This window comes from Apodemus sylvaticus, chromosome 7, assembly GCF_947179515.1.
Source record: "Apodemus sylvaticus chromosome 7, mApoSyl1.1, whole genome shotgun sequence".
NCBI lineage: Eukaryota > Metazoa > Chordata > Mammalia > Rodentia > Muridae > Apodemus > Apodemus sylvaticus.
This window is the reverse complement of record NC_067478.1, coordinates 12,792,183-12,936,361: the sequence shown is the minus strand read 5'-3', so window position 1 is coordinate 12,936,361 and position 144,179 is coordinate 12,792,183. Positions and strand designations below refer to the sequence as shown.

Below are 144,179 nucleotides of genomic sequence, written 5' to 3'. Positions count from 1 at the left end.
AATTTTTTAAAAGTCGCATGTTGAAACCCAATCCTTAATGTGATGGAGTAGGAAATTGGAGCCTTTGAGGAGTAATCATGGCGCCTTGGGAATGGTATTAGTGCCCTCACAGAAGCCGGAGAGCTGCTGTGTGCCTTTCATCATAGGAGGACACAGCCAGGAAAAACTGTCTATGAAGCAAGAAGGCCTCATCACAGAGCCATTCTGCTGGGACTTTGATCTTGGACTTTAATCTTTAGAACTGTGAGAAATAAGTTTGTGTTCCTCACAAGCCACTGGATCTATGGGGCTTTGTTGTAGAAGACCAATCAATAGCCTGAGGTGTGGACTATGTGGCGGGCTATAAATAAGTTTTAAATTAACAGAATCACTTAGTATATGTTTCATAGGAAGAACACAAAGGATCAAGAGGCCTAATATATCATCCTTAAATCCATGGAAATGAATGAATGAATGAATGTATTGGTCACCGTGATAAAATGCCATGACCAAGCCAAAGGACCCTAAGTAAGAAAAGCTTCATATTGACTTGTGTCTCCAGAGGGAGAGAGTCCTCTTGTTGGCATAGCAACAGGAACAGGAAGCTAGGTGATCACAGTTTCAACCTCACACAGGATACAAAGAGAGCAAGAACAGGAAGTGGGACAGAGTTATAAAAGCTCAAGGCTTTTCCCAGTGATCCACGTCTTCCAGCAAGGCTGCATCTCCTGAAGTGTTCATAACCTCTCCCAAACAGTGTCCAAATAATACCTGAGCCTATGAGCCTATGGGAAATGCATAGATGTATATATATACCTATATATGTACATATCACATATTATTCATATATTAGATGTAATAATATAAATTATAATATATATTTATATTAGAATGTAACAACATAAATATATAATATATTTATTATAAATTTCTAGGTCTGGCATCGCCATGGACGGGACAGTGTGACACAGTTTCTGCCCCTGGAGCAGAGCCAGTGGGACATGGGTCTACACAAGTGCTTGCAGTTGCTGTAGGCATAGGCTTCTTTGTAATAATAATGTACATATTTTTCTTGTTCCAGGGAATGCTCTCTCTGCCAAGGTTATTAGTGAATGTTCTCCCTGCCAGGCCTAATGACTCCATGATAATTAGAAACAGCACAAGTCCAGAAGGTAAGAATGTGTCTAATGTTCCTAAGCCAAATGGTAATGCTCTGACCTTCAGGATAGTCCTTAAGGCTGTGGGAAAAGCACTCTGAAAACATGAGTTTGAGGATATATAAATGGGATTTCTCAACTATGCAAAATAGAAGGATGCAATATGAATTATATGGGGTCTTCATGGACCTGAAAGAACAGAGGAAGCTGCACTAATGAGTCAGTAAAGGGAAAGGAACAGATAAAAAAACAAGGCTCATGGGGCAAGTAATAAAGGAGTACCAGGAAGTGAGGGAGTGGTGATCTCAGGGCAGGATCCCACCCAGATAAGTTTATTGTTTGTGTTTACCAAGTCAGGCAGACTTCTGAGTTCATGTCAGCCTGGGTCAGAGCAAGTGTAGGTCCAGTCGTGGTGGGAGTGGTGATCTCAGGATGGGGTCTCCCCCAGATGTGCTTATTGTTTGTGTTTACAAAGGCAGTCAGACTTCTGAGATCACGGACAGCCAAGCTTAGGCAGTGAGAGAGCTAGAAAACAGAAAGCTAACTTTATCACATAAAAATAGCCTCTCTGTCTAGATTTTACAACCACAAGCACTGTGTCCAGCAAACTGCCTAGGTCTTGCTATGTTAAAAATGTACTTACTGTCTTTTTCTAAGAATCAAGAGGCTAGGATCATAAAATGTTGATTCATGGGATGATCAAAAGGGAATGGGGGTAAATAATTGAATTGATAAGCAAATAAAAGACTGGGCTTTGGTTTGCAAGAGCTGAGCTATCTATAGAGCTAACACACCTTTTATAATTTTGTTTAGCAGGTTTTCTGACTTGTAGGAAAACCCATGAGCTGTCTAGAGAGCTGCCTAGAGAGCTATCTCAAGCAGACCACAGAGCTGTCAGCTTGTACCCCATCACTGACTTTGACTTGTTCTTTCACTGTTCCCAGATATCCCTTCCTCAGGACCCTCAACCAAGTTATTATATGTATGTATGTGGTATATTATATATACCATGATTTATATATAAATATATAATATATTATATATAAGTATATATTATATATCATTATTATATAATATATATAATAATAATTGTATAAGAAGAAAGCAAAACTATTGCATAGAAACCTTTTGAGAAGACAAGAGAGGTGGCTCAGCAGTTAAGAGGAGATATTTTTGTTGCTGAGGATCTAAGTTTGGTTTCCAACACCCAGACATATGACAGGCAGCTCTCGGCTGTCTGTAACTTTAGCTCCAAGGATATCTGAATTCTCTGGTCTTCATGGGCACCTGCACTCTGTAACACACACACACAAATAAAAATAAATCTTTAAAATATATTATGGGAACAACTTTTGTAATGCATAGAGAGAGTGCAGAAAATTTCTATAAACAACAAACAGGCTGGAAATTTATGAGCTAAGTGCGTGTCTCACAAGTTGGACAGCAACGATCGAGTCATTGCAAAGTGATTTGGAAAGAAGAGGCTAGAGAAGAGTAACTGCTAAAGAAACAGATATTAAATATTTTCAAATACGATTAAGTGATAATGCAAACAGAAGGGAGTCTTTTCTTCTATGATAGATTAAAGTTGAAAGTGATTTAGTGAGCCTGTGGAAAGTTAAATCAAAGAAGACACAAATCACTCGTGTCAGGAATGAAATGTTTCTGACATTTTTGCAGACACAGACTATCTAAAAATGGATCATGAGTCTGTCTCAATAGTTGTGTAAATAATTTGATAGGAAATGAGAAAAGTCTTAGAAAAGTCTAATGAAATGTTAGATTTGAGAGGAAACAGGGTCTGGGGCCTCAATGGGCCTTTCATGGATGAGGACCTGGGTTTCATCCCTGGAACAGAATGAGAAAGAAGTAGGGGGAGGGGAAGAAAGGGGAGGGGATGGAGAGGGGTAGGAAAGTTATTGATTTATCAAAAGACATAAATTCAGAAGAAAAAAATCTCAAATAGGCCCCTGGTTCCTGCAGGTCTGCAGGTAAGAAACCCCAGGCCCGCACGGGCTCTCCAGAGAACACACGACGCTTCAGTGTATGGACTCTCACATGTGCCTTTATGAAACTCAACAAGGGACCACGAAAGGATGATTACAGTTCCAATTCGCTCAGAAACACAGAGGCAGGCACTCAGGATGTTAACACAGTAGAGCCAGCTCTTGTGCTGCTTCATGGATAATGGACGGGGATAGTTTGTATGTTCCTAGAACTGAAGACTGGCTCATATTACTGCCCTGGTCCTATTCTTTTCTTTTATGGTGAGAACAATTAAGATCTGTCCTCTTAGCTGAGTGTGATGGGCACACCTTTAATAATAGTACTCAGGAGTCAGAGGCAGGTGGGTCTCTGTGAGTTTGAAGCCAATCTGGTCTACAGGGCAAGTTCCAAGACATACTGAGCTACATACAGAGAGGCCTGTCTAGAAAAGACGAGAGAAGAAACAAATATCTCTCCTCTTAGCAAATTTCAAGTACATAATATCCTGTGGTCAGCTTTAGTTAACATGATATGGGTTGGTTTGCACCATCCCGATGTTTATGATCATGTGGAGGTTTGGATGAGAATGTCCCCAAAGGCTAGGGCATTTTGACATTGGTTCTTTGGGTTGGTGGCTCTTTGGGGAAGGTTATTGGGAGGTGCAGCCTTGCTGGAGTAAGTACTGGGGTGAGTATCAGAGAGTTCAAAGACCAGCCCCACTTTTAGTTTGCTTTGTGTTTGTTTTTGAAGATGTGATCCACCAGCTTCCTACTCCTGCTGAGGTGAAGACTGAAGTTATGTTTTAAGTTTCAATTACTGTGCTTAAGAGATCTATAAACAAAAATGCCTCTAACCTGTAAGCCCCTCTTTCTGAAGGACAGATAACTTCCTGGAATGTTGGGGCTGTTGATCGGTATGATAACAAGTTGTGTTTCCACCTCTGTAAGGAAGGTTGGTTGCCGAAGCTGCGGAGGCTGTGCTTGATCATGCTTGCCCCCTACTGGATGAAGCCAGGAAGTACAAGCCTTGTGGGTTTGCCTTAATAAGCAGGAGACTAACACATAATATGCGGCCACTCACTGGGAATTCGGGTAGAGACCTTGCCAGTGTCCATTGCCCTGGCCAGTATTTAATAAAGCTTGCTTCAAATTTGGCTCAAAAATTTGTAGTAGTGGTTTTATTCTCACTGGTAGGCTTACCACTACAATGTCTGCTGGTTGTTGCCGTACCTCTCTGGCATGATAGACTCTTGTCCCTCTGGGACTGTAAGCTAGAATAAACCCTTTCTTCTATAAGTTTCTTTGGATCATGGTGTTTACAGCGATGGAAAAGTAAGTGATACAGTTCATTTAACTTGTTCTTGTAAATAGAGAATAACCGGGTGATTTTCTGGGATTCCATTTTTGAAATAAAGCATGCAATTGTAAATTACGCATTTTAAAGGTAAAACATTTCCTGTCAAGCTGCCCCCATAGTGTAGGTGTACTCTGAATGTTCTAGGGTAACCAGTTGGTACGGTGTTTTAAGTCTGGCCTTCCGTCTCAAATGTCACTCTGTGAACTGAGACATTTGCATCTGGGAGCAACTGAGACGTTGCCAGGGTGATATGTAGGGTCCTACCAGACAGGGCAGATTAAGTGCTGCTGCATAGGCATTTTCAGATTGAACTTCTGAGTGTCGTTCCAAACATCAAATAGACTCATTCAATTTTGTTCAACCCACTCCCTAGTGTTTTATTCATTCCCCTGTAACACATTTCTTTACTCATCTTTCTATGAGTCAAGATGGTCACAAGGGTACCATCCCTTGGCTGGTGGCCTTGAATTCTATAAGAAAGCAGGCTGAGCAAGCCACGGAAGTGTCTTAGTCAGGGTTTCTATTCCTGGACAAAACATCACGACCAAGAAGCAAGTTGGGGAGGAAAGGGTTTATTCAGCATGCACTTCCACATTGCTGTTCATCACTAAAGGAAGTCAGGACTGGAACTTAAGAAGGTCAGGAAGTAGGAGCTGATACAGAGGCCACAAAGGAATGTTATTTACTGGCTTGCTTCCCCTGCCTTGTTCAGCTTGCTTTCTTATAGAACCCAAGACTACCAGTCCAAGGATGGCACCGCTACCAATGGGCCCTCCTCTCCTTGATCACTAATTAAGAAAATGCCCCGCAGCGGGATCTCTTGGAGGCGTTTCCTCAACGGAAGTTCCTTTTCTGTGATAACTCCAGCTTGTGTCAAGTTGACACACAAAATCAGCCAGTACAGGAAACAAGCCAGTAAACAGCATCCTTCCACAGTCTCTTTTTCAGTTCTTGCCTCTGGGTTCCTGCCCAGTTTGAGTTCCTGTCCCGACTTCCTCCAATGATGGACTATGATCTGAAAGCGTAAGCCAAATAAACCCTCTCCTCCCCCAACTTGCTTTTGGGTCATGGTGTTTTGTTTCAGCAACAGAAACCCTAAGTCACCCAAGGGGGTCATGTGACTAGACTTGGAGAAGCATGTGATTAGGGACTTGCGAGGGCTGGCTATGGGCGTCATAAGCCAAGAGCATTGGGGATGTGTCGGTGAACTGTGAGTGCCAGGAGGTAGTACTGCTACTGTCATAGCACAGGACAGTGATTGTCCGTCTATAAGACAGAAAGACTAAGCGGGGTCACATGGAGGCAGCCCTAGCCCATGACTGTGAAAAGGTAGGAAAGGGCGCTCTGAGAGTCAACAAAGCATCAGCCAGCTGTCCTCAGTCCCTCCCCGAGGCTAAGGCTGTAAAGGAAGAATGAATCCAGGCTGCCACTATGCTCCTAAGAACACTTGGCCTGGCTTCCCAAGACCTCTTTTATCCCCTGCCCTGCCTCAGAGAAGGGAGGGGCCTCTCTGCAAACTGGCTTGATGTGCTTGCTGACCTGTGGACTCCAGACACTTTTGCAAGCCTCAGCTGAGGAGTGAAAGTATTTTATTTTTAGAGTCAGATTAAAAATCTGACTGACAGCCACTGACAAAGGTCAGGAAATGATGCCAGCTCAGAGATGCCCCCATTTTTCCTTTTGGGGTGCTTCCAGTGGTTCACACTGATACCCAGGACTTCCTCTGCCCTCGTTAGGGGGGTGATGAACTTGAGTCCCTTCCGCAAGCCCTCCTAAGTCCCTCAGTTAGGATGGGCTTGGGTTCTGTCGCCTGGTGTTCACAGAAGAATGGAAATAAACACCAAGATCATTTACTGACATTTCTGCAGAAGGAGGTGGCTGGAGGCCATGTTCTGTTGCTGGGAAGACCCACCGCCATGACTCAGGCAACTCATACAAGACACATTTAATTGGGGGTTTGCTTAGTTTCTGAGGGTGAGTGTGGCCATCATGGCGGACATGACAACAGACAGGCAGGCGTGGCAATGGAGCAGCAGAGCTTATATCTTGTGCGCGCGTGTGTGTGTGTGTGTGTGTGTGTGTGTGTGCGCGCGTGTGCGTGTGCGTGTGTGTGTGTGTGTGTGTGTGTGTGTGTGTGAGAGAGAGAGAGAGAGAGAGAGAGAGGTGGGGGTAGGAAGGGAGAGAGAGCATGAGGCTGGACCCAGTGTGGCTTTTGAAACCTCAAAGTCTACACCGGTGGCATACCTCTCCCAATAAAGCCACACCTCCTTCTTAAATAGTTCACCAACTGGGTACCAAAGATTCAAATATAGGAGCCTATGGGGAAGCCTTTCTCATCAAGCCACCACAGAGGTCTTTTCACACTGAAAAACAGCTGAAGGGAGCTAGCAAACAGTCAGAGTACACAGGCAGAGTAACCAGAGTACACAGAGTAACCAGAGTACACAGTCAGAGCAAACAGTCAGAGCACACAGGCAGAGTAACCAGAAAGAAGAGTGGACCTTAGTCTAAAGATGGGCAGTTCTGATCTTCTCTCTCTCTCTCTCTCTCTCTCTCTTTCTTTTTTCTTCTACCTCTTTCTCTTCTTCTTCCTTTTCCTTTTCCTTCTCCTCATCCCCCTCCTTCTCCCCCTCCTTCCTTTTTCCTTTTCCCCCTCTTCCCCTTCTGTTCCCTCCTCTACCTCCTCTTCCCCCTCTTTCTTCAAAATTCAGGTAAAGTCTAACTTGTGTGACACATACACATTTTCATCTTGTCAACAGAGACAGACAGATCATTATTTTCACTGGAGACACTTCTCCCTTGTTTCATTTTTCCACACCCTCAGTGGCAAACATTAGATCTGGTTGCACCACGTGGCTTGTGTTTGAGTCTGGGTTTATGGCATGGTGACAACAGCATGAGCTCTCCACATGCTCTGCTTTTAAACAGCAGCCCACGGGCCCAGGAAGATGGACCAGATGGGACAGTGTTCACGGCTCACACATGAGGGCCTGGTTTGGGGTCCCAGAACCCCTGTAAGAAGCTAGGCACAGCAGTGGCTCCAACCCCGGGGCCTTGCTGGTTGGCTCGTGTAACCAAATAAGAGAGATCCAGGTTCTCTTTCCCACTTTCCCAAAAACTCAGGCCAGAGGGGCAGGGGCGGGAGAGATGGTTCGGTTGTCAACAGTGCTTATTGCTCCTCCTAAGGACCAGAGTTCAGTTCACACCACTCACATCCAATGAACTCACAGTTGCCTGTATCCCCAGCTCCAGGGGATCCAATGCTGTTTTCTGGCTTTCCATGGATTTCCACACATACTTGGCAAACATACACACACACACACACATTTAAGGTAAAATGAACCTTTTAAAAAAATTAAACTGAGGCCAGCCAGATGGTTTAGCAGGGAAGGATGAATGCTACCAAGCCCGATTCTGAGTTTGATCCCTTGTACCCACACGATACATGGAGACAACAAATTCCCAGACCCTGACTTCTGACCTCTGCATGTTTACCCACACAAATATTTAAATACTAAAAAATAGAGGTAAAATAGAAGAAGATAGTGTATATACAAATACATATATACCAGTTCACACACTAGTGTATAATATGAGAGAGACACAAAGAGAGAGAGAAAAGAGACGGGTGGGGGGCAGATAGGGGTGCAGGGGAGGAAAAAAAGGAAAGAAAAGACAAAAAGACACCATCCCACCAAGCTCAGGCATTGCACTGAGTCTGGGCAGCTTGAATTGAGAAATGGAAACTATTTTATTCCATATATCTGAAGAGCTCAGGACACAACGAAAGCTTTTCCAGAAGTGTGTTTATATGTTTTATTATCAGAAACAAAATGAGAAATTTTATAACATTTGCAACAAAAATGTTCCAATGTATAATAAGACACAAATAAAATTGTAAAGTCTATTACTGATGGAGGTTGGTACCCATGAGGGGGGAACCTCTTTTCTGAGGAGAAGGAAAGGGGGAGTCGGGGGAGGGGAAGGGTAGGACTGGGAGGATAGGGGGCTCCAATCAAGATGTAGAGTGAAAAAATTTTGGGGATCTGGAGTGACTAAGAGCACTGACTGCTCTTCCAGAGGTCCTGAGTTCAATTCCCAGCAACCACATGGTGGCTCACAACCATCTGTAATGGGATCTGATGCCCTCTTCTGGTGTGTCTGAAGATATCGACAGTGTATTCACACACATACAATAAAAAAAATCTTTAAAAAAAAACCCACATTTTTCTTTTAAAATGAAACATGTATTGCTTTGGGACTGCAGGATGGCTGAGCAGGTAAGGGTTCTTGTCAGCTGACTCTGCAATCCTGAAAACCTGACTTTTAAGGCAGAGACCAGCCCAGCTTCCTGGAAGGGACTCAGATCACCTGAGCTACCGGGAAAAGACATTCTTCAACCTGCTGAGCTGCCTGCAGGCTGTGCAGTACGCTGCAGGCTCCCAGCTCCTGTGAGCTGTCACCCAGGCTGAGGTGGACTTTGGTGATGCAGCTGTCTTCAGTCAGTTTGCTTCTGTAAGTGACCCTTCACCCATATTCCTTTCCTGTAAGTGATCCCAAGAAAACTCACTTGTCAGGTTAGACTTCAGTGATGCTCATAACTCTGTTCTGTCTTCAGTTCCTTAGCAGGCGTGAGTAGACACTTGTTCACGCCTCCGAAGGCAATAGACAACAGATAAATTCTCAGGAAATCACCTAGAGGAGCTTATTAGCATGCAGATTTCAAAATGGCTGGTTCAGGGCTGGGCCCTTAGGAGAGAGAAGAAGGGAGAGGGATCTTAAAGTTCAGGAACACTTCTCCATTGTTGGTGGGATTGCAAGCTGGTAAAAACCACTCTGGAAATCAGTTTGGCGATTCCTCAGAAAATTATACATAGTACTACCTAAGGACTCAGCTATACCACTCCTGGGCATATACCCAGAAGATGTTCCTACATGTAATAAGCACACATGTCCCACTATGTTCATAGCTGCCTTATTTATAATAGCCAGAAGCTGGAAAGAACCCAGATGCCCTTCAACAGAGAAATGGATACAGAAACTGTGGTATATATACACAATGGAGTACTATTCAGTGATTAAAAACAATGAATTCATGAAATTCTTGGGCAAATGGATAGAACTAGAAAGTATCATCCTGAGCGAAGTAACCCAGTCACAAAAGATCACACATGGTATGCACTCACTAATAAGCAGATATTAGCCCAAAAGCTCAAAATAAACAAGTTACAATTCACCCAGCACAGGAAGCTGAAGGAGGAGGACTTAAGTAAGGGTGCTTTGGTTCCCTGAGAAAGGGAACAAAATACAGGAGCAATAAGGGAGACAATGTGTGGAGTAGAGACTGAAGTAAAGGCCACCCAGAGACTGCCTTACCTGGGGATTCATCCTATAAACAGTCACCAAACTCCTGACACTACTATGGGTGACAAGAAGTATATACCAAAAGGAGCATGCCATGGTTGTCTCTGGAGGGGCCCTGCCAGAGCCTTATAAATACGGAGGCAGATGCTAGCAGCCAACCATTGGACTGGGCGTGGGGTTCCCAATGGAGGTGCTGGAGGATGGTCCAGAGGAGCTGAAGGGGTTTACAGCCCCACAGGAAGAAGAATGATTTTGGCCACCCAGGACTCCCAGGGACTGAACCATCAACCAAGGGGTACACAAGGATCCAACAAAAAATATAACAGAGGAATGCCTTGCTGGGCATCAGTGGGAGGAGTGGTCCTTGGCCAGGTGAAGGCTCAATAGATGCCCCAACAAAGGGAAATCGAGGGGGCAGGAGGTGGGAGTGGGTCAGGTGGAGGGGCATATATGTGGAGGCAGGGGGTGGAAGGAGGCGTTGGGGGGTCTTGGGGGAGGGGGGAAATTGGCAAAGGTTTTACCATTGGCAATGTAAATGAAGACGATATTCAATTAAATTAAAAAAAAGAAAAGAAAAGAGCATGCTACGTGGACAGCCTCTTCTCTCTTCTTTCCCACTGGCTGTTGGAATTCTGTCCAAAAATTTCATCCTGTAACTTTGAATTTGTTATTGATGCTATCTTTGATTTTACACTATTAAGTTATTAGAAAAATTTTCAATTAAAAAAAAACAAATAAGAAAAACAACAACAAAAAATCATTCTCATTTATTCTGCCTGAGAATGCTTGAGAAGTGCTTTGCAGCTTCAAGCTTGATTTTCCCCCTGTCCTTTCATCCCCAGCAGGAGGTGAGCAGTGGCCAGGCCTCCTGGCACCAGCAAACTCAGAACTTACCAAGAGCGCCTGGCAGCTGCACTTCACGTACATTATGAATACAGTTTTCCGCTCCACTTGCTGAATCCACAATTCCTGTTGCAGCGCGTCACGGAAAAGAAATGAGCATGTAAGGGCTTGCTTCCTGCTGAGTAAGGTATTGATAAAGAATCTATGACAATATGAAGACAAACTTTATGGAAAATGGCAACTCACCATGTCTTAATGCAGCAAAAGATCTCAGAGATAATTCTGGACTTGAAGCGGACTCGATACACTCACTCGTCCCGTCAGCTAACATCAGTCACGAGGGCTAGAAAGGCAGGGGCAGACATTACATCATCAGCTTGTTGCTGGAGAAACCAAACAGCTTCTCATTGACCTGACTCATCTGATGCCACGTGACAGCTGCCAGCTTAACTTCTGCATTGAGCTTGAAAAACATCTCAAGTCAGTAAATAGACAAATAATAGTTCAAGCCTAATGTGTCCAGAATTAGTTGTTTTGTGTATGTATATGTTTGTGGGGTACCCATATGGGGGCACATGTATGCAAGTGTGTACAAACACTTCAGGCGTTGTTCCTTGGGACGCTGTACTGTCCGTCATTAAAATGGGCTTTCTTGTTAACCTGGAGCCCATGTAGTATCTGTCCACCGAGTCCTAGGGTCATCCTATCTATACCCAGGTTCCGGGATTAGGAAGGTACATCATCACTGTTACTCCTAGGTTTCGGCACCAAATGTTGGGTTGATAAAAAGAGAAAGAGGTTTAGAGAATGGTATATGATGGTGTGGGAAGGGGGTACCTAGGCGGGTCCATGCCCAGGCATTCCTTCCCGTGAGGGACCAGACACACACAGACATGGTATGGAATAGAGTTTATTCATGGCAGAGGATGGGAATTAATGGGGTAGTAGAGGCAGAGAAAGGCAGAGAAAGAGAGAGAGTAGAGAAGTGGAGGCCGGCCATGACCATGTGGAGAGATGGGGGAGGGGAGGAGAGCGCAAGAGGGGTAGAGAGGAGAGAGTGCCAAGAGGAAAGAGCGATGAGAGAGAGAGAGAGAGGAGGGGCAAGCAGCCCCTTTTATAGTGGGTCAGGTCTACCTGGCTATTGCCAGGCAATTATGGGGAAGGGCATACCTGGCTGTTGCCAGATAATTGTGGAGTGGAGCTTAGACAGAATCCTAACAATCACTCCTAGCCACATATATATATATATATATATATATATATATATATATATATGTATATATGTGTATGCATATGTGTGTGTGTGTGTGTGTGTGAAGGCATTGGATCCCACGAACTGGAGTTACAGGTGATTACAAGCTGCTGTATGGGTACCAAGAACTGTACCCAGGCTCACTGTAAGAACATTGAGTGCTAGCTGTCTCCTTAACCCCACTTCTGGCTTTTTTATGTGGGTCCGGGGAAATCAAATTCAAGCTTATAAGGCAAGCACTTTACTGACTGAGCTATCTCCCCAGACACCCCCAAATAAATGTTTCTGTTTTAATCTTCATTCTGATGTTTCTGTCTTAGTTTTCTCTTTTGTTATGTGAAACCAAGGCAGGAACAAATATCTCACAGGTTGGACTAAGACCAACACAGAAATCACACCTTGCAGGATGAGAGTTCTGTTTATAATTGAAACAGTTTGCTTGGTACTAAAGTCTTAACAACACATAAGTCCTCTTGTCCTGTGTCAAGGGTTCTGATAATTAAGTCCTCTATTTGCAATCTTGTAACCCCACTAGCTGATGTGTATCTACGCCTCTGTGACTGCTTGTAACCCCATTCCTTGATAAGTATCCTTGCCTTTGTTCCTCCCTTTTTCATTGTATCCACTTAACAATGAATAATTGGCAACCCTCTCACCCCCTGTGAACACCTTATCTCCCCAAAGAACTTCAAAAAGCTAGGGGCCCCTGCTGAAGCCGGCTTAAGCAAAATGAAGGGACTTAAAAAGGAGAGAATTGGGAGTTAAGGGAGTGTGGCACAGTGGTGTGGTGGAAGTGGGTGCCCAGGCAGGCCCTTGTCCAGGCATCTCTTCCCCCTGAGGGACCACACACACACACACACACACACACACACACACACACACACACACACGCATGGTATAGAATAGAGTTTATTCAGGGTAGAGGATGGGAGTTAGTGGTAGAGAAAGGCAGAGAGAGAGAGAGAGAGAGAGAGAGAGAGAGAGAGAGAGAGAGTAGAGAAGTGGAATGGAGGCTGGCCATGACCACGTGGAGGGGGGGAGAGGAGAGCCCAAGGGGCAGAGAGGTGAGAGTATGTGGGAGAGCAGAGAGAGAGCAAAGAGGGAAAGGAGGGGCAAGTAGCCCCTTTTTGGATTTTTTTTTTTTGAGACAGGGTTTCTCTGTATAGCCCTGGTTGTCCTGGAACTCACTCTGTAGACCAGGCTGGCCTCGAACTCAAAAATTCGCCTGCCTCTGCCTCCCAGAGTGCTGGGATTACAGGCGTGTGCCACCACCGCCCTGAGCACAAGTAGCCCCTTTTATAGTGGGCCAGATCTATGGGGGGGGGGCATATCTGGCTATTGCCAGGTAGGTGTGGGGTGGAGCTTAGATAGAATACCAACACCCGCTGCTCACCCTTCCCGTGCCCCACCCCCCACTTAGGGAGACAGACAGCTGGCCAGCCTAGAATGCATTCAAATACAGCTCGCTTTAATTTCCACAATCGTGGACTTGGCTCTTTTTTTTTCCTCCCCCAAATCCTAGGGTTAACAGTTATTCTGTCCTCTGGGTCACCTCTTTAATATGTTACTTGGGACTAAGTCCTTGAAGAAAACAGTGGAGATGAAAAGAAAGTTCTTTCCTCTGCCTCCATCTTCTTTTCCTAGTTTTATTCTGAGACAGGTCAGGTAGCCCAGGTTGGCCTCAAACTTAGGAAATAGCCAAGGGTAACTTTGAACATCTGGTCCTCGTGCCTTGACTTCTCAAGAGCTGGGATTACAAGTATGCTGACTTTATGTGAGGTCTCAAGAAAAAGACCATTGAAATGGTTGTGCTGTGATCTGGGGAGGTTTCATTAAGTAGCCGAGGTCGTATTTAACTCTCTCATGTTTACTCTGCTTGGGCAAAGCAGAGCTGGCCTCCGAGTTCTCCCAGCATCCCTCAGTCCCTACCTGTCACAGGGTATATCTGGTCTACCCTGTCCTTTGCCCCTGAAGGGCTGGGCTTCCCCTCCCCCAGAATCTCTTTCCTTTGTAATCCAGATATCATTTTGTTCTCTCTCTCTCTCTCTCTCTCTCTCTCTCTCCATACACTCTCTTTTTCTCTTCCCCCTTCCTTATGTTTCCCTTCCCATGGTGACTTCCCTGGCTTTGTTCCTTAGGACCAGTGAACCTGTTTTCCCAAAAAAATTGCCTTTATATCCTGAAACCTGGCTTGATGGCGGGGGTGGTATGGGTAGGGGAGGAGGGGGGAGTTAGGTTCCCACTCCCCACTGTGTGTCCCTGCTTACGGACAGGATGCTGTGCAGTTGAGCCTTCAGGTTCTGGCAAAGCCTGGGAGAGTGGGTGCCACCAGATCTAAAACCAAAAACTTTATCCAAATTGGTGTGAATCCCAACATCCAGGGCGAGAGAGAGAGAGAGAGAGAGAGAGAGAGAGAGAGAGAGAGAGAGAGAGAGAGAGAGAGGCAAGCACGGGGTGTGGGTAGGGGGTAGAGAATAAATGGGTGTCTGGGAGGAGGGAAGCCTGTGAACTGCCCCGCCTGGGAGGTAGTGTAGTGGAGGAGACCCGGATGTCAGCCTGCGCTTTGAGGCTGAAGAGGGGCTGAAGGAGGCTGGAGACCAGGATGGGCTTTGACATGCGGTAACGGGTAACACAGCGGAGAGCCATATGCCCTTCTGCCACAGGCAAGGGAAATGACTCCTTTGGGAGACCGGAACTGGCTCACAAGTGCCTGGAGGAATGCTGGCTTTTATCCAATTGCTGGAAACCCTGTAGTCCCGCTGGAGCTGAGCCACGACTGTCATTCCTGGTCCTATGCACATCTGAGTGTTGTGCTTTATAAACAAGAAAAAGAAACCAGGGATGAGTTTGGTAGAGGCTTGGTATGGTAGAGGGGGTGCCTCTGCGGGCTTCCCTTCCCCCTTGGGTACCAGCCACACTGGCACTATATTCTATTACAGAATAGAGTTTCTTTAGGGCATGGGGAGGGGAGTGGGAGTTGAGGGAGTAGGAGAGAGAGAGAGAGAGAGAGAGAGAGAGAAAGAGAGAGAGAGAGAGGCCTGCCATGAACACGTGGAGAGAGAGCAGGGAGGGGGGAATGGGGAGAGAAGTGGCAGAGGGGGGAAAAGAGGAAGAGAACAAGAGAGTGAGGCGCGGGCAAGCAGCCCCTTTTATTGTGAGTCAGGCCGACCTGACTGTTGCCAGGCAACTATGGGGCGGAGCCTAGAAGAAAAGCTAACACTGAGAACCCAGTGCTTTAGGAGGCACTCAACCACCTAGCTGCATCCCAGCACGGTATGTTAACAATTCCAAGGAAGTATGTGTACAGAGTACACGCGGCACAATCAGCATGGTCGGAAAGTGACTTTGAGGTCAAGCACCCAGTCTGAGGTCAGGAATGTGTTACTCTGGGAGGATCCCAGGCAGGTGGTCCTCATCTACTGAGTCTGGCCGATGAGAGAAGACCTGTCACTCAAAGCTCCGTGGCTCTTACTAGGGACAGAAAAAAGTCTCCTTCACGATCTAGAGTTGAGAGCCCGGCCGTGGTGGCGCACGCCTGTAATCCCAGCACTCTGGGAGGCAGAGGCAGGTGGATTTCTGAGTTCGAGGCCAGCCTGGTCTACAGAGTGAGTTCTAGGACGGCCACGGCTATTCAGAGAAACCCTGTCTCAAAGGAAAAAAAAAAAAAGATCTAGAGTTGATGCATGCAATTGGTTTCTACAGTTCTGAATCTGTGGGTCTTCCAAGAGCCTGAGGGTGTGTGTGCAGACTTAGTTGTGGACTGACTAGGTAAGGCCGCACCTCAGGATGTGTGCTGAAAATCGCTGCTTACTAAAAAGTTGGTGTCAGGTTCCAAGGAAACTTCAGTTCCCAAAACTTTAAAAGGCAATTCAGATAATCAGAAATTAGCTCAGCCTGGACGAGGATGATTTCTGGTGGTCAGATGAAAGCCAGCATGCCTCAGGAACCTGTGAAACTGGTTCCCATCTCCCAAAGGAATACTTTTCTTTAGCTCTGGCAGAAGGGACCTATGGCTACCTGTGGTATCTATTAACATATCAAAGCCCATCCGTCCTCTGGGCTCCCTCGGTAACACAAACACCTGTTAGACATTTCAAAATCAATACTAGCCATTCTCTCCTTCCCTGAGTTCCCTGAAGCTCCTGGTCTGCCCCTGCGCCTTCACTTTATAAACCTGCTATTTATTTGTTTGTTTGCTTACTGTACATTGGTGTTTTGCTAGCAAGTATGAGGGAGTCAGATTCCCTGGAACAGGAGGTACAGTTGGGAGCTGCTATGTGGGTGTTGGGAATTGAACCTAGGTCCTCTGGAAGAGCAGCCAGTGCTCCTAACTGCTGAGCCAGTTAACTCTCCAGCCCCTGTCTCTGCCTTTCTCCTGCTTTTCTCAGGGTGTTTTTTCTATTGTCTCTCCCTTGCTATTCTTCTCCCAGATGGCTCTGGAGATAACCAGCCTGTTGGCCATGTCCAGACTACTTCTTTCTCTCTCTGCTCTGGACTCTTCCAGATGCCCCAGCTGTTCTCTCTCTCTCTCTCTCTCTCTCTCTCTCTCTCTCTCTCTCTCTCTCTCTCTTATATGTACAACAAAATCCTTCCCCTTAACCATGCCACGGAGTGGTCGGCGTCAATTTATACAGTTGGTGGGTCACACGCATCCCTGTGGACACATGAAGTGATTTTTAGATTGTTCCTAGTATTTCTGTGGAAATAAGATGATAACAGATTTGAGAGACTAGTTAATGGAAAGTGGTTTTTTTAATATGCAGTTCTGCAGAAAGGGATGCCAACTTAGGAAACGTTGAAAATGGCTGATGTACCAGTTTGGCCAAAGACAGTGTCTACTCCCACTCCATTGTGAAATGTCCTTTTTTGTTGTTGTTTGTCCTTGTTCCCTAGCCTGGGACTTGTCTCCTCAAATTTCACATCTTATTGATTTAGGACAAAGCCTTATCTAATAAATCATTTAAGACTTGAGACTGTATCATTCTCTGATCATGGGCTTAGTCCTGTAGCAGACTCCTTCAACTTTCCAATTCTCATACTTCTGTGACTAGCAGGGGCAGCCACCAGTCTGGGGGAGAGGGCACCTAGTGCCTCCTCCTTACCTGTGACTGTCAGTCTTATTAATTCGAAACATGACCCATCCAGAAAGTGTACTGTAGCAATTTATTTCTTACATTTCCTAATTACGACCCGCCTTTCATTGTTACCCTTTGGGGAAGACTTGCCAATCCTGGACAAGGGCAGGAGGAGAAGCAGTGCTTGGTGTTTGGGCCTGGGCTAGGGAAGGCTTTGCCCAAACACCTCAGTCAGGGTTGGGGAGTATGGTATCACCCACCCACGCCTCTTAGATGTGTGAGCACAGCAGCTAACTGAAAGGAAAGAACAGCATTCTGCTGCCCGCCTCCCTGAAGGATGACTGGAAAATGATGCTGTAGTCAACTCCTTGGGAGCACCTGGAGCCTGAGTGAGGACAGTACCCACAGCTTCCTGTCTGGCTGACGTCCTCTCGGGGCTACGGTGCTCCCACCCCTGAGGTTTTGTATTGATGTTTCTGCATCAGGGTTCTAGGCTGTCTATACACTTCAGACCTACTATTTCTGTGGAAGTGTGGTTGCCTCTGAGCTCCAACCTTAGCCCTGTTCCCAGTTACTTCTGCCCCTCTGTTCTGAAGGGACGGAGCAGAACTCCTTGCTGTGTAATAAGAGACAGAAATTAAGTGGACTACATAAAACACAGCCCCGAGACGACAGACAGGGACACTGAAAGTCACCACAGAGACAGATATTCAGTCCTCAGAGGGCCGAGTAGGCAGGTGTGAGCTCCAATGGGCAGCACAAGAATGGAAGACATCTTGCTCTAGGTGCCGCCACCGAATCATCTCTGCTGATGAAACACTTGTCTTGGGACCAGTTGTTTCTTACATTTATTTGTCTTTGCAGGGGTCTGCCACGCGTGTCTCAGTGTGCTTGTGGAGCTTGTGAAGCACACAGATGTCAGTTTGCCCCTTCCATCCTACCGGGCCGGGTCACGAACTCACACTGTCAGGCCTGTCAGTAAGTGCCTTTACCCCGAGCCATCTTGCTGGCCCCTGGGAGCGATTTTTATGAGGAAAGCATCTTGAGATTTAAATTAGCCTACATCAAGTCTGAAGTTTGGCTCTTATTCCTAAGAAGGGTGGGGTTAAATGGGTCCATCGGAATTCACCGGGGCCGGGCTGTTTGCGTTCCGGGCTGACTCTGGATGGGATACAGACTTTCCCTGGGCACCCATCCCGATGTGCTGTGGGTGTTGGCATAACATTCTTGGTATGGGACATCTCTACTTAGCAAGGTGACCCCTTCCTCTCACCAAAGACTGGCTCACTAGAAAACAAAAGCCTTACATCCAAATGGGCCAAACGCAGTGGGTAGCACTCGTGCCCCGTGGGATCTGTCTGCGGCTGGCCTCTGCTCCAGACCACCTCAGACCACCTCCTCACGCAGTTCTGCGCTTGCTCCGTCCCGCTCGCCTGAAGCCCTGTCTCAGCAGCTGGATGCTGGAATCGAAGCATTAAAAAAAAGATTAGGAGCTTCGTTATTTAGGGAAGAAAAGGGATTCGAACGAAACACAAGAAGTGGTTGCCTTGAAATAATGTTTTTTTTGTTTGGTTTTGGTTTTGGTTTTTTTGTTTTTTGTTTTGGATTTGGTTTTTTTGAGACAGGGTTTCTCTGTGTAGCCCTAGCTGTCCTGGAATTCACTCTGTAGACCAGGCTGGCCTCGAACTCAGAAATCCACCTGCCTCTGCCTTCCAGAGTGCTGGGATTACAGGCGTGTGCCACCACTTCCCGGTTTGGAATAACGTTTTAAACAGAATTAAAAAGCCAGGAAAAAAGGAGGGCAAATTAAGCAGAATTTGGCTTAGTATCAGAAAGAAGTTTCTAATAATCAGAGTTTTACATCATAATAGATAGATATTAACTTATAAGTAACTGGTGACCTGGTGCCACATCTAATTCTTGCAGTAAGGATGCAAGCCTACACTAGTAATTCACTTAACCAAAGGAAACACCGTACTTGTTGTTTCTCTGAGTGGCCACAAGGTGGCGGCAGCAGAGAGAAGTCCCCAGGCAGGTGACCAATGAGAAACCAGGTTCCAAAGTTACTTAGATCTTTAGTTGTCATAAGTGCTGTTTCTACTAACGCGAGCCTTTATAGGTTTACAATCACCAAACCTACTGAAAAGTTAAAAAAAATTCACCAAAAATCATATTTTTTTACTAGTAAAAAGGGGGAGGGGCGGGAGAGGGAGTTCAGTTGGTAAAGCTCTTTCAAGGCAAGCATAGGATGTGAGTTTGGAACCCCGGAGTCCACACGCAGCTCAGCTGAGTGCAGAGGTGTGTGCCTGTGATCCCAGCCCTGCAGATGTGGAGACGGGAGTGTCTGTGACACATGAGACCCCATCTGAGTAAGAAAAGACCCATGTCATAGCCGTCAGCTCTGAAGCTGCGAGCTTACACTTTTTGTTTTGAGCGATTAAGTTTTGGGATACTTTGCTACACAGTAACAGTCCATGAAGCGCCCCAAAATGCCAGCCTCCCTGGCCGTATTTACACTCCAGTTACTATGCTCATCTCAAAGCTGCTTGCCCTGGCCCTTTCTACCCAGAATCATCTGCCCAAATAGCCGGTGGCTGAATATCTCCTCTTCAAGTTGTTTCTCATCTCCTCTTCCACAATAGGGGTCCTGGGGATCGGACTCAGGTTTTCAGCTTGATGGCAAGTGCCTATCCCCTGTGAGCCGCTCACCAGCCCCATGTTGACACTTCTGAATCCCATCTCCCATTCCCTGGTAACTTTCTTTCCCTGGTAACTTTCTTATAACTTTTAATCATGTTACCTGGGATTACTGGCAGATGCCTATAATCCTAGCACAATAGATAGGAAGCTAAGACAATTTCTTAGGATGGTTCTACACACGTCCTAAGATCCCCGCAAACTCTCCTGTGCCTGGAGTAAGCATTTTCCTAGTCCCTGAGCGCAGAAGTTTCCTTCAGAGGTCACAACCTGGAGGTGACCAGAGAGCCTGGGATATTGCTGGACATGAAGGAGAACACCCCAGATTTGAGACAGAGGGAGTAAATACGGGTTGATTGGCAACTTCCTGGTTCTGTAATCCTGGGCAAGCCACGCCCCCTTACTGTGGTTCCCGTTTCCTGTAGTGAAATTAATGTTTACCTCTCCTACCCTGCAGGAATGTGGGGGCAAGCAAGACCTTCCTTTAAAACCCCAGTGATCTGGGACAAGACCGATTTGCTACTCTGACGCTCCGAGTCTATATCCACGGTCACCTACTGCACTTGGAGGTAAAGTATCTGCCACAGAGAGGATATGTTCCAGAGACCCTAAGAGCACCTGGAAGAAGAAGAAGAAAAAAATGTTAGAATGTTCCAGAAGGCTGAGCTGGATCCACAGAGGTGAAGGAATAGGGCATGAAGGCTAAAGTCAGGGGAACCCAGGCTTTGAGAGGCTCAGTCACTTCCAGGAGCCCTAGCAGGCCCTCTGTAGACTGCTGGGCGGGGGCGGTTTAACTCCTGGACCAGCAGGTTTTCATCACCCTGTCATCTTCTCTGTACCTCTTTTTTAACCGACTCCTCCTCCACTTTCCCCATCCTCCATCCCCCTTCCCCATCTTTCATCTCCTCCGCACTCCCCCCACCCGGAAGCAATTAGGCACAAAGAGTTACATACGCTTCAGTGTCACTATCATAATTTTTAAGGACTCTCTTCAATAGCTTCCTGTCTTGACTGTTTGTTTTGGGAAGAGGGAGAGGTTGTTACAGAAACCTATTGTCATTCTCGACTGTGAATCTGCAAAAGAAGCTAGCCAGCGGCAGCTCAGACCCGAGACCTCAATGTGGTCCCCAGTGGCAGCACAGACTATGCTTACCTCCTTACCTGTGTGCCTGTGTGTGTGTATGTGTATGCATGTGTGTGCCTGTGTGTGTGTGTGTGTGTGTGTGTGAAAATGGATGCCAGAGACAACTTTGGGCATGGTTCATCAGGTGCAACTCCCCTGTCCCTCCTTTTTTGAGACAGGGTCTCTCAATGGCCTGGAATTCACCAAGTAAGCTAGCCTGCCTGGCCAGCAAGTCCTGGGGGAGCCACCTGTCTCTGACTGCCCAGCGCTGAGATTACAAGGGCACACTGTAATGCCTGGCTTTTTAAAAATGTGGGTTTGGGGGACGTAACTCAGGTCCACAAGCTTGTGTGGCAGGTACTTTATTAAACGAGCTATTCATCACTAGCCACACTCTGACTTCTTTGAGAGTAATTATTTCCAGAACACAGTTCCACTATCAGGTCCTCTGGAAGCTCACTGGCCATCCCAAGCGTGATGCCTGCATCCAGTTCCCAAGGACCCTATTGGGACCTGAGGCTACTTCAGGTCCCTGTGCCAGCTCTGCCACTCCGAGGGGTACCCTGGCTCTTCCTAGCTCTCCCATGTGGACCACCATTTCCCTCTTAAAAATGGCAGGAGTTTAGGCCTTTAATCCTCACTTTAGAGTTTATTGGCTTTGTTCCAGGTTTATTAGTGTGTAATTATAGGCCGGGCCCTGGGGGGGAGGGGCACTTCTGAACCGTAGTGTATGGTTTTGCCTTGTGTGCATGCATGGCTGGTCTGTAGCCTTGAATCAACAGTTTAGCTGGTAAAAGCCCTAACCCTAACCTAATGGTTGGTAAATAATTGTTTGGACTGAAATGCTACAATTTTATTGATAAAAATAATAACAGTAACTATCCTTCATTGTTTGTTACAAGCCTGTCACTACCTTAAATTGTTAAATCTAGTCAGGAACAACATAAGGCCAAGGAAGCCGATTACATTCAGGCAATGATGGGGCCAAGTTAAATGGCGGAGAACTAACCAGACTCTCCCCTCTGAAATCACTGCGCTCTCAAATTCTCCTCCTCCACAGCTCTTACTTCTCAGTTCTTCACTGTAAGTGTGTCCCGTCCATCCACATGGGCGGTGGAAGGACTTCTCTTGGGCTAAACAACAGACGACTGTGGTGAACTCACCGTTAGGAGCAGGAGGATCCATTTTCTGATGAAGCAGTGAACAGCTCTCAGTGGAGCCCATCAGGCTGGGACTGTCACCCTTCCTCTACCATCTGCTGTCCAGTGATTTGACTTTTTCTTTTTAACTCCCAAGACAGGGTTTCTCTGTGTAGCCTTGGCTGTCCTGTTCTGTAGACCAGACTGGCCTCGAACTCACAGAGATCCACCTGTCTCTGCCTTCTGTCTCCTGAGTGCTGAGATTAAAGGCGTGTGTCACCACCGCCTGGCTTGGGATCTGATTTTTGAACACCTCTCCTGACTTGCCCACCACCTGCCCTCCCGCTCTCCTGACAGGCCTGCAAATGGATCACACATGTATACACATGCGTGCCCACGGAAACAGTAGCTAGATGGTGAAGAAAAACACATTCTACAGAGAGGAAAGCACACCGACATACTAGAAGCTTGGAAACAGAAAAATTGAAGAGGATGACATCCAGAGGAAGGAATGTTGCTCTCCCAGCCTCTGAAGTGGGGTGTGAGGGTGGGGAATGGGGTGTGGGACATGGGGGTGGTGGCGGGGTGTGGGGATCAGGAAGGCCTCAGGGAAATATGGCCCTGGGTATCAAATTAGCAACCCAGCTCTGCAAGGTCCTGGAGGATTAGAAGCTGGGATGTCCCAGCGGCACTTGCAGGGACGGAGGCTGCTGTCCATGGCAGGACTCAGTTGATGCTAGCCCAGCACAGCAGTGATCTCATCTCCAAAGCCTTGGTAGATCAGGCCTTTATTACTCATCACCTTAGTTAAGGTTACATGGCTTTCAGGCACGAAATACAGACTTGGGCCAACTCAAATAAATGAAAAAAGAAAAAAGAAAGGATTACTAGAAAGCTCCCAGAGTCTTTTATAAACCCAGTGGGATGGTGAATACCCACAGGTCAGGAAGGAAACCACCAGTTGATGGTCATATTGTCACCAGCGTGATTTTGTTTCCGTGTGCCTGGGATCTTTGGCTCTGGGACAGGGTGTTCTTAAGGAGCCTACGACAGCTTCCCAGAAGCAGAGAGTCTGGTGCAGGTGATTAAGAGTGCTCTCAAGGGCAGCTCGAAGGGGAGCAAGGGACATGGGGTAGAGCTGGAGACTGCCAAGCAGGCCTGGCCCGGCATGTTCATCGGTGAGATCTACAGAGAGTGGCTGGACAAGAGTTCCTACCCAGCGCAGTGGAACAAAGTTGCACCTACCTCGCACCCACCAGCCACTGGCTGGTGGCTGCCTCAGTCGGGGACATATTTTTTCAAGCATTTGGAGACAAGGTTATTTGGTAGAAGGGGCTCGTCATGACCTTTATCAGCCATTATTCACAGTAGCAGCTGAAATCCTGGGTTCCACCCCTAGGCCCACCCCAACACACGAAGTCTTCTGGAGTTTTCATTAGGAGTTCACCAATGTGTATGTAATTTGGAGAAACTGAAATTTTTTATTTTATTTATTCACCAGATCTAATGTTTATTGATGCTTTAAAAAATGCTACCAGTGAGCTGGGGAGACAGTTCAGTCAGTAACATGTGTGTCATGAAAGCATGAAGACCTAAGTGAGGTCCCCAGACCCCATGCTGAAGAAAAAGTAAAGGAAGAAGAGGAGGAAGAGGAGGAGGAAGAAAAGGAGGAGGAGGAAGAGAAAGAGGAGGAAAAAGAGGAAGAAGAGGAGGGGGAAGAGGAGGGAGAGGGGGAAGAGGAGGAAGAAGGAGAAGAAGAAGAAGAAGAAGAAGAAGAAGAAGAAGAAGAAGAAGAAGAAGAAGAAGAAGAAGAAGAAGAAGACCAGTGTTGTCATGAGATCCAATGCTGGCCCTGGGTACACAGGTGGATGCCTGAGGCGCTGGCCAGGTAACTTATACTACCTGGTGAGAAAGAGAAGTTACTTTACAAAAACTGTGGATGAAACCTGAGGAACAGCACCCAAGGCTGTCTTTGGTCTTTTCACATGCATGCATACATGTGCATATGCACCTATATACGCCTACACACAAACAGCAGTCATGGAGGCACATATCTGTAATACTGCATGCCGTCCTATTATTCAGGAAGTTGGGGTAGGAGGAGCATGAGTTCGAGGCCTGACTGGAATACATGACGAGGCCATGTCTCAACAAAACCAACTCCAGGGTGCCGGAGAGATGGGCCAGCAGTCAGCACCACTCACTGCTTTTACAGGGACCCAGGTTCTCCTCCACAGCAATGACCAACCGGGTGGGCTCACAGTCACCTGCCACTCGGGTCCCTGGGGGTCTGACATCCTCTTCTGTTCTCCAGGACCCACGGTGTCTTTTGCTCATGTGTGTACCCATGTGACGCACACAAATGTCTACTAACACAAATAGATAAATGCAGCTTTTATTTAAAAATTCCCCAATAAATAAGTTAATTAAAAAGTTGCCATTTTAGACATTCATTTTCCCTTTTTTGTTACGCCACTGGGGTGAAAATGGACATTGACATTTGCATTACCATTTATCACATGTTATGGAATATCTTTTTATTCTATTCTTTGTAGTGCTTGGAATTGAACCCTGGGTCTTCATGAATGCCAGGCAAGGGCTTCACCACTGAGCCACATTCCCACTCCTTTTCTTTTGATTAAAAAGTTAAAACCTCAAAATGATTCTTAACATTACAGGCCATATAAAAATAGATGGTGGCCAGCTATCCCATGGCCCCCAGTGCGCTGGCTCCTGCCCTCACACACCATGTGCTCTACTGAACAGAAGAGGCACTGGCTTTTACCTCTGAGATAAGACAACAGGCACCATTTACAGAGAGTTGGTTAGCACTGTCTCCTGAACTGATGAGCTTGCATTCGAAGATATACCCATAAAGCATTAACCTAACGTGGGTTCCTTGCCTTTCTGTTTCTAAGGATGTGTTTGTTTTTATGTGTGTGTGCCTTTGAGAGTTTAATGTGTACTACTTGCAAGCAGGTTCAGGTGGAGGTCAGAAGGTGTCAGATCCTTTGGAACTGGAGTTCTAAGAGGTTGTTGGCTGCCCGATGTGGGTGCTGGGAACACTGGTCCTCCCGGAGAGCAGTAATCACTCTTACCAGCTGAGCCGGCTAGCACTTCAGTTGCATGGACATAGTTTTCTCCTCCTCCTCCTCCTCTTCCTCCTCCTCCTTTTCCTCCTCCTCTTCCTCCTCCTCTTCCTCCTCTTCTTTCTCCTACTTCTCCTCTTCTTCCCCCTTTCCCTCCCCTACCCTTCCCCTCCCCTTCCCCTCCCCTCTCCTTTCCTCCTCCCCCTCCTCTCCACCTTCATCTCTCTTGTCCCCTCCTCTTTCTCCTCCTCCTCCTCCTTTTTTCCTGGAACTCACTTTGTACATCAGACTGGCCTCGAACTCAGAGATTCACCTGCTGTCGCCTTCCCCAGTGCTGAGATTAAAGGTGTGAACACACTGCCTGGCTCTTTTTTGGGGGGACATGGTTTTCTTATTCCTTAAATTGCTATGTAACACAGAATGCAGAATGTCCTTATATTCTAAAGTTCTCTGTAGCTGTGTATCTAAATTCATAATATGCTAATTGAACATTTCTTGTTAACATGCAGTTAAAGGAAGGGGCTTTGCAATGTAACAGTCACAGTAATGAGGATCCCTTGCGTTTCTATAGCATTTGATAGCTCACAAAATTATAGTTCCACACGTTATCTCTTAGGATTCCCACGCAAGACCTGGAGGTAGGCACACAGGCCTTATTATTATAATTGAAAGAAGAGAACTCCCCCAGATTACATGAGGGACAACTCACACCTGTCAATCACAGAGTTAAATCCATTACATGCAGCCAAGCAGTCCAAGGGCTGGGCAGTGAGTGAAACCGACCCTCCAGCTGATGATTGCACTGTCTCTCACAGAATGTCTCTAGTTGCCACCTCAGGCTCCACAGGCCCAGCTATGGGAAGCTAGATTTCCTCTTCCCTCCCCTCTTCATCCGTATGTATGGAGTCAGAGTGATCTCAGCCATAACTGACTGGCTTGTGTGATCATAGCTGCTGTGGGTGCTGGGGGCCGGGTGCCGCTGCTGGGTTCAGATCACTTCAGAGCTGTGCCCTTGAGAAGCGATGCCCTTATCAACTCTTGTTGCTGCCCACGGGCTTTGTACGCGGTGTCCTCGTATCTAATAAAGCCGGATCCGATAACTGCGGTCCCGTCCAACCCAGGCTCCAGCTACCGTCGCCTTGGTGGCTTGCTTGGTGACATGCAGGCCATCCGCAAGAAGTGACTTGGACTGAGCTCTGTGGTGGATGCTGTGCAGCTCTCTTCTTGGTAGTTCTGCAGAAGAAAAGGAGGTACCCCTTCCTTAGCACTGGGCATTTAGACATGCACCCATGCCACTAAGCTCAAGGACTTTGTGAGTCTGAGTTGCTGAAATAAAATACCAAAGACTGGGTGGTTTGTCAACAAAAGAAATTCATTTTTCACAGTTCTGGAGGCAGCTGACAGTGATGTACCAGCAGATCTAGGGTTGGGATTGGACCCCGTGTCTCACTCTGACTCCACAGAGTAGAATGCTGACAGCTCTCTCTTAGGTCTCTTTTATAAGGGCTTTGCCACCATGACCTAGTCACATCTCAAAGTCTCCATGACTAAATGCCATCTCTTTGGTGACAGGATTTCAAATTCTGGGTTTTAAGTGGACACAGATATTCAGACAACAACATCATTATGGTTATTTTTCTTTAAAAATGAATTCACCTGTGAATGGAAATCTGCAACTTCCCGAGAGGGGGAGGGGGGAGAATCTCTAGGAGGCTCCAGAGGCCAGAGGTAAGGGAGGCTTCCAGGAGTCAATGGTGGTGACACGGAACCTGAAGAGGCCACCTATCACCAGGCAGAACCTCCGGTGGAGGGATAAGGACCCCAACCCACCCACAGAACAAACTTTCTGCTCAAATTTGTCTGGTCTAAAAGAAATGCAGGGATGGAGCAGAGACTGAAGGAAAGGACAGGCAATAACTGGCCCAACTCGAAACCCGTCCCATGGGTAAGCACCAATCCCTGACACTATTGATGATACCTGCTAGCTTCCAGACAGGGGCCTGCCGTAACTGCCCTCTGGGAGGCTCTACCCAGTAACAGACTGAAACAGATGCAGATACCCACAGCCACACATGAGACAGAGATCAGGGACTCTTACGGAAGAGCAATGGGAAGGATTGAAGGCCATGAAAGGGATGGGAACCCCACAGGAAGACCAACAGAGTCAACTAACCTGGACCCTGGGAACTCTCAGAGTCTGAGCGACCAACCAGAGAGCATACAGGGGCTGGAAAGAAGGCCCAGGCACGTATGTGACGGACAGGCAGCTCAGCCTTCATGGGCGCTTTGTCTGGCCTCCGGAGGAGAGGATGCACCAAGTCTGGCAGAGACTTGATGTGTCAGGGTTTGGGGGATACCCAAGGGGGACCCAACCTCTTAGAGGAGAAGGGGAAGGGGGTGAGGGGAAAGGAGTGGGGAGATGGACTCTATGAGGGAGGGAACAGGAGGGGGAGCAGTGTTTGGGGTGTAAATAAATAAATAAATAAATCCACCTGACTACAGATGAGTATAGGAATACTTAGAAAAACAAAAATTAAGATAATTGGTAGCCTCACTTCTTAAATATTTTATCTTTAATTATCCATGTGAGTATAGCACTGGTGGGGACCAAGGTGGGTGTTAGGTCCCCTGGAGCTGGAGTTACACATAGTTGTGAGCCCATCCCCCCACCGGTGTTAGAAGTCAAATTGGAGTCCTAAGAGCAGTTCATGGTCTTAATTAAGAGCTGATGGCTCAGGCTCCAGAAATTCCATTGATTAAGATTAGCATTCAGGTGTCTTTTATTTAGTGACAATCTCTGTAACAGTCAACAAGGTTGATATATGTAGAGCACGCTGTTCAGTAGACTATTTAGTACATCCAAGCACATAGTGAGATATTCTGTCATCCCTCCTGTAACAGAAAGCACAATAGCCACACCCCACGGGGTTCATTAGCACGTCTTATTTCATTATTGTGCTCAAAGCCAATTCCTGCCATTCTGGTGAACGGGATCACAGAGTGGAGGTTCCCTCCAACAGGCTTGCTAACAAAAACCACTCCATAGCAGCCCCAGCACCGATGAGGTGACCCTAGAAACCGTTCATTTGCCTGACGACATGCCCATCTTTCTCAGGGATGGCAAGAGCTTCTTGGAAGAGGAGAGGAGTGGATAGGGGAAGCCATCTCCAAGTCTCTCCATGCCAAAGTGGTGCATGCGCCACAGCAAATTCTTTGATTTTGAACTTTAGTCTGCAAACTTCTCAGACAGGTGTCTATTGGACGTTGAGCAGATCTCCCGACTTTCTTCTCTCCCTTTTCATGCCCCTCCCCCTCCCCTTTGTGTGCCCTTTGCTCCCTAGATAACTGCACTTCTGCCTTCATTTTATATATGCATGATTTCATGGAACTACAAGAAATCCCGGAACCACAAAATGAGAGAAAAGATAAGATACCTGTTGCTGGCTTAACTGGGTAATACAACCTCCTCTCGCCTGCAACTTTTTCCTGCAACATGGCTCTGCTCTTCTTTATGGCTACACAGAATCCCACTATGTACATGAACCCCATTTTCTGTGTCCATTCCTCTACTGTGGGGCGTACTGGTTAGTGGTGACTGCAGAAGATTTTAAGTGAAATGTTGCCTGTGTTATATGAAGCAGGTCACGCACTGAAGAGGAAATGACTTCTTGGTTTAGAGAGGAGTCAGTGAAGCCAAAGAGGAAGACTCTCCGGAGCTGCATTTTCAGGGCTCTACATCGGGTGAAGTCCTAACTGATTCACTTTCGTTTGCTTCCGTGGTGGTTTCCCAGGCCTCTCAGCCAGCAGCCACCCTGTCCCCAGGGCACCGAAGGAAGGCAAATGAATGCTTTCCTGCAAATCAACAATAGGAAAGAGTCATAGGACAAGAAGCAACCTGCAAGGCCAGGTGGGAGTGTTTTGGAAAGCGACGTGCTGAAATACTGACCCTTCCAGATAGTTGACTTTCATAGTCAGGTTTTAATATTTACTTTTTTGTGTGATGCAAAGTAGTGACAACTGATTCTGTAACGGCCTGATGATTAAGTGTGGGACATGAAATTGGGACACATTCAAGTGCCTATTCAAACCACAGTATTTTTCTTGAAGACAGACTGGCTTCGAGTTTAACATCATCTTCCTCATCCTCCCTGGGGTTGGATTATAAAGCCACACCCTAGGCTTAAAGAAGCCCAGATTTTAGTGTAACTGGTATAGCAGGTATTGTTTCTGACCATTCATATCCATTTTCTTTTTCCTTTTTTGACTTTTCCAGACAGGGTTTCTTTGTGTCTCCTAGAACTAACTTTGTACACTAGGCTGGCCTCCAACTCACAGTTTCTGCCAGTCTCAGCCTCCCTGGGATTAAAGGCATGCACTAGCATTTTCTTCTCTGGGAGGCAGCTTTTTCTTTTTGGTGACAGTGCCCTGTCTTTCCTTCTGGGAAACCACTTCTAGCTTGTATTCCATGCACTTCTGGGTGACCCATAGGTGACACATATGGCTCAGACTTGTCCAGTCACAGACAGAACTTTTCCAGCTACAAGTCCCTAAGGAGTGGTTCCCGACCAGTGGGTTAGGGCCCAATGCCTGAAATTCACACTATGTTTCATAACAGTAGCAAGAGTTAGAAAGTGACAATGAAGTGATTTTATGGTTGGGGGTCACCACAGCATGAGGAAGGGTTAAGGGGTCACAGCATTAGGAAGGCTGAGAACTACTGTCCCAGGGAACGGGAAAGTAATTCATGCCAGTTTGGTGAATCAAGGGCTCTTGGGAGAACCTCGCTCTTGCTGGACCCAGAGTGAAGCTACTGAGACCACTCTTTGTGCCTCAGGAAGTCTGAGTATAAAGCGAATGTGATGAGACATGGGGTTTTTTTCTTGTTGCAGACAGATTTTTAACCTGACCTGAAATGACCACAAGTTGCAATAGATTGGAAATTCTATCTCTGCCCTTTTTTTGCCAGGGCACTTCGACGTGTCTAAGTTAAATATTAAGTGATCATCACAAACTCAAGGCCACACTGGGCTACTCAGTGAGACCAGGCTAGACTGGGAAACAACAAAAATTGACCCTTTAAGCTGGGCGGTAGTAGTGCACACCTTTAATCCCAGCACTTGGGAGGCAGAGGCAGGCAGATTTCTGAGTTGGAGGCCAACCTGGTCTACAGAGTGAGTTCCAGGACAGCCAGGGATACACAGAGAAACCCTGTCTCAATAAAAGAAGAAACAAAAAAGCTCTATATTTACATGTTTGACTTTATAAACATCGTGAGTATATCATAGGGATATGGAGTTATGGTGTGAAGAAAATAGACCTTTTCTCAAAAACCATATAATCTTGGGAAGACAAAACCAGTATTTAAAAGGGACAGGAGTGGGGGCTTGAGAGATGGTTCAGCAGTTGAGAGCACTGGCTGTTTTTTCAGAGGTCCTGGGTTTAACTTCCAGCACCCTCCTGGTTGCTCACTGCTATCATAACTATAGTTCCAGGGGATTCGCTGCCCTCTCCTAACCTCCACGGGCACCAGGCACACACGTGGTGTACAGACACACGTAGGCAAAACACTCATACACAAAAAATAATTCTAAAAACAAATCTTTTATATATGTAAATATATAATATATATAATATATATATATATAAAAGAATAGTTGAGCATCATTCTGTATTCCTTTAATTCTAGCATTCAGGATGCAGAAGTAGGTGGGTCTCTGTGAGTTTGAAGTCTGTTTGGTTTACATAGAAAATTCCAAGCTAGCCAGGGAGACATCGTGAGACCCTGTCTCAAAAAAACAAAACAAAACAAAAAGTAAATGACAAAATTAAAATATAAACCCTTTCAAAAAGGACTGAACTGAGATAGTAATTATATTAATGTCTATAATAGATATGAATGAATATCGATCGAATTTGTAAGTATCTACAAACACAACCATACTACACCAAAGGATAAGAGGCCTTAACCCCAAATATTTCCACCTAATCCTCAAGGTACTGCCCGTAGTCCTAATCTGTAGGTAGATGTATACGTTTGTATTTCCTACCTAGGTATTTCATGACTTGCATATTTTGGACTTAACATTCCTGCTCAGATGTCTGTCAGGTAACTGGAGCTCATAAAGTCTGGGGAGATTGTCTAAATCGTTAAGACCCCCAACTTCCAAATTTTCGGTTGACAGCAAGGCAATCCTTTCTGTTGATGAAGGTCAATCCCTTAAGGGTTATCTATTGCCCTTTGTCTCACAATGGGAATCAATGTTCCCAGCAAATCTTGCTGTCTCTCTATTTAAAATCTCTTTAGAGTTTGCCCACCTCTTGCTAACTCTGCTGAAATCTGAGTTACTAGGGCAGCCTAACTGGTCTTCCTGCTCTTGTTCTTGCTGCTCAAAGTCTATTTATAGCGAATCGGCTTAAAAATCCTCCCTGTGGGTGTGACCAGAGAGACAAGGCTCTTCAACAGTAGCATTTGTATGAGAGAGACTCACAAGGTCCAGACTTAGGGGATGAGTAGAATAACTCACGGCCCATTTCGATGATGGACTGTTATGATTCATTCAGTGCTTTAAAGACATTTTACTGACGTGGGGAAAACAGCATGCTAAGAGAACCCTAAACATTAAGCCAGCAAGCACTGGGTCCTTCTCCAGGGACAACACGTATAAGTGAAATGACGTGATTCAAACTGATGTATTCCCCTCTCTCTCCAGAATGTTCTCTGCTCCAAGCCACCCTTCCACATTTCCTGACTGAGGTCCTTCTCAACTGCTACCTATTGGCCTATTCTTGCTACCCTAACCCTCTTTTGTGGCTAGGTTTCCTGAAGGCAGATGCTTCTCTGCCTATTGGTGTTTGGGGTATATAGAGTAACTTCTTATACTGACTTACCAACTTTGAAAAGAATTCTTCCACGCCCACTACTACCTTCTTTCCTTCTCCAGTCAACTCTCTCAGGTTGTCTTTCTAACCCCTATTTCCCAAAGCCTCCCTTCTGCTCTGTGCAAGATGAACACAGCCATTTGAAAAAAGAAGTGCACTCATTATTTTGTGTATATGATGTGCCTGTGGGTGTGAGCATGCCAAACGTGAGAGCGGAGGTCAGAGGATGTAGGTTCTAGGCAACAAATTCAGGTGGTTAGGTGTGTACAGGGGCCCTCTGAGCCATCTTGCAAACCCCTGAGTCTCCCACCCTCTTTTTTTGAAACAGTATCTTGAGGCTGGCCTCAAGCTCATGATTCTCTTTCCTTAGCCTCCTAAGTTAAAGCACTGGAATTGTAAGTGTGTGCTCTATACCTGGCCTCTTAGGTACTATTAAACCCTGACACACTGTATTAGGTAAAGAATCACATATTTTGATGCCTTCATAATGGTGCCACAACTATTAATACTTGCTGGGCTGTAAAGTTACTTTGTAAAGTTGACTGTTGACTAAATTACAGGACAGAAAGTCTCACTGAAAATGAACACCACCCCTGCGCCCCCCCAGGCCCCCATCTTTCCTCCTTCCCAGAATAGCCACTTCCACTCAGGAAGTGTCTGGAACATAGTAAGAGCGTCAGAGTCATTTCAGAGTGTATTTAGGGACAGAAGAATCAGGGTCATCTTCTAGCCACCCACAGGGTAGGTAGCTCACAACCACCCATGACTCCAGTTTCAGGAAATCTGACCTCTGAGGGTTCCAAGAATACATGAGGTGTTTATACATTCAGGTAGGTAAAACATGCATAAAATTAAATCTAAACATGTATTAAACAGAAACGGTGGTATTTTAGCCTGTTTATGACAGAGTTCCTAATTTATAGCCATGTTTCTATTGCCTGTGTGCCTGGTATATGATGGGTTAAAGTTTGATAGATAAGTCATAGCATGAAGTTTTATTGCTCATTTATAAGTAGAAGTGCAGAAAGGGCCATTACTTCTGTGCTTAGGCATTCACATGAAATTGATACTGAAACAGCTCCTTATCAACCTTTCCTCACTTTTAAGACTAAAGAAAGTACTTTACACTTCTTTGTTTATTAGGACTGAAGGATGAGCTGTCCCTTCTGGAAGAATCTGTAAAGAGCCAGAATTACTCAAGTGAGATTCTTCATCAAAAGGCTATGACATTCTCATTTTGATAGTTAGGGCTTGCTTTAGTTTCATGTCTGTTGCTTTAATAAAGACTACAACAAAAAGCATCTTGGGGAAGAAAAGGTTTATTTCATCTTACACTTCTAGGTAACAGTCCACCATTGAGTTATGTCCAGGCAGGAACTCAAGGCAGGAACCTGGAGGCAGGATCTGCAGTCGAAGCTATGAGGGTGTTGCGTTCTTGCTTGATTCTTATGACTTACTCCGTCTGCTTTCTTATCCAAGTCAGGGATACCACCTGCCCAGGGCTGTCACCATCCATAGCGAGCTGACTCTCCCACCCAAATCATTCATCAAGAAAATGCTCCACAGGCTGTAGGAATCCTGATGGAGGTGTTTTCCTCATATTCCCAATTCTCAGATGTGTCTAAGTTTATGTGGTGACTTGAATAAGAATGGCCCCCAAAGGTTTATATATCTTTGAATGTTGGGACTGCTGCTGGTGGCGGAGTGTTTGGGAAGAATCGGGAGGTGTGGTCCTGTTGGAGAAGATGTGTTGACTGTGGGCTGGCTTTGAGGTTTCAAAAGCCCATGTTATCCAGCTAGTTATCTGCTTCCTGCTTGTGGACCAGATGGGAGCTCTCAGCTGTTTCAGTGCCGCAGACTCACCCTCAGAAACTGTAAATCCCATTAGATGCTTTCTTCTAGAATGATTTGGTCCTGGGCCTTTGTCACAGCAGTAGAAAAGTAAATAAGGCAGTTTGCACCAAGTTGACAAAAACTAACCAAGCAGCGTTTAATTTTAACTTCAGCTAAATGAAGGTTCTCTTTCCTTTTACTTCAACACTAACCTCTAAAAATATTTGTGGTCAGATGTATTAAAATACATGCACAGGCTTATAGATGTATTTATTGGGGAGGGCACAAAACAGTATGAGCAGAAGTAAAATATCTTACAAATGAGTAATTTCCAAGTTTGTTGTCTGGCAAAATTAATTTATTTACAGACCCACTCCCTTTTAGAACAGGCTGGCCTAACTTTCAGCAATCTTCTCTCAGCTTTTCAAGGTTACAGGAGTGAGCTGGGGGTAGAGGGGTGGTCTGAGGGAGAATTCTCTACACGGGCTCACATATCTCACTACTTGGTCACCGTTTGCTAGCGATGTTTGGGTATGTTTACAAGGTGCGGCCTTCCCTGAGGAAGAATGTCTCTGGGCTGGGCTTTCAGAGTTTAAAGACTAACGCCATTTGTAGGCTGTTCTCTCTGCTTCGTGCCTGCGGATCAAGACGGGAGCTTGCTGCTCCAGCTGTCATGCCTGACACTTCCTGTGATGGTGATGGTATCTTGTGGCTCTGGAGCCATAAGACCAAACAAACCCTTCCGTTCATATGCAGCCTTGGTCGTGGTGATTATCACAGTTACAGATATGTAACCAGTGCATCCACACCTAGCCTGGGCAGAATTCCGAAGAAATGTTGAGATTAGAACCACGGCAAACTTATTGATATCTGCCTATTTAAGAAAGGAAAAAGGCCAACTCAAATATAACAGAAATCAATTACTGCGAAGTGGTACCTTTTTGATATGAAACAAAACCCAAAAATCTAGATTCAAAATGCACTATGGGTAGTTAAGATCATACCAGAGAGTAACATTGGGTAAGTCACTCACCTCCCCCCCCCCAAAAAAAAAACCCCGAAACAAACATTAGACTTACAAAGCCTATGCTTTTTCTTGCGTGAGTAATGGCTATGTGTATTTATATATGTGTGTGTGCTCGCTGAGGCCGGGTCTCTCAACTGAACTCGAAGCTCATGGATATGACTTGTCTGCTTGGCCAGCTTGTTCTGGAGATCCTGTCTTGCTTTCTAATGCTAGGATTACAAATGAACTCCACACTTGGCTAGCATTTATGTGGATTCCGAGCATACAAACTCTGGTCTTCACGCCATACCAAGTGCTTTAGGTTTCGAACCATCTCCCTAGCCCAAACAGTTCATTAATATTTTATTACTTGAAAATTTCATACATGTATATAATGTATTGTGATTTTATCTACCACCACAAACTACCTCCCACTACCTTTCCTTGGAGACCTTCAAGTCCATTTTCTCTCAACTTCATGTCCTCTCTTTAAATTATTATTGATAGTCTTGGCCAACTATTATTAAGATTTATTTTTTATTATTTTCGGTTATGTAGATGTGAGTGTGTGTGTGTGTTGTGTATGTGTATGTCTGTGTGAATTGTGTAGGTGTGAGTGCAGGTACCCAAAGAGGTCAGAAGTGGAAGATTTCCCTGGAGCTGGAGTTACAGAGAGTTGTGAGACACTCAGAATGGGTGCTGCTGGGAGTCAAACTTGGGTCCTTGGAAAGAGCAGTGTGTGTTCCTAACCACTGACCCATCGTTCCGGCCCAAGTCTGGTTGTTGTTGGCCATGTGTACATGGGTGTGAGGCCACCCACTGGGGTATGGCCACATCCACAAAGAATAGTCACTTTCATTCCTTCAGCAGCTGCCAACTGTCCATAGCTCCCAAGTTATGGCTGGAGCCTCACGGGTCTCTTTGCCAGCCATGCTGAAATTTTGACTGGCTTGCTCACATAACTGCTAGTAGCTTATTTTTAATGTTTGAACTAATGATACTTCCAGATATGTGCTTCAAATAAAGGAACTTTGTACAGCATTTGCCAAGATAGTTCCATCTAAAAATCTGAAAAGACAAGAGAAACATGAAAACACATTATTGTCCTTAATATCAAGGACATTCATATTAAAAATATATTCATTTTCACCGATTACGATAGTTGAAATAAAAAGTACAATATCTGATGCAGGTAAGTAAAAACAGGAATGAATATTTATTATTAAAAAGAGGAAACATTTAATTTCTTGGCATTATCCAAGAAAACTATAAAAGATTTGCTGTGGAAAGAACAAATATGTACGGATCCAGCCATCTCACTCTCCAAAACTGTATAAACATTTGCAAATTTTTCCTTCCTCTATTAGTCTATCTGCAGAGCTGCCCCCACACAGACCTGGGGCATTCACATGTCAGAATATTCCATAAAGATCTGGGAACAGATATTTTTGGCAGAAAGAAATACTTAATGTGCCGAGAATGACTGCCTACGACGTAATTCAGGGTTACAGTCTGAGTCAGGGACTCATTGCAGTGACAAAGAGTGTCAGTCTACAGCACTCTTCACAACGTTCAAATCGTTTATTACAGACTCTTTCAACAAGACGAGCCGTTTTTGTTTTCTGTTGCCAAATAGGTGGCAAAATATGAAGGAGAGGTAACAGCAAGCTTTTAAAGCTGCTTCACCACACTACTGTAGCGCCGACTTTTACAGGGAAAGAGAGCTTCTGTGGCAGTGCTTGCCTGTAACCCAGCACTGGAGCGGCTGCTGTCTTTGCCAACCTGGTAAATTCTAGGTCTATGTGAGATTTAATAATGTCTTTAAAAAAAACAAGGAGCATAGCTCCAGGGAAACACCACGCAAAGTTGCTGTCTGCGTGCCAAGTGTGGACAGACAGACAGAGAGGCAGACAGACACAGTTTCTCTCAGCATACTTTTCCCTGTGCACTGAACCTCCAGGATTGATTGGTTCAATAGTGGCAGCCCCGTGAACGTGAAAGGTTGATCAAGCCTTTGATACCTCAGTGGGTGTGGGCGGCTCCGAAAGAAGTCATCAGACAAAACCCAAACATGTCATCTGTGGGCTTATGCGTGGGCTTCTGAAACCTGCAGTTTTTGTAGATGGGAGGTCGTGTCCAAGACCAATTTGTGCCCTTTCCCCTAGATACCTGCTCTGCTATCACTTCCTGCCAGAGGTCTTCTCTCACCATCTTCTCCAGCCAGAGGGCTCCCCCTCAAAAATTTCTCACCATTGCTTGCCGCTGAGTTCACGACAATCTGTCATTACCTTGTTTATCTAATCAAGTTCATCTACTCAATTAGAAGGCAAGTCTCCTCCGAGAGCAGGATCAGGGCTTCCGGTGCCTTGAACTTTGAATGTGAGGGGTTTCCACAGATACTTTGGGATTGAAGAACATGCCTATAATTTGGGTCTCTCTCTGTGTGTGTACGTGTACAGGTCTCACTGTGATAATTCAAATTCCTTCGTTCTGCCACAGGCTCCAGGGTACCTGGGACGACCGGTGTACAGCATCATTCTTGGTTTTATGCTGGGAATGGCACCCAAGGTTACAGATATGCTAAGTAAGCACCCTATTAACTGCACTACAGCCTCAGCTGGAAATTTCTTTAAAAACAGGTTTTTTCCTTTCTTTCAGCCACACCCACCCTCCACATCCCTTCCCACCGACTGCGCTCCAGGTGCCTCACTTATCCAAAACCTCCCACCTGACCGCTTAGAGGCCACCTGGCTAAGTACGGTTACGAAACGCTCTGATACCAACGCTCGGGACCAGGCCCGGCTTGTGCCAGTGCGTGTCCAGCGTGTCGCCCTCCCTGTCATCCGCTCCATCATCTGGTGCGAGCCGGGCGCTCCGCGGTCCAGCCAGTAGCCTCCAAGCCGCGCGCGTCCGCTACCCCGCCGCCCGCCACAACTACTTCCGGGTGAGCGGGTCGCCGGCCGGTGGCCCCGCCCCTCTGCCCCGCCACCGCCGCAGCTGCAGCCGCCGCTCGGGCTGCGGCTCATCCCGGGTCGCGTTCGCCTTGTCGGCCGCGGCGCCAAGGGCGCCCTGAGTGTGACTACGCGACCGGCCGCGGCGCGAGGAGCCCTTCTGTTGTCTCCCTGCGGCCCGCGGGGTGGACCGTGCGGGGACGGAGTGTGGCCGCCGCTCTCTTTTCCCGGCTCCCGGGCGGCCGCTCCGGCCCTTCCGGGCGGCGCCGCAGCCTCATCCCGCGCCACACGCAGGTAAGGGCAGGCGGCGGGCCCCGCAGTCTCTAGGCGCTGCCCGGAGGCGGCTCGGGGCTGGGGTCGCCTGGCGGGTCGCTCTGCTCCCGCTTCTCCCGCCCCCCGCGGGGGAAGAAGGGGTTACGCCCCATGGACCGGGCATCACTTCGGACAGCTGGGTGCTGCTGCCCCCGTTGCTCCCGGCGCCGCACTCCCCTAGACTCTTTCCCGAGTCTGTCCCGGGAGGAGCCGCCCCGGGGACGGTGTCAGGCCGGTGGAGGGCGTAGCTTTTTAAGTGAGATTCCCCCCTCTCTCGCTTCCTTCTTGATCTGAACTGAAACGCGCGGGCTTAACAGACTCGGGGCAGTACGGTCAGGGTTAATGCTTGACTAATACCGGGCGTTATTTACACCCACATTGTGGAGTTTCATAGCTCCAGTCAGGCCTGGTTTCCCTTTGCTGTGGATATCCAGCAGGAAGAGAACCCAGAGGAGAAAAAGTTCAAGCGTTTGCTGTATGTATTTTTTTCCCCCACCTCGAGAATACAAATACAACGCTGAAACATGGCTAAAGGGTATCCCAAACTTTCAGTATTTGTAGCCCCTTTTGATTTTTCCCTTTTAGTGACTCAGCATTTTTGCCACAGTTTTTGTACAGTAGGTTGATTGACTGAAAACTATGTAAGGATAACAGCGACTGCTATTCGTGTTGTGTTATCACAGGGAGCATAGGTACAGTTAGGGTAGCAACAGACATATTCTTAATCTGTGTTGGACTTTTTCTCCCCATTAGGTGTTAAAAGCTGCAGTTACTGAAGAATGCATAGTGTGGCAAGGAAGAGTTAGTTGGCCAAGTTTACCGTAGCTTCAGTGTCTTTCAGAGTTAGCCCTGCTTAACCAACATCATGCTCTGTTTAACAACTACAGAGAGACGATGACCTCGTATTTAATACACTCATGCTGAGGAAGGATTTCGGAAAGTGTGATTCATGTAGGAAGTTAGGCCACGCTCTGTGACTCGTCGATCTGGATCTTCACATTGAAATAGTGAAAAGCTGAGTCCCTTTCTGCCCGTTTAATGAGATAATTGTACTCTTTTTATAGCAAGTGATGTATAATGTTTGGTTCTGTTTGTTGCTGGGTGGTTATTGTCATGCACAATGGCCTGGAAATAAAACATAAAAATTTGCGTAGTATCTTGTTTTGTAATCCTTTGTTAGTTACTAAATGGGCTGCTGTGATTTTAAATTCCCCCCCCCCCCCTTTCTTTTACCAGATGTGGGAAGACAAATGAAGGGATTTAGGAGCCAAGTAAATGTCATTGGGAAGGAGAGCTACCATCACTAAGGTACGAAATAGTACTGTGGAAGAGTCTGTACTACATAAAATAGCTCTTTGTGTGGGAAGCTGGAGCATTTGCCATCCTGTCCTTAAAGACGCTCAATGAGACTCTACTAACTTCTGTTCTGGAAGGAATTGTGTGGAAGTTTTGGTTTATTTTTAGAATTGACTAATTCCAAACTTGAAGTAACTTTTTTATTGCTGCAATGTCATTTGATCATTTTAGTCTTTCAAAATGAGATGCCAAAAAACTTTGAATCCTACAGTTCTTGATAGCGACAACCTTGCTTTCCGTTGTTTCTTTTTTTTTCTTTGTAGAGTCCTGATTATTTTACCTTGATTGACAAAAGTCCTATTGACTAATTGGAAAGTAATACCAAATGTATTGGTATTGCTTAAGACAGACATCCCTTTGACTAAAGCTTTGGCATCTTTTCTCCCTTTGGATATCGATACTTAAATTCAGAGTGTTCTCTAATGTTGCTTTTTATTTCTGTCCAGCTGATAGGATGATGATTCTGTTCCTTGTTAACAGAGATTCCCTTTTGGAAAATCCCTTGTGAAAATCTTCATTGGAGATAGTCTTGATGCATAAATGCGTAAGGGAAATCTTCTTAGATTAGGATTTAAGCATCTTCATAATGAAGGGAAAAGAGATAGTATATTCGGCAAGTGTCTCCCTTTAGCAACACAAAAACAATCTTTTTTCATTAACACAGGACAGAAAAGTTAGTGATTTCTTGCAAAGATCTTTATGAATTGCTTACCCTGCTCCTTGTATGAAAAGGGACAGATTTGATGATGTGACAGTGGGGTAGGGATGATTGTCCTTATGATGTGGTGGGAGCTGTGGTGAGGAGTAGCTAAAAGAAAATAAAATTCTTCTGTCTTTAGCCAAGGAATGCTGTCTGTTGTACCTACTAAACAATTCCGTTGGTAGCTTTTTTCTTTTAGCTAGTCGCTTTCTCTCTGGAGAGTCTGAGTGGTGGAAGTGATCCCTTACCTGGGAACACATCCTAATCCGTTATATTTGCAAATGAAGACTAGACTCTGACCATTATTCAAAGCCCAGCTTTTAAAACTTTAGAAGGGAAGGAATTGAGCAGAGTTTACCTTGTGAATAAAATATCTTTGTCCCTTTACCTATTCTTTGCCCTTAAAGCTAATAGAAGGCAGCACTATCTTGGGAAATGAGTGATTGACATTGCACTTTAACCTTTCAAACTTTTTGGTCAACGTAAATTAGTCTAGACTTAAAGCAACTACACACTAGGCTAAAATTAAAAATTGTAAAGCTGGGGCTGGGCTTATCCTGTGAGAGTGCTGTTTCTTGGAAGTCATTGAGCTCGATACCCGTGTATGTCTTCTTAAGACTAGGGGTCAGGAAAGAAATAGGTAAATAGACACTTGGCAAGAGAGAAGAAATGGCATCCATAGAAAGAGAGCTGATGATGTGGGCTCAGTGGTGTCTGTGAGCCCTTCAAAGATTGATAAAACATGTAAAAGAAACGGTCTTCCGAGGAAAAACCCTTTCCTTTCTGCACAAACTTTTTACCTTCCCATAATCCTGTTCCCCAATCCAAGCTACCATAGTTAGTGGTTTTTCATGTATTTTCCTCCTTCCTATTTTCAGTCACATATACAGTTGCATGTGTTTACATATATCTTTTACCTGTGATGTTTCCGTATTAGCACCCACTCTAATCTCATTTTATTTCAAAAAGACTGGATTTATTCATTTTCCATAGTTTTACTAATTGCATGTTAATAATCATTAGGTCATTATTAGTCTTTTGTAAACAGCGCTATAAGAAAAACTTTTAAGCAAGTGTTTGGCTATTTATAAGTCTTTCTGTGGAGTACAGTTTTGAATGTATGACTGTGAAGTTGGTCCTTAGGTTGTGAACATGAAAATTTTATATTACACTTTATTTTATAATAGAAGATAATTTTTCTCAGGCACAGGAGGAGGAAGGAAGAATTAAAAAAAAGTATGTTCTTTACCCATCTCTTCCTTTTAAAAAGTATTGTGAACTAGGCTCTGTATAATTGGCCTGTTGTCAGCACTTGGGAGGCTAAGCCAGGAGACTGAGAGCCAGAGGCTACTATGGTCTACACAGCCCGTGTGAAGGCCCTGTCTCAAATAAGATCACAAATGTGTTTTATTGGTTAATTTAAGCCGTTTTGGAGTGTTAGATGATTAAATTGGTAAATGCCAAAATACTGTAGTTGAAGACTGGTGTTGACAAACTTATATTTGGCAAAATGGCTGTTTCTTAGGTTTGTTTCAGAGTTTATATTTTCTGTTAATTAAAAACTTATATAGCTGGGTGTGGTAGGGCACACCTTTAATCCAGCACTTGGGAGGCAGAGGGAGAGGCAGATCTCTGTGAAGTCAGGGCCAACCTGGTCTATACAGTCACTTCTAGGCCTGCTAGGGTTAACATATAAAGCAACAACAACAACAAAACAAATGAAACCACCGCCACCAACAAAAATAATAAAAAATAACTGTTACATAGCTTTCATATTTGTCCAGTGCAGTTAACTGATATTAGTCATAAGAGAAAGAAATGACCCAGAGTTTCTTCCTTATCTTCCACATCCTACTTTAAGTGGATTGAATGATAGAACCCAAGAGCCAGAAATTCTTTTGCAATCCAGAGCACTGTTGGTGGATTCCTTTGTCAAAGCAGGAAGTAGGTATATAGATTTAGACTTTATTCTGCCAAGTGTTGGTAAGCAGAATAAGGGAGGTTCAGAATTTAATTTGAAGTAGGTGACTCATGGCCAGGGGAGGCTCGGGAGCCTTTGTCCTTTTGAAATGAGACAGAGTAAGACAGAGAGGCTCAAGTGTGGTGGAGCTGGAGCTCACGAGTGGCCATTTCCCTGGATGCTGGCCAAGGTCTATTTTGAGGCCCTGTCAAAACTTGCCTGACGGATCTACCGCATAACTGTAATCTGGCCTGGCCCTGCTGCTAGTCAGGAAGGCCTGTGGTTTAGGAAAAGTGGCAACTGCAGTGGAGGGAGTTCTGAAGGGAAGCCTTTGGAAGACTGATGCTAAGTGCTGGGCTGAAAATCTCTTGAGGAATTACATATTCTTGCATCCAGGTGTTTTCTGCTTTTGCATCCAGTTTTTGTTTTCTGTTATTTATTTATTTATTTTATTTTGGAAAGAATTTGATTGTAGAGAACTAAAGAGGAATGTTTTAGAATAATGTGTATGAGGAGGAACATAGGATTAATGCTTCATATTCTGGTTCACACACACACACACACACACACACACTGTTATGGATGTAGGGAGGACACACCCCTAGTTGAAATGGTCTAACTCAAGAGTCTTTCACACTTTCCACTGGGATCTTGGATTAACGACCATTTTATAGGAGTGTTTGGAATTCACACAGCTAAATTAGCTTCTTATTCTATTTCTCCCATGAGAGAGTTGTGAAATCATGTTTTATTTAATTTTCTTCATTTTATTTTGTACGCATGTGGGTGTGGGTATGTGAATTAGAGGGCAATTTGAAAGACTTGGGTTTCCCACCGTCTGCCTCCCACCATCTGGGGATCAAAATCCTGGTTGTGAAGCTTAGGGCAAACAAGCGAGCCTTCTGGCCCTGAAGCGGTGCCTTTAAACTCTGACTTTTTAGCAGATGACATAGCTGTCTTTTTGTGCTGTGTGGTGCATGGAAGCGTTGGTGTTCTCTATGTTTAGTGAGCATTTAGGTTTAAAGTTCTCCAGGTGATCTCACTTCTTTGACTGGAAAGCTGTCGAATGACTTACTGTTACACCCTCTGACCAAGGTTCATGGCCTGGTTCACTGCCGAGCTGTTCCACAGTCAAGGGATTCTGAAGGATTCAGCTTGTAGCCATATTTTATAGATGTGGACCTGTAGATGGTTGCTGGTCATTTGTGTTACAGGAGGTTGTCCCTTCAGGGGTCATTAGCATTTCATGGTGATGTCTTTAGGATTCAACATAAGAAGTGAGCAATAGTTTCTTTTTCTTCTGTTATTTAGTTTATTCCCATTATCTCTTCCTAGAACAATAAAACAAAGCAAAAAAGAGAACTTGTGGTGGACTGAGAATGGTCAAAATTGGGAGAAAGTGCATATCAAGGGGTTTATCTCCTGAGAAGTGAGCTGCTCCATGCCCTGCAACGCCAGAACGGGACCACAGACTCACAGTTCGGTTGTTCCCATTTGGGACCTTGTATATGTCTTAGGGTTTCTTCATATGAGCCTCACATTTTAAACTAGTTTTGATGTAATGGATGTATTTAGTGCTTTTGAGAACATGGATCTTTTAGGCTGTTTTCTTGAGGCGGTTATTCTTTCTGTAGTCTCCACTTTTACATAGAAACATTTTAATAGCTAGGAATTAAAATATACTGTCTACAAACAATAAGATGTTAAGCTACTTATTCTCCTGTTAAACAGGTTAGCTATGTTTAATAAAAATTGAATAAATTTAGCAAACACATGTTGCTTTTTAAAAACATTAAAATTAAGTACTCCAGCTAAGTGCTTCAGTAGTTGTAGGATTAAAGATAACTATGTCAGTTTCAAATAAACCCTTCCTCCAACCCCTGACTCCATGTTATGGATAATGCTTTATCTGTGTGGACAATTAAGGAAATGAGGTCATTGTCTCCTTGTCTTGCCAAAATAATCCCTTGCAGTCTACCTAGTTTTATTTTTTTTGATTGTGGTAAAACTTAAATAGCATTGCCATATTGACATTTTCCATTCTTTTCATTGTGGAAGATATATGCAGTGTAAGTCTCCTCTGCTCCTTTTCAGTACTGGGGACTGGGTCCAGGGCCTCGCACATATTGCATAAACCCTCGGCCACTGATCTCCGCCCTAACCCCTTAAGCCGTGTGCAGTTGTACAATTCTGTGGCATTACAGTGCATTCAGAGTATACCGTGGCCATCCAAGCGTCCCTCTCCAGGAGGTCTCATCATCCTAAACCCAGAGCCGCCCCTCAGACTGGAACCACGCACGTCCTTTAGCCCTTGGCAGTCATTCACTGCTTTGTCTCCATGATTTGACTATTCCACTCTGGCTACCGCACATATTTGTGCAATTACCTGCCCTCTGTGTTTGGCTTAGTCTTTGTAGCATAAGGTCATCGAAGCTATTCGTGTTGTAGCATGTGTGTTTGTGTTCTGTTGATCACCATTTAGGTCTCCTACCTTTTGGTTATTGTGAATAATGCTGCTAAGGACACGGGACATGACTGTTCATTCCAGTACCAGTTCTTTTTTTTTTTTTTTTTTTTGGTGCACATAACCAGGAAGGGAAGTGCTGAATCCTGCTAATTTTATGTTTTAATATTTCAGAATCACCATGCTGTTATCCACAGTGGCTGTACCATTTCAGTTTCTCTCAAGGGTGCACACACATTCTGCCTACCGACTCTTGTTATTTTTTCTCTTTTTTTCTTTGTTTCATTCTTTCTTTTTTCTCATGAAAGCCATCTTAATGTGGTTTTGATTTGTATTTTCCTAATTACTAATGCTGTTGAGTATCTTTCTGTGCATTTGTTAGCCACTTGTGTCTTTGTAGAACATACTGGCCTTACCTTTGCCTCTCTAGTGCAGAGATTAAAGATGTGTGCCACCTACCTGGCCCATTTCTTAATTAAAAATTATTTTATTTTACGTGTTTGGGTGTTTTGCCTCATGCAAGTCTGTGCACCATGTCCGTGTAGTACTCTTGGAGGGAGGCACATGACGTCAGATACCCTTGTAGCTGACTTAAAGACAATTGTTGTTAGCTTTTGTGTGGGTTCTGACAGTCACACTTCTGTTCTCTGGAAGAGCAGCCAGTATTCATCACTGCTGACTCTATCTGTAGCTTCATGTCTTTTAAAACATTAATTATATTACTACACACACACACACATATACACACACACACACACACACACACACACACACACACACGCACCCGCACGCGCATGCGCACGCGCACATGCACACAGTGTGAGGTTTTGCACCTAGGTGTGCACACGTATGCCACAGCATTCCTGTGGAGGGTAGAGAACAGCTTTGTGGAAGTTCTTTCCTCTCGTGTGCATGGGTTTTGGGCTCAAACTCAGACCGAGGTCATCGGCAGGCTTGGTGGCAATGCTTGCTCAGCTGCTGAGCCATCTTACTGGCCCTTCATTTGTTTTTGTTATCAAGTTTTAGTTCTTTATATATCCTAGGTATCAACTCTATTTACAAGTGTTTGCTTCATCAGATTGCCTTTTTTACTCTTTATAGTGGGCTTTGATGCACAAAATTTGAATTTGGTGAAATCTAGTTTGCCTATTCTTTTATTATTTTAATTTTGTTAAAATTGACAAGAAATGTTTGTCAAATCCTGTCATGAAGATTTTCCTGTGTGTTCTCTTTGAAAAGACTTATAATTCATGTACTTAGGTTTTGATGCATCATGTATTAACTTTTGATGTTTCGTGATGAGCCGAACCATCTCAAGTCCATGAGTTAACTTTTGTATATTGTGTAATCTAAAGGGTCTAACTTTATCCAGTTATGAATTTGACAGTACTACTATTTATTGGAAAGATGATCTATTCACTTTTGGTACCTCTGTTGACAATCATTTGATCATACATGTGGGAATTTATATATGGGCCATTTAACAGATCTGTGAGTCTGCTTTATGCTTGTAACATACCATCTTATTTATTTATTTATTTATGGTTTTTTGGATTTGGTTTTTTCGAGACAGGGTTTCTCTGTGTAGCCCTGGCTATACTGGAACTCACTCTGTAGACCAGGCTGGTCTCGAACTCAGAAATCCGCCTGCCTCTGCCTCCCATAGTGCTGGGATTACAGACATGTGCCACCACCGCCTGACTTACCACTTTAATTACTATAGTTTGTAGTAAAATTTTAGATCAAGAAAGATTGAGGGGAAAGGGTTTATTTGGCCTAAAAGTAGATTACAGTCCATTATTGTGGGGAAGTCAAGGCAGGAACCTATAGCCCAAGTCCTACCTCTGGCTCCGAGCAGGGAATGAACTCATCCCTGCTGCTGAGCTGCTCGGTGGGGAGCTTGCTTCACTCCAGCAGAGTTCAGGGTCCACCCAGGCAGTGCACCTGAGCTAGGCAGTTCCTTCTTTAAGACTGTCTTCCCTGGTGTGTCAGGTTGTCAGTGAAATGAACAGCATGCTGGGCCTTTGATAGGATTACACTGAATTTGTGTATTATTTTGACCAGTTTTGCTGTTTTAAACAGTGCTGTCTTTTGATTCGTGAACATGCATGGTGTCTTTCAATTAATAATGTTTTTCTAATTTCTTTTACAGTATTTTATTCTTTTTAATGCTATCGTCAATGGAATTGTATTTTGAATTTTCCTTTTGGATTGTTGGTATATAGAAACAAAACTCTGTCTCTCTCTGTCTCTGTCTCTCTCCTTCCCTCCCCCTCCCTCTCTCTCTAGTCCTCTTTTTCTCCCTCCTCCCCTCTTTCTCTCTCCATTTCTTCTCTCCCTTTCTCCTCCCTCCTCTCCCTCCCATCTCTAAGGTATGTCCCCACTATGTGTTTGCATTAGTTTTTATATTTTCTGACTTTGCTTAGGTTTTGTGTGTGTAATTGTACAAATTTAGGAGCTTAAGACAGCATGTCTTTTATTGCCCCTGTTTGTGTGTGGCAGGAGTCTGAGACCGGTTGTTTGACTGGGTCCTCTGTGGTGTGTTGAGTGAGGCTGACCCAACTAAGTCTCACCTGGAGACTTAACTGGGGGAAAATCCACTTCCAAATCTTGTAGGTTGCCACCAGAATTGGTTTTCTTGTGGTTTAGCACTGAGGCTTCTTCAACTGGAGATCACTTTACTCCTAAAGACTGCTGTCAGCTAGCTCCTGGGGCAGCCTGGAGTTGTTTGTAGTTCTTGTATTTCATCAAGCCACCACGGGAATCTGTGCATCAGTCAGCTAGCACCTCAGTCTTACATAATGTAATACAGTCCTAGGAGTGCCGTCCTATGATCTCTGCCATTCTCTGTTGGTAAGAAGTAAATCTAGGTCCCACCCATAGTCTTCGTGGGTCAGTGATATTTACACAATGGTGTGAATACTAGAAAAGAGACTCAGGACAGGGAGCCATCTAAGAATTTGTTTGTTATAGCTGGATACAAAATGACACATTGTATATACCTTCTTTGTTTAAAGAAATGTATATTTTAAAATGTTATTGTCTTTAGAATTACTGTGGGTTTAATCTTTATTTTATAATATGTTTTTAAATGTTACTACTGTCTTCAGAATTATTGTTGGTTTAATTGTTATTTTGTAATTGTCCCCTCCTCCCCCAGTCTGGGTCTGACTATAATTCATGCTATCCTAAATTTACTAGATAGCTGCTGGCCTCTAACCAACCGTGAGCCTCTTCAGCCTCCCATGTGCTGGGAATGTAGATGAATCATCTCTAGCTTTCATTTCTCTTCACCTCCTACTTCACCTCCTTGTAGCATTCCAATTTTGAAGTCAACAATTGATGATTTCATTATAGTAAGATACTGTTTATTACTAAGCTGCATATTATATTTTCTTTTTATTAAAAATTTGCATAATTTGCTTATCTATTGCTTCCACCCATATGCTCCAGCAATTTTTCTTTTTTTCCAGATTTTCTTCTATTTATTAGCATGTAACATAAGTAGCAACTAGTTTAAGGAATATAGAAAAATATAAAACAAAATGGTTAAAGAATAAAGTGAGCATCAGTATTCTCACTACTTAGCTAAGAAATTATAAATGACAGATAACTGGGATGGTCCCTTAGGATTTCTTTCCCTGGCACCTACTGTCCTCACCTGGTCACAGTTCCATTTTACATATCATGATGCCTCAACTCCTGAAGTTTCCTTCACTCTTATATGTATGCATTCCTATCCAATGTGCAGTTTAATTTTGAAAAACTGTAAACCTATATCACCTGATGAGCGTTTCAGAACAGGTTAATTGCTTTTGTGGTGCTGGGGACTGGACCCAGGACTTTCTGCATGTCTGGCAAGTGTCCCACCACTTTGTGATGTCTGTGACGCAGGTTGACCACTTTAACAGTCCCTAAGTCTTAATACAGCCACCCTTCCTTCCCACATTTACATCCTTGTCTACTGTAAGCTGGAACTCAGGGGCTCTTGTTTAGGTCCTTGGAGGGCTCTACTGGTGCTTTGCATCTGACTGGAAGATGCCAGGATAAAGAGAGGGAGTGTGATAGATTTCAAAACATTTGATGGTAGGCCTGGACCATGTTTTGCTCTTACCCATATTGTCAAGAATGCAATGACATGACTGTGCGTACTCCAAGGATGAGAAGGTAACGTGACTCTGGGTCCAGGCAGAAAAGGGGAACAGCTTGGGAATGGCAGCCGGACTTGGCCATGGTGTGTCGGCCATGTCTTTTGAGTGGTATGTTGTTGGGCTCTGGACAACCGAGTGGCTGGGGAAGGAAAGTCCATTTTGACCATGTAGATGAAGGCTCTGGAGAGGGAAACTGCAAGTCTTCCTTGAGGCCTTGGTGGGTATGTTTTTTGGAAAACTTGTTAATGAGTTCTGAGAAACACATAGTTCATCATAATCAAGTCATCTATTGTAGCTGAAATGTTACAAGGGATTGGTAAATATCTGGAAAAAATTTGGTTAGGGAATCTGAGTACTTTGTATGTTTTTGCCTTTGAGCGCATCATGGTCTAGTTCTCAGGGATAGATAAAAGTTCAAAAGTTCTGTTGTGAAGTAGATCAACGTTTCCTGACATCAGAGAAGGGGACTGCAGGAAAACTCATGCTGGGGTCAAGGAGGACTAAACAGCTATGACAAGCCCGACTGGGTTTAGGTTGAAGGGACATCCCGGAGACTGAAGACTGTAAGGACAGTGGCCCTCTGATTACATGGCTTCAGTGTTTTTCCTGGAATATCAGTCATCCTACCGAGGACCCCTAATGCTCCTCATTTGTGTTAAGATTTACTTCTTATATGCTCAGGTCTTTTGTCCTCTGATTTGATGGAACATTTTAATAGCTTATTGAAAGAGGAGGTAAAATAGGTGAGTGAAGTTTGGAGCCCTTACATATCCGGAATGTCTTTCACAGTCAAAGTTGAGAAGACTGTGGCTTGATTGGGTTATAGGTCGCTTGTAGATTATCTGTGAGTTTGCTTCATGAGTTTATCTTGCTTCCTTGTAGAAGTCTGAAGGTGTTCTGTTAATTTTATGTAACTGCTTTTCCTAGTCTCAGAGGCTTGCTGTTGTCTCATCCCCATGTTTAAATCCACTGTAATGACTTCTAAGGCATCCTGATGTGAGCCAGCCCTGCTGTTGAGCTGCCTTTAGTCTGGCCGCTGGTCTCAGCCTCATTCGCTCACGGCTTCTCTCTCATCCTGTCTCCTCTCTCCTTAGTTTCTCACATGTTGGCATTTCAGACCCTACTCTCTGTGCTTATTTACATTTTGACTTTTTATTTTCAGGTTTTTTTCTATAAGATTTCCTGAACTTCATTTGCCAATTTGTCTAAGAGATTGTTCTTATTGTTGTTATTAGTTAATTTTTTTGGGACAGGGTTTCTCTGTAGTCCTGGTTGTCCCAGAACTCATTGTGTAGACCACATTGGCCTTGAACTCACTGAGATCTACTTGCCTCTGCATCCTGAATGCTGGGACAAAAGGCGTGCACCCCCATTTTATTTCTTTATTGAGGTAAAATATACACATCACAACATTTATCCATTTAAAGCGATAGTCTTTGCAATGGTTCTTAATACATTCACAGAGAGCTATGTGGCCAATACCACCACTGTCTGACCCCAGAACCTTTTCATTACCTCCAGAAGAAACCACTCATTGCCTTCACTTCCCTCTCTCTAGGCTTGGGAGCAGGGTCTGCTTTCTGTATTTGTGTGTCACCTCTAATGGACACGTTACAGAAATATCTACAATATGTAATCTTTATTTCTGGCTTGGCTGTGGATAGAGTCTTGGAGGACTAACTGCATATTATATAGAAACTTTTAAAGTTATGTTGATTTTGGGGGGGGGGCACTGGCCCTCATGCCTGCCACTTAGAGATGCTACATAGCTCTGTAGAGGTTACACTGCTTATTTGGAGTCACTGTTACAGGTCCTTATGCTGCAACAGTCACTGCTGGCTATCCTCAGTTAACCTGTCTCCACTTAGCTTTATGCATCTTAGATATTTCATTTAAATTACAGCTTCCGACTGCCACCCATGCCTCAAAACTTAGGATTTATTGGAGTTTAAGGAAGTAAATGAAGTAATTGTGGTTACTCTTTATGTATAACTAGAACTAACTCAGGTCTTCCTTTTTTTTTTTCTTACAGTTGTTTGTGTGCTTGCTTGTCCTGTTGTGTCTGATGTAGGTGTGTAGAGGAGTTGGTTCTATCATGTGGTCTTGGGGCTTGACCTCAGGTCATCATGCTTGGTAGCAAGTTCTTCCTCACTAAGCCATCTCTCTGGTCCTCAGCTTTTTATTTTAAAGGCATTAAAATATCAGCGATTTATGTTTGAGATTATGATCATATGTGTATATATTACACTTTGAATATGGAATTAAAAACATCAAACTAATTGAAGTGAGGAACTCCACAGCCCCTTGTGTTCTAGGTTAAGACAAGGTCTCCAGCCCTGTGTTACCCCTCCCTCCAGCTGTCCTTCTACCCAGCTTCTCTAGTTCATTGTGGGAATAAGACCTTAAGGCTCTAAGTTGTCTATGATAACTGGCGCACAAAGCAAGTCTTAGTGAGGTTACTAGTTCTCATTTGTTCATTCCACATTTACAGTGCCTCTTGCTGTGCGCAGGCCATGTGACACAGGAGTGTGGAGAAGGGGTCTGGGGAGGTGGCTCCACCATGGAGTGCTTCTTAGATATGCAAGGCTGTAGGTTCCATGTCTAGCACCACAACAGTCACAGCTGTGAGCAAGGCACAGACTTTGCAACCAGCAGTTCTTATAGACCAGATGTCCCCTCTATTCAGTTTATTGTTAGAGTTTCAAAGTTGGTTATTATAAATTTATTGTTGCTTTCTCTCTCTCTCTCTCTCTCTCTCTCTCTGTGTGTGTGTGTGTGTGTGTGTATGTACATGTATGTGGAGGTTAGAGACTGAAGCAGTCAGGTGTCCCTGCTGCCCTCTGTCTGTGTGTTAGGCAGTGTCTGTCTGGGCGTCTGGAGCTTGCTGAGGACTGTCTAGCTCGCCAGCTTGCCCCAGCTTGTCTTTCACACACTGCTGGGACTCCAGACTCTGTCCTCACGCTTCACAGCGAGGACTTGTTTCTGAGCTGTCTCCCCGGCCCAAGGTCATGCTTTTCAGCTAGGAAGTAGCTTTGTTACAGCTGTTAAGGTGATGCTTTAGTCAGCAGTATTTAAAACTTAAAGGTGAAACTATGAATGTCTTGTCTTGTGCATAGTTTTATACGTGCATAGTTTAACACATTTGCTGGCTTGGTTTTTATGCCATTTTCCATCTTTTCTACTGAATAGGCATATTACATTTGCCCTTTCCTGTTTCCCTTGAGTTCTCTGAAACTGCCATTTATTACATGATTTGATCAGTGTGACATTAAGCTATTAGTCTCAGCTTGAGCCATTTTCTGTTTTGTTTTGTTATAGATTAAAAAGAAATTAGGGCAATCATTTATCCATGTAATTTTATTTTTTTGAATTTATTTATGTTTTCCATTTTATGTATGAGTGCTCTGTCTGCATGTACACCGACCTGCTAGAAGAGGATACCAGGTCGTGAGCCACCATGTGGGTGCTGGGGATTGAGCTCAGGACCTCTGGAGAAAGCCAGTGTTCTTAACTGTGGAGGCATTTACCAGCCCCTAATTTTGTTTTCTTTCTTATTAATCTTTTTAATTTAGTTTAGAACTATTAATTATATGTATGCATCTGTGTTGGAAAGTGCACGTGAGTGCCAGTGTGCTTGGAGGCCATAGGTGTCAGCAAGAACGCACCTCACTGAATGAGACCTAAAATGGTGTCATTTGTGTTGCCGCAGCCCTGCCTCAGCCTCCAAGGTACTGGGACTATAGCCATGTGCCACCACACCCCACTTATATTGTGTTTGAAAATGTGCAGTTTCTCATCTACCCACCCTGGCCTATTACAGGTGGATTTCAGAGCTTGTCCTTGATACCTTCTCCTTGATTCTGACTTCACAGCTTTTTGTTGTTGTTGTTGTTATTAGTGATAACATAAGTTTCGGTCACATCTAACAATTTATAGAATTTTTTTCATCTGTTTGATCTTCTAAATGCTACTTGTGACATAGGAATGCGTTTAATAAAGAAATGCAAGACCTGCACACTGAAGATACACACAATGCCACATGGCAGAATAAGGAAGACGGAAGTACTAGAAGAATCCTATGGCTTTGGGACTGGGGCTTAATGTTCCCGAGGTAGTCCCCAACCTGATTCATAGAGTCCTCATAATTGCCATTATAATTCAAGGTGCATTTTTCTTTTTCATTTATTTCTTCCAAAAAATGACAAACTTCCTAAAATTTACACGAAAGTGCACAGGACTCGCAGGCCAAAAATCTTAAAGGAACAAGATAAAAGTTGGATGACTTAGTTTTCCAATTTTAACAATTATACAAAGCCACAGTAATGAAGATGGTGTGGTACAACATAAAGAAAAGTATACAGATCGATGGGCTGGAACCAAGTTAACCCTGCCCCGCCATCTGCCTGTACTTTGATAGTCAAGAGATTAAAAATTCTGTTCACTTTTATTATTAGTGCGGGTGGGTAGAGTGTATGGGCATGCTGGGTGCAGGTGTGCTGGTGAGAGAGCAGTGCTTGGGACTTGGCTGTCCTTGCACCTTTGCCTGAGTTTGGGACTTGAACACGCTTGTCCAGCTTGCTTGGCGAGCACTTAAACCCATGGACTCATCCTGGCTTAGCACCTGATCCTTCCTAAGGGTGGCATGGTAAGTTGCTGAGAAAGAGTAGTATTTTCAGCACATAGTGCCCGAACAAGTAGATGTTCATGTAAAAGAATAAAATTAGATCCCTGCCTCATGCCATATTCAGAAGTTAAACTTCATGAATCATAGAAGCAGGAGTAAATATTGTGGCCTTGGCATAGATAATGGCTTCTTATATACAAAATTAAAAGAAGCTACAAAAGAAAAATAGTGCTTCCTTAAAATAACTTTTTTCTTTTTATATGTGTGTGTTGCCTGCATGTATATCTGGGTACCATGTGTATACAGTGTGCACAAAGACCAGGAAAGGGCATCTGATCTTCTGGGACTGGAATTACAGAAGTTTATGAGCTATCATGCGAGTGCTGGGTATTGAACCTGGGTCCTCTAGAAGAGTAGCCAGAGCTGTTGCTGGTGAGCCATCTCTCCAGCACACACTTCTTCCCTCCTTAGTAGAGCGTCATTCAAGATGGGTGATGGGTGGAGGCTCTGCAGACATGGCTCGTCAGCTGGAGTGCTGCTGGTGCAGAGGACCTAGGCTTGGCTCAGGAGCCTCCCTAGCTCTTGTACCTCCAGTGGTAGGGATAGAAGAGTCTCTGGCCTCTACAGGCACATGTTCTCACGGAGCACATGCACTTACGTCCACACACACACACACACACACACACACACACACAAAAGTAATCTTAAGAAAGATGGATAGACAGATATTAGAAAAAAAGTGCCTTGCAAATTCTTGGTAGATTTTTCTTTTATTTGTTTGTTTTGAGATGAGGGTCTCACTATGTAATCCTGGCTGGTTTGGAACTTGCAATGTAGACCAGGCTGTCATCAAACTCACAGTTTGCCTGCTTCTGTTTCCCAAGTGCTGAGATTAAAGACATGCCTTAAAAATAGCAGGTATTTTTACAATATAGAACAAGTAAAGCTATAGGACATTTTGTAAAAAGCCTTTAATTTCAAATCTCCCTATTAATTGTATAAAAATTAAATTATGTTATGTATTTATCTCTTGTTTTTGCTTTCAGTGATATTCCTTGTTACCCTGTTATGTGGCTTACTTTCACTAATCTGTAACTTATTATTGGTGTGTGTGTGTGTGTGTGTGTGTGTGTGTGTGTATGTGTTAGTTAATGCACGTGCGTGGTGCTGGAGGAGGATGCCTGGTGCCCCTCTCTCATTCTCCACCTTATTCCTCTGGAGCACTGTCTCTGCTGAGCCTGCTGGGGTGCCAGCCAGCCAACCCCAGCATCTTCCTGTTGTTACCTCCTGTAGTGCTGAGGTTACAGCACAAAGCCATGCCCAGTTATTTTTAACAGGGATGCTAGGGACTTGAACTCAGGTCCTCATGCTTGCATACTAAAGACTCTGACTCCATGAGTTGTCTTCCTAGACCTTTTCTTGTTTTTGTTTTTGTTTTTTTTTAGTTTTAAGTCTCTGTTGTTAACACTATAATTTTGCCCATTGTTTCATCTTCTGAGATCCTTCAGCAGGCATGGAGAAAGAAGGTCTTTTGAACAACACTAGAAAGTAGTTTCCTATCAGGTTGCAGAGAATGCATTTTTTGGTAAAAGTCCATCAAGTTTGTGTTTTCTACAGTTGATAAACAATTACAATTATTATAAGAACTGCCATTACTGTTCATTTATAGAACAGCATGTTGGCAAGGAAGGAAATGCGACCATTGGCTTGCCAGCTTATGAAGAAAGGAAGTGGACAGATTATCTGTGTGCTGGGTATGGAGGATAGTGTATGTTCAGACCATAAGACTTTAAAAGGCATTTTTACAGTTCTTAGGCTGACGCCGTGGGGTGTGGCCATTATGCTTCATACAGTGTGAACTAGCGAAACCATCAGGTGCTCATGTTCTTTAGAGAGTGAGGTTGTGTTTAGTTTCTGCCGTTTCTTGTTCTGCGATGTCCTGGGCTTTGGCTCATCCACTTATTTTGTTTCTTCATTCTTTTGGAGACCGGATCTCGCTCTGTACCCAGAACACTTGTACGTGTACGTGAAGTACTGCACGCTCCCAGGCCCAGCTGCATTTAAAAATGTTTTGTACCTTTTTTCAGTTTCTCCATATATTTTTTATTTCTATGGATTTGCATATGACTTACTCATTTTATGTGCTCATCTCATTTTGGTATTGGTAGGATTGATGTCTTGAACCAATTCCTTTTGTTCCTCTATCTCCCCTGACCTCTCTTCTAATTCAGGGAATTGATCATTCTTTCCTTTGCCAATTCTTTTTTCTTAAGTTAACATGTAACTATATGAGATTGCCTTTCCTTTTTTCCTTTTCAAATCTAATGTTTAAAAAAGTATAATTCCTAGTTCCAATGCCATTTGTTGACCTAGTTTTTCATGTTTCTCAACCATTATTTTCCCCAAATATACTATCAAAAAGTTTTAAAGAAACTTTAAAACTTTACTGTACAGAAAAGTTGCAATAGTTGATAGCTTAAACTGAGTGCAGTGAACCCGGCATCAGGATCTGTTTCTCAGTCTTTGTTGTTGCATGCATTAGTAGCAGATGCTGTTGCATGCATTAATAGTAGATGCTGATACATTCAAACACCACATTTTATCTTGCACATCATTAACTGAATTTCAAATTTGTATAAAGATCTTTTTTCTTTTGAGGCAAAATTTACTAAGAAAAAAATGCAGAGATTTTAAGTGTGCTGTTGAATGATTTCTTTAGTTCTGTTTTTGTGTAGACTGGCTAGCTGCCTTCTGCTAAGAAGACTGAAAACTGCAAGGCCCCAAACCATCCCCAAACTCATGTATTCCTCTACATTCTTGGAAGGAGGCCTCAAATATCATAAAATACTCTGCAGATTTCCCTTTTCATCATACAAATACCCTTCATAAAAAATAATAATAGTCAAAAGTATCTTAATTTGTTACAAATCATTCCTTGAGTCAATAAAAGTCTTGACTACTGCTCTTACCTGTGTGTTTTGAAGAAGATAAGCTAAGGCTCTGTTTAGCTAGAGCCTAAAACTGTGGCCAACACAGTGATGTATTCTCATAACCTCAGGTGCTCAAGAGGAAGGGCAGCCTGGTGAGGACCCATCTCCAGAGGTAGAAAGAAAAGGGGCCTGAGTGTGTGCTCATTCAGGTGGTCCTGACCTTAGCTAGCATGCAGTCCTGGGCTCAGCCTCAGCACCAGAAAACAGCACAGTCTAGGCCCAGTGTCTGCTTTTATTGACAAATGTAAACCAACTTGGGACTAGAGAGATGTCCCAGCAGTTAGGAGTTCTGCTCTTTCTGAAGACCCAGGGTTCAGTTCCCAGCACGCACATGGTGGTTCACAACAGCCTGTAACTAGTTCAGGAAAATCAGTGTTCTCTTCTGCCTTCCTTGGTGCCAGGCATCCATGTGGTGGTACATGGAATACACTCAGGCAATTACTCAAATTTTCTAAAAGAAATGTAAGCCAGCTCAAGGGAATAAGCCATGTCAGAGAAGATAGGACTAACCTGGACTGTCGCTGGGAAACACTTCAGGTGTGATGGTTTTGCTTCATTGTCTTGAATCAAGTGAATGCAAGTACATGAAAGTCACTTGAAGTCACTTGTATTTTTAACATACCCTGTTCTAAGGGACAAACTAACTTGGGAGGTCTTGGCCTGTCATATTGTAATGAAATGTCTCCAGTTTCTTTTGTTAAAATTAGGAAAAATATGTGGGCTTCCTGGGTGCTGGGTTAAGTGAGCTGTTTGCCAGCAGTGTGTCCAGAGGGGGCCGCACGCCGCGTGTTACGTACTCTGCGTGCAGTCATGCGCTCACAGTCTGAAATTTCAGACTTCCACTTTTATGGAACATCTTTCTTGACTGGAAATAGATTTTAGAAAAAGCCATATTAATTTTATACTGTTAGTTATAATTACACTTTGGTTGCAGTTTTCTGAGCTAAGATAACATTCTCATAGGTTGTGAATAGCTTAATGATGCTATTAAGTTGGTAATTGGTATAAATTTAAATATTCTAAAATTTAAAATTCTATAATTTGTAGTATGAAAAGGAGTTCATTCCTGGATCTCTTTGAGAAGAAATAAACATCAGTATTAAGTTGAATGTTTGACTAAGTCTTAAGACTCCATGACAAAGACATCCTAACTCACCGTTTTTGTTTATTTCAGCGCTGAACACGAGCAAACTCATTTTCAGAGTTAAAAAAATATTTAAAAAAACAAGATGGGGACTCCTGGCTCTGGAAGGAAAAGGACACCAGTGAAAGATCGATTTTCTGCAGAAGATGAAGCTTTGAGTAACATCGCCAGAGAGGTGTGTGCTGAGGTGTCCCAGTGATGCTCATGGGTGCCGGGGAGGTGGGCTTCGCTTGTCAGCCAGCTGTGGGGTATCTGCTGGGAACACGGCATCACGCCTTGCCTTTCACATCATAAATCTGTCCTAGTAAAATGTACTTAGATTTGTATCCCTTCTGATGTGATTATCTGAGAATTCATCTGAAATTAATTTTTTGCTAGTTAATGTGCTTTGTGTATGCTTAGGATTTTGGAGGTCTAAAATCTGCATTATAGCTCACTGAGCTTTGTAGCTCTCCGAGCTGCTGGGGATGTGTTGACAGAAACTGCCCTTAAGGGTGTTTGTTCAGATTTACAATCCAAGATTGTTTTGTGAAACATTGTAGTAGATATTTGTCTGTCTATCATTCATTCATTCATCCATCTCCATCTCTGATCGGTGGGATTGATTACAAGAGTGTGTCACCATATGTGGCTTATGTGGTGCTGGAGCTGAATCCCAGGGCTTCGTACACGCTAGCTAGGCGAGCTCAGCCACAGCCATGCTGGGTCCTGGCTAGGCTGGAACCTTCCTGTTTAATCCTTCAGGTACTAACAGCTTCTAGGGAGTTTAGTTTCAGTTTGTTAATAACTTAGGGGAAAGGAGGGCCAATAGGAGGGAGGGTTGATGCTTTTCGAAAATCTCCGCAGCATTTCCTATGTATTGGATGTTTAGGAGAGCTCTCACTGGGATGCCTTTCCAAGGCTCTACCTGTGTTTCAGATTCTGAATGTAGCTGTAGCTTTTGAGTGATAAATATTTAAATGTGATTGTATCTATAGGAAATATCAGCATAGGCAAATCCATAGAAGTTGATGAATTGTGATACTAGAGCTAGGAACATTAGGGAGTGACTGCTCAGGTATATGGGTTTCTTCATGGGATGATAATGGAGCCTTCTGGATTTTGGTAATAGTGATGATTGAACAACTCTGATTATACTAAAAGCACTACATTAAATACTCCACAAGGGTGAACGTTTAGCAGATATCCATCTATCTATCTATCTGTCTTTATATCTATCTATCTATCTATCTATCTATCTAATCTGTCTCTCTAGAGCGAGCATATATACAACCATTACAAACTTTTTCAATCAGGCAAAATGGCAGTAATATCCCCTTGCTAATTTAATTTGAACTTTTTTGTTGGTATTTAAAAGCTTCTTCCTCATGTAGCCTAGCCTGGCCTCAGAATCCTTATGTAGACCTTGAGCATATGATTCTCCTGACTTTATACTGTCCTCACTCCCATCATAAACACAGAGTTGTGTCCCCACACCCTTTTAAGAATTTTTTTTATCGTGTTATCTATGTGTACAAACATGGAAGCCAGGGGTCGATTTGGAGGGTCTTCTTCAATTGCTTTTTGCTCCTTTTTATATTTGAGTGTGTGTGTGTGTGTGTGTGTGTGTGTGTGTGTGTATGTGTGTGTGTGTGCTGGTGGAGGTAGTTTAGCTCAACAGGAGGACAGCATGCCCCAGGGACTGCTGGGATTATAGGTGTGCACAGCTTTTAATGTGAATGCTGTGTGAGTGAACTCTGGTCTGCATGCTTGTTTAGCAAACATTTTAGTGTAGAAGTCAAATTTTGTAGTATAGGATTTGAAGCAACATTAAAAACTGAGTAGAAAACCAAAGAAACAAAACAAAAAACAAAAAGCCAAAAGCTGGGCGGTGGTGGCGCACGCCTGTAATCCCAGCACTTGGGAGGCAGAGGCAGGCGGATTTCTGAGTTCAAGGCCAGCCTGGTCTACAGAGTGTGTCCAGAACAGCCAGGGCTACACAGAGAAACCCTGTCTCAAAAAAACAAAACAAAACAAAACAAAACAAAACAAAACCGAAAAAACAAAACAAAAAACAAACAAACAAATAAAAAACTGAGTAGAACAGTATTGAAATAAAGAAGTTATTTAAAAACTGGTTATACAATTACTTTATAGTAGAAGCCAGATTTTTTTAGCTAAAAAATGAAAAAATAGTCTTTTATACTGACCTTAAGTATTTATATAAGTCACATAAAAATTAAAATTACCAAAGTGTTTGTTTCACAGTTGGAGGTAGATGTGGGGAGGGTTCAGTGGTCAATGCCCATGCCTCACAAGCCTGACAGGTGCAGGTCCTGGCGATTATAGAGCCAGATGTGGTAGCACACATCTGTCATCCTCTCATACTTGTGGTGAGATGGGAGGAGGAGGAAGGAGAATTGCCTGAACGCTTGAGGCCACCTAACCTGGAGCACATAGTAGGGCAGAATGAGAGGCCCTGTCTCAACAAGGCTAAAAGCAGAACCACTCTATGGTTTGAAAATGCTTAACCCACAGAGCGGCACTGTTAGGAGGTGTGGCCTTGTTGGAGGAAGTGTGTCATTGTAGGGGTGGGCTTTGAAACCCTTCTCTTAACCACGTGGGAGCCAGCCTTCTCCTAGTGGCCTTCACCACCATGCCAGCCTGGATGCTGCCATGCATGCTCTTGCCTTGATGATAATGGACTGAACCTGTAAGTCAGCCCTAATCAAATGCTGCCCTTATAAGAGTTGCCTTGGTCATGGTGTCTCTTCACAACAGTAAAACCCTAAGACAACTTTCAAAATTGTCCACTGAACCCTACACATGTGCCTTGGAAAACATACACACACACACACACACACACACACACACACACACCACACAAATCCGTTTTTTAAAAAAAATATTGGAGCATTTACCCTTTTTTAAAGAAACCAATTATATATACTAAGGAGTAGTCTGAGAAAAATTGAATCCTTTAGAAAGGATTGCAGATAACTTTTTTCTATAGATGTTTATTAATCTTTGAGAATCTCACATATGCATTTAATATATTTGCTCATCTCTATCCTGCATTACACCCAACTGCCTCCACCCAACCTCCCTCCCAACTTCATGTAAGTTTCCTTTTTGTTAACTACTCCACTAAGTCCAGTTAGGGCTGCCAGTATGCATGTGGGTGTGGGTGCACTTGCTGGAACATGGGCAACCTACCAGGGGTCACACACACCCTTGGGTAAACTGATTCTTCCTATTCCAGGAGCTGTCAGTTGCCAGTAGCTCTTTAGCTAGGGGTGGGACGTCATGCTGAAATGTTGACTGGCTTGATCTTGTGTAAGTCTTGCGTAGGCAGCCCTAGCTGCTGTGAGTTCCTGAGTGGGAAGGAGTGTATCGTGTCTAGAAGACACGATTTTAGAGCAGTCTTCCTGATCTCTGGCTCTTAGCAATCTAAATTCTTTTTAGTGGCTTAGTAATAGTCCATTGTGTATATATTCTTTTTGTTCATAAGTTTATGTTGACTATACTTTATTGGATTGCCATTATTGCCTAAGGAGGTAATTGCCATTTAGGCATTAGGAGAACCAGAAGTTTGTGGCTCTTAATTATAGATTAACAGTCTGAGGAAAAGGTGTGGATTGGGTTTAGATATGAAGACACGTTCTAGCAGTGCTTTATGGAGTGGCATCTGTAGGAGCTGGTCAGAGCTGATGGTAATATTGCTGCTCTGAGTAATTGGTTTATATTTAGTTCATGGTAAATAGACGATTAGAAAAACTTTTGGCAAGTACAAAAGCTTTCTTAAAATGTGGATTACCAGAGCTGGAGAGATGGCTCAGTGGTTAGGAGCACTGGCTGCTTTTCCAGAGGTCCTGAGTTCAACTCCCAACAACCACATGGTGGCTCACAACCATCTGTAATAGGATCCAATGTCCTCTTCTGGTGTGGCAGTGCACTCATATACATAAAATAAATAAATCTTGTAAAAAAAAATGTGGGTTACCATAGTCATCAGGAATTCTGAGCATTAACTCCAGCTCTCACCTAAGGGTATAGTTACTTTTAAAAACAAACATGAACTTTGGTTTTTTGTTTATTTGTTTGTGGCTTGAGACAGGGTGTCTCTATATAACTCTGGCTGTCCTGGAACTTATTCTGTAGACCAGGCTGGCCTCAAAGTAACAGATCCACCTGCCTCTAGCTCTGCCTCCCTACTGCTGGGATTAAAGACTTCCGGTACCATCTAGCTTGTGTTTTAATTAATTTTTTTGAAGTATGATTCTCTCTCTCTCTCTCTCATATTTTTTTTTTGAGACACTAGCTCCTTACGCGCTGTGCTGTGCTGGCTGGCTGGGAGCTCACTGTGTAGACATGGTTAAGCACACCTGGCAAAGTGAACTTTTAATATTCATTTGGCACACATTTATTGAGCATTTATTATGTATGGATACCACTACATTTAGAGGGTATAGAGTGTATTATTCTACCATGGAGCTTAGATTCGAAAGGGAAAATAGACACTGAAGACCACGTGAATTCTTCCTCAAATTTCAGGCACTTAGCAATTCCTTTTTGTCTTGAAAGTTGGTTATCTGTGTCTGCTATAGTCACTGGGATTCTTAAAATCGAGGAACTATGTAATGTGTGTATTTATAACTGTTAAGTGCTTTGAGAGAACAGTAAACAGTTTCATTAAAAAGTGTGCCACAAGGGACATGTCTGAGGGCCTTGGGAAGGCTTCCTTGGAGGAAGTGGCCTTTCACCTGAGGTTTGAAGGATGAGGGCTGTTCCTCAAGGGAGAGGGAGTTGTCAGAGAACTTTTTGTAAGCTTTGGTTGAAGCTTGAAGGTTGAAGGAGTGTATAGAATTCACAGACTAACAGCAGCAGCTAAGGATTATTCAGCTTTTACTGTTATACACTGTCTCAGTACGTTAGTGAACAGCCCCAGGCCTTTCAATGCTTTACTATTTCATCAGTGCTGAACATAAGCCACGGACACATCAGGTGACCTTGCCAAGCTCATAATGCTTGGAAGGGCAGGAGCTGGAAATTCCCATAGTTCTTGACCTCTTACAGATGTGGATCATCTAGGGCCTCTAGTTACTTCAGGTGACAGCAGAGACAGAGGAGAAGAAAGAGGAATTAATGAGCTCATGCTAGGAGTTTGTAGCTAGGGGCTAGTTTTGTTCCCGGGATGTTTGGCAATGTATGTGGACATTTGTGTCTGTCACAGTGAAGGGTGGCATGGCGACGGTACCCTGGCAGTGTGGGCAGAGGCTGAGGATGTTGCTAAACTTGCCAGTGCACAGCACAGGCATGATCAGCAGGATGCGGCTGAGAACCCTGATGATAGGCTCTCATGGGCTGTGTTTAGGAGCATTAGTCTGTACTGAGAACAGTGGGGAAATACTGAGTGTTTTGTGTAGGGAGTGGAATGATTGAAAGGATGGCTTATTATAGGCTGGAGATTGTATCAGAGGAGGCACCTGTGGTTTCAAGGAGGTGAGTCAGGAGCCCCAGGTGGTGGGGTGGTTGGAATGGGGAGGAGATAAGTAGTTGGTGCTCTTGAGTGGCTGTGGATAGGTGGTGGAGACAGGACTCAGGCGAATACATCTGGATAGATGGTAGGGAGCATCAGGAGGGGGCGTGAGTGCTTGCTGGCATGTGCTGTGTTTCAGGAGGCTGTGAGACAGCCACATGGAGACTTCACTGGGTGGTTTGAGAACAGAGACCGAGAGCTCAAAGGCAAGGAGTGGTTTTAGCAGATTCTCCACCCTGTATCTTGTTGGAACATTAGGGTAACTGTACTCATAGTGTGATCGCCATCATCTAGGGCGAAGGCAAGGTGACTTCTCTTTAGCTGAGTTGTAGAGTTCCAGGTCAAGTTAGAGTTTTATCTTTGACACTTTTTTTGCTTTATGTATTTGCTTTAGATTATTCTGTGCAAATTGGGTTTGTCAGAAAAAATAATTCCACGAGTAATTTATAAGTGTTCTCATGTTGATTCACAAAATTCATGTATGATTGTGAAATAGCAGTTATTTTAGTTATGAGAAGTAAATGTTTTTCCGTTTTTTACCCAGTTTAAAAAAAAAAATCAAAATGCCCTTCTTTATGATTACTGACTTTACTAGCATGTTGTCTGAAAGAGTGGGTCTAAGTTGTAACTTTACCCAGACTACTCTCAGGTGTCCTAGTGCATTCATGAGCAGGCTCTGTTTCTCCCTTCCCCTCAGCAGCGGAGAAGAGGGAGAGATGGTACTCACGTCCCTCCTTTTTGGTTAGATAGTATCATTGCAGATCCTACATTTTGCTTTTCTTGGGCTATTTATTAGTTTGTAATCAGATCTCTTCTAAACCTTTGATTTCCTTTCTTATTTGGTAAGATCGTTTTTTGCTGTCAAAAGGTCTTTGAGTAAAAAGAAGATACAGTTGTTTGACAGTTATGAAAAGATGAGTTACATTTTCTAGATTTTATTGTTTTAGTTTTATCTAATACATATTAATGCCTATGTTCAGAAAATTTTAAATGTTTGTTCCCAAGTCCCAAAGCTTTTTAAAAAAATTGTTAAGCACAATACATTTCAAGGTCTAAGAAAAAGGATACCTCACATTTTGGATTGAAGGGAAGTTGCTAGGAACATGGAGTAATAACTCTTATTTGTTAATTTGGAAACCATGGCAACACAATAAATATTATGCCTCTTAATTTGTTCTTCAGTGTTCTTTTGGCCTGAGTGCCATGGAAGAATAAACAAAATTAACAGTAAATGCTGAGCGTGCGCTACCTGAGTTACTCATTTTCCTTGATGGTTTCACTCTTTTTTTTTAGATACAATCTGACTATAGAGCCCTGTCTGACCTCAAACTTATGATCCTCCTACCTCAAGCTCCCAAGTACTGTATTATAAGCCCCTGCCTTCACACACCTAGTGAGTGAGAAAAGATTTACTGCAGCTCAGTGGTCCCTTGTGCCTCAGTTCCCTGATTTTTGTATTTTGAATCCCAAGTGTCTGCAGGTCCAGGGGTGTGAAGCAAGTAGCAGCCTGTGGAGAACTGAACCGTCTGTCACACGAGTACATGACACTGTGTGTACAGTGGGAGGTGGTGATGCTGCAGGAGTCGGCCAGTCAGGAAGGGGTTTTCCTGCTGAGGAGTTGGAATTGACTCTGAATGCTATGGGGCCACAATCAGATTAGGCCTCCAGGGCTGTTTCCCTAGTCACCCCGGAAGTGTCTGTGGTCTGAGAAGGGGAGAACCCTAGGAGAAAGTTGATGTCTGCATCTCTGGAGATGGTGAGAGCCTGGAGGAAGCTATGGCAGGGAAGGGGCGGTTCCTGGAGAATGACAAAGTGTGAGACTTGTGGGAGCTGAGGAGGTGGGCAGGGCCTGAGCTGTGGAGGGAGGCTAGGAAAAGGGAAAGAAAGAGTCTTGTGGGCTTTCATCACTTCGTCTTCTGAGGGACAGTGATAGAAGCTATAAACAAGAAGAGAGACCTTAAAGGAAAGATTCTGTTTAAGTAGGGATTTATTGAGTCTGAAGTTCTTGTGGGACAGGATCCATTTCTAAGAGCGCGTTAGATGAGATGGGTGGGAGAGGAGCCTGTCGTGGACATAAAGACGTGCTGACCTTTATCAGCTGAAGTTAGTATCACTCAGGAGAGGAGACAGAAGAATAAGCCTGGAAACTCCAGTTCTGTTAAAACTTTAAGGATCTATAAAATAAGTGTGTGTCCACACAGGATTCAGAAGAGGGATATTAGAAAGCAGGGAGAAAACCAGAAGGCGTTGTGCTGCAGGACACACAGAACTCTCAGGCGGAGTGAGGGGTTAGTGCTTTCAGCTGCCCAGAGAGAAGTGAGATAAGGACTTAGGAATTCCACTGGGTTTGGTAGTTAGAGGTCATTAGTGACCTCTGACTGAGTAGTTTTCAGTTCAGTGATTTGGGCAGAAGCCAAACTGTAGTCATTTGAACCAAGTGGGAAGTGAGGAGAGAGCTATGTGAGGACTGGGCTGCCAAGGGAGACTAGATCTGAGCTGGGTGTGGGATTCCTTACTCAATTTTTCTTTTCTTTCTTTCTTTTGTGGTGGAGGGGGGGGTTCAAGACAGGGTTTCTCTGTGTAGCCCTGGCTGTCCTGGAACTCACTCTGTAGACCAGGCTGGCCTCAAACTCAGAAATCCACCTGCCTCTGCCTCCCAAGTGCTGGGATTACAGGCGTGCACCACCACTGCCTGGCTTCCTTACTCAATTTTTAAAGATGGGGCAGATCTTGTCCCCAATTTTGATGAGCCAATAGATGAGAAGCTAAGACAGGAAAGGTGGAGAGTTGGGACAGGTTCTGGCCGGGCGAGTCTTCCGAGGCAGTTTGGAGGGATGTGTGTGTGAGGGTGATGGGCTTGGGGCAGCTCTGACCTCAAACAGGAAGGACAGCTCTTCAGTGGGACTTCAGACAAGGGTAAAAGGACAGCATAGAGCCTGGGCGGTCTGACCTGGGCAAGGAGATGCGGAGGGAATGCCTCCTTCAGGCCACAGCCTGTATTTCTAGTTCAGGCTCATCTTTAGACACATTTGAAAGATTCCTTCTGTGGTGGGAAAGCATTGGCACAAGAGGAGAAATACCTCGTGTAGGAGAGAGAAGAAACGTGATATTGCAGAACTTTCTCCATTGACAATGAATACCATTCCATTGTATTTCTTAGAACTGTTCTGTTTCCTGTTTATTTAAAGCAGTTTGTATTAGTATAACAGTTTTCAGTGGTACCTATTTTGTTTCTGAAGGCCTCTGTGGTTCATAGAGTATATATGTCCTAAAACCAAAAGAAAAGTACCTATTTGTAGCTCAGTAGGAACTCTTCATAACTTGATGGACCTACCACAATTTACAGAATGTATTTATGTCTTATAGTTGGTTAACTCTATTGCCTCTGAATTGTTAGATACTAGATTCAGACATACATAGTAAACATACCTTCGTTTCCTACCGGAATGGTAGTCTCAAGTGAGATGTGATATACGGATTTTATCAAAGTAAACAGTGAATACTGCCCAACTGATCAAGCAACCCCTCCTTCCTTGTCTAGTCAGTGAACAGAGTTCTAACAGGGTTGACAGGCCTCAGGCAAGCCTTTGATTGGAATGCTACAGGAGCCTATAGCAAATTTAACCTAGTCAGTATGCCTGCTAGAGTGAAGCAGTTACAGAATCTGAATTTAAAATGCAGAAAGCTTGTGAATGCTTCTGGGTATTGGATGCCACAAAGTTTATCAAGACTATGTTTTCAGTTTGAGACGTTTTACTGTGCTTGTTCCTGGGGACTTCAGCAGGTAGTCTCAATAGCATATAGCGGGAAGTCTCAAAGAAGGGAGAAACTGGAGTTAGGAAGCTTTGTAGGGCTCTAAGTGAAAGTGGTAAGAGCTCTTGGGAAGAGGGCGGGTCTGTTGGACGGAATCTCGGATGTATCTAGCAGTTAAGGCCGTCCCAAGGCTTGAGTGGGATGGTGGGGGCTCCTTTGCTGGAGACGGGGGACTAGCGAAGCCAGGCTGCCCACTGCACAGGTGTAGAGTTGCTTTTACTCTCTGGTCTGCTGCTAGCTCATCCATTAGGTGTTAGAGATGGAGGCTGCTTTGATGATGGCTGAGAAGTCAGTGTGTGGTGCTGCATCTGAATCCTCATTGGCTCAGAGCTGAAACCACGATCAAAGATGAGTGGAAGGTGGGGCACAGTAAAAGGAGGTTATCTGTATCTGGTGCACAGGAGTGGCCAGAGAACCATAGAGCAGCCAGGGCAGCTCCACAGAAAAGAGCATTGGAGCTCATTTGGAAACCACCCAAAGCACAGCTTTGTGGTGTGTCTGAGGAGCGTGGCTCAGACGACATGTGTAGACAGGTTGTAGTGAGTGGGTAAGAGTATGGTAACCAGTGTGGGTCTTTGGATGTGGGTCGTGGCTCCAGTATTTGCAGGTGAGGTGATGTTATTGACGAGGTGTTTGTCCTCTGTACCTCAGAGACTGATTTGGCAATCCAGCAGTGGTCATGTTCAAATGGTGTTCAAATGGTGACAGTCAGAGCAGTCCCACTGTCTGCAAAGTGTGGCTTTTCATTTATTTATTTTTTGAGGTGGGATCTTGCTGTGTTGTCTTTGCTGGATTCAAATTCCTGGGCTCAAGATTCACTGGCTTCAGCCTCCAGCGTGCCAGGTGAAAGTTTGGGTTTTGATTATGAGGAAGTTATTCTGATAATATTGTTTAATTTTAGGTAAGGTTATCCCTTAACAGACTTACTACAGTTTGAATTGGATTCTGATGTATTTTCACAAGCTTATTACTCAGACTGTATTCCTGGATCATGATGTTTAAAGGATTACTTAGGGTTTACTTAGTATTGGTCCAAGAAATGCTATATATTCTGAGCCCCTCTTTGAGATTCCTAATGTTCGTTGTTATTAATATTCTGACTTAAAAATTTCAACCCAATATTTCCTAAACCTTCTGGGTCAAAAATGTCCTTTCTTCTGTTTATACATTAACCTTTAAACTTTGTGAACTAGAATTTTGTGTATTTTAGTATTTCTCTCTCTTTTGCTCTCTCACTGTTTGTTTCCCTCTTTCTGTATGTGTGCTTGTGTATATGTGTGTGTGTCTTTTTTGTTTGTTTGTTTGTTTGTTTTTCGAGACAGGGTTTCTCTGTGTTGCCCTGGCTGTCCTGAAACTTACTCTGTAGACCAGGCTGGCCTCGAACTCAGAAATCTGCCTGCCTATGCTGCTCCACCACTGCCCAGCTGTGTGTGTCTTTGAGATAGGTTCTCATATAGCCCAGGCTGGCCTTAGACTCACTATGTAGATAAGGATGGCATACTCCTGCCATAGCCTCCTAGGTACCAGGACGCAGATATGTCCTCCATACCTTGTAACTTAGGGTTTTATTTAATGCACTTTTATTTGTTAAGAAAGCTTAACTTATGTTATAATTCAATGAGCTGAGAGCTGGCTCAGTGGCTAAGAGCATGGACTACTCTTGCAGAGAATCTGGGTTTGATTCCCAGAACCCACATGGTGACATACAACTGTCTCTAATTCCAGTCTCAGGCAATCTCATACCTTCTTATGCCCCTGGTCACTGCATGTGCAGGGTGCATAGGCATACATACAGGCAAAGCATCCATGCACATAAAATAAAGATTAAAAAAAGAGTTATAACTCAATGACCAACATGTACCATTTTAGGATATTTCATGCCTTTAAAATCTGCTTACTATGAGGTATAGTTATCAACTTTTATCTAATTGCAAAGCATTTAATCCGCCCCTGGAGAACTCCCTTCTTAATTAGCAGTCACTCCCTATCTCATCCTTCCCTGGAAACTAGTAGTCTAGTTTCTGTCTGTATAGATTTGCTTATTCTTGGTATTTTATAGACATACAATCACGTGCCACTTTTTGTATCTGTCTTTTCTCACTCAGAATGCTTTCAGGGTTTGTTTATGTTGCAGCCTCTATTAGTCTGTGTTTGCTTTAATGGCTGAGTAGTATTCCAGTAGTGCACCCCACATCTGTTTATCCACTCACCAGCTGCTGGAATGCTGGTTATCTCTGCATTTTGGCTGTTATGAGCAGAACTGTCATGAATATTTGTGAGAATGTGTGTCCTCCTCTCCCTAGGTACACATCTAGGGGTAAATGCTGGGTTTTATGGTGTTTAACTTCTGGAGAAGCTGCCACGCTTTCCCAAAGCAGATATATACCATTTTCATGTCCAGCAGCATTGCATGGGTTTTGATCTTGCCACATTCTTGCCATCTCTAATTACTTTGCTTTAAAAAATAATTTGTTTTATTAAAGCCATTCTAGTAGCTGTGATGTGGTGGCTCTGTGGACGTGAGGTCTTTTTCTATCTTTTACCCCCTCTCCTTTCTCATTAACTTTTTTTTTTTTTTTAAGAGTCTTAAATGTGTGACACAGTTTTGGTCAAGTTCTTTCCATTAATAATCACCAAGTAAAAACCAAACAACAGTAATGACTCTCAAAACTTCCATATACATAGAAACATGTGTCCACACAACATTCATCTTTCATGAGATGTTCTCTTTTTCTGACTAGGCACCATGTCTTAGGGAGGATCTGCGGCCCGTCCCTGAGCCCCCTGGGCACAGCTGACGGGCTTCCCAGCTCTTGTGCCTTCCTGGAGTATAGTCAGAGAAGCTGCTCCTTGCTGGGTGCCTCCCCAGCGCTGTCGCAGAAGAGTGTCAGTCTTGTCTTCCGCATGCTGTGTGAGGCAGGTGAGGGAAGCTGAACGGATTTAGCCTGGATGGCTCGGCACGGCTGCTTCCAGTGATAGGTCTGCAGTTTCCTTCTTCCCTTTTGCTGTTATCTGCAGCATTGTCTAGATAAACATGTTTAATGAACAGCTCCCTCATGAGTAGCTTCACTCAAAGCTTCATGGTGTATTTCAATACACTTCACTTGTGACATTGGCTGGAGAAAGGTAGACCCTAGTCTGCATTTCAGAACTCTAGTTTCCCTCAGTTCACAGGGAACATATCAATACCACCAGTTTTTGTGTTATGTTTACCAGTATTGTGAACATTCTGGAAGGGCAGGCACAAAGGCTTGTGGTTCTACAAGCTGGTGGCAGGATTCGGTCTGTGCTTCAAGTGTGTGGTTCCACTGGCATTGCCACCCTGTGCGTGACATTCCATCCTGTGAACAAAGGCACGTTAGCCCTTGACTTAGACCAGGAATTTGGTACAGATGCTCAATATGAAGGTTGTAGCTCATTTTCTTAGTGTGAGGGTGCTGCCTTACTGAGCAGAACTTTGTCCTCTTCTGGCTGCAGGACCAACAATTAGTTGTTTGACACCCAGCGTATAAGCTGGAAGGTATGCCCTGGGTCGCCGGTGGGCTTTACTTTATTTTATTTTTTTAAAAGACAGGTTTCTCTGTGTAGCCCTGGCTGCCCTGGAACTCCTTTTGTAGACCAGATTGGCCTTAAACTCAGAGATCCCTCTGCTTCTGCTTTTCTATCGCTGGGAGCGCTCTGAGAGACCACTTTTAAATTTCCCAACACCAGCAGCCACAATCAAGGCAGCACACACAGTCCGTGCTGACACGCCTGTCATTACATTCTGTATAAGCAAACGTCTGTGCTCTAGGGCATCAGTGCTAGTCATCTCATGCTTTCAGGCCTCAGATGCCCACAGATGTCAGTGGGGACAGCTGCTCATGTTCAGTCCCCTTTCCCATCCCAGATGCCTACCTCACACTCTTTAAAACCTTTTGTAAAAACATATTTTATTTTATTTTATGTGTCTGAGTGCTTTGCTTGCATATGTCTGATACCCCACATGTGTGCCTGGTGCCCAAGGAAGTCAGGAGAGGGCATTAAATGACCTGGAACTAGAGTTAGAGATGGTTGAGAGCTGCCGTGTGGATGCTAGGAACTGAACCCAGGTCCTCTGCAAGAGCAGCAGAGTGCCCCAGTCACTGAGCTCTCTCTAGGGCCATACTTTACGCGATTTCAAATGTTTTCTTTTTCTTTCCTTTTTTTCCTACTACATTTGCAGATCAGCTGGGCGGTAGGGCTAGACTCGCCTGCATGTACACGTTCACTAATACTGACCTTGGCAGATGGATTTCCTCTTTCCCATTTTCATTTAGGGAGTTTTCATGATGTCTGTATTCTGGTACCAAATCCACTGCAAAAGTCTTAGAGATGTGTGTGTGTGTGTGTGTGTGTGTGTGTACTTAATGAGATCTCTCTATGTTGCTTATTATGTTGCAGGACCTGAACTGCCGTGGCCCTCTCCCTCGGCCTGCTAAGAAGCCGAGAGGGACTGAGATGTGCTACGGCACTCAGTGTGGGTTGTTATTGTTTGACACAGTCTCTACTTAGGCTAAGCTAGCTTGAAACTGGTTGTGTAGCCCAGACTGGCTTACAGCTCTTCCTGCCTCAGCCTCCTGAGTGCTGGGATGACAGGCACAGATTAGGTTATTACATCCTTCATCAGCCTTCACGGGCCTCATATTTCTGAGCACAACCACCAGCATCACTTTTAGAGAACTGGTCCTGTGACCTGAGTGCACAGGAGACTTCTTAACCTGAATTCCAGGTCTACATTTTTACATGTTAGTGTTAGGAATTGGGGTCATTTTAGACTAAAAGCATAAATGATTTAGGCTTCCAAATGTTATTATTTCATATGTGATCATAGTCTATATGATTACATCTCAACTAAATCTTTTTTGGTGAAATATGCATGACATTGAGTTTACCATGGTCACCAATTTGAGTGTGCATTTGTGCACATCATGTCCGTTTTGTACATTTACATTTGTAACTGTCACCTCAATCCTTCTGCAGAACCTCATTATCTTTTAGCCCTGAAACTTTGTCCCTATTACGCACCAGAGTCTTCACCCCTCTTCCTTCTAGCACTTAGCAACCACCTTTCCTACATTCTGTCTCTAGGAATCCTATCTTGGGTACCTTACGTAAGCACAGCGGTAGGATAGTCATCCATCTGGGTGTACCTTGATTTGTTCAGTCTTTATAAGATTATCTGAGTGGTCATATAAAAATGTCCTTCTCTCTAAGACTGAGCAATATCCAGTCATAGGTCTCAATGTAGTTTGCTTATTCATCCATCAATGGACCTTTGGGTTGTTTTCACCTGGTAGTTTTAGGACTATGACACTATAAACATTAGTATAAATGTCTGTTTTGGTCTCCGCTAAGTCTTTTATATTATATCTTTCAGTAGAATTATTTGTAGCAATGGCCGCCTATGCTTAGTTTCAATCTAGTTTGAACTTAGTTATGTTCATTTACTTTGTATGTATGGAAGAGGTGCATAGTGAGATAGAGCTGCACTGCATTCTGTGGATTGTGTTCTGTGTGAAATCCCTGCACGCGTGCGTGTCCACTCAAGTGTGGCAGCTGCAGAGCACAGGCTTCGTCTGCTGGGTTGGCCTTGGCCTTGGCTCCTCAGAGTGCATAGGAAAACCAAATCAACTAGTTCTAAATCCTGCTTCTCTCTCTGTGTTAAGTGTGGCTTAGACTCCACCCACAGAGCTAGATGAAGTAGCCGTAGGAGATCGTAGGAGTCTCTCTGAAGGCATAGTTTTCCTCTGGTTGTTAAAGAAATACAATTGAACAGATATCAATAATCTGTAATTTAGGTTTTCAAGTCTCATTTTAGTGTAGATTGTACAGAATTTGCAACAGATCCTGGAGGGATAGAACCAGTATTTTTGAACTAAATTTCTAACAGAGACCACAAGTAGAAAGCTAAAGCACACAGAATGGAAATCCTTACTCATTGTCATGCTATAATGTAAAAGTATTTGAAAATTTTATTACTTTGCAGATTCAAATGCATTTGCTATCTTCTAAGATGTAGCTAAGCCTTGAAGTCTGCCTCAGCGTGAGGCAGAGGAGGTGTCTGAAAGGACAGAGTCAGTGTCAGACTCAGGCAGGAGACAGGTCGCTCTAGATACGTTCGTGGCTGCAGCTTAGTCTGTAGATTAATTTATTTTGCCTGCTTTTGCTACTACAGATGTGTTGAGAAGTCTGGAGCATTGCCAGAATGGGGTAAATAGGAGCTAACTGTTAGCTGTGCCCTGCTGCCCAAACTAAATTCTTCCTAACAGTTTTGTCTCCCAGAGCAGGGGTTGGTCATCTCATACTATGTTTTCTTGGCACTTACTATAAGGCACTGGCACTGGCTGAGTCTGTTCTTACGGATGGGCATAAATACAGTAACATGGAGAGAAACTATCTCCTGTAGCTGCTAGAGGATAATCTGGATTAGATTAAGGATGTGGCCAGGGATAGGGGATCACCATAAAACAGAGACCAGAGGGATTTGAATGGTACATGTAACACATCAAACTGTTTATGAATTTCCTTGATTTTCTGGCAATTAGCCTGAAATACACTTTTTTAAATTTTTTTATTTTTTACAACAAATGTTGAGGCATTAAAGTTGTGGGAAGCCAAGAGGCATGTGATTCTAAAAGGTTTTATGTGTGTGGGTGTTGCCTGCATTCATCTCTGTCTTCTACTTGTGTGCCTAGTGCTCAGATTCCATTGTGCTTCCTGGAACTGGAGTTATGGACAGTTGTGAGCCACCATGTGGGTGTTAAGAACTGAACTCAGACACCTGGCTGTCCTGGAACTCACTCTCTAGACCAGGCTGGCTCCAACTCATAGAGCTCTGCCTGCTTTTAACCTAATTTTTTAATTTTTAAAAATTGCTTTTAGCACATTGTGTGTGTGTGTGTGTGTGTATGAGAGAGAGAGACAGACAGATGGGAGGAGGGGAGAGAGAGAGAGAGAGAGAGAGAGAGAGAATGAGAATGAGAATGAGATGATAGTTTGCATGATTAATTTTCTCCTTGCACCATGTATGTCTCAGGGCCTTTACCTGCTAGGTCATATTCCTGCACCCCTCCCCCCTAAAACAGACAAAAAACAAAAAAAACCCAAAAAACTTTGCGTAGTCCTAGCTGACCTGGAACTCACTGTGTGGACCAGACTTAACGTTTTATTGCATTCTTACTGCCTCTGCTTCCTTTCTGTTGGGGTTAGAGGTGTATGTCACCACACTTGGCTTGGAGTTTTAATATAAAATTAGGAAGGCACATAGAGATATGTGTATATAGAATTTATGAAAGACAAAAGCAAGTATGTTCTGTGAACTTTTTCCTCAGGAGGTGCTAACAGATGTCTAGGGCTCCCACAGCAGACCAAAGTGTGAGTCTACTAATGTTAATGAGGCCAGTGTATAGAGCACCATCAGGGAGTTACTTACAGGGGCGGAGTAGCTGCACCACCGCAGCCCCACCCTACGGAGAAGGATGAGTTATGGAGAAGCGGCTTAGGCTTAGATGGAGTCTCCCTGTCAGTTACCCAGCACAGTGTGTCCAGAGCGCCTCACAGCCAAGTGCAGTTGAGTCTCGCTCAATGGGCAGGGGAGGGGAAGGAGAAGGGGAGGGGCTAAGATGTGAGGAGCCTTGTTTCTGCTTTCACCTCTTCCCTGCTGTCCTTGCTGTCCCTTCACTTCTTACTTTAACTACAGGCAACGGGAACCAGTAGAGGGTTTTAAATACCTAAGTGTCGTGAGAGACATCTTTGTCAATTTTATGGTTATGTAGAGGATGGATTATAGGGCAAATTCTAGAGAGATGATTTGAAGGCGGTTGTAGTCCAAGCAGGAGACAGAGCTGAGTTTTCCTGCTGTGACTCCATTTACATCAAGTGTAAGGACAGCAGATTATTAGAGATTAGCAGCTGCTCGGAGCTGGTGGGGGTATAACAGGGAGTAGTTATTAATGTATGTGGTTCTTGTTGAGGCTCGTGAGTTAATAGTACTAAACCCACCAAACCACACTCTTCAGAGTGTTGAGTTAGTCTGCATCCATGTCATCCTGAACACACCTGGGCATCTTTAAAAATGGTGCATTATCTTTGACGCTTATATTATATCGTAGTTTAAGAGAGAGGGAGAGAGAGGGATGGAGGTAACGGGAACCGGTGGAGACTCTGAAACAGCAGAGTTCGAGACAGTTAGCGATAGTTTAAATATTGGCAATATTGAAAAATAACGGCTTTTCTCAAGTTCTTGGTTTGTACAATTGAATTGCTAAGAAAAGAAGTGAAGGAACAGAGCAGGTTTTGGGGAATAAGTAGTGTGCTGTGTGTTGAGTTGAATAAGTAGTGTGTTGTGTGTTGAGTTGAATCAGTAGTGTGCTGTGTGTTGAGTTGAATCAGTAGTGTGCTGTGTGTTGAGTTGAATTAGTAGTATGCTGTGTGTTGAGTGTGGGATCAAGGCAAGCAGCTGAAGACAATGGCCCTGACATCATGGACTTGAGCCCAGAGAGAGAGGGGAATGTACGAAAGTTGACCGAAGTCAGGCAAGCTTGTTAAAATTATATTTTCTTTTTCCAGTCTTCTGGGAAGGCATGCTCCCATCGTTCCTTGTCCTCAAGTCTGGTGTGTAAGTACTTTGCCTTCTTTTTGTAAAACTGAGGTTTCTGTTACTTTTCAGGCAGAAGCAAGGCTGGCAGCGAAGCGGGCCGCCAGGGCAGAAGCACGAGATATTCGCATGAGGGAACTGGAGCGGCAGCAGAGAGAGGTAAGGAAGCCGCCTCAGCTGCTGCATACGGCAGCATGTGTGCAGTGAGGGGGAGGGGAGGGAATGAGGAAGGCGAGATCTCACTGTCTCAGATCTCCACTTCCAGGGCAGGAGCACAGAGGGCTTGTGTGAGACATGAGGCGTTATAGTGAGACAGTGACAGGGAAATCCCCATTTGGACAGTCTTCCTCAAGGTGCAGTCTCCTCCCCCAGATGCAGGGCTGGGTCTCGCCTTCCTAGGTGAGCAACTGCTTTTTCTTTTTAGATAAACCAGTTCAGAATGAACACAAAGAGAGGAGGGGGCATTGCAGGGCATGTGTGAAAAGGACGGGTTATTAAAAGCACAGGGGCCCAGGCTGGCAAAAGTAAGGCCCCTTTATTCTTCACTTCATAATTCCAATTCTTTGCCTTCACAATAATCAATTTAGTAGAAAATGTTCTAGACATTTTCCTGTGTTTTCTTACTTATAAACATAGTTTCTGCCTGCATTGTTACTATGCACACTGTTAATCCTATTTCCATAGAATGGAGGGAGACACCTCCATAATGGATTTGTGTGCTAAATGGGGACGTTTGGGAATGGAACGTCTTACATGACACGTGCAGGTCCAAGCAGAAACATCACAGTGACCCCTGATCCACCGTCCAGCTAGCTGAATCCTCGTGCTTCTCATTTTGAAGCATGAAGGGAAATGTTCATGTTAAGAACGTGGGAGGAAGTCCCCAGCTATAAAATTGGTAGGACATCCCCAACACAAAAAAACAAAACAACCAGTGCTCGTATCTAGGGTCAGAAAGAACTGCTTTCATCAGTACCTTGGCTTGATATGTGGAATTATAATGTGTTTCATTATGCTCTGTAGTTTGCATGTGCTCTGTAGTTTACAGATTTGCATTATGCTTTTGTCATCAAAAAGTGGAAAAAAGTAAAATGGGGTAAATGGAAACTGACTTAACATATCATACTTGTTAACTTCTCTCTAACATGGATGAGTCTGAGAACACTCACAAATGTTCCACCATTGTATTTACAAAGCGAAATAATATATAATAATAATATCTGTGGAGGAGTAGAAAGCAATTTATTTTGATGTTATTGATAGATTTCTATTGATAAGTTAAAAAAATGTATATATTTGTGTCCTATGATGATGTAATTTTCTCCCTTAGATACAGCTTCAAATACTGGATGCAGTTGTTGGTTTGGAATGCAGTGTTCCAATGCATTGTTTTTATACTCTTAAGATTACATCAAGTTATAAATAGAAGAGACATTAATAGAAGTTTTATCTATGCAGAGAACCATGTGTCTTTTTGTTACTGAATGTACTAGCTTATTAATTTCTTGTAATTTCAAAGTCTAGCTTTAAGTCCCTACTGTTGTTGTCTAGGGCAAGTTTGTGTGACTGAGACTTTTTTGGAGGATGCAGTGAATTGAAAACCACTCAGCTCATAAAACTTTTGTGTTTATAGCCTTCTCATCATTCCTTTGACCGGAAATGGGGACAGATTCACAAGTGGCTGGTAGGCCAGGATTGCCTGCCCTGCATGCTGTGATAACTGCTGAACTAATGTAACATGGAAGCCAAACATTGACTAATGGTTTGCAAAGTAGGCAGTATGTTCTGTGTGGGCCTAACGGTCACAGAGTAGCTGTTCTGTCCATAGTGGGTTAGATGGGTACTGGAGTCCAGCGTTTTCTTTTGTAGCATTTTTTTCAGTAGCCTCACTTTCAACTCATGAAGGCCCCAGATGAGGAAAGGCTGGGTAAATGAATGTATGTTTGCTCTTCCTCCCATTCCATCTCTGTCTCCTCCTCTCATTCTCTGTCTTTAAAAATTAACTCCATAGGCTTTCATGGGAGATGGCCCTAGGTCTCAGCCAGTCTCTTCTGAATTTCTGAATTCTTATTTCACCTCTTAGCTCTTTGTCAAGTCCTTTACTTCCATTGCAGACTTTTAATACAAAAGCACCATGAACCAGTACAATGTTAGTTGGCAACCACCAACATTTTTCAAGTTCAGTTATTTTCTAATGCAGGATTATCAATTTGATATTTGTGCATATTTGTGGGTGTGGTATATGAAGTCCAATAATATTATGCAAATACTTGAAAGTGTATTTTTATGGGAAATGATGATAGGTATATTAATCACCAGATTCAAAGAGCAGACTCCCATTGAGAACCATTGCCTCAGCCGATGCTCACACATCACCTTCCCAAACAAGTGGCGTGCAGAGCAGCACGTTAAGGAGCATCCAGTCCCACAGGGTCCGTAGCTGTGCTGGCCTTTGTATTTAACCCTTCATCAGCCATTGTGATAATTAGCTTAGACAACAGAAAAGGGGCTTGATCATCTGAAGTGAGCGGCTCCTTGTGTATGTGAGTGCTATTTTGGAGTGCGATCTGTTCTTTGTAACTGAAAGTTATATAATTAATTTTATCTAATACATTTTCTGCATGGGTCATATTAATGCACGAAGAAGAGTATTTTGTTTGAATAAACAAAATCACTTAATTTTACATATAAATACTTTAATTTTTGCTTTAATTAAGTATTTTAATTCTAAAATAGCTTAACATTTTAGTAGCTTAGGTCAAACTAGAAAGATTAAATATAAACAAGCATATATTAACAATCTGGTATTTCATTTGTGTGTTTAGGGGCTGTGAAGATAATCATTTAAGGAGGGTCTCATTGATTTGTGTATCTTAACTAGTGAGCATATTAGACTTAGGAGGTGGTTGGATGGAGGCTTAAAGTACAGTTGATGATTGACCTGAGTCTTGACTGAGTGTTAGGACTGGGCCTCCATAGAAGGCGGGGTTTGGTTCAGATGGGAGTAAGGCGCCTGCCTCACCCCCAGCACCGCTGAGCGAGGCAGAGGAGGCAGCTCAGGACACAGTGCTCCTCCAGGGTCTCTGCTCCAGCGCCTGCCTCCAGCTTCTGCCGACTTCCCTCACTGATGAACTGTAACCAGTAAGCCAAATAAACCTTCCTGCCCTGACTTGGTTTTGGTCAGTGTTTTATCAGTCATAGCAAGAGGAAGCGAACTGGGACAGGAGAGGGGAGGGGAGAGGTGTAGTGACCAAGCCGGTGGAGTCAGAGTCCGAGGGTGACAGAGGAAGGGGAGCACCACTGGTGCAGAGGTGGAGCACCACTGGTGTAGAGGTGGAGTATCACTGGTGCAGAGGTGGAGTATCACTGGTGCAGAGGTGGAGTATCACTGGTGCAGAGGTGGAGCACCACTGGTGTAGAGGTGGAGTATTACTGGTGCAGAGGTGGAGCAGGGAGGGGAGAGCCGTGTCCTCCTGGTTTTCATACAGTCTGTGTAGCCTGCTGGCTGTTTCTCATGGTTCTGATTTCAAGTCGGATGCTTGAGTCAGCAGGCTTGGTGAAGCTGGAGGAGTAAATGCTGTTCCTAGGCTTTCCTAGTTTGAAACTGAAGGAGTGGCTCTAGAACCAGCGTACTAATGTTTGCAGACAGAGAAGACAGCCAGGCTTGCTCTTGGGGCTGTGGTTTTCTTTTACTGAAGCCACTTCTCCTCACATTAAGTGAACTTTTAAAATTAGTGTGCTGTAATTTGATTAACCCAATTTGAATATAACAAGGTAAAGTTCCAGAAAGTTGTGCTTTGAGGTTTTTATTCTTTATTAGTTCTTATGAGAGACTCAGTCATCACAGAAAACATCACTGCAGACTCTTTTCCATCTATATTTGACTGTTACCAACAGTGGCTTTTTGTCCACGGCTTTACCATTTTAGAATACTGGGCTGCACTAAGTGGGGGATCTGTCCCTCTCTGAGTTTTATTCCCAGCCGGCTTTTCACTTCTGACACACCTAAGTTGTCTTGGCACAAGAAGTCTGTTGGTCGTGACCTTCCTAGTGTTGGTACTTAAGTTGTCATTCATAAGAGTTGCTAGTCCTCAGCCAGGGAGGAAAGAACTCCCAAAAGTTTGGACTAAATATGTCTCTGTCATTTAAGGCATTGTCACACTTGGGTTGCTCAGCCCTAATAAGGCTACCCAGGATTATGACAGTGATTGTTTCTCATGACTTCTCCAAGAAGGGGTTAGAACCTTAGAAGGCAGTTTGCTGTAATCTGTTTAATTGTTACTGGTGCTGTTACTTAAGGCAGAGCCACTGGGTGCTGTTGCAGTACTGGAACTCTGTCTTGGACAATGAAGAGGGCTGCTCCTCCACTGAAGAAAGGCCCTGAGTTCGTGTTTCTGCGTAATTGACCCACAGTGGGGTGGATGCTCTGGTGGATGTTGTATTTATGGTTCTGTGGTGTGTGGAGTCTGAGGAGATACATGCTGGAGTCTGAGGAGATACATGCTGGCCCCAGCTGTGTGCTCCAATGGATGTCTCCTTAGCCTTCTGGGAGATAACTTTCTATCCTGAAGATGATGTATGTGTTCTGCAGATGTGTTTTCGTTTGTTTGCTTTAGATACAGGGTCTTAACCCTGACTGGCCTGGAACCCACTTTGCAGACCAGGCTCATCTCAAACTCACAGAGATCTGCCTGCCTCTGCCTCCTAAATGCTGTGATTAAAGGAATGAACTGTCAAATCTGGCTAGATGTGTTGTCTAAAGGTGCTCTTCTGAGGCTTGTGAAATGGAAAGGAAAGAGAACCTTAGATATTTAGCTTGAATATCAGCTTGTATCCAAATGACACCAACAGGCATGTAAAATTAATATCCCAATATCCCAGTGTAACACAAGGGTTTCTAATTAGTGTGGAACCTGTTACCACTTAGCACTGTGTGCTTTGCTGTGCCAACTCACATGTCTCCAAGACTTGTGGTTCAATTACAAAAAGTGCAAATTGGTTATTCATGCCTAGAGATCACAACCCTGTTGGAAATGGGGTCACAAAATCATCATGTTATCTTTAAACAGAATTTACAACATGCTTTATGAAGCATGTATATACATAGTGTATACTTGTATATTGTAGCAGTATACATAGTGGGTGTCAAAAGTTGAATTTTAAAAAAACTGTACAGAGGACTAGAGAGGTGGCTCAGCGGTTAAGAGCACTGACTGTTCTTCCAGAGGTCCTGAGTTCAAATCCCAGCAACCACATGTGGGCTCACAACCATCTGTAATGGGATCTGATGCCCTCTTCTGGTGTGTCTGAAGAGAGTGACGGTGTGCTCATGTACATAAAACAAATTAATCTTAAAAAACAAACCGTCAAAAAAAAACAAAAACAAAAACCCTCAAAAAAACTGTACAGAAAAACTGAGACCAAAAATGAAGGAATAAACTGTAGCATTTTGTTTGGATTACTGTTTGTGTTGCAGTGGATAGCCAGAGATAGCCCCATCTGTTTTCAGTGGCATAATGGTCTAGTTAATTGCTGTAGGGTGCTGTAGCATACTTTAATTTTGGAAGTTAGCATTGCTGTTGAAAGGTGAACTCACCTAGACTGGTTAGATGTTGTTTTTAGTCGTAGTGCAAATTACTTTAACAATTTGGACATTAACATTCTGAAAAATCAGAAATTCCTTATGGTGGCAGGTGACCATATTCTGGGGACTATTTGATACCCATGTAAAGCGTTGCTGCTTTATTGCTGATGGGCAGCGTTGGAATGTCTAAAATGACACACAATTTAGTCAGCTATAAAGTGTAGTCAGTCTCTATAAGCTGTATAAGGCATGTCTTAACTCTACCAACCGGAAGCAGTGATGTAATTTCTTCTGAGTGGTTTATCACATTGACACACTAGGGTGTATTTCCTTATTTCTTTTGTTTTCCAGTTAGAATAGTGAGAGGAGTAGGGAAAAACAAAACAAAGAAACAACCAGAAAGTTCCCTCACCATGAGCACCAGAGTACACTCTAAGCTTTTTTTGTTTTGTTTTATTTTTTTGGATTTGTTTTTTTCGAGACAGGGTTTCTCTGTATAGCCCTGGCTGTCCTGGAACTCACTCTGTAGACCAGGCTGGCCTCGAACTCAGAAATCCGCCTGCCTCTACCTCCTAGAGTGCTGGGATTAAAGGCGTGCGCCGCCGCCGCCACCACCACCACCACCCAGCCACCCTAAGCATTTTTAAAGCAATGTATGTTATTCTTAAAATACAGTTCTGACAGAGCGAACATCTCTTCCCCTGTCTAAGTCAGTGCTTACAGGGAAGAAGTCACCTCTGTGCTTTCAGTTCTCTGCTCAGCGTCTGTTTGCTGAGTGCTGCTTCGTGTTTTATCTCTGCATGTTGAACTCTCTGGGCCACAAGTAACTAACAAGTGTTCGGACACACGCATCTGCTGAGGTAGAAACGCTGCCAAGCTTGTGTCTGCTTCCTGGCCCAAGCACTGATGCTCCCCAGCTCAGCTATGGGGCCAGATGTCCAACCTGGTCGTCTGTGCTTTGACTGGCTGCTTTTGCTCCTTTGCTGTGACAAGTAATTACTTGCTCAGTGATTAATTATTGGTGTACTTTTTTTTCCCAGGAAGATTCAGAAAGGGCCAGGTATTGTCACCGGTCTGGTCACCGCCGTCCTTACCTGGTTTGTAGTTCACATACGCTTGCCTGTGGTGCTGTCCCTCATTGGCTCCATTCACTCACAAGCCTGAAATATGTTTGCTTTTATATTTTATCAGGGAGTTGAGGATACATTGTCTCTTCGAAGCCTTGGCAGTCACAGGGTTGGTATTCTAAGTTACTTACACTGAATAGTGAATAGCAAAGCTTTTAACCTTGAGCTTCCTTCAGAATTGGTGATTATCTAAGCAAGCAGACAATATCTGGAAAGATATGCTTTCTCTCAAATTATTGTTAGAAGGGAATCAATTCTAATATCTTAGCTATTTTTATCTTAACATAGGTCCAACCTCTCAATTTCTACAGAAATATCTTTGATTTTAAAAATACCACAAAATGGGAAGGTTGTATTTTATAAAATAACATCTGCTTTGTCCTAATTTTTAGTTTATTTCTCGTTTCTTATCTTAAACTGACAATCTATTGAATGAACAATAGCTTTGGGGCTTGCCTGATTATTTATACTTATAATTATATGAAACTATTGACTTGAAAATGTTTCTTGCCGTATGTGAGGTAATAATGCTTTGACTTTTTGACTGACACTGTGTAATGTCCCAGCCTTTAGTGTAGATAATATAAATTGAGTGCGATTTGTCACCTAAAGTCCTGTCCTGCGCTGTAGTACAGCCTCTCCTTTTACTTCTTAGAGAACTGTGCCATAAGATGGTGTTTTGCATTTTAATGTTATTTATGTTTTTTATCAGCAAAGTCATCTTTCATATTAAGGGGTATATCTGTACCAACTCTGATTTTCATCCTACCTTATATAAAAACGACCTAGTTAAGCTATTCCAACATACCAGGTATTAACACCTTTATATTTGTAAGCAGTCCATTACACTTTAGTACATTGTTTTCTTTTGGTGGATGTAATCTATTGTGTTTTTAGAATAACTTTGTATACTGGTTTTAAGTCATAACTGTTCTCTTTAGTTACAAATTTTAGAATTGTTTTATAGTATTTTCAAGTTTTTAAGTAAACTATCAGTGCTTATCTAAGATTATCAGTGGCTTAAATGTGGCATTATGAGTGGTTGGAAAGCTGGCTCAGCAGTTAAAAAGAGCTTGCTGCCTTTGCAGAGGCCTTGGGTTCAATTCTTAGCATCCACATGACTGCAGCTCATATTTATAACTCCAGATTTAGGGCATCTGATACCATCTTCTGGCCTCTGCAGGCACCAGGGAGATACACACTGTACACATGCAAGCAAAACACTCTTTAACATTTTTTTTTTTAATGTATGAATGTGTTGGGTTTTTTTTCCAAAAAATACATGCATTTGTTGTACTTTGTGCTAGAGGATGTTTTTCTTTCCTCTTTAAATTACTTTAAAAAGATTCCTCCGAAGCCCAAAGTTGAGAGTCAAGAGCTATAAAATATTGCCCTTTCTTTTTGTGACCAGTTTCTTTGCTTTTTTAATGCTCATAGTATAAACTTTCACACCTTCCTTATTGAGCTGAGTAAATTTGCATCTAAACTTGGAGAAGCTGGATTAGGTTAGTTGATCTTTAAGCTTGACCTACATTAGGGAACTTTAAGTCCAACCTCCAAAGAAAAGAAATCTGCAGCTAAACTGGTAAGGAACTATTCACCTGGAGTGGGTATAAATGTACAATTTTAGTTCTTTTTGTTTTTGTTTTTTTTGTTTTTTGTTTTTTGGTTTTTTGAGACAGGGTTTCTCTGTGTAGCCCTGGCTGTCCTGGAACTCACTCTGTAGACCAGACTGGCCTCAAACTCAGAAATCCGCCTGCCTCTGCCTCCCAAGTGCTGGGAATAAAGGCGTGCGCCACCACCGCCTGGCCAATTTTAGTTCTTTAATGCTTTTTTTAAAAAATTGGTAGCTGTATATGTTTCCATGGGTGGAGGAAAACTTTTTGTATTTTTCAAGTTAATATATGAGGGTTGAAGATGTAACTTAAGCGGTAGAGTGCTCAACTAGCATGTGCAAGGGCCGGAGCCCAATCTCAATGTTTTAGCCAGTGTTCTTCGTTTTTGACCCCCCTGGGGATGGAGCCTGCTTCCAAGTGGTCCCCTGCTGAGGCTGAGCCACACTCCCAGCCTTTGAGCTCATCCCCTGTTTGGTTTTAGTTAGATGATAATAGGATTCCAACCTTTTGGAGTTTCTTTTGTTGTTTTGCTTTGGGGATTGGGTCCAGGATGTGTGGTATGCCACTGAGTTGTCAGTAGATCAGGATTATTGGCTTTTCAAATGTCTACCATTTCCATTAATCTGATCATGTCAAACAACTTCTGTCCTGTGTAAAAAAAAAAATATTATGGTCTAAAATGGTGACCTAAATATTCTTGTGGTTTACCATATAGAGGTTTCATTGTTTCTCTACCTGTTTTTTTTTTTTAATTTATTTTATGTATGTGAGTACACTGTCACTGTCTTCAGACACACTAGAAAAGGGTATCAGATCCTGTTACAGATGATTGTGAACCACCATGTGGTTGCTGGGATTTGAACTCAGGGCCTTTGGAAGAACAATCACTGTTCTTAACTGCTGAGCCATCTCTCCATCCCCTCTACCTGTTTTTTTTTTTTTTTTTTTTTTTTAAGCTTAAGAGTTATAGATTTAGAGACTTCATAATGTCTGCACATTTATTTGGTTTTGAAATGTTAGCAGTACCTGGATGTGGGTCAAGTATACTCAGTGGTTTCATGCTGCATTCCTGGGACTTAGAGTTTTCCATTTGTCCAGTTTCAGAAACTACTCTATTGAAAGGTGCCCCTGACAGAAGGCTATGGCTTGAAATCCTGTAGACATTAAGACTAACAAGAACAAGAACAAAAGAAATCTGAGACTGAATCCTGACTTGGGGGAGGGACTAAAAGTCAGAATCTTAGACTGCGAATAGAACGGTCTATGCCTTCTTGTTACTTGGAACAGATTGTGAACAAGCCAGTTAGCTGCCTTAAAAAACACTACAAATGTTTGATCATTGTTTTGTGCACCAAATACAAGAAGACAATAGTAGAAATCTCAAATTAGGAAATAACATGACCTTGAGTCATAGGATAGTCAGTATTCCTCATTTGTGGAGTTTTTACTGTTTAGTTACTGTTTATTTAGTCATATCTTTCTGGCTTTGAAATAATTGTGAACTCAGTTTTAAATTATTCTTTAAACTTCTCTTTTGTTATTTTAATACTACACTGTTTAATTTCACTGAAGAGTTCATCGAAGGATATTACTGGAACACACTGGAGCAGAGCCAGTACGCCCAAGAGGAGAGACATGATGGTGTGTAATTCTGACATGTGTGGTCTTAGATTTTCATGCATTTATTGTTGATTTTCAGTATTCTGGACATAGTAACAACAGGAATAGCCGGGTAAGATGCGAGAACTTCTGCTTTGTTTCCTTGTGTAAACTTTGAAGCAAGTTTCTCTGAGGATTAAAGGCTTTTCACCCTTTTAAATCTTGCTTTAGTGATAAAATGCTCAGACGAAGCATCTTAGGGGAGGAGAGGGTTTATGTGGCTCCCATTTCCAGGTCACAGTCTGTCCCTGAGAGAGGTCAGGGCAGAAACTCAAGCAACAGCTTGGAGCAGAGCCATGAGGAATGGTGCTTGCTGGCTTGCGTACAGACACATGCTTAGCTCTAGCTTCTTTATAAAACTCACGCCTAGGGATGGTGCTGCCCACACTGGGTGGGGCTCCCTCCTACACCATGTAATAAGATAAAATCCCTCCCCTTCCACTTCCCACCGTGTTCCTACAGGACATTGGCTTAGGCAGTTTTCAATCAAGCCTTTCCTTTCAGATGACTATGGGCTATGTCAAGTTGACAAAGTTCTTTAGGAGAAATAGATTAAATAGCATACATAGAAGTTTTTATCCAGAGTACTTAATATTCCCAATTTTCCTTCATTTGATAAATAATTTTTTAAGGTTTATTTATTATTATATCTAAGTACACTCTAGCTGTCTTCAGACACACCAGAAGAGGGCATCAGATCTCCTTTACGGATGGTTGTGAGCCACCATGTGGTTGCTGGGATTTGAACTTAGAACCTTCAGAAGAGCAGTTAGTGCTCTTGACCACTGAGCCATCTCCCCAGCTCTTAATAAATAATTTTTAAGTGTTATCACTATCAGCTGCCATTTATCAGATAAGTTGTATGTGTGTATATGTGTGAGTGTATATGTGTGTGTATGTGTGAATGTGTGTATATATATGAGCGTGTGTATGTGTGAATGTGTGTGTCCAGTTGTTGATGTATCCACTTTATGGATTTCTCTGTTGTATATATTCTGGAACTTTTAAAGCTAGCTGAATCCCACATTATATTTTGAAAAAAGAAAAAATTGGAATAAATTTTTTTGATTCTGCTTGTTAAAACATCCTGTTCATCTACAGAGATGATGAGAAAGAAGGCTTACCTTAATTGGGGTAGGATAATTTATGTATTAAAAACAGTGCTTTAATACTGCATGTTTTGGTCATGGATTTTTTTTTTCCTAAAGAAATATTTTAATAGTAAAAAAAAACAAATAAAATTTTTATAGAGAAGGGATTTGATTTTCAGAGAAATGTCACATACAACATTTTCAGTGAATTTATACTAGTGGTAAAATTGTACCACAGCCTTATATTAAGTAGAATACATTTTCAAGGTTTCTGCCATATATGTTCTAAATGACTATCTAAATAAATACAAATAGACAGGCTTTGTTATAGTTGAACTAGTATTTTAATATTTCACTAAAGTTAGATTGTATATTTTTATCATCTAGACTATTTTAAGCTTTATAAAATTATGATCTCCACCAAAAATATATTTTATTCCTTCAGTCTATATATAAAGATTTCTAGCTCTCTGTATGTATTATTGAAACACATTTCAGAAAATTACATATAAAACTTGTGTATCTATATGTATGTATAATATACATGGTTTATTTGTTTGTTTTTGAGATAAAGGCTCAGTGAGTGCTTAGGCTGGCCTTGAACTCGGTTACCTACAGCCTCAGCCTGCTTATGGAGTATTGGGATTATAGGCATGTGCCTAGTCCTATGAAATGATATTAATTCTTCTGTGCATGATATCCTGTGATTTTTTCCTCCTGTATTTCACTTTTTTAAATTGCCAGTTAGATTCACTGAATTGATTTCAAGAGGAATTAACTTAAATTTAGGAAAACAGTACTGTGGGTCAGGGTTTTGAATAGTATTACCTAATGCCCTCACTCAGTGTAAAAATGTATAAGAAAGATACTTTTACAAAATAGTGTTTTTAAATGCTTTGTGATATGGTTTACCTTTGAGTAAGATTGTTAAAAACTAGTGAGAACGCTGAAGAACTGTTGTTAGGAGACTAAATCCACATGACTATGGCCCGTTCCCTTTCTTTTAAAGGACTCAGAAATCAGAAATATATGTTTTTATGTTCTTTTAAATGGAAAAGTGTGTTTTCTGGTCTTGTTAGTTTTCCATGATTTTTGATTCATATCTAATGTCACTTTGCTTGTCTACTGTGCATACCACATTTTGTTCTGGCCAAGTTTCTCATTTTGTTGAGCATTTTCTCGACGAAATAAGATTTTAGGTTGTATGTTTCTGTATGGGTTCAAGGATGTGCTCCCTCCTGCCCTGACTCCAGGGTTGTTATTTTGCAAACTAGATCATCAGTGCTCCTCCCTACTAGGCTGTCTGTCAAAAAGTGGCTGCAGCCACAGAGATGAAGAGGAAAGCGTCTTTGACCTTAGGATGGTTCCTTTGCATTTAAAGCCTTCCTTGGGCTGTACTGTTCGGTCATATTCTAAGATTGAGTCATCTGACCATTACTGCTAGACAGTTTTGTTATTTGAAAGGGAAATAAAGACTGAGGTGTATCTCAGTGGTAAAAGTGCTTGTACAACATACATAAAGCTCTAAGTTCAATCCCCGGTGAAGCCAAAAGGGGGCAGGGTGGGGAGCTCAGTCTTGGATGTTTAGGATGACATCTGTCTAAAACTCCAGAGTAGATAGGGCTATGGGTACACAAAACTGTGCTGGCATAAAACAAAGTTTTAATTATACAGACAGTTCAGCAACAATTTTTACTGAAAAAGTAAGGGTTATATCCAAATATAATAGCTTTTGTATTTAATAATCTTTTGCTTTTGAAGTAGGACTGCTCTGGTTTTAATAATGACAAGATTGCTTTTTCTCTTATGTTCCTGACTGTGGCGATACAACCAACTTTCCTACTTTTTGGACTGCAGTATGATACCATCAAGGACAGATCATCAAGAACTTCGTCATTAGTATGTAGCGCATGACTTTGTGTTAAGTGTGAGGTTTTAACTTTATAAGCGTCAGTTGTTGCTAATCATGGATTACGACTAACTTTCATGGTTTTATTATGATCTTTTAGGGGAAGATGTGTAACAAAACAAAAACCATTGTTTTTGCAATTGTGGCATAATCTGTTACTGGAATAATAGCTTTTCCTAGAGACTTCAGGATCAGGGGTTAAGATCATTGCCCAGTGGTAAAGTAGGTTTGTTACCCAATCGCATAAAACCAACCCAACCCAACCCAAACAAAATAAAACCACCTCACAAATAACTGGAATATTTAATGTAATAGCCAAGATCCCTGACTGCTATAAGATCTGTTGTAGTTCTGTCTGTCTTTGCGAGAAGGGCTGGCACCCTATGCCTACTTGCTGCACAGGAAGACTAGTTTGCTTATTACTTCATGGTTATTTTTTATATTATTTATTTTTATATTATTTATTTATTTTGCCTGTGTACGTGTATCACATGGCATATATGTGGAGGTCAGAGGACAGCTTGTTGAAGCCGGTTTTCCTAACATGTGGGTCCCAGATTGAAAGTGGTTCATCTAGCATCAGACTTGACAGCAAGCATCCTTACTCCCTGAGCCGTCCCCCCAGCCCCTCTGACAGTGCTTTGATGCACCCTGAGCTATAATAACACAGACCTGTACTTGATTTTGTGTCATAAGTTGGCAGGTTACTAAATAAAACATCTAGCCATCGGTGATGGGGGCAGCTGAAGATGACCAAGCATTTTGGCTTGACATGCTGAATTAGCTAAGAAGTCCAACAGGCTTGGTTTCTTTGGGTCACTGTTATGTTGGTAGATTGTTCAAGCTTCTGGTCTACCTAGTTTTCATATAGAATGCTTATAGTGAAGTATAAAAGAACATTCACAATAAGAAAATATGTTTATCCTTATTGTTGAGGATCTGACTGTGTGCAGTAGCTTTCCTAGGCCTTGGCTGTTTCTAGGTACTTGCAGCAACAGTCTCACTACATAGGTTGAACTTGTTGTCTGCTGGATGTCTTTTAGTAGTAACAGGACTGTCCTTTGTCCCCCTGGGAAAAGTTATTTATTTTATTTATTTATTTTTTAATATAACCATCTTTCCAAAGTACTTTGTGTAAGTTTCACCGATCTGCTAGCTTGGTCTGAGAGTACTGTCTGCGGTTAGAGTGCTTCCTGCTCTTCAGAGGACCTGAGCTCACTTCTTGGCACCTGTGTTGGCTAGCTCACAACCACTCTAACCCAGTTCTGGGGAATCCATGTCCTCTTTGGCACGTGCACATATATGGCATATACACACAAATAAATACACATAAACTAAATCCAAAAGAAGAATGCTGTCCAGAGCAGTACCTGTGTGAACTTTTAGTTTATCTACATCATTGCTTTAGCTTTTGAGAAGATGACTGAAGGAGGTGGACTCTTGCCACATACAGCTTTCTCAAGGCGAGGAAGTGGGGATGAGACTCAAGTAAGGTGCAGTGAAGATCCCCACAGACATCCCTCTGACTCTGTGTCCTAATAGGTTTCCTTTAGCTGCTCAGACACCAGGTTAGATGGTGGTGGGCACAAGGAGAGGTCAGAGAGAGTGATGTGCTTGAGACCACATTCCTCAGCCTTCCCAGTTTAGTTTGTCCACTACTAACAAACAGGAAGGAGATTGCATGTGCACCATGCTACATCAATGTACTTTTGTTATTCTTTTATGATGAGTTTCATTCTTAAAATTTCACTATATGATCTTTAAAGTTAACTTTCAATATTTATTTCCAGAATCATTCTTATAGCCACACCCATGGGATGAAGAAGCGATCCTCTAGTTCTTATAAAGATCTACTGGTTAGTTCTCTTTCGGAAGTTTGATCTAGTTGTGGTATTATGGATAGCACTAAATTACAAGTAGGTTTCATTCTCAAAGTTTGTGTTTAGTAACCTGGAATATACTTACTGGTAGAAACAGTGAAGTGTGTAATAGACCCTTTCACCTATGTGATTATACCGCAGAACGAATAGGTTTTCCATTCTAGTCACTTGATCAAACACTTCTGTAGAGAACAGATGCTACAGAATTGGGGTGCTCGGAATACCTCCTTCTCCTTATTATGCCAGTTGGCAGAAATGCAGTCTGTAGCTCTCTGCCAGTTCTGGGAGCCCATGGGAGCCTTGGGAGGCTATAGCTAGAAGGGAAGAGGGAAAAAGAATGCAGGTGAAAACAGATCACAGCGGCCTTGGCGTGTGGGACACTGGCACCATTGTGGCCAGGTGAGCGAGGTGTGAGTCAGCGATGGCAGGAGATAGGGCCAGAAGAGTGCAGTGGGGCAGAGGCAGGGCCCTTCCAGTAGTGTCCGCAGGGGAGAAGGCAGAGATGCCATACGTGTGCTTAACCTCTACCAATACGGAGGTGTGGGAAGGCATTTCTCTAACCCAGTAATTTATAAAAGTGGTAATTAGACAGTAGCCCTAGGTTTTTCAGGATCATTCTTAAATATAGAGTGTGAGTAACTCCATTATTTGCATTTTATTTTTATTCAATTGTATTATCTGGTCTTTAAAGTAATAATATTTAGTAGAGGCTTTGTTTGAAGCAGCTGACCTTTAATGCCCATCCTTTCCCAGGAATCTTCACCATTGCTGCTTGCCCTTTCCTTGCTGTGAGCCATTGCTCTAAAGGCCTCGCTCTGGGGAGAAGGGACTGTACAGTGTCAGAGTTTGCCTGTGTGTTCAAAGTTTGCCTTGGTTGTGGTTGCATAAAAAACATGTAACCTAAGAAAACTGTTCAATTTTGCTTTTGCAGAGTGGCCTCTACTTTGACCAGAGAAACTATAGCAGTCTTAGACATGACAAACCTGCCTCTGCCTACTATTTCCGGGTTTGTCTAAAGATTTTTGTTCTCATGTATCTTAATACATCTCTAACCACCCATTTTCCATTTTTAATATTTGTAACTAATCTATGAATGGTTTGGATATGGCAGTTTTGGTAATTGATTCATATAATCCTTCTTGAGTGTATCTAACAGAGAACTGTTAAATTCCCATGCTTGTAATGAAAATTTCAAACCGAAAAAGGTTTGTATAGTGAACATCACATGCTTACAACTTAGGTTATCTAGTTTATTTCCTTAGTCACAGCATTATTTGCCTGTTACCTCATCTATCATTCTGTCTTTTGTTTGCTTGTTTTGTTATTTTAGGCAGAGTCTCACTATATATGCAGTCCAGACTCAAACTCAAGAGTCCTCTGCCTCAGCCACCCAGTTGTTGGCATTAAGGAGGGACCACATGTCCAGCTTCTATCTAGTCTTGATTCATTGCAAAGTAAGCTATAGGCATCAGTACACTCACTGCTAGGTACACTTATAATAAGTTTACATATGAAAATATAAGCTGCATTAGGGTGAGATGGATGTTATTATTTGTTAGAATATTAATGTAATGTTAGAATCTTGCTTTTCTTTTTTGTCTGTTTTGCATTTTTGCTTGTTTTGTTTTGTTGATTTTGAGACCTGGTGTGTCTCTGTAGCCAAGACTGGTCACCCTGCCTCAGCTACCCACATCACCACAGTGATGGAACTTTTTTTTCCATGACATTTAACATTTTGGTTTTTTTTTTTTTTTTTTAATGGTTTTTCAAGACAGAGTTTCTCTGTGTAGTTCTGGCTGTCCTGGAACTCACTCTGTAGACTAGGGTAGTCTTGAGTCACAAATCTGCCTAACTCTGCCTCTCAAGTACTGGGACTAAAGGCTGTGCCAAAACTGCCTGGCATTTAACATTTAAAGCATGCTTTAATGTGTGGTACCTAGTACATTTAAAAATATTGAGGAATGGGAGCAAATCTTACGATAGAATAATTCATTAGCACTTGCAAGGCTCTGGCTTCAATTTCGAGCACTGAAAGTGCTATCAACTTAAAACCTCGCCTGCACACACAGTTTCTTTCACTATTCTTGTTTGTCTAGGTTTAGAGGGAAAGAACTGAAAACTGTGTCTTAAGCGACAGCAGGGAAAGAGATGTAATTTCTTTATAAAGAGTGTTTTTAGTGAATGAACTTAGCTGGTGAGTGCAGCTTTTCTGGTTAACTAGCATTCTGTGTCCATGTATGTTTGGAAAGACAGGATTTCAGCTCTGTCTGAGAAAAATTAGTGATAGCAGTAACTGAGGGCTTACTTATTTGAGTCCTTTATAATCTGGCCAGGCCCACTGGGAGTCTGTCACAAAAGCATTGACAAGGCCTCAGGATCTACTGGTGACAGCTCTGAGGCCACCATTTGATACAGTCCTAGTGCTGGGGGCCCCTTTTCTTCACTGCGTTCCTGGGTCCTTTTCTCCCACTCTGCCAATAATGTTATGACACCAAAAGGTTGTAGACATATTGATGGACAACTGTTAGAGGTGATTTTCTTTTTTACCTTTAACAATTAGCATTCAAAAAGGTTTTAGTGACTTTTTTCTTATTTCATATGTTTTTACTCTACTTTAAGTGCTTGAGGCCGACTGAATTATGGAATCAAAAATCATAAACTAAAAGTCTTCTGCTTATGTGATGGGGAGTGCCTTCTCCTGCCTTTGTGTTTGCTTATTCCTGTTGTTCTGCCTCTCTTACAGTCCTCTTCCCTGTGCAGTGAGCCGATGGGGACATCCAAGAGTCAGAGCAGGGTCAGTACTCTCCAAGGACACCGTGTGGTCACAGCTCCCCTCGCCTTTCTTTAGGTTTCATTACTGTGCCTTTTTCATAGGCCTCCCCTACTGGAACTTCTGGTCTGCTGAGAAGTACCAGTCTGGTTTGTATTTCCTTCTTGCAGTGTGTGCTCTGCAGTAGGGCCACTGTCAGGTGCTGAGCTGTGTGTGCGCTGCAGTGTACGCTGCCTGTACTTAGGATACAAAACTTAGGGCATGAAAAAGAATCCAGTGTAGAGACGATGCCTTTTGGTAGCTTGTGTTTAGAATCTGTTTCCTGTAAGGAGACAGCCTGGCCTGCGTCCTGCTGCATCCCATTGTTTTCTTTTGTTATGGCTCTGACTCTGGGACAGTCAAAACTCAGTTAAGCAAAAGCAAGCTGAAGTCAGAGCATAATTATAGCTGTGTGGCACGCCAGTGTCCATGCTTCTGGCCATTTGGTGTTGTGTGGCCAGCTTCAGACTGGAGCCCAGAGGAGCTTGTATCTGCTGGCTTCCTTCTGTTGTAACCTCAGGGCAAAGGAAAATACCGCAGTGTTTTTTCTAACCAAGTATATTGATGAAGTTGTAACAAAATTGATACAGTGAATTTTGTATGTATGTGAATATGACACTCTCCCTTATACATTTTTTGAATTATGAAGTTCCAAAATAATAAAGATATTTTCAAAACAGCTCCAGTGCTAAATAGATAAGTAATATTCTTTTGTTCTTCAGGCATCATTGTATGATGGTGGAATGTATAACCCTTACGGTTCTCGAACTGTAAGTCTAAATGGGGAAGGGCGGGGAGGGATCCAGGAAGGGGCAGCCCTGTACCTCAAGTCGTGACCCATTCAGTCAGCCAGTTGTGAGAAGGTAACTACTAGAAGTTATGAGGTAACATATGAGGGGAGTCCGTAGAGAAACCAGGGCATTTCTTCTCCTCATTGAAAGGTGGGTGTGAGGTGGGTGTTAGACCAAGGAAAAGCAGCTATTTTCACTTTGGGGGTCAAGAGTTGACAGTAGGGTCACTACTCCCAGCAGAGAAACTGAGCAAGCTATTGTTGTAAAGCCTTTCTTCTTGGAAACTTTATAGCCGTCTGAATACAGTTACTACTCCAGAGCAAGTTCCTCCAGGAGCAGCCCTGTGGTGAGCTAACGGCTGCATGCGCAGGAATGATTGGTTGCTCTGCACTCACACTTTGGGATGGAGTGATGTGTTTCACCATCTTATGCATGGATTATGTACTCCTAAGTTCATACAAGTCAGGTACTAACATGTGCTAACTGACTGTTTCTGTGTGGACCCGAGTAAGTGCTTAACTGAGCTTATCCTAAGTCCACACAAATCAAGTACTAACAGTGTGCTAACTGACTGTTTCTGTGTGAACCCGAGTAAGTGCTTAACTGAGTCTAGAGCTGAGGCCATTGAGAAGCCTTAAAGTTTTTGTATTGCCATTCATGAGAAATACTTTGTCTTTCAAGTATTGATATTCCTGTTGGGTATGCTGCTCTTTTTGGAATGTTAAGTTTATTTTGTAGTTCATGAATAAGTAATGTTAGCAAATCCAGAGTAGCATGGAGCCTGCTCACATGTTCACTGTCCAGAGGTTTTGGCCATGTGTGGATGCTTTTCATTTTGACCACACGTGGCTTCCTTTCCAGTATCTGTTAGTCCTCTGTTTCCCAAGGTATCCTGTGTCAATGCATACATATTTATAGTATCCTTTTTTTGACATAATTATTTTTAACAATAAGTTATGCCCCTTTTCAATTATTACCACTTTGAGATAGTTACATATTATCAATTTTTTTTGATGTCAGTGTACTATCCTACAAAGGCTTAGGTATTATTTTAAAGATCATTTTAGTATTGATGGTCATTTAGATGGTCAGACATTGACTGTGTATACAGATGAACTGTGCATTTACATGCAGAGGTAAGAGGTCAGTGTCAGTATCTTTGTCAGTTACTCTACCTTCTTTGTTTAGGTGGAGTTTCACTGAACCTGGAGTTCACTGCTTTGGCTAGACTGGCTGGCCAGTGAGCCCGAGAGCCACTGTCCCCAGAACACATAGTTCCACCCTCACTTTGACTTGGATGCTAGGAGACCAAATTAAGACCCCCATGCTTACAGAGCAGACATTTTACCCATTGAGCCAACTCCCAGCCCTTTGATGAACATACATTGTCTCTTTGCCTCTGTCTCTATCCTTCTCTCCCATGTACATGCACACACGTGCACACAGAGTGTTTGTAGAATTACACCTATATCAGGAAATAATAGAAATTTAAGAGTATATGCATTGTTTAAAAAATATTTTTATGTGTATAAATGTTTTGCCTATGTATATGTGTGTATACCATGTACATCCCTGTGCACTTGGAAGCTAGAAGAGGATATAATATCCTCTGGAACTGTAATTTCAGGAGATTGTGAGGTACCATGTGGCTGTTGGGAATGAAACCCTGGTCCCTTGCAAGAACAGCAAGTGAGCCAGCTCTCTAGCCCTCACACACTCTGAGGTGGGGTCTCTCTGTGCAGCTCTGGATGGTCTGGAGCTCACCATGTAGACTAAAGTGGCTTCAAACTCAAAGGTCCACTGGCCTCTGCCTCCCTAGCGCTGGAATTGAAAGTGTGGGCCACCATGCTCAGAGCATATGCATTTTAAATTTTGCTATCTATGTCCATATATGGACAACTAAAAAGACTATACTAATTTACATTCCCAAAGCAAATGGTTTCTTTAGGTATACTGTATTGTTATCCTTACAGATTATCCCAAATTGGAGAAATTATTACTAATAATCATTAAGATTACTTTATAGCAGGTAAAACATGAGTTTTCTGGGCTTTCTTTTATGTTTATATTTGTTGTTATGGCCACCTGAGTTGCAGTTCTCAGAAATGCCACTCCTGTGTGTAATAAAAACTAACGTGTATGTGTGTGTGTGTGTGTGTGTGTGTGTGTGTGTGTGTGTGTGTGTGTTTAGGGGATAAGGGATCTTTCACAAAAGATGGATGTTTCCTTTTAACCCATTTTATACTCAAATTCTACTTGGCAATTTTCAGACCTGGTGACATTTTTAATATGCCAAATGTAGTAGCCTTTCCTGCAAAAAATTTTTGATGGCACACTTTTAAGAACAAATTAGTGTAGATCCTTGTTCTTGTGAGCTGGCTAGATTCTCTCTCATTTGTAATTTGGGTTCAGAATTTCTATCGTAGTGATGCCAGAATGGCATCTTAGTGACATCAGAATGGAGATGGGCTACTTACTTGAACCAAAGATGAGTTTTGCCAATGCAGTGGGAAGAACACAGCCCTGTGAAGGGGACAACAGTACTGTCACTGCTAGCTGCATAGGAATGAGAGCCAGGAAATGAGTCACTGCCTCAGAGCTTTGCTGGTAGGAAGGAACCTCTTTGACATATGTTATTTCATTTTAAAACATCATTTTTTTCTTTCCCAAACTGAAATCTTAAGTGTATTCATTGACTTCTCAAGGGGCCACACAGATCTGCAAGCCTCCCTGGCTATTTTTGTCTAATTTACTCATACCCTCACCATCACTAAACTTAAATAAAGGATGAGTTTTACTTTATTCGTTGTGCTTTGGGAAGCATCTTGGTTTTTAGGGATAGTTCACTATGCCCTAGAGCAGCTTATCTCCTAATGCTGGATGGCGGGTGGCTCCTGCCAATTGGAGAGCTCGTGGCGAGCCGCGTGGCCTCCTGACTGTCGCAGCGTGTCTACAGTCTGGAGAGCCAGAGAGAAACTGAATCTGTTTTACTTTCTGTAGCCCTTCGATGATGACACCGCAAGCATTGTGTCTTCTGATCGAGCCAGCCGTGGGCGAAGGGAGAGTGTGGTGAGCACGGTCTGCATGCAAACACAGCTCTTCCATAGCAACAGTGTATGGTTACGGGAGTGTGCTGCAAAGTCAAAGTGCTTTTGACAGAGAGCATTTCCTTACAGCGTATGTGGACAGCTTGCTTTGTAAAGTGGTCTTGAGAATGAGTCATAGATTCATGTGCTTTATGTACAAATCCTTTATTGAAAAACTTTCATTTTATTTTTTGTTTCCTTATACATACCTATTTATCTGTATATTCTCCAAAGCGAGCCTCTCAAATGAGAGTCACATTTGTACTATCATATGTACCTGTAGCTGGAGTCCGGGGGTGGGGGAGGGGCCCCTGTTACTTCTTGTATGTAAGTTGAGCCAGTGCGTGTCCAGTTCTTTTTTTTTTTTTTTTTTTTTTTACACAAGACCTTTTATTTGATATAAAAATACTCATTTTTCAAAATTGAGATGCGAAAATCCCCTGGTTAAGGTGACAGGAAGATCTGACTCTATTACGGTACCTGTACACGTCTTCAGCTGTTACCGTCTCACCCGGCGGTAGCGAACTAGGCATGGCGCCGCCTTAACACCTTATCAGTTCTACATGGTGGTGGTCTGCGCACTAGCCTTCACCACACTTTTGCAGAGTTGGCAGCCGAAGCCCAGCACCACAACCGCCTTGTGTCTCCCCCATCCTGCCCGCTCACAATTAGGGCCCCAAAATCACTCACACAAAACATGCACACACACACACACACACACACACACACACACACACACGCACGCGCATCCAAACCACAGCAAAAGAGCGCGTGTCCAGTTCTTAAGACTGTGACCTTTGCTATCTGTTGATGGCAAGATTTCAAAACATCAGTTCAGACATTTACCTAAGTAGACGATGTAGTAGTAGCTTCATGTTATTCTTTAAAGAATTTGGAAAATCTCCTGAGTGACATTTTTGTTGTCTATAAGGAAATGATGTGGAAATTATAGAGTGGAAGATGGTTTGTCAGCTTGGAGCTAGAATAACGAAGCCTACGAAGCTGTGATTCCTTCCAGAAAAGTAGTCTACTTAGTGTAAACTGAATTAATGCGGATGATTATAGTCCCACAGCTCTCATAGAAAAGGGAGCACCACATGTTTATGTGAGATAAATTCATCCAATTAAAGCAGTTGTGGTCCCTCAGCAAGCCTGTAATGCTCCCTCTTATGGCTGAACTAGAAGTGACAGTCAAAACAGCTGAAAGCACCTTAGAAGCAGAGGAATGGGAAGGAAGGGAGGAGCTGTCCAGAGACGCTTGACTAGACTGCAACACCCTCTTAGTTGTTTCTGTATAGTGGAGAGCTAATGGCGGTCTACTTTGTTGTTAGACTTACTATATGTATTCAGTGAATGACTATGGACTATAACTTCCAAACTTCTAAGGTATTAGGTGCTAATAAATATTAGTATACGTAAATCAAGTTGTAATACTATCTTAAAGAACAAAAACCCCATTGTTTGATCTTGTTGGCCTCTAGCAGACTTCACACTTTAAGGCCATTTTGTCCCTGTGGATGGGTTTCCGAATTCACTTCTTGGTGAGGAGTTTTAAAACAAGGCAAACAGCTTAAGGATAACTGACGAAGCTGGGCAGTGACGCACACCTTTAATGCCAGCACTGGGGAGGCAGAATAGTGCTGCATCTCTGAGTTCAAGGCCAGCTTTATCTACAGAGTGAGTTCCAGGACAGCCAGAGCTACCCTGAGAAACCCTGTCTCAAAACAAACAAACAAACAAACAAACAATAACCAATAAGTGGGGATAGGCAGTTGATAGGTGTTAATGGAGTGCCTGTTATACCTGAGGCACTGTGTTGAGTGCTAGAAGCCATGTGTCAAATCAAGGAGGTCAGATCTCTAAACTTGTCTCCTATTGAAGACATAGAGATAAGCTAGTGAAGAAGGAACAAGATGGAAGACAGCTAGCTAGTGAAGAAGGAACAAGATGGACAACAGCTCACGGTGGGAGGAGAAGGCAGGTGCATGTGATGGATCACCTTGGGGTGGATATGTGAGAGTGACCTTGGAAGAGTCTTCAGAGACAGTGACTTCTCATACAAGAGACTCAGCTGTTGGAAGAGCAGGAGAAGGGACTTTCCAGGCTAGTCTTCATTATTTTGTCCAACAATTCCTGATGTAATGACGTGTGAAAAAGGAATTGTGGAAACTGAGTATTGCCAGAGTTGATAGCTATAATGAGTTATAATAATGTAAACTATAGTAGAGGTCTGATAATAGCCTGGTGTATTAGTTTGGCTTCTCTAGAATCACAGAACGTATGGGCAGTCCCTATATAGTTAGGGAATTTGTTGATGACTGTAGTCCAATTCCCCAACAATGGTCAGCAGCAGCTGTGGATGAAGTCCAAGGATCTAGCAGTTACTCAGTCCCACGAGGCAAGCAGGCAAGGAAGAGTGAGTGAGTCTTCTTCCAATGTCCTTATATAGGTCTCCAGCAGAGGCTGTGGCCCAGATTAAAGGTTGTAGGTTTCCAGCAGAGGATGTGGCCCAGATTAAAGGCTTGCACCACTGTGCCTTTAATCCGAGATGATCTTGAACTGGAGATCTCCTTGTCTTAATCTTCTGGAATTTATAGCCACTATGCTTCAAGATCTCCATGCCAAGATCCAGGTCAGAAACTTATATCTCTGAGCCTCCAGATTAGGATCATAGGTGAACCTTCCAACTCTTGGTTGTAGTTCATTCCAGATGTAGTCAAGTTGATAACCAAGAATAGCCACTACACCTGGAATACCATCAGAACTCAGGGAGAGAATGGTCTCTGTATCACAGAATTGCACTTGATGCTGCAAAGGCTTGTTTTAGGAGCTGTGAGTTCACTTAGGTACCTATTCTTTTTTGATTTTTGAAATAAGTAATTGTAAAACTTTTTGCATTTCATAATACTTCATCAAACATCATATTAAAACAAGTACACAATTTCCCAGTTTTAGCTAGTGTTCTTTCTTCCTTTCTGACTTTAAAGTGTTTCATTTTCTCTGACTGAAAGGTTTCTACTGCTGATTACTTTAGTCGCTCCAATCGTAGGGGAAGCGTTGTCTCTGAGGTGGATGACATCGGCATCTCAGACTTGACCAGTGTGAGTGTATTGCATGGGTGCATGTTGTTGCAGGCATGTGACTGACAGCTTCTGTAGTCATTATTTTTAAAGTTAGGAATTGAATTAACTCCTTAGACATTTAGTTGAGCATATTAACATGAAATGTAAGTATTTTGGGATATGTTTGTTAAAATATGCTAAAAACACCATTTTCCTTCTCCCCTGTGGAGTCCCCCCAGGGCTCCTTAGCATTTCCCATGAGCCCAGATATCAATGCTTATTGTGTTTGGGATGTTTTTATTCCTGAGCCAATCCATTTACATCATGCCATTTCCTAATAAGCAGCAATATGTATACCTAACACACCATTCCTAAGGAATAAGTACTTTGTTAATATCCCCTCATGCTTAGCCCATATTCAGATGCTTCTGCGTCACTCTTAAATATAATTGAATTTACTCTATGCACCTGTCCTCTTGATAGCTTCATTTCTGCTAGACTCACAGTTCATGATACCTGAATTAGTGGTTAGATTCCCCTGTATATTCATTTCTTGCAGTTTGCTTTAGTAATTATGTAGAAGTGAAGAACTTTACAATTTGTCTCTTCATGCCTCAATTAATTAAATAACTCTTTAATGTAAGCAAAAGATTGTCTAGGACAGGTCTTTCCAAATATTCTTGTTATTTTATAGCCTGTGAGCCATTGCATTTTGTATTTTTAAGTGACTATAAAATACAATTACTTTTGCCTTTTGATGGTGTCCTCTAAACAAGCAACTGTCTCTAATTTAAAAGGTGCATGCTTCAGTTCACCTCATTGAAGCAGATGAACAGGGGATTATGTTGGTCCATTTTCACTGTCCCAGCTCTGCCTTTGAAAGATGGCTTCCCAGCTAATGTGTGCGCACACTGTGTGCTCACAGGATGATAACTTTCCAGCTAATGTGTGCGCACACTGTATGCTCACAGGATGATAACTTTGGGCCCAGGAGATGTTGGAAAATGTGCCAGCCAGTTCCACAAAACTACAGGGGTCATATGTTGTAGCATCTTGTCTTGCTCTGTGGGTCAGGCTAGAATAAAGGAAAATAAAAAGAGTACAAATGTGCTGACTTATTATCCATTGCGTCTGGTTTGAATGCAGTCCTTAGCCAGGCTCATCAGGAGATGATTAACTCCTCGCTCCCCTCCCTCCTGTGGGAGGAATCCACTCCACTTGATGTGTGTCCTTTTTTTCCTTTAAACAACTTTTAGATAACCTTAGTTTTAGGTTGAGTATTCTTAGTAGAAAAACTCAAAAAAAAAAAAAATCACTTTGCTCTAAAAACCTGAAGGTTGTTGGATATTGACATGGTGTTTTATAAGCTGGGCTGCAGTCAGATTTCAGTCACACTAAGAGTAATATATAAAATCAGCTTTTACTGTCATGTACGAAGTGTGAAACACAGGTATATTCTATGTTTAGATTATTTGGGTACCATCTCCAAAAGATAAAGTTATTTCCACAATTGAAAAAAAATTCTAAATTTGAAACACCTTTTCCCCCCGAAGTATTTCAAATGAAGGACATTTATTAGAAGTTACTGGGTAGTTGTGATTCAGTGAATATACTTAACAAACCATACAGTAAGCATTTTATTTAGAGTGTACTTTTATACCTTGAGCATAATTAAATTTTATTGCATTTAAAAACCATTTCAGGCTTTGCCAGGCCCTTTCAGTTTTCACTGTAAATGTTGCTTGTCATTGCAGTCCACCTTTATAGACTCCAGAACCTTTACAATGTGAGCCCCAGAGGGAGCCTCTCGCTCTGTCCCTGCAGCCCGAATACGCACCCGAATATGCGGACTGTGGCCTGGCCGCCATGAGCTGGATTAGCGATCCCTCAGCCTTGACTCATGATCAGTTTGAGTTGCAACACTGGGCCTTGTCAGAATACAGTGGGCACTCTAGTCAGTGTTGTGCTGCTTAGTGACGCAGCCTCTGAAATGTACAGTTATTTCACAGTGATGGTCTGGTAAAAGGGGGTGAGTTTGGGGGTCATTTTTATAAGAAAGGTGATATGAAGAAGGATTTCAGATGGACTAGACTATTTTAATTTTGAATATTTCTTTTCTCATTAATATATTAGCAGAAATGAATTCGAAAAATAAGGCAGTTTATGAAGATACCCTTCTTGACTTTGAATGATATTCACCGTTGGGCAATGCTTTTCACCAGAGCAGATAAAGAGGGGATTTCCTCATGTAGAGCAGACAGTAGCAGTATTAAAAGTCCAGTTGTCATCACTTGTTTATTGTATAACATTTGATGTTATTTTTAAATAAATCCAAATAAATGATTTCCTTTTGAAAATATTACAGCAAGAAATGGCTCAAAAAAATAAAATACCAGACTCCAGCTTTTGTATTTTGTTAAACATGATAACTGGCTAATAAAAAATCTGTTAAAACCTTTCAAATGTGAAGAAGTTGCAGTAAAATCATCCGAGCAAAGGTGAATATAATGAAGTTTCCTGTCTTAGTAATCACCTGAAGGAAGTTTTCAAATCCCCTTTCTAGATGGGCTGTTAAGGCTGACCTCAGAGTTCAGGGCTGGGGAGATTCTATTTTCATTTAAAGTTGCTGTTACCTTTTCACTGTGGTAATAGTGTATGCAAGCAAGTGTGCATGCTGTAGTTCATGAGACACATTCAGATCCTCTGAATTTGTTCCCTTAGCTAAAGGTGGAAGTTTGGAATAGGCCTGAAAGGAACTTTCCTTATTACAGCAGGTCAGGGAAGCCAGAGAAAGTGAGACTTAGCAGCAGAAGACAGGTTAGTGTGACCGGCATGTCACATGTTGAAATGACCTGCCACTGTGACTCTACTAAAACAAGAGGAGTCTTGAGGACTGATGAGTGTGGTGTTTCTGAGCCCTTACACACTAGGTGCTGGTCTGAGTTCTTTAAGTACAGACGGTCTTATGTAGACATAAGACTTGCATGACAGAGATCACACAGCAAACAAACGGATCAGTGTAGTGGTGTGGTAATAAGACATTCTATGAAGAAAAGTGAAGTAGAGGGAAGAGGAGCTAGAGAACGTGTCTGTCACGTTGTTGCTAAGGTTTTGATAAACTTGGGTTGATTGTCCATTGTAGAGCAGGACTTGGTGGGAAGAAAGGCCAATTTTTATACCCTTTTGTATTCTTTGAGTTTGTGTAAAAAGGAAAAGTTTATATAACCCCTTTTGTCATTAAATAGTTTTATGCATTATTCTGTATCTTAATAATGTTTACATTTTGTATTGATGTTTGCAGTGTTCACACTGAGGTTTGTATGTAGTTTTCTTTAATGTATTTTAAATGCATTATATAATGAAAAGAAAAATCTGTCTAAACAATCTAAAATTCTGAATCTGTGCTGCTTGATTTCTGCCTGTTGTCTTTAGGGTGTGAACTAAAATTTCTTGACACTTTGTCATAACTTTTATTCTAGTTTTAATGTGTTTACTTTGGTTCCACACATCATTGAACTTAGAACGTGCCATTGAGATTGCTCCTATCCCCAGAACAAGTCAACAATGCCGAGTGTCTTCTTGACTTTTATCTCTATTTTTTTTCTAGTTGGATGAAAAATCTGACAAACAGTATGCTGAAAATTACACAAGAGTGAGTATAAAAGTCTTGATGGATGGAGCTCTCGCGGTCGGCCCCCTGCTTCCTGGGACTCCCTCACTCTTTCCAGCACAGTTGGCTGACAGTGGTTCTTCCCACCATCTATTTCCTGTCTCTGACCCTCGAATTCCTGCAGCCTTAGATCATGTGAAAGTCCTATGAGGGGATAAGAGTGCGTTTATTTCAGTGGACGTCATCCTAAAGCTCTTGGCTACTGCTTTGATTTGCAGTCTCTGAAAACTGACATTGAGAAGCCATTAAACACGAAAACCAAGTGTCTAAGAATGGACCAACAAACTCATACCTTTGATTTTTCTTCTTATAGCTAAATCACTTCTACAAGGAAGCTAGGATAGGTTCCTTGTGGAAGAGTGCCTCTTCAGCAAAGGATCTTTTTTCTAAACACTTTTTTTGGTTGTTGTTTTTTTTGTTTGTTTGTTTTTGTTTTTGTTTTTTGAGGCAGGGTTTCTCTGTGTTAGGAACTTGGTCTATAGATCAGGCTGGCCTCAAATTCGCAGAGATCAGCCTGCCTCTGCCTCTCTGCCTCTCTGCCTCTCTGCCTCTCTGCCTCTCTGCCTCTCTGCCTCTCTGCCTCTCTGCCTCTCTGCCTCTCTGCCTCTGCCTCTCTCTGCCAGTGCTGGGATTAAAGTCATATGCCACCACCCTCCAGCTTCTAAACATATTTTTAGGAAGTCAGGAAAATGTTGTGCTGTATTAAATGTTATAATGCAAAGCAGAACTATAAGCCTATGTGATTTTAATTTTTTCAGCCTCTAGAAAAAAAACAAAATCAATTTAAATAATATTCAACCCAAATAACCAACACATTTTAATCAACAAAAATGTTTTGTTCTGTGATGTTTGAGTCAGGGTCTCTGGCTGTAACCTGGGCTGACCTGGCCCCTACCTCAGTCCATTGCTGGCTTAGAGTATTGCAGCAGCCAGTGGCACTCTACCAAGACGGCTGTGGTCCACTTCGTCCATTGTTTTATCTGCAGAAAGCCTTCAAAGCCTGGTGTATGTTTTATACTTCCATCTCATTGGAACCAACTACATTTCAAGTGCTTTCACATGTCTCCTGACAAATCTTGTAGTTTTCTGCTGTTTATTAGTCAACAGAGTGACTTTGGGAGGAGCAGTCTAAACTGATAGCAGTGTATGATGTTCTTGCTCTTAGCCAAAGATAGTAGTTCATCTTTATTAGCAAAAGTGAGATGCTTAAACAATGTTAGGAACCAAGGTAGGGAAGTACTAATAGACATTAGTTCTGAAACAACTGTTAGCGTGGCAGCTCACCATGTTTGAGACCATCATGGGTTGCAATGGTCCCTGTTGACTGTATTATTAGAGTTCATCCAAGGCTCTCAGCTGCCCCCACTCCTCTGCCCCTTGCTGCTTCTTCACAGTGAATGTGTGAAGACACAGCTCACAAGTGTTTTGTTTTTTGTTTTTTTACTTTTTCAGCCTTCATCTCGAAATTCTGCCTCAGCAACAACACCTCTAAGCGGAAACTCGTCCAGACGGGGTAGCGGGGACACCAGCAGCTTAATAGACCCAGACACCTCGTTAAGTGAGCTGCGGGTAAGCCACAGTTTGTCTGACTTTGGAAAGCAGCTTTGGTTTTTTTGGTAGTCCACAGAGCTTTTAATACTTCATGTGACTTGTGAGGAACAAAGTAGGGTTTTGGTAATGACATGGTCATCAGAGCTCAGACATCTTACCTGGGTATTTCAGAGCTGAGAGGAGCATATTAGATTATTCTTTCTTCAGTTCTCTCTTCTGAAGATTTGATGGCATTGTAATGGGTTCTGCTAGTGCCAAACAGTTATGTGATGTATATGAAAGTAATTGGTTAAGAATGACCTTGCCATGTTGTGAGTGGAAAATATTTACAAAGAACAACAGACCACGAGAAGGAATTATTAGCTTTTGAGCCATTATCATATAGGATACTTGAATACAGGTTCTCAGTGTTTCATAGTAATCAAAATATAATATTTGGATAACAGAAATACTTGAGCTAGTGGGAAGTTTGATCCTTCAGTTGATTCTCCATATTTATTAACCCTTTTATTTTGAAGATGAGAATGTACCAATTATTTTTGAATGTTGTGTTTGCTGAAGCTGTTATCTGAAGAATGGACTAATGAGAACAGTTATATTCCTTTGCTCGCTCACTCACTCACTCGCTCAGACACAGTTTTTGAACACTTGGCAGTGCACATGTGGACAGCCAGTCATAATCTGGCCTTCAGGAGATCACTGTCCTTTGAAAAGACAAACCGATTAGCATCGGTTGAACCAGCTCATAGAATGCAGTGGTACCAAGAGCAGGATAAAGTAGTCAGAAGGGCACTGCATAAGACTAGGAACAGAGAGCGAAGGCTTTTCAGAGAAGCAAGCTCTGAGCTAAGGCTTGAAGGAAGAATAAAAATGAGTAAAGCATAGAAGGTGGAGAAGAGTCTCTGGAATGAGTTCAGGGAACTTTAAGGTCACTGGCATAACAAACACTTGCCAGAGGATAAGGAAGAAGGAATTGCTGGTGAAAGAAAGCAGGAGAGTGGGGGTGAGGGAGGGTTGAGGCAGTATGGAGGTCAGGGTACAAATCACAACTGCTCTATTGAATAGGAGAGCAGTATGATTTGATTTTCATTCTTTTTTTAATTAATTGATTAATTAATTAATTAATCTAGTTATTTACAGTGTGACACACCAGAAGAGGTCATAGATGGTTGTGAGCTACCATGTGGTTGCTGGGAATTGAACTCAGGACCTCTGGAAGAGCAGTCAGTGCTCTTAACTGCTGAGCCATTTCTTCAGCTCCTGATTTGCATCCTTAAAAGTAACTCTAACTCTAGCCAGAGTCGGGAAGGAGAGTATTACCCAGGGCTTGAGCAGTGAGGGTGGAGTGGGCAGATGATGACTGCTCTATTGAATAGGAGAGCAGTATGATTTGATTTTCATTCTTTTTTTAATTAATTGATTAATTAATTAATTAATCTAGTTATTTACAGTGTGACACACCAGAAGAGGTCATAGATGGTTGTGAGCTACCATGTGGTTGCTGGGAATTGAACTCAGGACCTCTGGAAGAGCAGTCAGTGCTCTTAACTGCTGAGCCATTTCTTCAGCTCCTGATTTGCATCCTTAAAAGTAACTCTAACTCTAGCCAGAGTCGGGAAGGAGAGTATTACCCAGGGCTTGAGCAGTGAGGGTGGAGTGGGCAGATGATGACTTTCAGGGGAGAAGATATAAGAAATTGGTCCTGAACTTAATTTGTAATGCTAAGATTGGGGTGGGCAGTAAGTCTAGAGATGGTGTATCAGATAACTGCCTTTTGTCCTTCCCTTTTCTTTTTGTGAAAGTGAGGTTGCTTCTATTTCCATGGGTTGGCTTGAGCTGGTAGAAAGGGAGGCTGAGAGTGGAGGGAGAGGAGGCAACAGCTGGCAGCAGTGGCGGAGGCAGGAGGAGAGTGCTCGGGCTACCTGGAGGGTGTGCCTGGCCATGCCTTTCCACTGCCAGTAGAGCAGTTGATTGTTGACTGGGGCAGGTGCCTGGCTTGTGAAATTGCAAGACAACCGAAAATGAGGAGATATGGAACAGTAGCAGGGAGGAGAGTTTGCATAAGGAAGAGGCTTGCTTTTAGAGGCTTCATTCCCATGGGACAGAAGGACACTGACTGAGACAAGCTATTCGAGCCTTGGACTTAGGCAGCTCCTGCATAGTTCTTGGCATTTGTGTAGTTTTTTCCCTTTAAATATAGCTTTTGAGGAAGAGGTGGTTTTAAGTCCCAGTGCCTGACTCCTAATGGGCCAGACCCCTAGCAAAGTGGTTGTTGAATGAATCAATGAGTACAAGACTAGCACATCTGTCCAAGAGGGAATGAGATAGACGGGGAAGCACAGAGCAGGGTGCTCTCTGACCATCTCTTCAATGCCATTGCTGTACTGAGCCCACCTCGATGTTACATGATGTGGTTGGATGCAAGACATATTTTCCATTTAAAATTTGGCCTATTTAAAAACTATTATGGAAACCTTTGGAGCAGATGCTCTTGTCACCGCTTAGACGTGTCCTCAGAATGGAATCTCTCATTGGAAATTGGTCTCATTGTGTATAATTCCCTCTCTTTTCCCAATTCATGTGCTTAGTGCCTGTGTAATTTATGTGACTTGAGTTCTTACATATACTGTATTATGTTTTTTGAAACTTATGCATGAAGAATAAAATTTGCTTCAAATTAATTTGCTATGTAATTTATTTAGTCGCAAATGAGGTATTATACTAAAATATTTATGATTTATAAAATTTAAAAATGTTAGAATTGATATACATCTTAAAAATATGTATTTATATCCTGGCTTCTGTTTTCTAATGCCTTCTTTAAAAAAATTCAGTGCCAAGAAAGTACTGATCCTAGTCAATTTCTCCAGTTCTGCTGTTAATCACAAGAATTTGTCTCCTGTGGTGGTTTGAGAGTGGTGGATGTTTGTATTTTTATACTTAATTTCTCTAGTTTTAGATGAACTAAGTTGTGTCTTCATGTGATTCTTTGATTTTGAGATATCTTTGTGCGATGGTTCCTTCCTGTGTCCTGCAGGACATCTATGACCTGAAGGACCAGATACATGATGTAGAAGGGAGATACATGCAGGGCCTTAAGGAACTGAAGGTACAGGCTCCGCTGCAGCCCATGCATGCTCTGTTGCGGAAGTGTCGGCAATGGTGCCTCCAGCGTCCTCCTAAGCACTGCTCATAGCTTTACTAACAGTGTCTGTCCTTAAGCATGTGCTTAACCTGCACAGCACAGTCGAGGGAAGCTTGCAGTGAGTGTTTACTGTGGGGTTTGCGGGAGGTATGTGGAGCAGAAGATGATGTAACTTGTACTTTTTTGTTGTTTTGAGACAGGGACTCTATGTAGTCCAGGCTGGTCTTAAGCTATGGTCGTCCTGTTTTTGCCTGAAGTTGACACACTCAGCTCTGTACAGTTTTTACTACTTGTAAATATTTAGTTGTCCCTTGGGTCTTACCCATATAACATTAGATAAATGCCTACAAATATTCTAAAGATATTTTGTTGAGAACTGGACCTTGAAATTCTTCCCAGCACAGTAAAAACATTGCCTGATTCTGTCACCAAGTCCATCCTGGCTAGAATGGGAGGAGGAAGCATTGTTCCATGAGGAGAAAGGGCCTGAAGCACGCACACTGCTCCTGCTTCCTGTCATAACCTGACATAACTCCACTACTAGTCAAGCCTTGTATGTAGGTAGCATGGTCCAGAGTTCACAGTGAAGACAGAGAACCAAAAGATGAGAGTCCATCCTGTGAGGCTGTGAGTGCCCGCCAGGACTCAGTCAGTTGATGACCATTTCTTTTACTGCTCTGAATCTTAAGGTTTAATCCTCCCTTTATAACTTACCCCTTGCATCAGGGTGCAAACTCAATATGTTAGACACATACATACCCTCTAATGTGTCACACAACAGTACATCCAGACAGTGATCAAGTGAGTCAGAGAATGTCTAACTGGTTTTTGTTATTGTTTATTTTATTTAAAACATTTCATCTATATTATATCTGTGATTAAATTCCTTGAAGAAAAAAAAAACAAATTTGATTTGATGATTTGAAATTTGAACAGGTAAGATCCTTTCTCTTAACCCACATTAGTGTGTGATTGAGCTTGACTCAGAGCTCTATTTATTTGGAAGAAAAGGTCAGCAAAAACGTCTCTAGTTGAGATTGACTGTTGCATTATGGACTATCCTATTGAAAGGGCTTCACTGCTTAGAACGTTGTTTTTGATTACGGTGTGTGCTTTCGGAGAGTTTTTCCCGACGCCCTACCACCTTTCCTTTAACCAGGAGCATTATGATGTTTTCCCCATTCCAGAGGATATTGATAGTATACAGTATTGCTTAGAAAATATAGTAAAATAGTTTGAAAAGCATAAATGATATAATAGAACTTTAATGGTTCTATAAAGGACAAAACCCATTTAAAAATTATTAAACATACCTTATTGAATTTTAATACAGAATTATAGTGATAAATAAATGAACATATTTTTATTTTATTCTAGTGAGTATAAGCTTTTCATGAAAAGTAGCTTTTTTGTTGAAAAAATAGCATGCTGTGGAACAAAATATATGTATATAGCTAGTGTTAAAGATAGTAAAACATGTGAAAGAGGGCAGCCTGACGCACGGCACTGCTGGCTCTGCAGGAGTGCGGGCAAGGAAGAATGGCCAGTGTCCTCCCATAAAATCTCATTATGCCTTTTGCTTAGGTATTTTAAGAGCAGTTTTTAAATTAAACATTTCCTCAAACCCTAGTGTTACATGAACTGTCTCTGGGCGCACTTAGTATATTTGGTCTATTCAACTCAGATAGGACACCAGTCATAGACTGGAGTAATGATTCCATTCAAGCCTTGCTTGGAGATCTAGTGAGCTTCTGGGGCTGACTTGCAGCGGCATGTGAGTCCCCCAAAGGGTTATAACACCAAAAAGTTACCCCAGCAGGATTTAGACTTCCCCACAGCTGCATAGATGCCTCCCTCCAGTCCAGCTTCCACAGTCTAAATACTCCTGCACCTCCCTAGATCCTGTGCATCTGGAGCAGAATTACATGCAACTGGCAGGGAGGTGCAGGGGGAGGGAATGGCTAGGAACTTGAAGTGAGGGTTTAATAGCTTCTCCACGGTTTCTTATGAGACAGTGTCAGTAGCCCCAATCCCCTCCCTCCCTCCCTCCCTCCCTCCCTCCCTCCCTCCCTCCCTCCCTCCCTCCCTCCCTCTCTCTCTCTCTCTCTCTCTCTCTCTCTCTCTCTCTCTCTCTCTCTCTCTCTCTCTCTCTCTCTCTCTCTCTGTATTTGTGTCTGTGTAAGTGTGTGAACTAAACTCAGGTCCATTTCAAGAATAGTATTCAAGAGCATTCTCTCCAGCCCCAACAGGCCCAATCTGTTGTGGTTAATTTCAGCTGCTCTGATTAAGATGCTAATGGCAACTGAGAGGACCCATGTTCCACAATGGTTACCAACCTGAAGTCCTTCGGTCTCTCTGTGGGTCTCATCTGTAGGTGAAGAGGGCTGTAACTAGTGCCTGCCCTGATGGAGTTGCCCACTCAGGACTGTCTACAGTAAGGCAGCATGAAGAGCTGGGAAATGCTCAATAAATGCCGTTTATTATCAGGTATTAGTTATGACGTTATTCAAGAACCTACCTGATCTGTAAAGAAACCTTAAAACTTAATGCATTTGCAGCTGACACCAGTGTTTCATATCTGAGTATTTAGCTGCAGAGAATGTTGGTTCCCTAGACAGTTGGTTGGGCTGAATTTGGCTTTTACTGTTTAACCTTGCTATCACTAATTATTTGATTTTTTTTCTCTCCACAAATTGTAAGTTATTGTGCATCAAAGTCTTTGGGCTTGCTGCATGTATTAGTCAGGGATTTTCTAGAAAAACATAACTGATAGAATGAATATATATGTATATACATATGTGTACACAGACACATACATACACGCTCATGCACTCACATGCACAAACACGATTTATTAAAGGGACTCTCAGGCTGTGGTCTTATGATTCCACAATGGCTGTCTTTGTAGGGAAAGTCCAAGAATGCAGTAGTTGTTAGGTTTGTAAAGCTGCATGTCTTAGTGTTCATCAGAATATGCGGGAACCCCAAAAACGTTGGCTGGAATGCCAGTGAAAGACTGAACTTGCCAGTAATACTGAGGGCAATCAGGCAGGAGCAAGCTACCACCTGCAGTGTCCTTTGTAGAGGCTGCCACCAGAAGGTGTGAGACAGACTTAAGATGGGCCTTCCAACCTTAAATGATCCAACCAAGAAAAACCCCTTACAGGTATATCTAGATGGTTTTAGTTAATTCCAGTTGTAGTCAAGTTGACAATCAAAACCACAGTATTTATGAAGCCTCATGCTTATAATCCCAGAACTTGGGATGTGGAGGTAGGAAGATCACTAATTTAAGGCTGATATTGCCTCAAATACAAACAGAGATCAAGGGGTAGGGAGAGAAAGGAGAGAAGAGAGAGAGAGGAAGAGAGGTGAGAGAAACACCTTTGGACCAGGTTTGGTGGCACACACTGGAAGCCCCAGGTACTTACTTGGGAGGCTGAAACAGGAAGATGACTTGAGCCTGTGAGCCCAGGACCAATCTGAGCAACACAGCAAGGATACGCGTCTCAAAAAACCAAAAAAACTTTGGGTGAGCAAGACAAGAAAAACACTGAATGCTTATAAAAGTGTAGAAACAGAAATCCCTCTTGCAAGTTGAGAGGCACAGCTGGGTACTTCCTTTAGGCAAGTAGACACTCGGCACCCAACGCTGTTACTAGCTTCAGAAAGCAACCAGTGCGCCCAACAAAATCTTCATCTAGCCAGACCAAACCCAGCTCTGAGACATGAAGACAGAGTTCAGGCCTCACGACCCTGAGGGCCCAACCCTAATTGAGCAGCCTTCATTCTTCCAATCTCTGAACGTTTATGTTGCTTTACCTTGAGATCTCGGTGGCTGCAGTTACGGGAATCAGTTCCTTAGCGGTGCTGCTCACTACACAGCCTTTGCCTACGTTTGCTCTGTCTACTCAAGTAGGGTTTGAACTGTTGAGAGCAAGAGCAAAGTCTGTCATTGCATAAAGTATCTGACACCAGTGCTTGCTTCAGTTTTGTTTTCATTTTGTTTATGATTTCCTAGTCAGAGTAAGTAATTTCTTCAATTCCAGAACTATTGAACAGAGTAGGAGAAGGAATCTTATCAGCTACAAATTTAGGTGATCAATATATTAAGTGTCCATTTTATACTGTGAACTAAGAATAAAATAATGAAGATACTGAATTCAAGTGCTTCCCAGTTCAAGTACTATTAGAGGGTTTGGCAACGGTTATGAATGCTTATTTGAGGAATATCTAGGTACAGATAGTCAAAGCTTAAACACTGTAGCTTCAAAATGCCGGTGTATACCAAAATCACCTTGGAGTTGCTTAAAATATAAATTACTATTCTCTCCTCCAGGTTTGGTATTCAGTGGATCTAGGAGAGGGTTGAAAATCTGTGTTTTCATAAAACTGACTCAAAATGACTATCACTATGCGAGTAAGATTAGAACATTTTCCACCTTGGCACTTTCTTAAAAATATATTTTATTTATGTTTGGTTTCCCACAGAGGCCAGAAGACAGGAGATCTCTTGGAGCTGGAGATTGTGAGCTGTCTGTAGTGGGTGCCACAAATCAAACTTGGGTCCTTTGGAAGAGTGCAAGTGCTCTTAACCACTGAGCCATCTCTCCAGCCCCACTTTAAAAATCTGTTATATGCTTTTTATAGGAAATCATGTTGCACAAAACTCACATGGACTTAATGCATTATATATTTTGTCCATGTGTCTTAGTTCTGAGCTTCCTTGGATTTTGTTAAACATGGAGTCACACCCTAAAATGATGAGGATTTTTTTTTCCTTTGAGCCTCTTGGATGAAAGTTGGTATTATATGAATAGATATCATTGAATTTGGACCTTCCTATAATTGAAATTTTAAAGTATGCTTTTAGCTAAATGTTTTCAATGCTATTTTGTATTTAGTTCTTTAGTTAGTTTGTAAAGCATAGAATTACTAGAGTATTGGGCATCTGAGCAACTGCAAAATTGTTTCCATACCCTCCCTAATCCATATTTCTTTTCGGAGGAAAGGGTTTGCGAGAGGAGGTGGGGGTCTCTTCTACTGAGCCCTATGCCTTGGTTATGGATTCTAGCTATCTTCGTAGATGAGACGTTGTCCCTGGTGAGGAGCACTGCTGAGCATGCAGGCCTGTCCTCTTTGGACATCTGTCTTAAACCCTCTGTGGGACCTGCCTCCTCATGCAGCCATCATTTTGAGTTTTGAGCCTGTTGTTGACTCTATAGATCTGGGCTGAAGTCAGTTATCAGAACTGCGACTTGCCATTAGCTGAGTATAAAGTTTTAATTCTTAATAAAGGTCTCCTTTTTCTCTTTGGCTCATAGTGCTTTTGATGTAATTTTTAAGAAGTCATTACCCACCCATGGCCATAAAAACTTGTTTCTGTATTTCCTCAGAGTTTTTATGTTGTTAGCTTTGCATTTAGATGGTTGGTTCATCTTGAGCTAACTTTTGTGAGTGGTGTTGGGTATCTGTCTTCATTCTTTAAACAGTGAATTGTTCCAGCACCATTCATTCTTTTTTCCCTTTGGATTGTGTGAACAGCTTTGTTGTTAAATGTAAGGGTTCTCATTGACTTGTTTACTACTTTACTAGGTCCTTATACCGCTTCCTCCCTCCCAACCTTTAAACCATGATAATCCCTTCCACACCCCCTCCCCAACACTTTGTAGGAGAGAAAGAAAGTTGGAGGGGGAGGAGAACATAGACCTCTTTAGACTACTTCCTATTGATTAAGGGTGTTGAGTTCCTAGGGGCAAGTCCAGTCTTCACTGTCAGACTACCCAGCCAGTCCTGTAATAGCAAACATAGCCTCAGGATGAACCACCAGCAGCTGGACAGCAGCTGCCACAGACCCTCTGGGGTTCTGAATTTGTACCCTCTCCAGAGTTCCCAAAAAACTATCTGTTGCTGAGAAAAAACACACCTCTCCTAGAGCATGAGACAGTCATAGTTAGCAGCTGTGGACAAACTGAAGCAACTCCATATACCACACCTGGGATTAAAACAAAAATGTGCTCACATAACTGGGTTTTAAAGGAAACCAAAATTCTTACTACAAGTTTCGGGAGTCCTGTAGCTATCTTTGTGGATTGTTCTTTCTTCTGCCCTTTCCACCCCCTTAACACTAGATAAGAGAGAAAAAAGGATAAAGTGGAAAGATATCCCTGAATAAAGTCAGGGGTCAGAAAGGGGGAGACATTATCATTAGACTGTTTCCTGCTGATTAGGGATCTTAGGATATCTAATTTTTCCTAGTTTCTTTTTTGTTCACAACTACTTAAAGAACCTCAAACACAACAACCAACCAACAACCCACACTGCCTTTTGGGGCCCTAGCATTTATATACCTTCTGAAAAGTCCCCAGAATTCCAAATGTCACACTAGGGTAGAAACCATTTGCAGCTGTCAAAATCATGCCCCTGCTAGAGCACAAGGCAAATCATTGTCATCAGCTGTGTAGAGTCTGAAGTAGTCACATATCCCGCACCTGGGATTCAAAAGAAAACATTCTTATCATATTCCTGTGCTTTTAAAAGAAACCAAAATTCCAGAATTCTCACTACCAAGTCCTAAGCCTGTTTTACTGATTTTGGTTTGTTAAACATTTGTATTTTTTTTTAAATCTCCAAAAATAGTTGCTTTTCGAAATGAATTTTTCTTTTTATCTTTTAATAAGTCAATAGGCAATTGGAATTATCAAGTTCCTTAGTGTTTTAAAATATGTATACAATATCTTAGGTAAAAGCTTTAGCATTATATAAAATTTCAGGCACTGTGTAATAGCTTTTAAGTGTTTTTTGTATTTATTTAGCAATGACTCAAAGATGGATAATTGCTAGGAGGAATGACCATTAGCAACATTAGCATTATGCACACTAAGGAAAGACTGAAAACAGAAACCCAAAAGTGGCAACATTCAGAGTAGCGTGTGGTTGTGCAGAGAGAGGTTGTGCTTTCTCAAACTGCTGGGTTTTGAACACCAGACATTTGCTTGTTAAAAACTACAAGAGAAACTTTTGAAACTATTATTTGTTGTACATTTTCTGTTTCGAAAAACAAATGTTTTCTGCACACCTTTTCTTTGCTGCTTGATGTTGTGTTCTTGGCATGCAAAGAGACCACTTCTTGGAGAGACGTGTCTTCTCATCTCTGCTGCATGTGCACGCTGCTGAACATGGAGTGCCTCGCCTGCTTGTGTGGCGTGGGATGCTTCTGTGCGTGCCGCTCATGGGCAGCCGCCATGCCGTAGATGTCAAGCTGATGGGTTTTTGTTATTTAGGAGTCTCTGTCTGAAGTAGAAGAGAAATACAAGAAAGCCATGGTGTCCAATGCCCAGCTAGACAACGAGAAGAACAACCTGATCTACCAGGTGGACACCCTCAAGGACGTCATCGAAGAGCAGGAGGAGCAGATGGCAGAGTTTTACAGAGAGAACGAAGAGAAATCTAAGGTAGCTGTTCATTTCATACACCTGTCTTGGGGGCGGAAAATCAAAGCCTGCTGTAAGGAGATGGGGCTGGTGGGAGCTGCAGTCACAACCCAGTGGTCCGAGAAGTCAGCCAGTGCCTGATCAACTTTTACAACAACTTTTTTTGAAGGAAAAACTTCTATACTTTTTTAGGCTTTTAGAAACTAGATTGCAAATTCAAATATTTATTCTTTTAACTGGGAAAATGCCATTACGTTGCTTCTTTGTCTCCATTTTAAACAGAATGGAAGTTTGGAAGCTCTCAGTGAGACAGGCCAGTTTTTTCTGTGAGCTTCTAAGTACTTCAAGAGACTCCACTTTCCAAATAACCAGTTGCTTAGATGCAGCAGTTTAAAGATGCTTGTCAGAAGCTGACAGGTGTTTGCCTAAGAAGTCACAGCTGAAGAAGAAACCCACCAGTCTAAGGGCCATAGCTGCCCGCAGGCGGCTGCAGCAAAGACACTGGGTTGTACTAAAAGTTTATTGGACCTGGACATTTTAATGTTGGCTTCTGAGTAGAGAATAAGTAGATGCTATTGTTAGAAATTAATTACGGCTGTATTACCAATATAGAAATAAAAAGAAAAGGCGTTATAATGCTTTAGTAAGAAACCAGCTTATCTGACATTTAAAAACACGGTATTAAGGGGGCTGTTAAGAAGGGGTGACTTGGTGGCTAAGCACACTGGCTGTTCTTCAGAGGGACCCAGCTTTAGTTGCCAGCACCCACATCAGGTAGCTCACAACTGCTTGTAACTCCAGTTCCACAGGACCTGACCCACGCTCTGGCCTCTGCAGGTTCTGGCATACTCATGGTACACATACATGCATGTAGATATTCACACAGACACATAAAAGAAAAATAGGTCTTTAAAATTTATATTGATTTTAAACATAGGAAAAGAATGTAGAATCGAATGAGTCCATCAGGCTTCCTCTTGTTGCCATTAACCCAAGGTTAGCCCAGCCCTGTCCTTTTCCACTCTGTATTTAAAACAAATTCTAGGCATCTAATTTTAATAATTAATCTGAACAGACTACATGTTCTTCCTTTAAGTGTATTACAAAAACATTTCAGGGGCTAGGGATGGTGGAGCAGATAAAGCACTTGTCATGTAAGTGAAAGGACAAGAGTTTGGACTCCAGGGCCATGTAAATTCCACAGCATGGCAGAGACAGGCTCCTGGGTAAGCTGGGGAGACAGATTGAGATACACGAATCACAGAGTCTGGGTTCACCAAGAGTCTCTGCCATAACAGAGAATGCATCCCTGGCTTAAGCCTCGGCCTCCACACATGAGTATCTGACACCCACAGACATGCGTGCACACACATGCTCATAAAAAAGACCAAGTCATACTTGAAAAATTAATATCAATTCCTATATATTAAAATTTTAGTGGTTTCAAAGTGCCATACCCAGTTTTCCTTGTTTATGCTTAGAAAAAAATGAGAAGCTAGCCACGGTTGTGTTCATAATCCCAGCCCTGAGAAGCTGAGGTAAGAGGATGATGGGTTTATGGCCACCAGGATTACACTGAGACCCTTTCTCAAAACAAAACAGAAACAAGCTGGTATGGTGGCATACATCTTTAATCACAGTATGGAGGAATTAGAGTAAAGAGGACGGTTTGTGAGTCTGAGGCCAGCTCAGTTTAGTAGTATCTTCTGGCCAGTCAGGACTGTCCAGTGAGACCCTGAGATCTTGTATCATCCCTACCACACCCCAGTCAACCCTCTTCCAGCCACACCTTCCCGGGCGGGGTCCTGATGCTCTGTTGAGACTCTTAGCTATTGGTTCCCTTTCCACCTCTCCCCAGTACAGTTTAGATCTGAGGGAATGTGATTGCCTGTCCTAAGAGCTTGCTGTTCTTAAATACTTTTTTTTTTCATGCCCGCAGTATCTTTTTTGGGGTTCCCTGTCCTCCTCAGTTCCTGTGAACAGGCTGTCAGGTTTAGAGGTGTCACTAAATGTAACTGGAGCCCTTTTTTGCAAGCCTGCTTCAGAAGTAGCATGGTCCTTTTTACAGAGCCCAGGTAGTTGACTGTCTTCTCATGCTGTAGCTGGATGTTTAGAGCTTAGATCCAGTTCCAGGGAATCTGATACCTTCTTCTGGCTTTCACGGTTACCAGGCAAGAGGGTGATGCACAGTCACACATACAAGCAGGCACTCAGACACACACACAAATTACAAAATGACTCAAGTCATATATAGCTTCCCAGTCTGAGTCAGTGGGGTTTAGTGTATTCACGTAAAGGTGCACCTGTCACCCAAAAATATTGTCATTCTCTCAAGTAGAACCTGAATGTTCATCATCTTGCTGTGCTTGATCCTCCGGCCCCAAGTAACTATTGATCTTCTTGATGTCTCTATAGATTTCCTCATTCTAGACTTTGGTATCAACAGAATCATAAAATGCACGATTTCCTGATTGTTGTCTTACACTCAGTGGAGTATCCCTGAGTTAGCCATGTTGTGGAGTAAATATCCGTGCTTCATTTCTTCCCGTGACATGTTACTATTCCATCTCTAGGGTTAGGGTATCCAGCAGCATTCATTGATATTTGGTTGTTTTTCGTCTTTGGCCTTTCATGAGAAATGCTGACGTGAACATCTCTGTAGTTTTTGTGTGGTCATTGCGTCCCTTTGTCTAATTACTGAGGAGTGGGATTGTTGGATTGCTTGGCAGCTGCACAAGCTGAGTGAGGAGCAGCAGACTTTCTAAAGCACTGTTGGCATTTCAGCCGATGTTACTGTCTGTGTTTGTTACCAACATCCGCTCCACTGTTTGGTGTAGTCATCTAGTGGATGCAGCCCTGATTTGCATTTCTCTGATAAAGCTGGTTTTCAGTATCTTTCCATGGGCTTCTGGTTTCTCTTTTGAAATTGCTCATTTTTTCAGTTTTTATTTCTGTTGTAAGACTATATTTCAGATATAGATTACATAACAGATAAATGATTTGTAGCTGTCTTCTCGCAGTTTTGTATTTCTTTTTAACCTTCTTATGCTTTGTGGCCTAATTATCTTTTATCAGGTCAATCTCTAGAGAGGATCTTCATTTTTTATTACGTAGATGAGACAACTTGCATAGTTTTGAAAGTCAAGATAAAGATTCCTTTGCTTTTATAGTTTAAAAATAAGGAGTTAAACTCTCACAGTGACCAGTCATCCTTTATGAAGTCTTTATAAACTTGTGTGGTGTCCTTTTAAGCTTTTGTTCCTTTTGATGCTCAGATTGTCCCACTGCTGGCTATTATGGGCCCCTTTTCTGCTGATTCCCAAGTACTTTGGAGGGCTCCATGCTCCCGGACGGACAAGCATGCTCTGGCCTTGTCAGAGGAGAGCCTCCATGCTCTCCTGCAGGCCCAGCTGCTCCTGATGCTCAGTTACTTCATGACCCTTCAGTCAAAATATGTATGTGGGCTCGTGTGTGTTTGTATGACAAAATACACTGTGCTGTGATGGTTCAAGTTTACACACATGACTGAGGCATGTGCCAGTCCCTGATGTTCTTGGTCTCCTCTACCCTAATCCTTCCTGCTGTGTCCCATGTCAACAAAGGTAAACGCTAAACAAGTTCAGTTACTAGAGACATTTGCCCCTTCCCTTCCTCACCCAGGCTTCCACCCTGTGCATCAGCACAAGTCCTGACTGACAGCACTCAGCATGGGGCTTCTTTCACAGGGCTGGGTGGACACTGTCCCCTCTGTGCCACACTCTACCCCACCAGGCTTCATTTGCCAGGACGTAGGCTATTTCTTCTACCTGGACTTATACTATTTATTTATTTTTTAAAGATTTATTTATTATGTGTAAGTACACTTGCTGCCCTCAGACACACCAGAAGAGGGTGTCAGATCCCATTACGGATGGCCATGAGCCATCATGTGGTTACTGGGAATTGAACTCAGGTCCTCTGGAAGAACAGTCAGTGCTCTAAACCGCTGAGCCATCTCCCCAGCCCATGGAGTTACACTTTAATTTGATTCCGACCTATGTAGGTATGTCTGAAGCCCAGCAAAGCACGTGGATCTCCGTTTTATCTGGCTCTCATCCTTGTTCTCCTCTTTGGGAGAATTCTTTTTATTTTATTTCTATTTTTAAAAGATTTCATTCATTTTGTTTTATATATTGTATGTCTGTACACCATATGCGTGCCTGGCGCTTGTGTAGGTCAGAAGAAGGAATTAGATCTTCTGGAACTCCACCTAGAGATGGCTGAGAGCCACCACATGGCTGTTGGCAACCACACTCAGGTTCTCTGCAAGAGCAGCAAGTGCTCTCACCTGCTGAGAGGTCGGCCTCTCCTGCCTCGAGAACTCAGCTTTTCTTATGTTTAGTGATTTGTCTTTCCTTCCACAAGCCAAGAAGATATGTCAGCCACTTTGATTAAGAAGGAGATACAACATTTGAGATTGATGGAGACACATCCATTTGTGCTCCTCCCTTAGAGAACAGCAGCGCCCAGCAGCACCCAGCAGCTGCTGCTCTGCTTGTGCACACAGGTCTTTGCTGATTTCCCTGCTGCAGTCACTCCGGTGTGCACATGCATGCTGTTTGCAGTGTTTCGTGCAGAAGTCATTCTGCAGAGCTGTGTGTGCTCACACAGAGCTGCTGTATTTCTCTTCCTGTGAGCATGTGTCCTATCGTGGCTGTTCCCTTCTTGTTTCCTGGGCTTTAGCCTGGTTTTCCTTGTTCTCGGTGGGGTTGTTGTTACTGTTGTTATTTTAGGAGTTCTCCAGATGGAAAAAGCATAATAAATCTTTGACTTTGAACATAAATTATAATTTCTGTGTAGCTGGTTATTCTTATCTTTACTCTGTGGTAGCTTTTGCTAACAACCTTAGTTACTCTCTTGTGCTGGTTTTCCTTTATTACTGTTGCATATTGGAGCCCCACTTTATCGTTACTCATTTAAAAATTATCCCTACATTTGCTTTCCCTTTTGGAGCTTTTCTTCCTTCATCATACAAGATGGAGATTTAACATTTGACACTTTTCATGCAAGTCAGCCATCTAGGTATGATTCTGAAAGTCACACGGGACCTCTCTGTTAACTTACACATGCTCAGCTTTGTCTATCCCATGAGCTCTAACAGCATCATCTTCCTAATAACAGGAATTGGAAAGGCAGAAACACATGTGCAGCGTGCTGCAGCATAAGATGGATGAACTCAAAGAAGGCCTTCGGCAGAGGGACGAGCTCATCGAGGTATGTGCTGCACCGGTGACATGCTGGGTTTTGAAAACTGAGTCAGGTAGGATGGTGGTGTGTTTGTTGGAAGACTGTTAAAGTCCTGTAAAGCAGTGTTCTCAGCTGTCCTAATGTGTTCCTTATGTTGTGGCCTGTGACCTCCAATCATGAAATTATTTCTGATGCTACTATAATTTTGCTACTGTTATGAATACTAATGTATAATAGTAATAATTATCTGTGTTTTCTGATAGTCTTAGGTGACCTGTGAACAGGTTGGTTGTCCACTAAAGGGATCATGACATACATGTTGAGAACTGCTGATATACAGTTTACTTGTGTTAACACTGGCTCTCTCACAGTTTATTGAAAATGAAATATGAAGGCAAGCATAAAAAGTGAGTGTCTAACAGCTCTTTAAAATTCCCGCTTTAACAGGAGGAGTTTTGGCCAATGCCTTTTATTCTTAAGCACTTTTTCCTGAAGATTCCATAGGAGGTTGGAAAGGGAAGCACTAGAGAGTCACACATTCTATGGGTCCTAGTGCATGCCATGCTATAGGACATGATTCTTGAGCGAGAATTTTAACCTTTGCTTGAGGTAGCTGAAGAAAGGAGGGAGTTGTCACGCTCTTACATGGAGGGCTTCAGCCCTCCACTGTGGAGGGACTCTGTGCCTGCCACACCGAGGGTAGCATCCCTGTGCAAAGGACGGTGGGGGCCCCAGCACGTGTTCAAGGCATTTGTCTACTGCCATCCGTGCTGCGCTGAAGTGTTTTGGTTTTTATTAAGAATTCCATGTGAAGATAGTAAAGTTTGATTTTTGTCATTTGTCACCAGTTTCTTGGATAATAAGCCCAGGGTGCTAGATTCAGACTTGAAAGCCTTAGTCTTTGTATGTTCTCAGTTCCTGTCTTTTGGATTTCAGTATCTGTTGATCATGCACAACTGAAACCTGGGTATCACATGTAATGCCTTTAGGTCTGGAGAATTAAGGCTTGCATAGTTAAGTGGAGAGAGTGTGAGTAGAGCAGTGTTGCTGGTCATCGATTGGTGATGCCTAGGGAAAACATAGGAAGAGGCCTGGGATAAGCACTTGCTCGGGCTCCTCTTCTGTTGCTGTGACAGCCAAAAGCAGCTTAGGGGAGGAGGAAAGGGTTTATTCATCATGCATTTTCAGGTCACAGTCCATCCCTGAGGGAAGTCAGGGCAAGAACTCAAGTCAGGAACCTGAAGGCAGGATTGTTTGCTGTTCCACACAGCATCATCTCCAACCAGGGAACTCACAACCAAGGAAGTACACAGTGAACCATGGAGCACGCTGTGTGCCATCCTGGCTCGCTCACTGGATGGCGGGAGCTTAGACTCCTCACTGTAGTTTCCTTATATAGGCCAGGCTGACTGCCCACCACGGGGTGGCCCTCTCATATCAGTGAGCAGCCCAGACAGTCTCTCACTGACATGCTTGCAGACTGACCTGATAAAGACGATTATGTGCACCTGAGACTTTCCCCCAGGGGATTCTAGGCCATCTTAGTGCTGACTAGGACATCATCACTCCCCAGAAGACTTGCTTGAGAACAGCTAAGTGTTAAAAATCCCACCTTTCTAAAAACTAATTTTTTAATACTTTTTGATATTCTTGATATTATATTTTTTGCCAACAGAAATCAAAATGATCAAGCGGAGTTATGTCTGTCTTTTTTCTAGTTCTGCTTTACCAAGTAACATTCAAAGCTACAGTTTCCTCTCTATTAAAGGATTATTTGAGCCAGGCAGTGGTGGCACATGCCTGTAATCCCAGCACTTGGGAGGCAGATGCAGGTGGATTTCTGACTTCGAGGCCAGCCTGGTCTACAGAGTGAGTTCCAGGACAGTCAGGGCTACACAGAGAAACCCTGTCTCAAAAAACAAAAACAAAAAAACAAAAAAACAAACAAACAAAAAAGAGGATTATTTGCTCATGAGCAGACTCAGGTTTCCTCCTGTAAATATAAGTGTCGCCATGTTTGGGTGGAAGGGCAGTTCTCACAGGATGAATGTGCAGGCGTGTGTTATGTAGGGATGAAGGTGATGGCTGCCGTTGAGTGAGCTGCACTTGAAACAGTTGTTCTCATATCTTTTGTGACATTTGCCCCGCCCCCTTTTCTCGGTGCTCGGGATCAGCCCCAGGTCCTGTGCGCACAGCACATGCTTGGCTGCCTCCTGCTGTCCTGTCTTCCCTTGCTGACTGTGTGGTCCAGCAGGGAGACAGTGAATGTCACCTTTCTCTTCTCTGTGGATCCTAGACTTCCCTCCCCCTGTGAGAATTCACCCACCTCCTTCTGGTTTCCTTCTAACTCCCTTGCCTTTTTCTTTCTACTTTTATTTTTTCCTCTCCCTCTTCTTCAGGAGAATCAGCGCCTCCAGCAGAAAATAGACACCATGACAAAAGAGGTGTTTGACCTCCAAGAGACCCTGCTCTGGAAAGATAAAACAATTGGGGTATGAGAGGAGGTGGGGTATGCAGAAGCTCATTCCTGAGGAGACCAAGAGAATGTGACTCAGAGGGGCCAGAAAGCCACCTTCTGTTATGACACATTAGACAGTGTGGGTAAACAGAAGACAGATCATACCTTCTCTAGGAAACGCTGGTACTGTGCCCAGAGAGAACCTCTCTTTGCAGACTCCATGCTTGTGAAACTTGCAAATAGAAACTTTTAACAGAAGTGTCCTTCATTCCTCATATAATACGGATTCTTATCCCACAACAACCACAGGCGTCTAATTCAAATTCCGTGGGCAGTTAGATATGCTTACATTATAAAATATGGATTGAAAAAGAAGATGGGGGCGGAGGGGGGATGCTAGCTTATAAATTGTTGGTGAATAAAATAGGAAGGGATTACAAATGAGTTTAATTATGGAAATAGATGGGAATGTAAGATCGTGGGGCTGCCAAGCTGTGATACAGTTCTAATTATAACCCTGAAGGCCCAGTGGGGCCTGGTTGGGAGAACGTCCTCACTTGCTGCTTGTGTGGTGCTGCGGCACACGCCAAGCATGCTACAGGATAGCATAATCAGCCACACCCCTAGTTCTGTGGGGTAGAGATTTAAAGAACAGAAGATACTTTTATATAATTTTTTGAAGCTTAAGTTATCCAGTCTCCAAAATTCCATCAAAACCTAGAAAATCTTCCCAAGGAATATTGCAATTGTGAATTACTTCATTTATAAATGTTTCCTTGGGAAAGTGAAGTGAAGTGTGGGCCGGGGGCACAGAGTAGGGGGAGTGGAGTGGAGTGTGGGCCGGGTGCACAGAGTAGGGGGAGTGGAGTGGAGTGTGGGCCGGGGACACAGAGTAGGGAGAGTGGAGTGGAGTGTGGGCCGGGGACACAGAGTAGGGGGAGTGGAGTGGAGTGTGGGCCGGGTGCACAGAGTAGGGAGAGTGGAGTGGAGTGTGGGCCGGGGACACAGAGTAGGGAGAGTGGAGTGGAGTGTGGGCTGGGTGCACAATAGGCAGTTGATAGAGAAAAAGTTGAAAATGCACACCCTGTCCGGGATGGCCATCTCACGGGTCAGGCACCCCAGGGCTTCTTATTTGCATGGTTTTCTTAGTGTTTTAAACTGATTATCTTGGAACAGGCGCTGACTGGTTAGAGTAAACCCACACAGCCCATAAAGTAGCTCACTGAAACTGACCTTGTTTTCCTACTAAAAAGGCATGCCTTTGACTTCAGCACTTGGAGGAAGAGGCAGGCAGGTGGATCTCATGAATTCAAGGCTAGCCTGGTCTATATAGCAAGTTCTACACCATCTAGGGCTACACAGTATGACCTGTCTCAAAAAGACAGAAAAGAAAGAAATGTACATGCTGATGGTGAAGATATACATCACTTTGCTTTTAATTGTCTGAGGATTTATTGAAATTTTCTATAAGATATAATGTGTTTAACTTTTAAAAAGTGAACTTTGGTAGGCTGCTGAGATAGCTCAGGAGGTAAAGTGCTTGTCTTGCATGTGTGATGCCTTGGTGTTGGTCTCCAGAACCCACCAGAAGGTAGAAGCAGGGGAGACTCCAAAGTGCTCCTCTGACTTCTGTGGTATGTGTGCCAACTCACACCACACACACACACACACACACACACATCATACATACATACATACATACATACATACATACATACATACAATGGTAAATTCTTTGTTGAAAAATTAAATGTTTTTAAATTGAAGAAAGTTAGAATTCATGTTCAAGTGTAAGAAATGATACCAAGATATCCTGTGTCCCCTTTGCTCACGAATGTTAGTCACATCCTGCAGAGCTGTAGTACAGTGTCACAGCTAGGACGTGCCTGGTACAGTGAAGACAGAGCCACCTCCCTTTGTCCTTTTTATAGACATCCATCTATCACTACCCTTCAGTCCTGAGAGCCACTCTGTAATTTTGCCATTTTAAGAATGGTGTATAAATAGAAAGCTACTGTGTGTAACATTTTTGGACATAGATTTTCTTCCATTCACATAACTAGGAAAGTTCATCCAGCTTTAACAGTACTTCATCCCTGCCTTAGCTTTTCTTTACATTGGGCTTATTACAAAGGTTTTCCACTTAACCGTTGGACACATCAGTGCACACTGTTCCTGTCCTCTCCAGCTTATAGTCTGTACCCATAATGCCTCACCCCTGCTGGCCACTGCTCCACCCTGTCTCCTAGTTAACTACTCAGGCTCCTCATGGAGATGGAGTCATAGAGTGCTTACTTGTTCATGGGCTGCTTGATTTCATGAGAGCCTAAAGCTTCGCCAGCATTACAGGTTGTGTAAGGATTAATGACTCTCTCTCTATCTCTCTCTCTTTCTCTCTCTCCCTCCCTCCCTCCTCCCTCCCTCCCTCCCTCCTTCCTTCCTTCCCTCCCTCCTTCCTTCCCTCTCTCCTTTCCTCCCTCTCCCTCCTCTCCTCTCCCCCCTCCCCTCCCCCCTCCCCTCCATCCTCTCCTCTCTGTGTGTCTGTGTGATTTTACTATGTAGCTATGTAGTTCAGGCTGACTTTCCCATTTCCTTCTCAGCGCTGGGGTTCCAGGCACCCTTCACCCACACTCAGCAAATGTTCTTTCTTTTTGAAGCTGAACGGGATTCCCTCCTCATGTCATCTGGGAGCAGCCTCCGTCTCTGCATGCTGTGGACATGTAGTGCAGACATCACTTTTGTGCTCTGCTTTCAGTATTTTGTGTATATCCGCAAGTTATTTAGTAACTCTGTTTAACTTTTTGGAGGCCTAGCCAGTCTGTATTCCACAACATTCTGCTCCTCCACACTCCCCAGAGCAGTGAGCACGGTGGACTTGCTGCATTTCTTCACCAGCACTTGTGACTTCTGTCTGGAGCTGTCCGTCATCTGCACTCACTCTTTGCTCTTTCCAGTCCTAGGAATGGACGCAGGCACTCACTCCTGATAGGCAAATGCTCTGCCTCTGAGCTATATCTCTAGACATGGACTTTTTCTTTTTGAGACAGAGTCTATGTAGACCGGGCTGAATCCATACATTTCAGCCTCCTTTATATTCGCTTCAGCACCCAAAACACACCACTCTTCTCTAGCCTCACTTTCAAGAGTAAAATCTAGGGACTTCGTCAAGAAGCCTTCTCTCCCACCTTCCTGTGGTGGCGGCAGTCCTCTCGGCACTGGCCTGCAGATCTCACAGGTTCTCAGCCAGACTAGAGTGGCACACATAAACGTAAATGGGCCTCCGCGCTCTGGTCACTCCAACCCAGTGAATTTTCATTTTCAGTAACTGCAGTAACTTAACTGGTTGCGTACTATACAGCCTGTTCCAAATCTCTGTTTGGCTTTTTGGTGCTAAAATTAGATGTTAGATCTTTGACAAAGAATTATTTAGATCTCTGCAAAGATGAACTCTGTACTTTGATCTGTTGACAGAGGCAATTGCTGCCTGCAGTCACAGGGCGGTGGTTATGCGGTCAGGCAATACAGAGAATTTCAGATCTAGAACAAATACATTTGACCCAATTATAAGGTATTTCAGTAGCTTTCAACTTTTGTGGTAAAATGAACAAATACACAGGATATATTTTATTTTCCTATCTATAATTATGGGAAGAAGAAATTTTAAAATCTAAAAGTAAAAACAAAACCCAGTACTATAATTATAGACAGAGGTACAAAAGCCACGTACTGGTGCTTGCTGGAATTCTTGAGATTGGTCTATTCCTGAGGTCTTTTGTAGTCAGTGGGATTATTGAGAAGCGTATTGTGAAAGTGACCACCTCCTCAGCTACATGTCATGATAACACCCCAACTGCATGCCAGGCTTTTGTCACATATATCTAACCTGTGGTGAGTCACTGCTGTGCCTCTAACACACATCTAACGCCCACAGTTCAGACAGGAAGTGTCCTGTGCTTGTTCTAATGTTTCATTTGTTGTTAAGGGTGTTGACACCAGCAGCAGATGTTAAAGGCTTCAGAATCTAGAGTCTCACATCACTTTACAGGTAACTGCAGATAGAGCAGATGTGTGGATTTCCACCATTTATAGGAAGAAGTTAGAGACTGACGGTGCAATATGAAAAAGAAGGAAGGGCTTGCCTAAGGGACATTTCTGAGTCATGTGGGATGAACAGGAAAGAAGAGAATGCAGGCTCTCTAGGCTGCGCTATAAAACCATGTGAGAGGGCTTTAGAACTGGAGGGAACTGCATCCATCTTCTCCCTCGGTGGCTACTTTGGACAGGGAGATGAGTGGTGCATCAGAGGGTAGAAGGGAGAGTGTCACCACGAGGTCATCTATCCACTGTTGCAGTCAGTGCTGTGCAGTGCTGGTGCTCACAGACTAGCACCAGGAGGGCTTTCTATAAATTACTCAGAGCCAGGCATGTTGGTTGACACATGCCTGTTATTCCACTGTTGGTAGACACTGGAGGCCCAGGACTACATAGCAAGTTCAAAGCCAGCCTAGGCAATAGGAGACCTTCTGTTCAGAAACAGGAACAACCAGGAAACACTTTTTATCCAAGTAACTAAGCAGTTGACCAGTTTTGACCTGGTGATGAGATGAGACTCAGTGTAGGAAGACTATGTAGTAGAAGGGTTCTCTAGAAACTGCACTCTGGCCAGGCCGCTCCCTCCGGGCGCTCTCACCCTGGTGTCTGAGCGTGGTTCCAGAGCCACCCACCTTTCCAAACTGTGTAACTTGTCAAGTGCAAGCAGTACTTCAGGCTACCATGCCTCTGAAGTGGGTGCTGCTGATAGGCCTTCTGTCTGTCCAGTGTGTTGGATGTGATTATGTTAGGTCCCCAAGGCTAGATTTGAAATTCCTGACTTCTTACCCAGCTCGGCTAGTGTTCATTTTGTGTTTTGTTTTCTTATTTTATCAGTGTATCAGAAAAACAAACGAATCATACTTGTGTATAATTAAGTTAACATAAGCAGGTTGTGGAGACTCAGGTGATATCTGAGTACTTTGCTCTAACGCTTGGAGAACAAACAGCCAGTATTTAAAATAATTTATCCAGATTTGCTTTTCTTCCCAAACTAATTTCATCTTAAAAAAAAAAAAACAAGCATATTATTAACTAAACTACTCTTATTTAACATGAAATGAAATGAAATGTGTGAGGTTTTTTTGTTTATCAACTGAAAATATTCTGAGGACGTAAGGCAGGAAACTTTTGTGTGTAAAGATGGTCTTCGTGTGACAAGCATGTCTTGCCAAGTCCATGCATGAGCGCTCTTCTGTTTAAACTCTTCCAGCTGTGTGCAGGCTGTTCCCCACTGCCTGGCTACTGTTCCCATGCTTCTAACCTCTGGCTGGTAGGCCTTCCTGCTTATTGGATCAGTCACCTTTCTCTTGCTTTTTTTCTATGCTGTTCTTGCTCTTGCTACCCTGCCTAAAACCAGGCCCTAGAAAAACAGAAAGAACACATTGCCTGCCTCAGGAATGAGCGAGATGTGCTCAGAGAGGAGTTGGCTGGCCTGCAGCAGACAGTGAAGACAGCGGAGGTATGTCAGCCTCGGCCTTCTTCCCCTCCTCTTGCTTTGTTTCTTTTCTGACTATAAACAACAGCCTCGATGATGGTTGATTGAGCTGTTTCCTCCCAGAGGTATATCACATAACTGATTTCTTACTAGCTTTTACCCATGGCAAACAAACATTGTCGCAGAGATGCTGCAGTAGAACTTAGTTTCTGTGCAGGTTATTGTTTTGATACCCAGTGTTTCTTCTCCACAGAAACATGGCTTAGTTATAATCCCAGACAGCACTCCCAATGGTGATGTCAATCATGAACCTGTGGTTGGAGCCATTACTGCAGTGTCTCAGGAAGCTGCTCAGGTCTTGGAGTCAGCGGGAGAAGGGCCACTAGGTGAGACACTACTTGCTGTTTAGTCTTGGACTGATGGCGGGCTTCCAGCTGGGTAGGTGCCAAGAAGGAATCTAGACTCATTGTCCTTAGACATTCTTGATCTTGAGAAACCAGCAGTGGAGTCTTCCTGAGGGAAGCACTGCAGGTTTATACACATCTCCTTTTACTTAAACTAGACTTTGTGCAGAGTGCAGAGTGCTAATCCCATGGGCACATCAGGGCTGGTAGGACTTCCCACCATATGCTTAGCCTCTTCCTGGACACATGGCTTTAGAGTCTAAGCTCATCCTAGGGCTCTGCAGCCCCCACTCTTCCTAAGGAGAGGTGGATGATGGACAAGACCATACTGAACGACCTGTGACTTCCAGAGCAGGGCTTGCAGTTCTGCTGAGAGTAACCCTAGAGAATGGGACGACAGCTTCTCTCCAGGAAGCCACAAAGGGGTCCAACCCAAATGTCGCCCTACAATAAGTCTACACTAGGGGAAGAAAAACAGCACAGATAGGTACGGAGTTGTCAGTTTACATTTAATTTTATTCTCCTTTACCTTGTTTTTTGTGTGTACAGTTTTCTTAAGGGAATGTGAGGCGCACTGTAAGAACAACACAGGCTGAAATATTTTAAAGTTAGTAGACATGTCTCATGTAGAATCCTAGAATTGTAATTAACTGTTGAGCACTGTGCGAAGGATGCAGGTGAGCTGGAGGAGAGAGCCTTGGGCGAGCTCGCCTTTGACACTTAACAGGACGATGTCATTTACAGGCCCATACCCCAAAACCACTCAAGTTAAAACAACCAAACCAAACCAGATTTACTGTTTTGTTCCCATATATACTGTTCATGGCCTGACACTGTAGAGAGCTGCAGACCACAATGGAAACTGGGACTGACATGGCCACCCTTACTTATTATGGGTTCATTGGCCGGCTGTGCATGGCTACTTTAGCTGAACTCGTGGTGTGTCCTCAGCACATGGGGCCTGTTCCTGCCCAGGCAGGATAGGGGCATCTGCCCCAGGCTGGAGCCCAGGTTCTGTGTGCTTGATCTTCTTGTGTTCATCAGTAAGTCAGTCATAGATTTAAATATCAGTTTAAGCCCACTCCGGGTTTTCTGACCCACCAGACTCTTTGTTTCACCCTGAGGTCTAGAGTTCCTCACTCACCTGCTCCCACTTAGCCGTTAGCCCCCTGGGACCTACTCCACACTCCTGGGCCCACCACCACCACCACTACCACCACCACCACCACCACCACCACCACCACCACCACCACCACCATCATCTGGTTTCCTCTGGACCCCAGTTGGTCTCTAGGCAGAAAGTCAGTGCTCTGGGAACAGATATTTTATTTGATAATTGTAACTATAGGGCTGGGAGTATGAATAAAGTATTCTTTCTATTGCAGTTAAAGCCTTTGTGTCCTTTCATGTTGAGATTGTAAATAATGTAATTTATTATACATTGGCTACCAGTGAACACATTTACAAGTTCAGTTTACAGCCTTCCCCCTTGTTCCAGATGTGAGGCTACGAAAGCTTGCTGGAGAAAAGGACGAACTCCTATCACAGGTAAGGCGTCTGCTCCTCTGAAACTATTAGTTTATCTAAGGTAGGCAATAAAATGCTAATACATTAGAATGCTCATTAGAAACTAGAAATAGCTGGGTGTAATAGTGCTGCATGTCTTTAATCTCAGTACTCAGAAGGCAGAGGCAGGTGGATCTCTGTGTGTTCAAGGGTAGCCTGGTCTCCATAGTGAGTTCCAAGACAGAACTATAGTGAGAACCCTGTCTTGAAAACCAACACATAAAAAAACTGAAAGAAAAAGTTAGAAATGTTTCTAACTTTGGTACTCAAGTGACATTTAAAGGAAAAAACTAATTCATGTTTTGTGTCTCAAAAACGAATGTATAGGCTGCATCCAAAGCTTGCTGCCTGGCCCTGCTATCCCGGCCTGACCGTCCCCCAGTGTGAGCCACTGACTAGATGACGCTGGTCCTTAAAGGACCATCTGTTGACATTCCTCTGTGGAAGACAAGCCTCAGCCACACATGTGCAAATTCCTGTCACCTCTTAAAGGCCAGTCTGTTTCCATCAGCTGGACTCTGAATGTTGGCTCTACAGGGAGCTACCCTATATTCAAGCTGGCTTCTCTTTTTTGGGCCGTATGCCTATTTTCTTGTGTTTATCACAAAGTTAGCTTGTGTTTTAAACAGTAGTTTAAGCCCACTCGGGGTTTTTCTGATATACCAGGGTTCCATCTTGAGCCTCTGACTTAACCCATCCTGGACTATAGAGGCTTCTTCACTCCTGGTGTGCTCGCCCTTCAGGCCCGGGGAGACTGTGCTGTGGATGGATGCTCTCCTCGCAGCCTTCCCACCTTCCTCTTTCCTTCACGCTTTTGTTGGTGTGTATTCTAGTAGTTTCCTGAGAAAGACCATGTGTGCTGTTAAAAAAAATTCCCATAAGCTCAAAGGCATATGAAAGTGTCATTCTCCTTAAGCGTTTTCAAAGGCCTATTTCTTCATTGTCCTGTCTTTGAGGATAGTTGTTCAGAATTGTGAAGTCATAGGCCTATGAGGTGGCTCAGCAATAAAGTACATGTTGTTCAAGTCACATGGCCTGAGTTCAGTAAGATAGGAGGGGAGAGCTGACTCCAGAGATGTTTCTGCCCTTGTGTGTGTGTACGTACACTTTGAGATTTGATCATGTTTTTGCTTTCCCCTGTCCTTTTCTCTTTCTAGTATCTTGAAATTTCACAGTTGATGTGTTCAGAAGTTTTCAAGCATTATAGTAGCCCTTGTAGATTCTAGAAACTCCTAGTTCTGAGTTGAAAAACCTGAGTGATTTTATTCCTGTTCAGTCAGTAAGGGAATGGCTAGTGATACTCCATGGTTTGATATCTTATTCATGGCATGTGGGAAGTTTAGATGAACAGATTGTTGGGGGTTTATCTGAAAAACCCATGCCCTGGAAGGTCTTAGTAGAAAGAGGTCAATCAATAGGATTTAGAAGCTGTATTGTATCTGAAAAGTTTCTATGAACACATTTATTATGTATTTCTCTAGCTCTGTTCAGCTATATTATATAGGCATGTAGTCAAGAAAGAGTTAGACTTCACCAGGGCAAAGGATGTATAAGACCATGATGGTCATGTTGGGCCTAGAAGTTAAGCTGTATGACCAGTGTTGATAGGACCTCTAAGTGGAGATCAGGTAGAGTTGAAAGAAGATAGATCAGTGACTGGAAGTGAATATGGCTGAGAATGTTAGGGTTAGGGTCTGGAGAGAATGAACTGGGACACAAGCAGTCATAGGACGTAGAACTAAATACTCTAGGGAGTATGGCTATCTAATGTGGTCAGTTACATGGCCAAGGGAAAAAGAGGTAGACGGCAGGATCTTTGATGGGCAGGTGTTCAGACATTGAGGTACATCATGGAAGCCTGCCACTACTCTGGGAGTACACTGAAATGCCAAAGACTTAAGATAGGGGTAGTTTGGGGGTGCAAGTCAGGAGTTAACATGAGGCACAATGCCTCAGTAAAGATATGAAGTACTTGGATATTATTAATAGAGATTAAGTGAGATTAAGAACAGAGACCCCAGGGAGTGAGACAAGGCCAGCTCAGCACCAGTGAGGAAAGCCTGAGAGCACCAGTGCATTTCCAGGCAGAGGTAGGAGGTGTGGAGTCATAAGTAGCAGCACTTAGTGGGGCTACAGGAATGGCAAGACTCTGTGAGAGTACTCAAGTGCAAGGTGTGCTCTGAGACAGGGCTTTGGCAGGAGCATTGGCTAGTACAGGCTGATGCTTCCAGAGGCATTGGAGAAGTTTGTGGGGTGAGGTTAGGCATGGCCAGGGCCTTTGGGGGACAAGTGCTGAGGAAGAGGGATGCCCCTTTTAGGTATGGTAGAGATGATGGGATAATAACTTGAGATTCTCTCAAGGCAACCCCGTGCGTGCGTGCGTGCGTGCGTGCGTGCGTGCGTGTGTGTGTGTGTGTGTGTGTGTGTGTGTGTGTGTGTGTGTGTAAAGGGCAGAGGTGCATTCTGGGAGGCCTGCATTCATTGGGTCTGAAATCAGCACTTGCCCTTCCTATTGGGCAATGGCAAAGCTAGTGCCTAGCCTCCTCTCGATCCCTGGCAGTGGAGTTGAAGCCACTTGGGAAACGAGCCACTTGTGCTTCCAATTATTTTTGTATATTTAAAGGTCTCTAAAAAACTAACAAAGTACTAACTGCCCATGAAAAATTTCACTTTAATGAGACTAAGAAAAAAACTACTCTAACAATGTACTTTTGTACAAACACACACAAGTGGTAAAGAGTAGAAGTCCCTGTTGGGACACAGTTTCTGAGGCTCATTTCTGTTTATATCTGTCTACATTGGTCTCAGGTAAAACAGTGCTTGGGTGATTTGCATGCTTCACTATGTAAGATGGTCAGTCTCTCTGTTTATGACGTGGTCACTGACTTCATGTGAGAGAGCTGGACTTGGGACATAGTCTTAGAGCACTTGATGTGCACACGGCCTGGATTTGAGTTCCAAGTAGGCACCGTAGCATGCTCTGTCTCCTGGGGGGCAGGCACAGAAGGCCTGCTGGAGCGTGGTGGCCAGCCAGCCCAGCTACATTGATTAGCTCCAGATTTAGTGAGAGATCCTAATCTCAAAATAACATGCAGAACAATTGAGAAAGGCATCTGATGGAGACCTCTGGCCTCCATGCATGCAAACGTGTATGTATCCACACAAACAAACTCAAGACGCTTACCTTCCATACAGGCTGGTGACACAGGTCTAAAATCCCAACCACCTGGGAGGCTGAGGAAAGAGAATCCCAAGTTCAGGGTCTTCCTGGGCTGCAGAGTGAATGCAAACCCAGCCTGGGCTACTTAGAGCCTATTTCAAAGTAAAACAGAGGGCTATGGCTACACCTCCATGTTAGTGTTTGCTCAGCATGCCTGAGGCTCTAGGCCTCACCCTGTTAGCACCAAAGAAAGAGATAAAGAAGCCAAGACAGACTCAGATCTCTCTGGTGACTTTTACTTCCATTCCAGATTAGAAAACTGAAACTGCAGTTAGAGGAAGAACGGCAGAAGTGTTCCAGGAATGACGGCATGTCCGCGGACCTGGCGGGACTGCAGAACGGCTCAGACTTGCAGTTCATCGAGATGCAGAGTAGGTCCCAGGGGACAGGCCAGTCTGCACTGGGGTGCAGCGTGTACCCCTGGAGTAGAGTTGGGCATGGGCTGCTGGACACAGGGGAGTTGTTCTGTCACCTAGGAGCTAAATGAGGGTTATGTTCACCTATGGCCCAGGGATGGCATTGGCCAGTCACTGCGTGCGTATGATTTCTGACCTCCTGTGTGGGACCTTCTCCATTTAAGCTTTTGCTTTAGAATTCATCTTGGAAAGTTGAGGATTTAAGATCAACTTATATTCATGTTGAATTGTTTCTGAAATTTCCTAGTTTTTAACAAAAAATCGTTACATGAAACTAAAAACAAGGCTACAAAATATAGTTTGTTTACCCAAGTTATGGTTCCTTTTCCTTTGTATTTGTAACTCCATATCATTGGTTTGAGACAGGGTCTTTTTACATAGTCCTAACTGGCCTGAAATCACTATGTAGACCAGGTTGAACTAGAATTTAGAGATCTGCCTGCCTTACCTCTCAATTCCCCTGTGCTGGGATTAAAGGTGTTTGCCACCATGCTTGGCCCATATTTTTATATGCACTGATGTTTTACCTGATGTGTGTCTGTGCCAGGGTGCTAGATCCTTTGGTATTGGAATTACAGACAATTGTGATATGTCACTTGGGTGTTGGGAGTTGAACCAGGGTCCCCTGGAAGAACATCTCTCCAGCCCATTCTTAAGTGTCTTCTGTATTCACACTAAATGCATACTCACATAGTAGAGTTGTCTTAGCATCCATTTTTATTACGGTTACCCCATTGGTAGTGATATGTAACTTACAATAGGGCCTTTTAGTTTTCTAATTTATAGTGGCTTTTCTGATAATGGACATTGAAACTGGCTAACAATTGGACGTGGGCCGAATGAAGGAGTCTGGGAGTTTGAAACTTACTAGTAATAACTTCTGTGGTTAGTATCACTTCCTCTTTCAGACCTCAGGTCCCTCATACTCCTTAATGAATAGTGTATATAGTGGGACAGGAATGTGACAGAATGTAGGAAGGTAGGTAAGAAGCTAGATGAGGACCCTGACCAGGACAGTGGGCGTTGTCAGTCCCAGGCAGCACAGATCGCTAAAGCAGCAAATTCAAAAAGATCCAAGTTGAAATGGAACAGGCTAGCATTTGTAACTGCTTCCTAGAACCAAATGGCTGTTTATTGGTGGGCTTTGCAGGTTAAAGTTGAATGACCTGAGACACTGTCTGGAAGCCAGGACTGGCTGCCAAAGAGGGAATGAGTAGCTACTGGCTGTGAACTTCAGCTTGGCCTGTAGAACGAGTAGGGTTTCAAAACCACACACAAATGAAATGAATAGACTTGTACACAGGAAGGAATCAGTGTTTGAAAGTGATAAAGAGGCTGTACATGTTGATAATGAGTTATTGGAGATATGAATGTAAAAACAGGACTGTAACTTCCATTGTAGAGCTCATGCTGGGTGTTTTCCCCACTCCAGAGGCAGCCTTGGCAAGAGCTGCTTTATCTGTTTTTTGAGATAGTCTCATTGTGCAGCCAGGCTGGCTTCAAACTCATGGTCCTCTTATTTTGGCCTCCCATTGCTGGGGTTTGAGATTACAGGTGGGTGCAATCTCCTGTGGTTCCTGTTGCTGTAAGGTAGTAGCAACTGTACAACAGCAAATCTGCTTGCCTTGAACGCCACATGGCAGGCCTAGTATTGTTCATGTGGAAACAGGACAGTTCGTGGGATGTTTGAATTATTTCTTTTGGTGGGTTAGGTATGATTTATGTTCCATAAACTTTGCAACTATATAATCATGACAATGAGTGCACCTTACCGAGGCTGGTGAAGACCTGGGTCAGAGTGTGTAGGAGAGTAGAAACACTGCCTGGAAACTGCAAGGTACAGGGTCACGTTCAAAGAAGCAGGGGGCCCAGAGACTGCAGGGACTCGGCATTGCCACCCTGCCAGCTCTCCTTCTCAAAGGTTTCTTTACAAGAACAGTGGTTCTCAATCTTCCTAATGCTGCAACCCATCAATACAGTTCCTTATGTTGTGGGGACCCTCCCAACCATAAAATTATTTCATTGCTATTTCTTAACTGTAACATTGTTTCTGTTATGAATTGTAATGTAAATATCTGATATGCAGGATATCTGATATGTAGGATATCTGATATGTGACCCCCCCCCCTCCAAAGGGCAGACACATAGGTTGAGAACTGCTGGTCTAGAGGAAAGTAGGACTTTGCTTCTGACTCTTGGGCTTCAGAACCCTGCAGAGCAGAACTATAGGAGCTTCCTGCAGCATACAGCATCCAGAATGTGAACCGCATGTCCTCTGTGCTACTCTACTCCATAGCATCCTCTGCAGATGAGTACGACTCATTGTTATTTTCTGTTTTAGGAGATGCCAATAGGCAAATTAGTGAATACAAATTCAAGCTTTCGAAAGCAGAACAAGACATAGCTACCTTGGAACAAAGTGTAAGTAGTTCTGGGGTGCACCAAGTTTTTGAAATGCCACAGATGCGATCAAATGCCTCTCAGCCTCTTGCGTCCCAGTGGCTAGACCTTTGAGTTTCTTTGGTGGCTTGGCAGCTACATCTTTCAAATGCTCTGTGTTACAGTTGAGAAACCAGAGAACACCTGGTGGGGTGACAAACTTTGTGTTTGCTCCAAAGACAAAGGACAGAGCCAGCAAGAGGGTATAGCATAGACACTTGGCTGCTAAATTGAAAGGCCTGAGCTTGATCCCCAAGACACACATAGCAGGAGGCAACTGATTCCCACATGTTCTCTTCTTATCCTGTCCTAGTTAGAGTTTCTATTGTTATATTGAAACACCATGACCAAATGCAACTTGGGGGTGAAGGGTGGGTTCATACAGTTCATCATCAAGAGCAGTGAAGGCAGGAACTCGAGCAGGGCAGGAACCTGGAGGCAGGAGCTGATGAGGATGCCACAGAGGGGTGCTGCTTACTGGCTTCTTCCTGATGGCTTGCTCAGTCTGCTTTCTTAGACCCTAGGACCACAAGCCCAGGGATGGCAACACCCAATCAGCTGGGCCCTCCTCATCAATCATTAATTAAGAAAATAAATTACAGACTTGCCCACAGTCTAGTCTTGGTTCTTCTTTTTTTGTTTGTTTGTTTTTGGTTTTTTGAGACAGTCCAGTCTTATGGAAACATTTTAGAAATTGAAGTTTCCTCCTCTTCAAGTTGACACAAAACAAGCATAGACCTCTTGTGTGCTCACAGTGAATATATATATATATTGATTTAAAAAACCAACATAGTACTTTGCAACTGTCACTGCATTTTGTAGATATTTCTATAGAGGACAGTCCCTGTTAAGGAAAAAAAGATCCTTTCATATACACATTTCATAAGACTAAAGATTTAACATGGGAAATTGGCCCTAGAGTGAATGACTCTGCAACTGTCCTTCTCCCCGGGATCCGTGGCTGCCCAGCAACACTGTATTTCCATCTTGCTTGCCGAGCAGTAGTGGCAAACTCTATAGGCCTGTGCTATATTTACAGATCAGCCGGCTTGAGGGGCAGGTGCTGAGGTACAAAACCGCTGCTGAGAACGCTGAGAAGATTGAAGATGAGCTGAAAGCAGAAAGGAGGAAGCTACAGCGAGAGGTACTATGTCTGGGGACACAGTCCTAAAAAGACAAACTCCGTGGGGACATGGTTTAAGAAATCTAACTGTAGTCAAGTATGGTGGTGCACACCTTTAATTCCAGCACTCAGGATGCAGAAGAGCAAGCCTACCTCTGTCAGCCTGAGGGCAGCTTGGTCTACATAGTCAGTTCCAGTGCCCCGGCCCGCAGAGGTTTTCGACAGGGGACCCTAGAAGAGAAGGGCAGAGAAACAGACAGGAGACGCAAAGAATGAGGTCAAGACAAATTAACTGCTCAAGACCTCCAAAACTTATACAGGGAACTTATACAGGCAGGGGAAGAAGTGAGCAAGTGGGATTCTTCACGTAGTCTGGGCATTCAGCCAAGGTGAATCTCTGGCAGCTGCAAGATATTTTCTTCTTCTGGGAGGGCACAGTGACCACTTGATTTCTCCAAGGTCTGTAGCTGAGAAGTCAAAACCCAAGCCTATCTTTAAAATGAACTCTAAACAAAAAGTCATTTTGGCTCCTGGCACCTCCTCCCTATTTATTTCGTTTTTGTGAGGCCAGTGAGAAAGTGGATATCTGTAGGTCTTGTTGATGCACAAGTGGGCATTAACCAAAAAAGGGGGGAAGCAGTAACCCGACCCCTCTCGTGGGGAACAGAGGATTGTTCTTCCCACATCTTAGGCGGTTCTTGGTGTCTTTTGGAGAGGAGGGGCAGAGCCTATCTTGGTAGGAGATCCCCACATAATATAGAGTGGTCCGAGGACCGACACCAACCCCTATGCAGATCGGGTGTGCTTCACGGGTGACTCCGAAGCGGACAATTGGATCCTCCCCCTGCGATGCCTTGCTCTACACCCCTTGCAGGTGCCCACACTGAGTTCACACCATGCTGAACCAGTGTGCATAGTTGTGAGTTGCTATGCATCCTCCATGGGGGCGATGTAATCGCATGGCTCAGCCAGGCCTCTGTCAGCCAAATCGAGTTGATGATAATGTACCTGTATGGTTTTGAATGCCACAGAGTCAACCTGCTGTCTAATGAATCCTATCAATCGATTTAAAATAAAGGGTCCTAAAATAGCTATCAAAAGCACACAAAGTAAGGACCCAACAAGGGGCATCAGGAGGGAAAACATGGAGAATTCCCACCAATCAGTGGCAGCTCTAGAAAATTTCTGTCTCTGTAGATCCTCACTCAGCTTATGGAGTTTATGCACCTGTAATTCTATCAGGCCAGATTCATTAACATAATAGCAACATTCTTCCTTAAGAAAAAGCCCGGCTAGCTCAGTTGGTAGCGCATGAAACTCTTAATCTCAGGGTCGTGGGTTCGAGCCCCACGTTGGGCGCCAGTTGCCCTGGCCCATGGAGGTTTTCGACAGGGGACCCTAGAAGAGAAGGGCAGAGAATCAGACAGGAGACTGTAAGAATGAGGTCAGGACAAATTAACTGCTCAAGACCTCCAAAACTGTATTTTCTTATACAGGGAACTTATACAGGCAGGGGAAGAAGTGAGCAAGTGGGATTCTTCATGTAGTCTGGGCATTCAGCGAAGGTGCAGCTGCAAGGTGTTTTCTTTTTCTGGGAGGGCACAGTGACCACTTGATTTCTCCAAGGTCTGTGGCTGAGAAGTCAAAACTCAAGCCTATCTTTAAAATGAACTCTAAACAAAAAGTAAAGTCAGTTTGGCTCCTGGCATTCCAGGCCAGCCATGGCTACATAATGAGATCCTTGTCTCAAGTAACCAAATCCAAGAAGACCTGGTAAACACACCGTGAGGTCGCTTGCCACTTGCCCTCCATGCAGGCCTTGGACCTGCAGTGGCTGCCACTGACTAGTAAAGCAGCAAAGAAAAATGTATTTTTGGATTTTGCTTCACATGACATCAGGTTTTACAGCTTTTACACATCGTGTGTTGTGGTTTAAACAATTTTGAACACCACTGCCTAGGCCGCTAGCTGTGTGGAGGGTGGCAGCTGTCTGAGGACTCCATACATGGCTTTCACTATTAGCAGAGTTCCCATTGCCCAGAGTGGAAAGGGTTGCTGGGCTTGCTTGTGACCACATAAAGTGACTGTGCCCTTTGTCTCCAGCTACGGACAGCACAGGACAAGATTGAGGAGATGGAGATGACCAACAGCCACCTGGCTAAGCGGCTAGAGAAGATGAAGGCCAACAGGACAGCCCTTCTAGCCCAGCAGTAGGAGGCAGCCCTTCTACCTGGGTGCTGCTCTGAGGGCCTTGCCGGGAGATAGTGACTCTTTTGTACATTGACACAAACCCCTTCAAGTACTGTTTTGAGTCTTGTCATTAAACAGCCACCTTTGTATTTTATAATTTATGAGAATGAAGCAGGTTTAATCGTTATGGATTTGGATTTTGTTTGTAGTTCACTTCTACAGTGAGAACTCGTCTGTGCTGTTTTTTTCAACATTCTAGAATCACGTTTTCTCACCGACTTCTTCCAGTTGCCGCACTGACTCGGCACTTGGGTGGCCTTGCTGTGGGTTCTGGAGGATGGCCGTTCTGAGCGCTGAGATACTTGCTGGAGACCTCAAAAACACAAGTGCCTTCTCCACAATGTGATACAGGCTTCAGAGACCAAGTGGCCAAGATTCCTACTCCTCATATCAGAGCATTTATATTTCAGTGAGGATGTGTTCAGCAGTGGAGAGTCTGTGTTTCATTCAAATTTATGTTTGGAGGAAAAAGCCCTCTTTTTTTTTTTGTAAGATATTTAAATTTATATAAAAACTTTAGAAAACAGTATGGGGAGTGTATATTAAACTTTATTGCATGGAGCAGAGCAAGTCCAAGCCTATACTCCAAAGAATAGGGTCCTCAGTTTCCACATCCACTGTGCTGTTCCGTGTATTTTTATCTGCTGCTTATTTGTGGAATGCAACCTCAGACAAGCTCAAGGGATGTGGGAGGTACAGTGTAGGCAGGTAGGGAATCTGCATGACTCTACCTGTTAACACATACTTTTCTGCCATCACAATGGGTGGGCTGTCGCTAAAGGAGCCTGCAGGACTGGACATGGCAGCCTCATAATCTTGCCTTGCTCTTTTCTCGAGACAAGATAATCTGGAGTACAGAACTTTCTTCTAGTTTTTTGAGAGAAAGGATCATGTAGCCCAGGCTGGTCTCCACCTTGCAGTCATCCTTATTGGGCCTCTTGCGTGCTGGGATTCCAGGCAGGGACTTTCATGCCTGGTTCCAGAATATAAAATGCCTGAGAACTTTCATCTTTAAAGAGCCCAGTTCAAGATACCCCTACTGTAACCACTTTACAGGGTTTGTGATTCTCTTCTGTCAGAATCAAGGTGGCTTCATGGGAATGATTACTGTAGCTCAAAGTGTTTACAAAGAAACGATATTGAGGAAAAATCCAATGAATCAAAGCCTCTTAATAAATCTAGCCTTGGAACTAGATAATAAAATTAACTCAAAAGTGATTGATAGTTGTCCCTTCTGTAGAGTCACTAGCCCTTCATTTTTAGGATATGGAAACTACATTCTGAGCTGAGAAGACCCTGTGCATCTTCTAATAGGAGCAACAATTGTATGGGCAGGAATGCAGGTCTGTCTTATCACCTCTCAGCTACCGTCAGGTTATCCAGCTCTTCATACCCAAGAGGCACCTCTTCCTTTACACTGACGTCACTCAGCCTGTACCCCTGGACTCCTAAACCTTCCCTCTGAGGAGCCCTGCTTGGCCCTAGCCTTTGTTTTAGTCTTTCCAATTGAAATGGCTCTATTTCTTCATTAAGATAAAATTGTTCTCTTTAGAACCTTCTTCATTGTATCCTGTGGTCTGTATTCTACTTTAAAATCCTGGGCATTAGTCCTTGGGCTGAGTGTTATATTTCTGAGGAAGTCTTCGGAGGAAGACTGATGTTAAGGTAGTTTGTTTGGGCACTGAATAATGTATATTTTTTATTACTGGTTTTACAGAAAAAGCCCTGGCTAACTCCTAGTGGATTAGATTTGACCACCCACCCCAGCAAGTCACCACAGTTGGATAGATAGTGAAGGCAAAGATTCATTTCTGTAGAGAACCCTGCCTAGAAGTGACACCCTGTCACTGGCATAGACAGCCAGGGTTGTTGCTCTGATAAACTTGCCATGTGGCATAAAGACTTTGAAACAGGTCTACAAGAGGGATGTAGACGTCTGGAGTCCCGGCTAGGGGAGCTTAGGAATATTGTAAACAGAACTTCATGGCCATGTTGGAAGAAAAAGAGGTCCCACAACTCCAAATTAATTTTCCAAGTTTTAATGGTTCGAAAGAAGGAACAAAGGAGACAGCTGAGGTATGTATCGCTTATGAAGCAAGTCATCTTGGACAAGACAGTGATCTGACAGGTAATTAAGTTCAGGACCTATGAAAGGCTCTGGAGAACAGGTTGTCGACATCTCTTGATGGTTTCCATGGCATAATTGTTTCCCTCTGCAAGTGTAGTCTCATCATTGTTGGACATTTCTCATTCTGAGAGACAATCTGTGAGTGTTGTCTGGGAGTAGCTTTGGTCCCTCGTCATAAAGATATTTCTCACCAGTCCTGTTATTCCTCAATTCCAAAGTAACTGAAACAGAATGACTCAGGAGGGAAAAAAAGACAGCCAGCCAGAAAAGGACAAAGTGGTTGCTGAGGCCACTGATGCTTTTTTTGCTTCCCCGGGGTCTTCCAAACAAGAATATCTAGAAATACTTACAGCCACTAATTTGTTACAAGACCAGGCAGGGGTGGTTTCAGTTTTGTACTAGTAATTAATTAGCTTTGATTGCTGATAGTGATGGAGTCACATTCCAGTCAATACCAACACTCTTACATACCGAGTTTGTAACTTTTCTCATTGTTGACCAAACACTTACAAGTAACTTAGTGATGGATAGATTTGACTCAAAATTTAAAAGTCAAGTCCATTATGAATGACAGAAGGTGAGGCAGAGCTCATGGGCAAGATTTGGCAGATGGTTTTCAAGCAGAAAACCCTTTACTTAGCATGCTGGTCACACTTTTCAAGTGAATTTGCTTCGGCTACATGCTGAAGCTTTGGTGAGATGAATCCTGACCTTCAAGTCACCTTTGACCTTGCCCAGTATAGTTTAAGGTCTTGGTCTCAATTTCTCAATCTCTCTTTCTCTCTGTGTGTCACACACTCTCTCTCTCTCACACACACACACACACACACACACACACACACACACGCATTCTTCTTTGTCTGCACTTTCCTTTTCTGCAACTTTAAATGTGTCCATCCTCCTTGTTCATGGTTTTCTCACCAGACTGCATAGTTTTCATCTTTTCTACTTGAATTGTCACTATGAACCTCAATAAACATAGTCATGTCACCACGCAAAGGTTAAGCTGTTTTGAAACTGCTTCTGTCAAACAACTTAACCCATTACCATTAGCCTTACTTAGGGTCATGAGGAAAGGCAGAGCTGGCCTTTGCCAGATCCCACTCCGGTCCTTGTTATCATTCTCAACCCACTGAGCCCTGCCCTCGCCAGCTGCATGTCTCCTAAGCCCCACCAGAATCATGAAGTTCTGTTTACAATATTCCCAAGCTCCCCTAGCCGGGACTCCAGACATCTACATCCCTCTTGTAGACCTGTTTCAAAGTCTTTATGCCACATGGCAAGTTTATCAGAGCAACAACCCTGGCTGTCTATGCCAGTGACAGGGTGTCACTTCTAGGTAGGCTTCTCTACAGAAACAGAATTCGTCCCACTAACAGAATAGGGGCTAGGCAGTCTGAGGATGTCTGTTTGCAAGCTGGAAAGGTAGAAAACTTGGTAGCTGTTCAGTCTACAAGGCTAGATGCCTTAGTTCAGTTTGTCCAATCTGGCATCAAAAGCCTGGAAGATACCTGGATGCAGCCTTGGTACCAGGTCCACCTTGGAAGGCAAAGATGATAAGAGTCTGACAACAGCATCAGGACGGCACAGACAGGTGTGCACTTTTGCCTGCAATCTTCTCATACTCAGAC

At 43.3% G+C, this 144,179-nt stretch overlaps 1 protein-coding gene, 1 long non-coding RNA gene and 1 other non-coding gene across 8 annotated transcripts; all 3 read left to right on the top strand.

The window, feature by feature from the left end:
• The first annotated feature begins 37,924 nt into the window (after window positions 1–37,924).
• On the top strand, window positions 37,925–140,547 carry Lrrfip2 (LRR binding FLII interacting protein 2). 6 transcript variants are annotated; one of them, XM_052187100.1, is made up of 16 exons: window positions 37,925–38,023; window positions 39,278–39,349; window positions 57,461–57,605; window positions 75,451–75,537; window positions 103,600–103,644; window positions 105,115–105,231; window positions 108,251–108,322; window positions 115,642–115,812; window positions 120,952–121,044; window positions 128,925–129,026; window positions 129,256–129,388; window positions 130,905–130,954; window positions 134,443–134,563; window positions 136,950–137,029; window positions 138,087–138,191; window positions 140,274–140,547. In XM_052187100.1, exons 3-16 carry the CDS (start codon window positions 57,516–57,518, stop codon window positions 140,382–140,384), a joined length of 1,377 nt encoding a protein of 458 aa, XP_052043060.1. In that variant the 5' UTR covers window positions 37,925–38,023; window positions 39,278–39,349; window positions 57,461–57,515; the 3' UTR covers window positions 140,385–140,547. The 6 variants fall into 6 exon arrangements, with proteins under 6 accessions (XP_052043060.1, XP_052043054.1, XP_052043056.1 ...); XM_052187094.1 differs by lacking the exon at window positions 128,925–129,026 and adding an exon at window positions 85,278–85,346; XM_052187096.1 differs by lacking the exon at window positions 128,925–129,026.
• Window positions 91,181–93,823, top strand: LOC127688457 (uncharacterized). Its single transcript, XR_007978701.1, has 3 exons — window positions 91,181–91,250; window positions 92,988–93,038; window positions 93,776–93,823. It is a non-coding gene; the product is annotated as an uncharacterized LOC127688457 (long non-coding RNA).
• Window positions 139,457–139,529, top strand: Trnak-cuu (transfer RNA lysine (anticodon CUU)). The gene has a single exon. It is a non-coding gene; the product is annotated as a tRNA-Lys (tRNA).
• Window positions 140,548–144,179: the final 3,632 nt, after the last annotated feature.

What these genes read in the sequence shown, in the direction of transcription:
- Lrrfip2 (XM_052187100.1), top strand. Translation starts at nt 57,516, where the DNA reads ATGGGGACTCCTGGCTCTGGAAGGAAAAGGACACCAGTGAAAGATCGA. An exon ending in AGACAGTGAAGACAGCGGAG is followed by an intron (nt 129,027 to 129,255) that starts GTATGTCAGCCT and finishes TCTTCTCCACAG; the next exon opens with AAACATGGCTTAGTTATAAT. An exon ending in TAGCTACCTTGGAACAAAGT is followed by an intron (nt 137,030 to 138,086) that starts GTAAGTAGTTCT and finishes CTATATTTACAG; the next exon opens with ATCAGCCGGCTTGAGGGGCA.